We start from the raw sequence: 108,031 nt of genomic DNA, 5'->3' as shown, positions 1-108,031 counted from the left end.
GCTGGTGTACAATGGTTTAGAATATTCTTACTTGAAAAGTGATGCCTTTCCCTCTAGTCAGTATAGGAAAATACAATTTTTTTATCAGGGACATTTGGAGGATAGTTTTTGTGTTTCTTTTTGAGTTCTATTTTTTTCTTATTTCTTTCAAAATTTCTCCCTACTTGGTCCCTGTTCTCTTCAATGCACAATCTCCAGAACACTTCGCTCTTCCTTTTTACTCTTTTCTCTCCAGAAGTAATAACTTTTCAAACTGCACACTTTTAAGTCCTTACCTGTAACCAGAGCTCTGATATATAAGGTCCCTTTTTCAGCATTTTATTGCTTAGAATAGACTTTATTCTTTCTGGTGGTAATTTAGTACAATCTTATGCCTTCCGTTTCCAACTCCTAACTTTCAGACAATTTTTTAAGAGGTCTACCCTCTGCTTTCTGCAAAGGTTTGTTTTATTTTTTTAGATATTTATTTATTTATTTATTTATTTATTTATTTATTTATTTATGATAGACATAGAGAGAAAGGCAGAGACACAGGAGGAGGGAGAAACAGGCTACTTGCTGGTAGCCCGACGGACTCGATCGCGGGACTCCAGGAACACGCCAAGGCCAAAGGCAGGCGCTAAACCACTGAGCCACCCAGGGATCCCCACAAAGGTTTGTTTTAAATTCAAGAAATAGCTCCACAAAAATTATGATGTTTGCCTATTTAACAAGTAATTTGAAATGGTAGTGTTTTTTGTTTCTACTTACGGTGAAGGTTTGAGATTTGTGTGGTTTTCTTTGCTGTTCTTGTTGATTTATATAGTTTTGAAGGACATGTTGGGAGATTTAAATGTAGGTGGCCACCATTACTTTGATTATCCGGAATCAATGTATGTCATGTAGACAATGACTGTTGTGTTTTATATATAAACTCTCAATTATTTGTAGAAGAAAATACAAACTTTTCAAGATTTAATTCAAAAAAAAATTTAAAGATTTTAATTATTTGAGATAGAGAGAGGGAGGGAGAGGGCACAAGTGGAGAGGGACTGGCAGAGGGAGAGAGAGAGAGAGAGAGAGAGAGAGAGAGGCAGGCTCTCCACCAGGCAGGAAGCCCAATGCCAGGCTTCATCCCCAGACCCCGGGATCATGACCTGAGCTGAAGGCAGATGCTTAACCAGCTGAACCAGCCAGGTGCTCCTAATTCAAAATTTTTTTACAATATAGATCCAATTTACTTTTACAGATTCATCAATCCACTTAACTCCCTGCTTCCCTCATCTATACTCCATTTTAATAATTGGTGACACAATTTTTAGCATTTTATAATTTAGCAAATTCATTGATTTTGCCTTGTCATTTCCCATCTGTATGCCTTTGTGTGTGCTCTTCCTAATCTGAAAATTTCTCTCCATTAATTATTCTCTAGTTGAAAATATTTGTCCATTGAATTTCTACCTTTCTCTTCAGCTATAATTAAATACTCTATGATTATATAGAAAGAAGTCATACCAGGAGTCTTCCTACTTTTGAGACTGGAACCACTTAGTGGGAGGACAAGAAGCAACATACAAGCAAGGGAATACTTTTTTCTTTTTTCCAAAGATTACTATGGAAGGAATAAATCCAACTAAATCAATCATCTGAGTCATTAAAATTGAACTCCCATTTAGCATTTTAATAATATATGGTGACCTTTTCCTTGGTAAACATTATGATTTCAGTTTCTGCAATATTTCACATTCTTCCAAAAAGACATTTTAAAGATTTAGAAATTTTTAAATTAGTAAAGGCCTGATTTTCTTTTTTTCACAGCCTGAATATTTTCTACTCTTGATTAACTACTACATGTGACAAAAATCAGGATTCTTGGATTCCCATTTCAATTTTTTTAAAAGCTATGCATTTATTGATATTTTTCAATTCATAACTGTGAAGATTGACCTCCATCTTCATTTGGACTCATGAACTAAAGTGATCTCTGAGTTATATCCAAACATCTACAGTGTAATAAGAAATAAATATAATTCTGGGGCAGTTTAATCCACTAACAATCTATGATGACTATTGAAAACTACTGAGGCAACTGCAACATTTTAGTTCTGAACCATTCTTAGACTGTGGGGATTGTTCTCATCCACTTAAACTAAATTTACATGGCCCTTATAAATCCAACTTGATAATATAAGTTTGCTGCTGATTTGGCACATTTGTTCATTGAAGAGCTTCTTGAAATAATTCTGTTAAACTCCAAACCATGCTAAAATGAAGTACTAAAATATTGAAACATTATTCTCTTTATTCTACATAATGGCAGACATTGCACCATCCACCATACTACCCTTAGAAAATTGGCTTTTGGTGTCCCCTGCTTTTCAAAGTAGCACTTTCCCAAATGAATGATTTCACTGAAAGAGTGGAGAAAATATTTGTAATTGGTGGAATGTTCCTGCTACGACTCAAGTCAGACCACAGAAAGCTGGCCTCGACAGCAAGATACCAAACACATCAAGTCATTTAGGAAATCAAATTCATGGGATCCCTGGGTGGCACAGCGGTTTGGCGCCTGCCTTTGGCCCAGGGTGCGATCCTGGAGACCCAGGATCGAATCCCACGTCAGGCTCCTGGTGCATGGAGCCTGCTTCTCCCTCTGCCTATGTCTCTGCCTCTCTCTCCCTCTCTCTGTATGACTATCATAAATAAATTTTTAAAAAAATTTAAAAAAAAAAAAAAAAGGAAATCAAATTCAATGCTCTTTAGCTGATGAAAAAATAATTACTTGTTTCCTGGCTTCTTTTCCTTTTTATGTTTTTCTCTTTCTCTACCTTGCTCTCAAGCATACACAATACAAATTGTTCCATAGCCAAGTTGGACGATATGTTTGTTCAGAAACAAAGCATGATTTTTCTCTTGTTGGTGAAAATAATCATACATTATTAAAAATGTTCGCTAGGAATGATTAATATGAAAAATTGCAGGAAAATAGCAAAAACTGTAACGTTACTAGATCTTTCCTGCTGACTTTCAGGTAGGACCCTCCATAAAGATGACTATTAATTTTTTTTCTTTCTCTCCACTTTCTTTCATTCTTTTGACCATAGTTTGGCTTCTTATTGAAAGGAGATTTATACTAAATAGAAAATGTATTTCAAAATCTGGCCCATCTGGACTGGCAAGAAAATGATGGCAAAATGCTTTGTCCTGAGATTATGCTCTGTGGTGAATAACATTTATTTAAATTACTCCTCTAAATACATTTTCACCAAACATATATTACTTTGTTTTGTCATAATTTTTGCACAAGTTTTTATATTTAATATATAGATAGTATTTCCTGTCAGTGAGATTTGATGTACACCTCATGTAATAGGGTTACAGAAAAAGGCTTCTATGTTGTCAACTGACTTTCATATTTTTGAGACAAATATTAGGTGAATAATCAAGGAAAGATAAACTTGGGGAAGTAACACCAACAACTGGTATTTGGCTTGTCCCAAGTAAACCCTACCACTACAAATCTAATAAGCCATTACTAAGGTGTCCTTAATGAAGTTTAGATTACTACCAAGACTTTTAGCCTGGTCTCCCTGTTTCAATTCTTATATCCTCCATTTTCCATACATCAATTTTTTAATAATGTAAATCAGATTGTGTCATGCTTCTACTCAACACCATTCAATAGCTTCTGATATTAGAGCCAATTCATCTTCCATGAATACCTATTTACCAGTCTTCTTTGAGAATTTAACCCCCAATATATTCACATTTGTAGATTGAAAACTACATTTTCTACTGTCTCTCAGAGAGAAGCATGGCCAGAAGATACACTTTCCAGGATATAACCTTATAAATAAAAGCATTTGTTTGCTCCTACTTTCTGGTGATTGAAATATAGAGCTGATGGCTGGAGCTCATTCAGCCATCTCAATCCCTGAGGCTAAAGCCATATTCTGAAAATGAATGAACAATAAGGATGGAAGGAGCCAGTTCCTGATAATATTTTGAAGCTGAACAGAATGCCTATATCTTAATGTCTTCATGTGAAAGAGAAGTAATCATCTATCTTTCTTAAGCTATTCTAAATATAAATTTTTCATCACTTGCAGCTGTACCTAATTCTAACTTTTCACATGACTGAGAATAAAATTAAAATCCTTTCCATGGCCTACATGTTCCTTGGCTAATTTTATCCCTCATTTCCTACCCTTCATCCTCATTCAGCTATACTGGACTTCTTGCTGCTCCTTTGACACATCAAGCACATTATGTTCTTGGTACATTTTCTTTCCCTCAGCCTGTCATACTTTCCCCAGATATATATGTAACTTTAGTCTCTGCTTGGACCTCCTCCAGAAAAGCCTTCTAACTACTGTACTTAAATAAAAACACAAGTTAATCTTTCTTTGTCTGCTTTATTTTTCTTTACAGCATTTTTAATCCCAGTTAATATATTTTATTTGTCTTTTTGTTTATCTGTCTTCTCCACCAGAAGGTAAGTTCCATGAGGTAAGCACCTCACTTTGTTTGTCACTCCATCTCCCAGACCAAGAACTGTATAGGCACACTTGCACAATATACATTTCTTGAATGTATAAATGCATGAATAATACATCTATGTGTCCATCTGCTATTCTTACAGTATATATCCTATCTATAATACCAAGATTGTTACTCATAAACTGATAAGACACTGGTTTTTTGTTGTTGTTGTTGTTGTTGTTTTGTTTTTTTGATGAGGAGTTTGTCAAAGGTCTCCTAAAGAATCTGCAAATTTCCACATAAATCATTGTTTTTTTTTTTTTTTTTGGTTTGATTTGACACTCATGAAATAAGAAGTTGGGTGAGATTAGACTTTAAGATTAGTTTTATTTATTTATTTACTTTTATTTGATGGGAAGACACCAGAAAGGAAATGGTTTCAGCTCAGGTCATGATCTTAGGGTCAGGGGATCAAGCCCTACATTGGGCTCCACACTCAGCAGGGAATCTCCTTGAGATTTTCTCTCTCTCTCTGCTTGAGATTCTCTCTCTCTCTCTCTCCCCCCTACCTGCTTGAGCTCTCTCTCTTTATTTCTCTCTCTCAAATGAATTTTTTTGAAGGGTCATTTCCTCTGCTAAACTGTAACCTAATTCTGAGAAAATAAGCTAGCTTCAAATTACCATCTCTCTAAACACCTCAGCTTCCTTCCCCAAATGTAACTTCTTGGACTTCTGAAGCTAAAGCAAAGGAAAGTTCTGGCTAATATCCAGTTTTGTTCCTTACTAGATACTGGTTAGCAAATTTTGCCAGATAAAACTTAGTAAACTTCACCACATTCCATTATGTGTGGTGTAAAGAGAAAATGAACATGTAAATTCTTATTTATGATCTCAATAGTTCAAAGCTCATGAAAGTAAAACATTTTGCCACAGCTCCCAGGATTTTGCAAAAAAAAAAAAAAAAAAAAAAAACCAATGGTCCTAGTTCATTCCTTTGGCAACATTCTTTCTCAAGTCAGCCGAATGCAAAGCCTGAATTTCAGCTCCTGTCTTTTAATAGCTCTCTTTTGGGCTGAGAAGCTTCCAGTCTAAGCTCAATCCTATGGATACTGATTGCTTTTCTGAAACATATTATTAAAGTAATTGAAGCCCATTTAGTCTGCGTGCACAATGGTAGGGACACAGATACAAAGGAATTAGTACTTGACAAATTCCTATGATTAGAACAGAAAAGAAAGGACGACAGATAAATTTCACATGGTTTAAAGTCAGACCAAGAGCCCAAAATGAGATGATGTCAATTGCCATTTCACAAGAGAACATTACTATTTCTCTCTACAACTGACTTTAATGGACGAGTTTTTGGATCATGAACTCAAAGTATACTTTCACCATGAATTGTTAAGCTCTAAATAATACCATAGGAAATAGCAAGACACTACTTAATAGATGTGAGGTGAGAAGGCTAATTTTCATGGCCAAGGATTCATTTTCTTTCTTTTCTTTTTTTTTTAAGATTTTATTTATTTATTCATGAGAGACACAGAGAGAGAGAGGCAGAGACACCGGCAGAGGGAGAAACAGGCTCCATGCAGGAAGCCTGATGTGGGACCCGATCCCTGGACTCCAGGATCACACCCTGAGCCGGACGTAGGCTCTCAACCACTGAGCCACCCAGGCATCCCAAGGATTCATTTTCTTAATTATGTTTTCCCACCACATACATAGATGTATCATTTCTGTCATCTCTTCATGCAGTTTAAAAATGTTTTAAAAATGTGAAACTTTGGTGTCTGTTTATATGAAATATACTTATTTGTTATGTTTAACACTAATTTATTTTGTATTTAACAAAAGGTTTTGTTTGCTCCGACTCAGGAACCTACAGGGTTTCACTAGGAGCAAAATTAAAATAGAAGTTAATTATGAGTTTCAAAATTTCAGAAGATGTTTTGAAAGCATAGAATGTTTCTGAAAGCATAGAATTTTAATACTTCCTGAGTTACCTAACAGAGAAGTGCAAACAGGCTGGTTCATGGTGTCATGAAAGGCAGATGTCTGTCTCACTAGTAAACATGTGCTGCCAAATGCTGTCTCTAGACACAAACTGTCTCCTGCCACTTCAAATCATTGTGACCCTTGACTAGTCACCCCTTATCTCCTGTTCCACATGGTAGCAACCATAATGGCTCCACAACCCTATTTGAAGAAACAAATATGAGTAAATACAGTTATGACAGGGCAATGACATGAATATAATTTGTAAATGTGAAAGGTTTTGATTCAACCTTATTATGGATTTACTTTCAAAATAAAGCAACTTTTTTTTGGTCAACATAAAATTAAGTTGCCTGCATAGCTCTGGTTATGTACAATGAGAGATTTAATATAATTTCCATCTCTTACATAAATACAGTAGTTCAGAATAAAGAACCTTATGCTCAGGTGATCTTTCTCAAGTTTGTATCTAAAAATGGTCAACCAGTCAATGATGGGAAGAAACTTATAAACATGCATTGTCATTTACGAATAAAAAACAGACTTCTTTTCTCCAAGGCAGGGAGGACATTATAATCTGAGCTCATGGGCTTGTAACCATTCGTATTCTTTACCTTTTTCACTGGTTTTTAGCTGACCTTTTAGGTTGATTTTCCAAACTAAAGTTTAACCTATAATTAAAAAGTAAAAATTTCTACCATATTCCTTTCTGATTCTAATCCTTTAATGCCTAGACTACTCAATCAATTCAAACATTTTTAAACATTTTATTTTGAAAAAAATATAAATTCATAGGAAAATTATGAATTCATAGGATATGACAGAGAACTGTCATTTACCCTTAATCCCATTTCCCCCAATGGTTACATCTTAGGTAATTATAGTACACCATCAAAAGAAGGAAATAGGCATTGGTATGATGTGTATGTATAGTATGTATAGTTCAATGTCTTTTTAGATTCATGGAAACTCCAAGATACAAAACTAATCTATAAAGCTAACATATCATCACAAAGATCTCCCAAATGCTTTCTTTATAATCACATTGGCACACACTTTCAACATTCTAACCCTTAAGAAACACTAATTTGCTCTCTATAATCATGTTGTTTTGAGAATGTCAAATATAAATGGAATCACACCTTTTGAGATGGGCTTTTTTTCACTTAGTACAATGTCCTTGAAATTTGTTTAAGTGGTTGCATGTATCAGTACTTTGTTCCTTTTTATTGCTGAGTAATAGTCCATGGTTTGAATATAGTGTCATTTGTTTAAATGGTCACCCTTGTGAGATATTTTGGTTGTTTGCAGTTTGAGGCTATTAGGATTAGAGCTGCTATATACAGTAATGTAGTTTTCTTTGTAGACATAAGTTTTCATTTCTCAGAGATAAATGCCTAGGAATGTGATTGCTGGGTCAGATGGGAAGTATATATTATTTTAAGAAACCTCTGCACTGCTTTTCAGAATGTCTGCACATCTCCACAAGCAATGTATGTGAGATCTCATTGCTGTGCATCCTTGCCGGCATTTGGTATTATCAGTATTCTTTATTTTAGCTACTCTCATATATGTGTAGTAATAGCTTATTGTGATCCTAATTTGCATTTCCCTAATGACTGGTGATGGTGAACATCTTTGTATGTGCTCATTTGCCCTCTGTGTTTGCTCTTTGCTGAAATATCTTTGTACTGTTTGCACATTTTCTAATTGGATTGGTTTTGTTTCTATTTCGTTTTCAGAGTTCTTTATATATTCTAAATATGACACCTCTGTCAGATACGTGGTTTGCAAATATTTTCTCCTGGTGTGTAATTTGTCCTTTTATCTTCTTAAGAGGGTTTTTTTGCAGAGCAAAACTTTTACATTTTAATAAAGTAGAAATTTTTTCTTCTATAGATTTTTTTTATGTCATGTCTATATACACTCTTCTACCAAGCCCTAAGTCCCAAAGATTTTATTTTACTTTTATGCTAAAATATTTACAGGTTATTTTTCAATCCTATCACTCTTTTTTAGAAAATTGTAATAAAAATTACCATAAATAAAGAGTATTACTATCTTAACCATTTTTAAGTGTCCAGTTCAGTAGCATTGAATATATTCATATTGTTGTAAAACAGATCTCTAGAACTTTTCACTTTGTATGATTGAAACTCTATACCCACTAAACAACTCCCCTTCAGCCCTGTACTCCCACCTACCACCCCTAGCCAGAGATAACCAGCTGCAGGAACACATTTTTATTGGGCTCTCTTGAGAAAGATGAATTATTTTATAAAACTTGAATTTCCTATGAGTATAATCAAAGGAGATATCAGTTTTTTCTATTATTTAGTGCCTTTAAATTCACTTTAAGCCATTATTAAAAGTTTAAAATTCAAATATACTTTCTAATCGTCACTTAAATCTTTAATTCTAAGGACATTTTATTAAATTTAATTGCATATTAGATACATTCTTTGAGTTATATTCAACAAAAATGTTTCTTTGAAACAATCCAGTAGAGACATTTCCATGCTATTTACATAATACAGAGAAGCATTAATGAGAATTTAGACACATATGTTAAAAAAATAAAATATTAAATTAGGAAATATGTCATAATAAATCCATGGCCCTGGATTTTTTTTAAAAAAGTAAAGTGTATGGCCAAATTTTTATCTTAAGACATACAAAAGCAGTTAATGTAATCATGTTTTGTGATATTTTTGTAATATTAGATAACATTATAGTTCATTACATATGCAATAAGTCTAATTTTCATTTATCAAATAAAACTTAGAAAAACAAACATTTGTGCTACTCTTGAAGTAAATTACAAATAAGTAGCAAAATCAATTCTGTGAACAAAAGTTCTTAAACATAATAGATAACACAACAAAATAATATATAGATTTCAACCAATACCAATACTGTGAACAAATTGCCCTACCATTTTCTCCTTTGGAAAATGAAAGAGTAGGAAATATAGATGTTAAGTTAATCATGTGACTAAAAGTAATTTTGACAACGTTATTCATGAGTGATCTTTACTGGTTTTGTAAGTAAATTTTATTGTAAAAGCATAATCAGGCATTCTTGATTCATTGAGAATCACCTGGGTGTTATTATGACACATTAATCATGAAGATAAGCAAGTCCAAAGAATTGTCCAGTTCATTTCACAGGTTATCAAAAACCTGACTTTCTTTTCTATCTTCTCTTAGGACTGTGAATCATACTTTCGAATGATAATAAATTTTAATCATATAACTTTTGGAAAGTGATAAATCTTCAAGTTTACTGAATTGTCTCGTTCTAGACATTTCTCTATAGTGAGACTCACCTGGCATTTTCTAAAGATAGTTCTTTTCCTGACAGTGAATTTTTGTTTATCATTCAAACTTGCTACAGATGTTATTGCTATGCCTAGGCTAGAATCTCTATAAAGTAGTTAGCTCCTTCTTACAGACTAAAAAGGTGAACGTATGGTCTGTTTTCTGTCTGTTGTCCTGGTGAAATGATACATAGGACATTCTTTCATTTGAAGTATTTGGATGATAAAGTGAACGGTCACACTAGCTATTGAAAAGTAAAATGGTGGGGGGTGGGGAGATGCAGAAGAAAGACTCTCCAAATGAACAAAAGTGTCATGATTCCCCAGCATCACTGCAGGGACACAGGTATGCCATTGCATAGGTCATTACAAGCCTTAAAGATAAGATTGTGGATCTTATCTAACTGATCATCTAAAGAGTAAAAATTTTGTTAAAAGATGCTCAATAAAAAAAAAAAAAAAAAAAGATGCTCAATAAAGATAATAGCTTTATTTTCTAAGATACATGTAAGTAGAAACTAAAGCTGTTCAACATGGTTGTTAAACCTAGATTCCTGAGAAGGACTCCCTGGGTTTCAATCCCAGTTCCAAATACTTCATCTAAGTTTTGCTTTTCTCATCTCTAATACAGCAGATGCTAATAGTTCCTGTAGCATAAGATGATATGATGTGGAAATTCAATGAGATAACATATGTCAAAGCATTTAGCACAGTGCCTGTCACATGCTAAGCACTCGACAAATGTCAGTTATTATTATTTAATGATATTATATATTCTCAATGAAGAACTCAATTGGGCATGTAAGTGACCTTCTAAATTCAGTGCAAATACATTCTTAAATATCACAGAACTGAACACAGGCAGTTCCAGTTTTCTTTTTCTCTAGATAGGATATGTTCACAATTAATCAGATTCAAAATAGATATCATGTAAATATATATAATTTAAGTTCCAAAATAATTGAGTCATTCATCTATTTTTCATTCATCCAATAAATATTAATTCAGAGAGCAGCCCGGGTGGCTCAGTGGTTTAGCGCCGCCTTCAGCCCAGGGTGTGATCCTAGAGACCCCCGGGATGGAGTCCCACATCAGGCTCCCTGCATGGAGCCTGCTTCTCCCTCTGCCTGTGTCTCTGCCTCTCTCTCTGTGTGTGTCTCTCATGAATAAATAAATAAAAATTAAAAAAAAATTAATTCAGAGCATGCTGTAAGTAGGTCACCGTGCCTTTTAATTAATACTGGAACACATACTTGAACTTACTCCCCTATGAAGAGGAACAATGGTAATAGGGAGTAAGGCCCTAATTCATGGCATAGCCCTTTCCAATTAGGAAAATTCATTTTCTATAAGGTAGCATAGTAGATATTTAGTATGAATCTTTGTATTAATCTATTTAAATGCCTCAAAGATGAAGACCTAAGGAATAAGTGAGCAGAACTTATATTTTTTTTCTTTTCATGAATTTGATTAAAGACAAACTTTCAGTGGTCAAACTAAACAAAGAAAACTTTCTTTGAAAATTTTTGTCTCTTTTAGGGTGAAATTTTGATTGGATTCTGAGATACTCTAAGGTACTATATGGTATTAGTGGGAAAGAGAAATGAGAAATTAGTGGAGGGGGCACAAATACCAACCACTTTCTATAGTACCATGCAAAGGGCTACAATTGCTAAAGTCCTTTATATTTAAAGTCAATACATTATATTATTAAAATAAAAGATAAAAATAAGGTTAACATTCAAACTATCCATGAAAAATAGAGAACAACAGGAATTGAAAAGGGGCATACTCTGTATAACAGTTTAGGAATCGGAACTTTATTTACTTACTAGATATTAATACATTATTAAAATCTGATGGGACATTTTATCCTATTACTATGCAGTTTTCAAAGTAATTGAAACAAGTATTGATTCATAAAGCTTTATCTCTGTTAATATATTGCATTTTAATTTTTTTAAATTTTTTAAAATATTTATTATTTCAGAGAGAGAGAGAGAGAGAGAGAGAGAACAGGGCAGGGGGAGAGGGAGAAAGAGAGAATCCCAAGTAGACTCCAGGCTGAGTAAAGAGCCCAACGTGGGACATGATGTCATGACCCTGAGATCATGACCTGAGCCAAAACCATGAGTCAGTTGCTCAACCAACTTAGTCACCCAGGCATCTGTGTATTTTAATTCTGATGTCACAATTTAGATTGTTCTAAAAATAACAAAAAATTAATGAAATTTGATTTTTACTTATACAATGATCTGTTCAACACACATTTCGTGACCTAATTGTACCCTCTCTTTGGTAAGTCCAAGACCTAAGAAGGAGACAAATTTATATTTATAATACAGGGTAAAAAAACACAAAGAAATGTGGAGTTACTTGAACAAATGACATGGTATACACCTCACTGGGTATGAGAGATCCACCAGGAAGTAACGTCAGATTAAAGTTTTGAAAGCTAAACTTGAGTTAATCGGGGAGAAGTACAAGGGGATAGCATTCTACACTAAATCTCTATATGTTAAGATTAAGTCAAGACATTAGAGATAGATTAGCAATTTGGAAAACTGCAGTATTAAGAAATGGCAAAGGTGAGCCTGCAGAGGCTTGGCATGGAAGCTTCTATATTAAGTTAACATAGCAAGATTTGTGTTTAAAAAGATGACTTGGGCAGCTGTACAAAAAAATGGATTAATATAAGATGAGACAGAGGTAGGAAAATCAAGACCGCCACTGTTGGAGTTGTGAGAGTGGAGTGGGGAAGGCAATAAGTGGATTAATGAGCATTGAGAAGGTCAAAGAAACAGAGATTCATAACTAATGTTATGTTACTTAATAAAGGAGAAGAAAATATCACCATGAGTTCTGGGGTTTTGACATAAGTAACCAGATGCTAGGGAAAAAGAGAAATATACAATGGGAGAAGATTTACATTAGAGCATAAACTTAATATGAAAGTATCTGGGAATTTTAAGACATCATTAAATATACTTATTCTGCAAAACCCTGTTAGATAGAAAGAGTAATAGAATTTCCCAAGGTGCCTAATATGTAAACGTGGAGCAGTTTCCTACTTCAGCTTTTCTGCTTACTTAGTATTTTCAGCCAATTTACAATTGGTTATTATGAGTTAATCCATTTATCTTCCATGTGAGGTTAGTTAATGGAAGCATTCCATTTTTAACCTAAATGTCTGAAATAATTTTCCAGAAGTTTCTCCAGAGAGAATCTAAAAAGCCAAAACTCTAATTTTCTGCATACTTTTTCTGCTTAAAATTACTGAAATGAATTGCCTTTGCTAGGAAAAATAGCAAGCATTGACACTTTGAATTCAATTTACTATACAGATATTTAGGACTATTTTATCATGGGGCAGCAATTTCTCTTGCTTGGAAAATATCTTAGCCTAAGTAGTATGGCAAAATGGAAGGATACTGCATATGAGCTACAAATTGGTTTTGGTTTTATATATACCAATCATAAGTATACCATTTGAATTGGACTTAGTCAAATAACAAGTCTAATTTTTCACTGATTCAAGCTGTTTATATTAATTAAGTGACCTAATTGGTTGTCTGCCATCATATAAATACTATCCAAGACAATGTTATCAAATAATGAATTAAACCATGGTGTAAATCATGGTGTATGGCTCTGATACAAAGAATAAAAGGAAATCTGCCATTACTTAAAGGATATATTCTACTTTAAGAAAGCATATATGAAAAAAAAAAAGAAAGCATATATGTATGGTTAGCATGCTTCATACAAAATAGTGCTGCAATAAAATAATGGGCAGCTTCCAAGTCACCACTTTATGTGTATTATTCCTATTAGTAATATTTTTTAACATTAAGATGTTAAACACAGAGAAAGATGCCATATAAATTATAATTTTCACTACTACAATTTTATTGTTTTCTCAGTCAGTACCTAGTATACATTTCTATTTTTATTATTATTTTTTTATTTATTTATGATAGTCACACAGAGAGAGAGAGAGAGAGAGGCAGAGACATAGGCAGAGGGAGAAGCAGGGTCCATGCACCGGGAGCCCGATGTGGGACTCGATCCCGGGTCTCCAGGATCACGCCCCGGGCCAAAGGCAGGCGCCAAACCGCTGCGCCACCCAGGGATCCCCCCTAGTATACATTTCTATAAAGTATTTCTTCCCCAAATCATTGAACTCCTCCAAATGTTAATCTCCTTGTCACCAAGAACTGTGTGTTCCCTACCACCATCCCAAACAACTCTTCCCCCTTGGCTTCTGATTGTTCTGAACTCTGCTATACTGGACCCACCAGCACTAAGGACACCTAGCAGGCTTCACATTGTTGTCCTCAACCCAATCTAGTATACTGTAGTATGATTTTAATAGTCTACTCAAAGCCATTGACAATGTTTCATGTCTATTCATATTTCATTTAATTTGGTTATGATGATTTTGTCAAATATTTCAGTTATATATGCAATAGAAACTATTCTAATTTTGAAGGAAAGTCTAAGGCATTTGCAACATCATAGAAGTAATTTAGAACTTCTGGATATCAAAGAAAGGAATCATGACTATAAAGCACTAATAATGCATTTTTAGATATTTAACCACCCAGAGGTATCAGGACACCAGGTGTCAAGACAGAGATACCAAGAAACTATGAACCAACCACAGAAGCATCCCTGTAGCAGTGCTATATTATAACTATATGGACCTGTGCCCTATAGCATCGACACCAGGTACAACTTTAAAAATCCAAAACCATGACATTTAAAGAATGTTCTACATAAAGACTGAAAGTCACCTTTCCCTGGTGTGTGAAAGCAGTGGAGATGAGAAGAACAAAGGTTGGGAAACATGCTTTTGTGGTGATGGAAGATTCGGGGCAAGTATATAGTTATATTTCCTTGCCTTAAACCAATATTTGTGGAGGAAAAGTAGTATGTTTTTCTTGTAGAGATTGTATAGCAAAGGCAGAAAATATTCATTTCCTAGTAAGGATGTTTTCTTCCAATATGACAGGAGGATGACAATTACATGAAAATTATTAAAAATATTTCTACATAGAGTAAGCATAATTGAGAAAAGAACTTTTTAAGGCAAATGGCAAAAGTTTCTCTTTAAAGAATTCTTTGGTTATAAACAGGTCTTGAATGACATTAGTTCTGTGTAGTATTAACTGGTTTTGCTGGTATGTCTTCTGTGCATCTCTTGATGACCAAGATGAAATTAATTATCCTGGGTTATAGCTCATAGAACATATTTAATATAATCGACCTTGATTTAATGTAAAATACTTACAGAATGAAAATATAATCTGAGATAGCATATATCATTACAAAGCTACTGCTGAGTATTTTGCATAAACTTTTCATCTTTTTAAAAATAAAAACTCAGATATTCTTAACAGGAAACATAACAAAGCTGAAGTATAAACTGTACATCTTCCCATGACTCTTGACATGATGTTTTTCATTCACTGGCTCACAGATTCCTGAGTTAAATAAAGCAAAATGAAATATAATTAGTATGTCCTAATTATTCTATAACTTATTATCACTTTAGTAAAGCAAAAAGTGCTAGAAAGGAATGATTCAAACCACTGCCAAAACTAACAGTATTTTCTAAATACTCAGGAAAAAAATGTTGATGAACTATGAAAATTTTGGTTCTAATCAGTAAAGAAAATAAGCTTATGTGGATTTCTTTATAATGCCAAATACATGGGAGTATATGAGAATTAAAAAAGGAAAATCCAGAAAATCTAAGAGAGAAAAAAAATAAGACTACATGAAAAGTAGTACCAGGAATTAGCCTGTGGTGACATATATATGTGCATATATATAGGCAATGCAAAAGATTTACTTTTAGATTGGTTGCTACATGTTCTCTGACAGAAAAAAAGATGTCATTTATTTTTGCATAACTATAAAATTTCTCCTATAATATTGTAAACAAGCATATTCAAGCACATACTGAATGATTAGGTCTTATATGAAACTAGAAAATGTAGCTGGAATAATAGTCTATGTATATTGAATTTTACCTTTTATTTGGAATATCATTTAGAAGTGACTTACATTTTTTCTGTGCCTGGGGGCATTATTTTCTATACCATTGCTATCGTCTGATTTCCTGCACAGAAAAGAAAGAAAATCACTAGATATTTACACTGCATTAAATCAAGTCAATACATTATTTATATCATGGCCATCAGGTTAAAATGTAAAAGGTCAATTGAAACAATTCATTTTTCCTAAAAAAATGTTTTACTCATAAAGTTGATTTTGTTTTCATACTGTTGCTTAGAGAAGAGCTGTTGCCACAAATGGCACTGAACCAAGTTGTTTGTTTTATGCAGAGGGAGAACTGCTTCTCTGCCAACATGAGTAAGGACTTGCATATATGGCTATAATTTGTGTGTAGTTGTGAGGCTTGCAAGATAATAGCCAATCAGAAGTTCAGCCAACATGTGAGATACACATGCTGTAATCTGACATGTCTATTACAATGAATTAGAGGTTATTTTTTTAATTCTATTTATTTATTCATGAGAGACACATAGAGAGAGGCAGAAACACAAGCAGAGGGAGAAGCAGGCTCTCCGCAAGGAGCCCGATGTAGGACTTGATCCCAGTACCCAGGATAACAGGATCACGCCCTGAGCCAAAGGCAGACGCTCAACCACTGAGCCACCCAGGTGTCCCATGAAGTAGAGGTTAAATATGATTCTTTGTCTACCCAATGTGCATCAGTGGAATACTACAAAAGGGGGCTTGTCATAAGACAAGAAGGACTACGCTAGGTAATGATGCATAACGAATACCCTTCTAGGTGTTATGGGCAGGCCTGAGCTCATTAAGCTATTACCAGCAGGTAATAAATTCAATTTAATCAAAATTTGGGGGACACTGGGGTGGCTCAGTGGTTGAGCACCTGCCTTTGGCTCAGGTCATGATCCCGGGGTCCAGGATTGAGTCCCACATTAGGCTCCCTGCATAGAGCCTGCTTCTCCCTCTGCCTGTGTCTCTGCCTTTCTCTCTCTCTGTCTCTAATGAATACATAAATAAAATCTTAAAAAAAATAATAAGAATGGGCATCAGTAAAAGAGAACCAGAAAGATAAAACACTCATAGCACTACAAACAAGATGTCCAAGTTTCCTTGGACAGAAAGAGATGCAGTTTCCTTCCAACTATAATTAAGAGTTTATGCTAAGATAACACCGTTTTGTTTTTCCTATCTGAGGTTAGGGAACTCCTGATACAATTTTCATGCCCTTACTTTAGGAGCTCATATGATGTTGATTTATCTTACCTGCCATACATGAACAGAGTAAAAATAACTATTTGAATTATGTCTACGAATATCTAAATGACAGCTGTCCACCCTACTTCTACTCTTTAACCATGGCTATAGACCACACGTCAGAACTTGTGCTGGCTGAGGAAGATAGACTTCAAGTGCCATTCTGTGTTGGTTATATTTGTTCAGGCCTTCCATTTCCTACATTGCCTTCAGCAAATTTAATCTGATCTCATTTTCTTGCTCCATCCCTGGGCAGTGTTACTCAGACTTTAATTCCAGTCTTGGGAACCTCCATCACTGGACTCCATGCTCAGTCCTCTGGCTTAGAAGAACTAGTCACACACATCTTCACTGAACTAAATTACATCCTGATAATTTTCTTCTCAGCCCTCTTCATTTTCCACTCTAAACAAAGGGACTGTAAGAGAACGTGGGGCACAATATGTGTTCTTTCAGAAATAGTAACTAATAGAATTCTAGGCCAGTGATTTTCAATATGACAGGGACTTAGAATCAGTGATAGACATTTTAAAGAAATACAACCCAGGCACCAATCCCAGAGGTTCTGATCCAGGAGATTCAGTAAAGTCTGAGCAACTGCATTTTTAAGGAACATCCTAAGTGACCAAAAATATAGCCAGGGTTAAGAAATACTGCTTTACACAAATAATACTTCCTCATGGTTATTGAACACCCCTGTGCATCAAAGCCTATGCTAAGCATTTTTACAGACAGAATATCATTTAATCCAAAAGCCTAATATGGCAAATACTATCATTAAAGCCATATTGTTGTGGATAAAATTGAAGTACAGAGAAGAAAAAGGGGGATACTAATATAGGCAGGCAAACTCCACTTGCCTCTCCACAACATGGATGTGTACAGAAAATAACACACACATAATATACTCTTGTACTTTTTTCCTAACTGCAAACTTTTGTTTAATTTAAATTCAATTAGCTAACATAAGTACATCATTAGTTTCAGATGTAGACTTTAGTAATTCATCAGTTGTGTATAACACCCAGTGCTCATTACATCATGTGCTCTCCTTAATGCTCATCACTCAGTTACCCCATCCCCTACCCCTCTCCCTTCCAGTAACCCTCAGTTTATTTCCTAGTGTTAAGAGTCTTTCATAGTTTGTCTCCCATTCTGATTTCTTCCCCTATAATCCTCTGTTCTGTTTCACATATTCCACATGAGTGAAACCATGTAATTATCTTTCTCTGACTGAACTTATTTTGCTCAGCATAATACCCTCCAGTTCTGTCCATGTCAATTGAAATGGTAAAATTTCATCCTATCTGATGGCCGAGTAATATTCCATTGTGTGTGTGTATATATATATATATATATATATTCATCTGTCAGTGGACATCTGGGCTCTTTCCATAGTTTGGTTATTATGGACATTGCTGCTGTAAACACTGGAGTACAAGTTCCCCATTTGGATCATAACCTTTGTATCTTTGAGGTAAACATCTAGTTTAACCGCAAACTTTTTATTCCATTTCATATTTATCTGTATTTTACTCAAATGAAACTTTATCCGTAAAAAATAATACTTACAGCTGTTCAATTTGTTCAAATTCTTTCCCATCATCTGTGTAATAAAAGAGGACTTTATTAAGATTGGTTTATTATTCTTATGGAGTATGTATGTTGACTTAACTTTCCCCAAGTTAAGAATGCATCCCGTGGTTTTCCCTCTTTGGAACAAAAGAGAGACGGTACTACATAAGACGCCTGCATGTCCATCACTTCCTCCTCTTTCCCTGCTCTCTGGACCTTACTTGCAATGTTGATCAAGCATAGTCTAGTATCTAGGATTTTCAAGATCAGAATGATTGATTTGTAATTCTTTAAGTTATTAAAAATTTAGTACAAATCAGAAAAGAATATAGAACGTAAGATAAATTTTCTTAGAGGACCATTGTTTTCTCAACCCGGAATCTATCAAGTACATGCTACAAAAATAGAAAACTCACCAATGTCTCTTTGATGAGAACTCCAGAATGTTTGATAAATATATTCTAAGTGAGTTACCTAAGTGAAAGACTGTCTTTGAGATCTTTTATGTTAAGCTATCACAGAATCTTCTAATATTCTAGTACCAAAGCACCTATCACTTGTCTGGTGTTTAGGTACCAGTAACACCAAAGCAAAAGGAAAAAAAGCTCATTTTTTATAACAAATTTTTTAGGAAGTTGAAACAGAAAGACCGTCAATATAAGTTCATAGTGCTGTCACCATTAATACTACATAAATACCCCTCCAACTAACAAAGATTAGATATTTCCCCAAAAATCTAAAGCCACTACTATATTAAGTCATCATGCAAACATTATCTAAAGAAAGAAATCCTACCTGTGAGCTTCTTTTTCTTTTGGGTGTGTGTTTCATAAAGCAGAATAACAGCCACTACAATAACAACTTCAGCAGCTATTCCAAGAAATGGTTTCAGGGGAACCAAATAACTCAGCACAACAAGTTCAACGCGTTGTTCGCTCTCGCCTAAGGGGAAAGCTGCACGGCACCAGTAAGATCCCTTATTGTCTTCTGAAAGATGCGTTATCTTGAGCCTTGTCTCATTGGCATTTGTTCCCTTGATCTCATACTTATCATTCATTTGAACATCAATAGGAACCTAATATAAGGAGACATTAAAACCCATTCCTATAACAATCATAAAAGATACATGTTCTGAATGATTGAGTTTTGAGCAAAAGCTATAAAGCATATTAACGCTTATGAAAAGTTTACATATCAGAGTCCAAGAGCTTCATCTCCCAAAGATAGCAAAGAAAAGGGGTATTTTAAGTGCTAAGCACTCAGTGTTTGAAACTATAGTGTAGGTTGTTGTGGGTAAATATTAGAATTAAAGATCCAGAAAAACCCAGCCATCTGGGTTTCTCATTCTGATCCCCAACTAGCTTTCAAAGTACTTCCTCCTTTACAAGAGCAGGTGCACATCAAATCAACTACTGAATTTATGAATTAATGAAACTACTAAGTGTGATCATGCCTGTAAAGGAAGATCACTTGCTCCTGACCCTGGGAGTTCCTCAGACTGGAAATAAGGATGCAATCTTCAGGCTTTTGAAGCTGATGTAGAGGAAATGGTAAAAATCCCATGAGCCTGGTATATGTGGTTGTCTGCACACCTGTCTTCTCATATCTGAATTTCTTTCTCAGACAAGCTGGCTTCTGAGATTCACTGGATTTTCCCCAGCCTCTCAAGGGCCATACTAAGCTAGTTTGGAGTTGATTTATTTAATCCGTTCAAATTAAAACTTATTCTCATGCCATTTGATGTGCACTGTGCTATCACTCAACTGCACTGCTCAATAAATGCTAATCTGCATAAAAATATTCTTGGAGGTTATCTGATGAAGAACTGTCTGTGAGTTTATTTGCTCCCCAAAATTAAAGCAACCTGGCTCCCTATGCACAGCACTGCCTGTGCTGCTTTTTCAAAGTACCCTCTCTAACTCGGAGCTGATAAATCAAAGGAATGCATGTTTAATAGGCACCTCAGGTGATTCCAATGGGGATGGTTGGTCTACATTTTGATAAAACACTTGACTTAAAGTTTTGACCTATACCCTCTTCCCTACACTTCCCTCAGAGCCTAATATGACCCAAGTATAAGGCCAAATTAAGAGAAAATTACTACAGCAAATGGAGAGAAGCACAGGCTACATTCTAAAAGTTTAATATAATTAGATTTAGGGGTTTTTTTCTGTGTAGTGTCACATATAAATAATCTAGGCTATGTATTTCAAGTACTACAACTGATATTTATCTTTATAGATTTACATACATTTTTTCTAATATTTACCTACACAAAATGATTGCCTTTCCTAATCATCTGTAAGAAGATAAGCAGAAATATTAATGGTTTAAATCTAAGTGATTTGGAGCTTTCTTTAAAAACTTAAACCAATGTTATCACAAAATCAGTCACTCTCCCTTTTAAGTTCTTCTTCTGGTTCCCTTCAACAGTCTGTGGCGGTAGCAATTCTGTCTAAGAAGGAACCTAGTATTTCATTGTCAGATTTGCACTGTCTTGGGATGCCTGCGTGGCTCAGTGGTTAAGCATCTGCCTTCGGCTCAGGGCATGATCCTGGAGTCCTGGGATTGAGTCCCACATGGGGCTCCCTGCACGGAGCCTACTTCTGCCTCTGCCTATGTCTCTGTGTCTCTCTCTCATGAATAAATAAATAAAATCTTAAAAAAAAAAAAAAAAAAGGGATCCCTGGGTGGCGCAGTGGTTTGGCGCCTGCCTTTGGCTCAGGGTGCGATCCTGGAGACCCGGGATCGAATCCGATGTCGGGCTCCCGGTGCATGGAGCCTGCTTCTCCCTCTGCCTATGTCTCTGCCTCTCTCTCTCTCTCTGTGTGTGACTATCATAAATTAAAAAAAAAAAAAAAAAAAAAGATCTGCACTGTCTTGTACTGTCTGCCCCTTCTAGAATTACAACTTGCCTTTACAGGACTTTAATTTCAATGCTCATTAGTATCAGAGTAGTAGATAGATATCCCCTATTTAGGACAACGCCCTAAATTTCCCTGCTATTAGAGAACATTTGGGAGGAAGAAAGAAAGAAATTTTTTTCTGAATATCTATGTTTTTCTTATTATCAGCTCTTTGAATAGCCATTAATTTTTTATAGGAATGTAAGTATTTGACTTCCCTTAGAATTCAGGAAGGCCAAAAGAGGCCAATGACACTTACTGAAAGAACCCAGGCCCTCAGTTTTAAGTTACCAAATTTTCATTCTTTTCTCAAATGGCACCACTGTATTGCATTCTATCACAAATGTTTCCAGAGACAGAAGCTGGAAAAGAAAACTACCTTTTTTCCTAGATACTTTCATGGAATGATAAGAAAAAGAATCTTTTTGTTAGGGTTATTTCTAAACTCATCAATTAAAATTGAATTCTAACTTCCTTCTAAAAAATTTAAATGTTATTAAATCTTAAAAAATGAAATACCAGTTAATAAAACATTTAGAGTCTCTTCAGGTGTAAATTGTAATATGCTAAAAACATGAAATGACAATTCCACTGCTCTTTCTTTATGAAGACATAGTCCTAGGAATTCTGAGTCTGTTAATAATCTTATTATTTATGAAATTAAAGCTTTCACTTTATTTTCTTCAAATCAAAGACATATGATCTTACCTGTGCACTCCCATTATTACTGTACCAGGTCCAATTTAAAGAAGAACAGTGTTGACATTTACATATCAAGACAACTGAATCCCCCACATAAGTGATCAATGGTTTGTTTTTCCCTTGAACTTCAGGGACTAAGAAAAATTTAGAGAAATATATGTTACTGAAACAGTTTGAATAGGGAAATGTATTCAAGTTGAAGATAAATTCTCCTTTCATTTTCTCATCAATATTATCTTTTACATAATATTAGTTACATATAACATAAAACTATTTTTTTAATTAGAATATAGTTGATACATAGTATTACATTAGTTTCAGGTGTACAACATAGTGATCAGACCAAGTGTTCATGTTATGCTATGCTTACCACATATGTATGTACCATCTACCGCCATGAAATACTATTACAATATCATAGACTATATCCTCTATGCTGTACCTTTCTTCCCCCGGACTTATCCACTCCATAAACAGAATCCTATACCTCCCACCCCCTTTTACTCATTTTGTTCATTTCCACCACCACACCTCACCCCTCTGGCAACCACCAGTTTGTTGTGTCTATATATGATTTTTTCTTCTGCTTCTGATTGTTTTGTATGATAAATTTCCTAAGACAGTTCGAGGCAGATGCCATTAGTAACAGAATAAAAATGAACACTGAATTTAGAAAAATTAAATTTTAAGGATGTGAATAACTTGGTAAAAAAATTAAAACATAAGAACATAAGAAAAGCATTAACAAGACAGCCAACAGCTCCAAGATGGAATCACTATTATGGAATGTGCACTTATACTAGAGATATAGATTGACCAATAAAGATGACTTTTATTTTTTTTTCTTTTACTCATTTTAGCAGGTTTTTGGTTTTATGTTTTGTTTTTCCTCTTTTGTTTGTTTGGCAATAGAAAGTATAAAATCATGTCTAATTTTTTAATGCTATTTTGATAAATTTTATAGATATTATTTGATATTCACTTGTTAGGAATCTTGTTTTTATATTTTATTTTGGGGAAAGCTAGGGTAGAAATAGACCCAGTTTTAAGTACTAAAGTTAGATTTCTAGATTAAATACATTTTCTAAGTGCTCTTAGCTTTGTACTACCCGAAGATAATTAGGCATTTGCTGAATGTATGAATCAGAAAGATGAGGAAGGGGGAAATCATTGGTAATGACTCAAAAAGAAATTCTGACTTGTATAACTACCAAAGAAGTGGTAAACTAGGGTTGGAGAATAGGATTTCTTTATAGGTTCTGTCCTTAGGTGATTAAGGTTACAAAAAGGTATGGGGAGTCCTCTTTTTTCCTTATTGTTTAAATTATACCTAAAAACCCTCTCCTTCATCATAACTGCTGACCAGCAGAATGTTGAATGAGACAGTGTGAATAAAAAAGAGATGCCGGGGCAGCCCCGGTGGCGCAGCGGTTTAGCGCCGCGTGCAGCCCAGGGCATGATCCTGGAGTCCTGGGATGGAGTCCCACGTCGGGCTCTCTGCATGGAGCCTGCTTCTCCCTCTGCCTGTGCCTCTGCCTCTCTCTCTCTCTCTCTCTGCATCTCTATGAATAAATAAAGTCTTAAAAAATATATTAAAAAAAAAAGAGATGCCAACAGGAGGAAGGTATGTCACCCATGACAGCATAAATGCTTCAAGTAATTCATAAGAAAGATAATAGAGCAATCTTTAAGTCAATTGTTCTCACACTTTTCATAACCAGGGAAACATGTTTTGATGAAACTGAATGGTCTACAATTTTACATACCCAAAGATGTGAACCTCCAATCAGAAATTATAAAACATCCACTAACACTTTATGAAAACCTAGTCAGGTACCACTAGGGCACTCTTGAGAGAGGACAGAGGGAGTATATGTGACTACGTTCATTTAAGACATCCCAGTCAGAAGATAATCTGAGCATTCCTTTTGACTGAGACCACTAGTGTCCCACATTCTCTATTGGTCACCATCAGGCTCGGGAATATTTAGTTAATATGTGGTTAATATGTGTCCATTTCAAAGGTCAGGTCATTAAGTGTTTGAAGGAAGTCAGCACAATGTGATAATAATGTGACAAAGAATTTATTTGGGTCCAGGAAATACATACCTTCAAATTACAGTTTCAGTGTTAGTAATGTTGAGGACTTAGGTAGGTCATAACCCATCCTACTGTGTTGTTGAAAGGATTAGATAGGAAATCATAATACATAAAGTGTTTGCTGCAGAATAAACACCACAAAATTTTTATCGTGTACTGGTACTGCTTCTCTTAATTGACCTTTCTCACAATTTGTAATCCCATGGCCTTATTACATAGTGGTCATTAGCCAACTTACTAGGGTAGATCATCATCATGCGCAAGAATGATTTCTAGGTCAGCTAGGCATGTGGAACAGAGAAGAAATAAGACGTAGCTTAAAAAAAAAGAGAACTAGAAATTCATCTGAGTACATCTCAGAACTGTAGGAATGCATAAAAACCCCCAAAACATGGGAAAGGCTCCAAACTGAGTCCTTTATAGACCATCCAGTCCATATGAGAGATTAAACGAGTAAAATGATGAAAAATACAAGGGGATGAATTCACAGGGGACAAGGCCCAAAAGGGTGAAGAAACAGGAGCTTTGAGATGTGGGTGACAGCACCCATCCATCCTTTAATAACATCTATTAAACAACTTAGTGAAGCTGTAAAACAAATTCTACTGTTTGAAACACATTCAGGTGCTTGGTGAAAGCAGTTGAATAAGATTTTGTATAAGGATTACAATTTCAAAAAAAAAAATAAAAATAAAAAGGATTACAATTTCAGTATAAATTAAAATAATTTAAATCATGGTGCCTCATTACTTCTCCTTATCATAACAAGAAATTAAATTGGTTAAAAAGTTAAAAAGAAAATCTTGTTTCCAGACTATAGTATGTGGAGCAGAAAGAACACATGGAATACTAACTTTATATATTACATAAAATCTAAGAATAAAAACGGACCCATTCACTACATACCAGCTATAAAAGGAAAAAGCAGAATAAAGCAACACTTTGACATAACCTATGAGTGAATTTTTTAAATAGAAGAATAATTGCTATCCTATTTTTTTATTTAAAAAATAAAAGTAAAGATTGTGTCTCTCACAATCTCATGTAAGTGTTCTACCTATTAAGCCAAACTACTTTTGTCCAGTTTCCTCCGTCTATGGCTCCCTCCTCTGGGCTCATTGGGGACCCAGATAGCAGTCTAATGCAGGAAAACAACCAATACAAGAAAATTGGACACAACGTTAGGCTCCAAGAGAATAGGTTGACCATCTGTCCTGATATTAACATAAGTGTATTTTGTTTTGGAGAAACAAGACAGTAAATTTCAGCATCAAAATGTTACAGGTTTAAATTAGGCTGAACCATTGAATATTTCATTCTGTTTCGTTTTTCTTACAATAGATCCAGTTTTCTCACTAGACACACTGGAGGTGATGGCAACAAAGGCTGGGCAGTGGCCCATGGATTCAAGTCCCTGGTGACCTCTCTAGAAAATCCCTCCTCTCATTCAGCCCTCCAGTTTTCCAGTCCTTGAGAGGAGGATTATCCTGGATTAGTCATGGTCCAGGGCACTGATTTGGCCCTGTTTTCTAGGGATATAAATCTGGAGGTATAAATAACTCAGCCTCATGCTCAGCATATTTTTCCAGACTCAGAAGAATATTATTCTCCTGTCTAGAGGAGTAAAGACCAAATTGACCTTGGGCCGTGAAGGAATACATGGCTCTTCTTTGGCTTAAGGTTAGTTTCCTAATTGAAGAAAAAGAAGCCTTCTGTATGGCAAAGCCTTCCAAGAATTCCAACAAGGTTTGTGACCAATACTGGCCACTAATAAAATGTTACTTTGTTTTGGTGTCCCATTTTTTGTGTATTTTCCTTACTTGAGATTTTGTTGGGAAAAGGAATGACTAAACCAAGTCAGGACAAAGTTATTTGAGGGCCTCCTGACAGAACACTATGATCAACCAGTTCAAGACCACTTCTTAGTCATACTTCATTCCAATATGCCCAATACCTGGTGTGGCATTGTTGTTAAATGAAGTCTGAGAACACAGAAACTCTTGGAAAGATAAACCCTACTTTAGGGAAGGCCTCAACTGAAGATCAGCCAATTAAGCTGAGTCAAGCTGGGCTAAAATAAGAATTCTTTTTTGAAGCCACAAAGTTCCTTCCAAACCACAGGTGAAGCAGAAGCACAGTCTTGAGTTCCACGCGGAAAGGTACAACAGGTACATATCTGGCATTGTTTTTCAGTAGTGCAGCTCTGTTATAGTTACTTCTCGAGCCAGGCTAGGCTTGCCTCAAAACAAACACTGCTTTGAAGGCAGACGCTGAAACCAGCTTTATTGGCCACTAGTTAAGGGCAGTTTCTGCTTTCCCAGCTTGTTGATCTCCCATCCCAGATAACCATCCTTGTTCTCAATCTCAGTGTGATTCTTTCTGGGAATTAATTAGGTCATGCTTTATCAGGAAAATATGTATTGAAATATGATCAAAATACTGGAATCTACCCATAGGCCAAGAATCAAAAGTAGAAGAAGGGGCAATATTTGGGGGAAAACATGGCAAAAAATACACTTTTTTCAGTAAGCCTCTAAGAGGCACAGGACTAGAAATCATGATGGGCAGCTGAAAGGGGCTTTTCAAGAAAATGTTGGGTATTTTTTGAGGTTTAGGTGAGTAACATACAATTATGCTATTAAACTATCCCAATGAAATGTTAAGATCAGGGTACAGACTATGGACTGTGCCATGACTAGTGATGCCAGAGGGAAACAAAATCAAAATTCTATTTTCTTTTCATCTCTTCTGCTTTCTTGACTATCCCCTCAACTATTGGCCAAGAGGACATTAACCATGACTCTGCTATACTTTATATGGTTGACAACAGCAGTGTAGATCTAAATTATAAAACACACCATGGTCAGGAAACCCTAGTTTGTCTGAACCTCTCCAGAGGTCACAGTTGGTTCTGGGCTGCTACTTATGGTTGAAAATATTTATGCAAAGAAGGACAGCAATTAATGTGTACTGCTGACCTTTTAAAACTTTGGATAAGGCAGGGCAGGTGAGAGTCTTGGGATCAGATGAATCCACGTTTGAAGATGGTGAAATTGCTGATTCAAACTAGTGTCTAAGAAGATGGAGTCCAAGATTTATTTGGTGATGGTAAAAGCCCTATGGAGTCGTAAAGTTACAGATTTATATTTGCATATTTGTGAACTAGAAAAAAATCAGCCTGGGTCATTTTTGGCTCAAGGACATTTAGGCATTATCAAATTAGGGAAAAGATTCTTCCAACTAGTCAAAGACAACTAGACTTCAACACTGGGATTTGAAGCTGACATTCCAACTGATTCCACCATACTACTATTCCATACTTTGACCCTTTAGATACTTACTAGTGAAGACAGACTAGTCAGCTAGGCCAAGAGAGGTTTCATACCACTTGGTACCATCAAAATCTCACCATGACTTCTAAAAAGTTCTATGTGCTATTACTTATCCTTCACTAACTAAATTTTTGCATCTTTCTACTAAGAGATTTTAACATTGATGAATATTATAGAAGTTTTCAGCAACTATGTCAGAATAGTTGACCTGAGCCTGAGAAACTGTAGCCCACCACTCATCTTTCTTGAATGAAAAGTAATCATCAACATATTAGCACTTGCAAGCTTCCAGTGTGACTTTTCCTTCTCCTATATCATCAACAGCCAAACACACAAAGTCAGCAAGTTTTGTTTCGTTTTGTTTTTTTTGCATTGCACTAATTAGTGATGTTGAGGCCCTTTTACAATCTTGTAGTAATAAATCAACCAGCTCCCATAAAGGCAGAAACAGGGGCTTTGCTGATGAATTGTTCTAAGGACCCAGGCTCATGCACTATAGTTGACTCATGTAATCAATAGCAGAATGGGTCTTTTGGCTGAATTTAAAATAGAAGATAAAAAAGCTTTTTCAACCACAGTCTATTGTAGCATTGCTAAGAAAAATAATCCTTCTTAGGAAAACCCATAAGCAAGTCATGTGGAGACATAATATTATAGGATATTTATAAAAATATATGCCATCCTATAAACCTTATAGATCTAACTAAATAATACCTACAATATGAATTGTTCTTCAGATGCCTTTAAATTGTAATCAAATGAAATTATTTTTCCAAGCAATATTCAAATTAGATGAATTATAGAAAATTATTATTTTACCAAAGAAGATCTAAAAAGGCCCAATTTACTAATTTTATAAGTATCTTCAAGACATACTTCAAGACATACTTCAAGGCATACTTAAAAGTTATATTAATGGTAAGTGGGCATTAAAAACTAAGAAACTGAACTAAACTACTTTAAGAAAACTATAAAAAGATGGGCAGGCCGGGTGGCTCAGCGGTTTATCGCGCCACCTTCAGCCCAGGGCCTGATCCTGGAGACCCAGGATTGAGTCCCAGTGCTTCTCCCTCTGTCTCTGTCTCTGCCTCTTTTTCTCTCTCTGTGTCTCTCATGAATAAATAAATAAAATCTTAAAAAAAAAAAAAAGAAAACTTTTATAAAAAGCAAAAAAAAACAAACAAACCAGTAAATATTCAGTGGCTCTTTGCATTCCTCAAGTGCTTGATTTCAAACCTAGGCCTTGTGTTGTTGTTGTTGCTCCTGACATAGCCAGAATCAGCCTCCTGGTCTCAAAATAGATATGGAATCAAGAGGCTTTCTCCAAGACCACTTGGCATTAAATGTATTGCTATACTGAAAAGTGAAATGCTTCTGTTAATCTTCACATTAGAGGCAGGAACTATCACTGCCAAATAATAATTTAAGTAATTTATTATAAGAATGCTCATAGGAAAAGGCATAATATATTCAATATTTAAACTTTGAACAGGTATAACTAGTACATATTTCTAGAAAACAGTCCTGTTTAGATGGGGGAAAAAGCAATTTTTAAAGTTGAATCTCCTGGAATCACTTTAAGCCTCAAGATTTGATGAGTACTTCCTCAAAATCTATAGGCTTTCTTTGCATATTTAGAAGAGACTTGATAAAATGTTTATTAGAGGATTGTGTGTGTGTGTGTGTGTGTGTGTGTGCCTGTGTTTAATATCCTCTTAGCTCATTAGGAAGGAAAGAAAGTAGGGAGGAGGAAGGTGGGGAGGGAGGGAAGGAAAGAAAAAGGGGCAGGAAGGAAATAAAGGAAGGAAATGTAGGGTGTATACTTCACTAAATTAAATTAAGCAAACAGGAAAGGAGATTAAGAGAGAATGCACATGATTAAAATAATAAAAGGATGGGAATAGTTTCTGCCTTTGCAGAGACCCGGATTGCATAAACACGAGGATTTATTATATTTACCAAGTAGGAACATTTATAAAACCAAATGAAGGAAATGAGTCTGTGAGAACAGAGGGAATATAAGGAGGGATATAGGAGCAGACAATCTTAAATCACGATAATGTTTCTGAGGCCGACCATTCTGCTATTGATGGGGCCTTGGAGACAGTATCCATATTTTGTCAGGGCAGCTAGCCAGACTTCACAATTTTCAGGAAAAGTGAAGAACGATTTCTCACGTACCTTGGGAAATTAATGTGAAGCAAAGCCCAAAATAGTTAATATGGCAACAGACCACATTTCCCAGATACCAGCAGGGACACTGTGGTTCACTAATCTATCACAAAATAGGGGTTTTTCATGAAGATAATTACTCAACTCAGTGACTAGTCTTTATTATGAGATTCAGACCTTTAAAGTTTTGGTTTAATGATAGTAAAATACTTTGGTTTTGGGAAGAGCCATGGATTGTATTCTGGAGTTTGTTCTTCTTTGAGGAGACCAAAAACAGGCTTCTCCATATTATTTTTAAATTTTATGGATCCCTAAACCCCCAAGTTCTGGAGCTACTGGTACAGAACACCAAAGCATATTCTCACAGTTTAGGGGTGCAGTAACTCAGATGCCTAGAGAGATAGTATAAAAGCTCTGAGTTTAGTGGGCTAAACCAATAAATTCAAAAGACTGTTACAAGTAACTGGCAGCCCCATCTTTCAAACTAATATCTGTGCTTTAAGCTGGGGGAGAGACAGGCATGGGAATGGATAGAAAAAGGAAATTCTACCACTAGGAGGACTGGGAATCTCCACTTTTTAAGGTCACCACTTAGGATTCAGTGAAAAGCTGAAATTCTTTCACTCGTTATGTTTAGTATTGTAATGATAATTTAAAAATTGGGGGATTTAGAATTCTAAGAATATAATGCTGAAGTTATTACTCTATAAATTATTAGTACTAACCTTTGAAATTAAATGTGCCCCTTTGTTCCTTTTCCTCTTCAAGGAAACAAGAATAGCTTCCCATTTGTTTGCTATCAGTGATGATAAACCTAAAGAGAATTTATTAATATAGGCTTAGTTCTCAAAACACTTCTTGATAAAATTGAAAAAGACTCAGCATGTAATCAAAATTCTAAAACAGAAACAATTCTGTAAATATGCAAATTAGAATATTAGCATAACTTTCAAGAGACAGTAAAGAAAAGAATGCCCAGTCATCAAAAATGTTTCCAAGTTAATGAATTTCATCTAGCTGTGCAGGTTAAAATTTTATGTACTCACATGTACTGGGTATACAGGATGCTTCCTGTTGCATTGGTGTGAATATTCTCAAGTTGTTTATTACCTTTTTTCCAAGTCACATTTACTGAATTCACATTTCCAGATGTTATGAATTGGCATGTGAGTTCTATATTAGAAGGTCGTTCTAAAGTGATATTTTTTTCCACTGGCACACTGGAACGTACTATTAGCCACAGAAGAAAACAAAACAAAAGATGTTTTAAAAGTTACATTTAGGGGAGATTCAATATATAGAAAGGACTTTTAAGTCATCAATAATAATGTTCAATCAACAGTTTCTGAATGTAACATTCCTTTGAAGAATTATTCCTCTGTCAACATAGATCTTGTTCCCTTTATTATTCTCTTTCAGAGTCACAGCTGAAGAAAAGGTTTGTTACATTACCAGAATAGCAAAAGCCTAAGGCTATAATCTTAATCTCCTTAAAATTTCCAGCTGACAAGGATATAGGGGAAAGAGCAAAGTATAAAGGAGTGTCATACGCTCTGACAGTATAGAAACACTCCAACTATAAAAACAAACAAAACCTAAGAGAGAGAATGGAGTAACTGTTTTGAGTCCCTTAAGGAATCATGTTATTCGTAGTTATTACAAGAACATTTTGTGTAAAATGTGGATTTGTGTGATACGCTAATTCTATCATTCCTAGTCTCCTTAGTCCTTAAAAACATGTAGGGATTGGATACAGATACAGATGAATGGCAGAGTTCAAACACTTACCCTGTTGTTCTGAATTTTCGCTGAATTTGAAATGCCAGTACAAAGCCATGAGGCCATGTATCAACTATATATAGATACCTATATCCCACTTATGCAGATACATAAGACTCAACCTGTTTGTGTTTTTTGTTTTTTTGTTTTGTTTTGTTTTGTTTGTTTTTTGCTTTTTTTTTTTTTTTTTTTTTTTTTTAGCAGAGGTAAATAAAAGAAAAATATCAGGCAAGTGCACTCCTCTTCTTATACTAAATGTGCCACTGGTAACCAGATAATAGAGGAGGAAAACTTTCTTTTTATACAATTCCGGCCAATAAGTGAAGAAATTAGAAATCTGACACAAGGATGTTGCAACCCCTAGTGAATCATAGATCTAGGCATTTTACATGAACTGCTGCAAACCCTTTCAGACACAGAACTGTATGTCTCCTGAGTAGGAACACCCCACTACCTGGGAAATAGTTTTTTGTCAAAAAAAAAAAAAAAAAAGGTAAAGGGGGAAGGGGTCCTGAAACTAATAAGTCTCTAGATCCAAGTAACATTTTACTGGAAATACAGAGGATGGAAAAACATATTAAACTGCACCCCATGAAAGTGATCAACAAAATCTAGAGTGTGAGAGAACTCTGTAAGATGAATGATCTGGGTTTTTTCAACAGTTAAACTAGAAAAAGGAAAGAAACCTAAAAATGAAAGATACTTTAAAAGATACCTTTAAAAAACGAAATAAAACTAAGTTATAATATTTAGGGGTGTACACCTGTGTGATAAAACAATATTTTTTAAGATTTTATTTATTCATGAAAGACACAGAGAGAGAGGCAGGCTCCCCACAGGGAGCCTGATGCGGGACTCGATCCCAGGACCCCAGGATCACGATCTGAGCCGAAGGCAGACGCTCAACCACTGAGCCACCCAGATGCCCTGATAAAACAATTTTAAAAAGCAAGGATATGACTCTATAAAAAGCAGGACAGTGGTGGTTACTCTTAAGGGGAAATAAGGGGTTGTGTCTGGGAGAGGGCACTGTATTATATAAACACATTTCTCAATCTCATGCTCAATAGTATAGTATCAGTAAAAGCAGAATGCTGAACCAAAATATAGAAAGAAATAAACAGAAACTAAATAGCGTAACATCACTTTTAATTACATTTAAAACTTTACAAAAATGCTTCCTTAAGCAATGACCAGGTGCAAAGTTTGCAAACAGTGAAGTACAGCTAGTGTGAAGTGCTTTGTGAGCACATACCTAAAATAACTACTCCTGTAATTACAAAAGTGCTGAGTTGAATTATATGCGCAAAAAGAAAGGTAAAAAACAACAATAACAACAACAAAAAAATAAGAAACACACAAAAGACCTGGGTATAGACAGATCTCAACAAGATTCAATTATACAGAGAAAAAATTGAGTGGTTCAAAATGAAGGAATTTATGTATCTTGGTACATTTGCTGAGCATTTACTGCATACCAGAAATTATACTAGGTTCTAATAATAAGGGAAAATGCTTTAAAGTTCATTATATTTGGTCCTAAGCTTCCGTTCTCTGTAAATTTTCCTCCTTCACCTCTAGCTCTGGGGTATCCTTAAAACCTAGCCTTGTCTTTCTGTCAAACAAATTTATTTCATTAGTCAATTTCATGAAGGAGTTCTCCATACATCTCTGTCTTCACCCCAATATAGCAAATTCTGGTATCTTACCACATTACAGAAAGCGCTTTATCATAGGTTTAAAATGGCCTTAACTGTTTAACCTGATGATGACCTCTTTCCAGAGCTCATGTTTTATTTGATATCCCCAAAACATCAGACATTGCCAGAGACTACATACCCCTTAATATTCCCTCTACCTTGCTTCTATTTCAGGATCTTAACATTTTTGCCAGTCACATCAACTCTTCCAACTACCCATAAACATTTGTATCCCTTGAGACTTTGCTCTCTGGCCTCTACTTTTCAATTTAACACTCCCAAGTTGGATTCAACTATTATTTCTAATATCCTTTTTTTGGCAAAAACTCTTGGCCCCATTCCAGACTTCCTTCTTGACCCCCAGGTCCACAGCTCTGGGCACTTACTAAGCATCTAAGCCTAGATATCTCATGGGTACCTCAAACTCAACATATCCAAGGGAGACGGATTAGCCTTCTTGTCCCCTGACTCAAGACATTGAATCGCATGTGGTGGAACTCAGTTGATTCTACCTCTGAAATATCAATCAAATTTGCCCAGTTTTCTCCAGCCATTTTTACTATAGGCCTTTGAGGTGGTTCAGGACATACTACCCTCAAAATGTGGCACCTTGGGATACTGAATAGTTAAGCTGAAGGAGTATGAGAAAACAGCAAAGCAGGTCACTCTGACCTTCGGCCTGCCCTTCTCCACTGAAATAGGTCATAAAACCCTGAGATAGTCCCTTCCTATACCTGGAAGAAAGGAGTATCTTCATCTCTGAAGACAAGGGGATGCAGAGAAGAATCCTAACAAGCTTTGCTACACTTCTCCCAACCTATTATCTATCCCAACCTATCTCATACTCTGACCCATCATATTGTCCTATGACTGTCTATTCTTCCTCAAACCTAGCATAAAAATACTCAGGTTTAACTACTTCTTTGGATCTTCATTTCCTTATGAAGGATCCTGTGTCACATAAAATTTATATCAAATAAATTTATATGCTACTCTCCTGATATTCTGTCTTTATCAGTTAAATTTTCAGACTCAGTTCCCCTATAACTTTTTTTCCTCTCAATAACCTTATTTTTAATCAAGACCAGACAAATGACCTCCTATCTTCTCTTGGGTACATTTTCTCTTCCTCCACATACTTTCTATAACAACATCAAAATTGTCCTTCTAAAGCAAAACTCAAATTATATAATTGCCCTGATTTCATTTGCAAAAAAGTATCTTTTTTTTTAATTGTGGTATAAAAATACTTAACAGGAGATCTACCATCCTAACCAATTTTAATTGTACCATAAGTGTAGTCATCAATAACGACAATGTTATACAGTAAATCTCTAAAACATAACTGTCTTGCATAACTGAAACTTAGTACCTTTGACTAATACCTCCCCAGTTCTGTCTCAACCAGCACCTGGCAACCACCATTCTATTGTTTGCTTCTAGGAGTTTAAATATTTCAGATGATTTATATCACAATAGCCAAAATGTGGAAATAATCCTAATGATGAATGCCCCGAAAAAAGTGATATATACATACAATGGAACATCACCCACTTAAAAGGGATGGAAATTTGCAACATGTAACAACATGCATGAACCTGAAGGACACCAATTACAAGCGAAATATGCCAGCCAAGGGGGACAAATGCTGAATGACTGCACCCATATGGAGGGGTCTGCATTTCCAGTCTCTGTTCATAGCAGTTATGGTCTTTGTTGGTACTGCATCAATCCTTAGAAAAGCTAACTAATTTGGTTTATCCCTTTACTGGAGTAAGAAAGGATATCTTAACTTAAAGCGAAGGAAGGGGCCACAGGAGGTCAAAATAAGATGTGTGGGAGATAGACCATCTATCAAAGTCTACAGAAAATTCTTTCATGTCCTGCAAACTCTGCTCAGTTGTTGCTTCAAGGACAAAGTCTTTGGAGATTTCTTGAGTCTTCTCCCTAGGTCAGAATTGAGTGCCACTCATTACTGCTGGCTTCTGCCCAGCCTGAGTTTATGCTGGCAAAGCCACCCTGCTCAGATTGAGACCCAGGTCTTGCTGTAGGCCATGGAGTTGCCAGAGGTGGTGGAGGCCAGAACACCCAGAGAAGGCTATTTTGACCCCTGCATTATTTCTTTGGCACCCTGTGGGGCTGAAAACAGATCATCTTTCTTGCTGGAGAACTGGCAAGAAGGCACAGCAGCATTCTCACTCCTAGCAGGAAGTATTACAGAGATATTTACATTCCAGAAGGTGACTCTGGGGCACCACTCTCTTTTCAGTGATGCAGCTCACTGGAGCCTCCTAACATATGGGGAAGTTAGAATATGAATTATCATCCCCATTTCATAAGAGAGCAGTTCTGTATCAAGTTCCTTGCCTAAGGTTACTCGCAAGGCAACACAAAATATCTTTACGTTGGACACCTCAGTTTCCTCATTTGTAAAATGGCACAATATATATTCATGAGACTAAAGAAAGCATTAAATGAGCTATCATAAGGAGAATTTTAGTGATATATTAACTGCTGGATAATTTCCTACTTAATATTGACCTCATTGGGGAATTTAACAAAAGCTATCATGTACTGCCTGAAGTTCTGTATTGCTCATATCATTTAATCTTTGTAGCAGTTCTATGAGATAAGTACCATTTTTATCATTCCTACTTTATAGAGGAGGAAGCTGAGGCAAAGAAAGATTATCTTTCCTTAGATCATATATCAGGATGATTATGAATACAAATTTGGGTGTGGCTGAGTCCAGATTCCCATAACCAACTATGTGTACCAACTGTCAAAACTATGAAATTCTCATGACAATGGAATTAAATTCCTCATCACTTTCAAACTATTGAACTGAAATTTTTTTTTAATATTTATTTATTTATTTATTTACTTATTTGAGAGAGAGCAAGCATATGCACAAGCAGTAGCAGGGGCAGAGGGAGAGGGACAGGCAACTCCAGACTGAACTTGGATCCCGCTGTAGGGCTTGATTTCACAATCCTGAGATCATGACCTAAGCCAAAATCAAGAGTTGGATGCCTAACTGACTGAGCCACTCCAGTGCCCCTGAACTGAGATTTTGAATGAAAAAAAATACTAATAGAAAATGAAATAAATTTATAATGCAGCAATATGGCAATGTGATGATAGACAAATTGTATGATCGACATATTTTAAACATTCCCACTTTCAACTAAATGCTTCTATTAAAACTGCACTGTAGCCTCCCTGTAAGTCAGGCAAGGCTCCAAGCTGTGATTGTTACCTCCCTGTTTCTTGCAGTACTTCACAGATGCTTCTGCAGCTTGCTTTCTTATCTGAAAATCAAAAATATGTAAAAAGCTTCACTTCTAACTTTAAAATATTTTGTAATTAGCCAACAAACTAATATTATGTCCGCTGAACTCAATGGACAATGTTTCAACTTCCCCAAAACCATTGCATTTCTTCCCTAAAACAACAGCACTTCTGCTATTTTAGAGTATTGCAAAAACATCCATGACATCGACATTTCTAAGACTATACTTATTTGATCATTTTCTGAACTATATTTTTAAAAGACTGTACTTAAATTCATATAATAATTTGCATCTGTCTTTTATTTTCATAATGCTCTCTTATTTTTATAATTAAAAATTTTAAAGTATATGGACATTTAAGCAATTTGAAATCTTCAAAGAAATTATAACAGTTAGACCTTAATGGGCCCATTTAGGAATCATATCACTTGAAATAAAAGTCTACTTTGTTCCTTAAAAAAAAGGAAAAAAGTAGAAAAAGCAAACTAAAATTTCTTGCATAGAACAGTGTTTCCAAGCATGCTTTAAAAGTAGAAACTTTTATTAATAAGAGTTAAGTGCACATAAAAAACTAACAAAATGGAAAAAAAAAAAAACTAACAAAATGGGACAATTCTGAGGCAGAGAGAGGAAATATGGAGCTCTCCTTTACTTTACCATAGAAGTCAATGCGGTCCCATGTTACATCCTAAAATATAGATGGAACATCTAGAATCCTCATTGAAATAGTAGGATGGCCACTCTAACATGAGGCCAACACCACTTTATAAATATGAAGCAATCAATCCTATTTTTAACATGTTGTTATTCCATTTATGTGATGCTTATCATATGGAGTTTAATGAGTTTATAAAATAAGTCCTCTGAATAAGAATAAAATACAGTATCGTAAACTTCATATTCAAAATTTGTACAAGAACAAAAGAATATTGCTCCTTGATTCTTAACATCTTCACCTCCTCCCAAATTAAATTTCATTCATGATCATTATTTTTTTTTCACTGAATCTATCAAGTTATTTACATGACATCTGATCAGTGCGGTACTGATGTGATAGCGTCTAAAATCCTGTGGTTCCTGAATTCTGTAGTTGAGAACAGAAAATCACCAATGTGCACAAGAAACACAAAAAGATGTAAGCCTAACAAAAATGTGTATGGGTGTACGTATATCTGAATACATAAATACTCATACACACACAATCTCCCAAGTCCTCCCTTTGGAATTCCTCAAGACCAAAGAACTATGTGGCTGGTGTGGTATAAGCACAGCTTATTCTAAAACTTTTAGGAATTTTATGCAGATAGCATCAAAAGAAAGGGAAATACTAGAAAATGTGAATGATTTACACAAATGAAGTTGGGTATACCAACCATAATTCAAAGCTTCAGCAATATTATGGAAAATGTTCTAAAATTAGCCAAGATGCTGGCTGAGTTTTATTAAATAAAGTTCCTGCTGGTCACAGTTTTCCTCCATTTCCATCAGTACCAGGTACAGTGGTTATTTCTCTACTTTCTAAACTTATTTAAAATTATTTCAAAGAAAAATTTAAAAGGGACATGGTTCCATTTGAATTCTAGAAAGGCACATTTCTTCTTCATTCAACAATGCAGTATTTAATTTGAGGGTATAGCACTGAGTGAAATTCCATCAATTAAATATATTTTTCTACAACATAAGGAATAGGACAATATTACAACTGTTCATATCAGAGAGAAAATACAATTAATAGTTAAACTGTATTGGTAATCAAATAGGTTACTATTACTTCCAAATAATTAACATGAAGTTAATCCAACACTGTGGTAATGGACTATTATATTTTTGGATAACCAGAATCTGAACACCCTTCCCCTCTGTGTAAATTTTAATGAGGAGCAAAGCCTCCTCAGTCACTATGTAAGCCAAAAATACAGATATTGCTTCTAACTCTCTGAGGGTAAGGGCAATGCACCTGACTAATCATATCCTACCACCCAGGACTTTAAAGTTAGGGGGAATGACTTAAGGACCTATGCAGAATTGAGAAATTAATCACAACAGTAATGGCAAATGTCTAGCAATAATAAGCATCATTTCTTCATTTATCCATTCATTCAACACTTATTTACTGAACACCTGCTACATGACTTTCATTCACCTATCCATTCACAGTTGTACTAAAAATCTACTATGTGCTTTTATTCTGAACATTGACATCAAGAGTACAGTTCCAGCAACAATGTCTTAACCAGACTATGTGAGGGTTTCTTGCTGTCTTTCCCTCTTAGGTCTTTGACATATTCTAGAATTTGGTTTCCATCCTAATCATAAAACCAGGGAAATCGAAAACATAAAGGAAAAGCTTCTTGACATTGGTCTGGGCAATGATCTCATGGGTATGAGCCCAAAAGCATAGGGAACCCAGGCAAAAATAAACATGTAGAATTAATCAAACTAAAAAGTTTCTGCATAATAAACAATCAACACAGTTAAGAGACAACTTATAGAATGGAAGAAAATATCTACCAACCATAATCTGCTAAGGGGCTAATATCCAAAATATATTAGGAACACAACCAACTCAAAAGCAAGAAAACAAATAAGTCAATTTAAAAATGGGCAAAGGACCTGAATAAATATTTCGCATAAGGAGAGATACAAATGATCAACAGATATATGAGAAAAGGGAACTCCTATACACTGATGATGGGATTGGAAATTGTTATAGCCATTATGGAAAACGATAAGGAGATTCTTCAAGAAACTGAAAATAGAACTGCCATATGATCCAGCAATTCCATTTCTGGGTATATACGTAAAGAAAATGAAATTAGGATCCCATAGAGATATTTGCACTGCCATGCTCATTGTAGCATTGTTCACGAGAACTAAGATGTGGAAACAACCAAGTGCCCAGAGAGAGAAGGATGGGTAAAGAAGATTGACTATGAGAAAGAAGGCAACTCGGGGCACCTGCGTGGCTCAGTGGTTGAGCGTCTGCCTTCAGCTCAGGCTGTGATCCCTGGGTCCCCGGATCAAGTTCCACATCAGGCTCCCTGCAGGAAGCCTGTTTCTGCCTCTGCCTATGTCTCTCATGAATAAATAAATAAAATCTTAAAAAAAAAAAAAAGAAAGAAACTCAGCCTTTAACCTGGAGGACATTACGCTAAGTGAAATAAGCCAGATTTCAGGTACACTCATCCTACAAAAACACAATGACTTTGTGAGATGATATGTTAATTAGTTGACTGTAGCAACTTTTCACTATATATGTATATCAAACTATCATGTACATCTTAAATCCATATAATTTTTATTTTTAATATGTTTTAAAAAGGAAAAAAATAACTGTTTTAGACATACTAAGTCAAATGAGACCTAAATTACAGGTGATAATACAATATCATAAAATCTACTCCAAATTATTCTATCAATTTAGTGAAAAGTCAGTCAAAATCCAAGAAGTATTTGTTATGGAACTCAAGTCCAAAAAAAAAAAAAAACCCTATATGAAAGTGTGAAAATGTAGGACATTGGAAAACCTATTTTTTAAAAGATTAAAAATGTTTTTTAAGATTTTATTTATTTATTCATGAGAGACACGGAGAGAGAGAGGCACAGACACAGCTAGAGGGAGAAGGAGGCTCCATGCAGGGAGCCTGATGTGGGACTCGATCTGGGGTCTCCAGAATCACACCCTGAGCTGAAGGTGGCACTAAACTGCTGAGCCACCCGGGCTGCCCTAAAGATTTTTAAAATTAATTTATTCATGAGAGACACAGAGAGAGATAGAAGCAGAGGCAGAGGCAGAGACAGAAGCAGGCTCCATGCAGGAGCCCGATATGGGATTCAATCCCGGGACTCCAGGATCATGCCCTGGGCTGAAGGCAGGTGCTCAACTGCTGAACCACCCAGGCATCCCAAGGAAAACCTAATTTTAAAAAAAGAACAAAGATATAAAGATGTGTCATAAAGTTTCAAAAAAATTAATGTGTTAATGATACTAGAAAATACAAAGGAATTAATGAAATAGAATTTTCTGAATTGCAAGTTGGAAAATAATAGTAGTCAGGTTAATAGTTATCACAAATTTGTTTTTTTAATGGATTGGAAGAGAAGAGGAACTATAAGTGTAACACACCTATTAGGTAGGGGTGTTGCTTAATGGACATTCTGTTTAGAGAGAGTGTGTGTGTGTGTGTGTGTGTGTGCATGTGCCCCCAGGTATGTGCATGGATGGTATGTCAGGTTACAATGTAAATTTATTTCTTACTTTGCCCAACTCTATAAAATGTTTGAAAATCACTGAAACAGTAAAGGAACAGAATAGCACATACGAATTTGGAATATGATGAGAATTATTCAGTACAGGGTATTGAGACTTTGGCTATCTATATAAAAATAATAATTTAATAAAGTTAGTGCCCTATCACACACAGTACATAAAACTATTTCAAAAGGATTAAAAACTGAAGGGTAAAAATACTCCTATGAAAATACTTCTGGGGCACCTGAGTGGCTCAGTCAGTTAAGCATCTGCCTTTGGCTCAAGTCATGATCCCAGGGTCCTGGGATTGAGACCCACATTGGGCTCCCTGCTCAGTGGGGAGCCTGCTTCTCCCTCTCCTCTGCCTGCCTCTCCCCCATTTGTGCTCTCTCCCTCTGTCAAATAAATAAAATCTTAAAAAAAAAACTTCTATAAAAATGATAGGAGAAAACAAAAACAATGAAGCTTCTTTACAATAAAAACACCATGTAAATGTTTAAAGACAACTGGGAGATAATATTTGCAATTTCAATAAAAAGTACAAATTAGTATCTAAAATATATAGCTGTCTCACATCAAATAAAAAATATATAAACCCAATAGGAAAACGGGATACAGGATATTAACAGACAAACACACATACACATACACATATATATGTCCAACTCCAAAATGCAAACTAAAACAACAGTTATAGAGTTTTTAGTGCTCATGCTGACAAAGACAAAAGAGTTTAATAATATCAAGTGGTGCTGGTCAAGAACTATGGAGGATTATAGACAAATAAGGCAGTGAGAAAAAGGTAAACTGTTACTTTGGAGGGCAATTTGCAAGTATGTATTAAAATTAAAATATACATAATTCCTAATTCAGCAATTCTACTGTATGGTATTTATCCTAGAGGACTACACCATCACACCCAGAGAGAGGTATGTAGAAAGAGCTGTTCTTTATTGAATGGCTTACAATAGAAAAAAACAAACTAGGACCCATCAAGAGGAAAATGTCTAAGAATGCTGGTATGTCTATACTGTGCATACAAGTAAGAGAAACAAGGTATGTCCATGTAATATGGCTAGTTCTCAAGAATTAACACTGATTGGCACAAAAATATTCAGAACAATACATATGAATTTAAACCACTAATATTAAGGAATACAAAACAGTGTTACACAGCACTCTAGAGTTTCTATGAATACATACATGCATAAACACACACACACACACACACACACACACATTGAGTAGAGTTTCACAAGAGTTCAGTTGAGACAGAAATAGGAGTGGTCAAAAAGAGCTTTGGCTTCCTCTGACAAGTTGAGTTTTTTATCCCCAGAAATTCTGTCCGGCTATTTTTCAAACATGCTTTATCTCTTTTTTTAATAGCATAATATTTTTTCTCATGTTTTAGTATTATAACTCTATCTACTTTTTCTATAATCTTAAATTCTGGACAATCTAATCCTACTGTTCCTTAGTTGACTCTCAGTCTTGGGGGATACTTCATTGTATTTTATATTTCTGTCTTGTGAGCGAGTCCTCAGTACAGACTCCATAGCCAGAGTAGGCAATGTGTCCTCCATAAATGTTTTTTGTTTGCTTTCCTGCTAATTAACACTTGCCAGACTCATGTTTGTGTTATCTCTCAGCTTACAGGCTTCTGTATAATGCAGGTAGTAATGTAAATTTGCAATCTAAGTGTCATTGAGGACAGGCCTTTGACTTTGAGTACTCAGGGGAGTCCGTTTTTGATTCAGAACAAGGTTAAAACCCAGAAACCAATTTATCATTGCCTGGTGCTGATCCACTGTTGTTACCCACCCCTTCCCACCTCCCAGGTCAAACCTTTTTCGCTGTGTATATAGCCTTCTGGGGGTTATCAGTTCCAGCTTTCTGGAAAGATCACCTTTCTGGGGATTTTCAGTTCCATTTCCCCTCCTTGGTTAGATTCAAGGCCTTATTCTTACATCTGTGGCTTTCAGAACTCAAAGGCCCTATCGACAAACACAAGGAAAACTAATATAACTTTAATTCACAGGCTTGATGCCTGGTCACCAGTTTTGGTCAGCAGAAATTGTCTTTATTTGTTGTGTACTTAGCTAAGTATTTAAAAGAATGTTTGCAATATTTTAAATTTTCTAGGTGTGGTAGGGGAATTTTCAGATTCTCTAATTTACTATATTACTGAAAATAAATTGTTAATATTTTTAAACATCAACTCACTTTTACTTATGAATTAAAAATGCTAAATACATATCAGAGAAACAGAAATAATACTTCTCTGTATGTGCCTTATTGAGGATGTAGCTTTTGACTTATTCTCAAAGACTGGGAAGATTTTGAATGTACACAGCAGACAAGGGAAGGGATAGGATTATAACTGACCAGGTTCCCCTATCCCACTTATGCTAGGAAGTCCCATGCCTGCTACTTAGCACCCTCATCTAACTTTATGGTGAGATTCTTTGTTCAATGTTTACAACCAGTGATTTTTTTTTTTTTTTTGAGAGAGAGAGTACGCATGCATGAATGAGGGAGCAGAGGGAGAAGGAGAGAATCTTAAGCAGGCTTCACGCCCAGCATGGAGCCTGACTCAGGACCCCGAGATCATGACATGAGCCAAAATCAAAAGTCGGACACTCAACTGACTGAACCACTCAGGTGCCCCAACAACCACATGATTATTAAATCATTTGTTTTCTCATGTTGAGAGGATGAGGAACTGCTACACAGCTATTCTTTCTGTATAGAGCAGTGGTTCTCAACTGGGTATATTTTTGCCTCCCCAAATGACATGTGAGTGGCAATATGTGGAGAGGTGCTCCATTGTCACAAGTTGGGAAGAGCTACTCAAATCTAACCAAGGATGCTACTAACCATCCTCCAGTGTCCCCGAATAGTCCTACTGCACCCAGAACAAAGAATTATCCAGCTCAAAAGAACACTATTTCTGCTATCGAGAAACCAAGGTGAAAAAAGTTGTTTGCAGCTACTGCCATTTATATCACTATGGAGGATCTCGCTTTCATTTCTTTCTCTTACTCACTATGAATGTTAGCATTCACTTTTTTTCCCCACTCTGTGCTTCACCAGTTTTCTCATGAGGTATGATGATGATGCCAGTCTGCCTCTGAGAAACATCAACACATTTGAGCCTCCTTGGAGTCATTCTAGGGTCTTGTCTGCTACAAAGTGTCTGAGCAGCCAAATATAAGGAACTCACTATTCTTTTTCTTTTAAAACTAAAAAGTCCAGTTATTTTCTCCCTTCCCAAACCACTAACCCTTTTTCTCAATCTCATGGACCAGGTACCTGGCCCCGGAGTCTGAGAGGTCTTAACACTGACCTTTTGCCTGGCTGGCTCTAGGCAGCATGTCCACCTTTCCTGACCTTAACTAGTCCCCCTAAATTTCACTCCATACCTTTATCTGAATATCTTTTCTTTCGGTGACTGCTTTGTTTAACTCCATGTCTCACTAGAACCTTCCCATGCCAGCTGCTCACATTTCAACAAGGTAAATAAAATTTGTCACTGGGGAGAGCCTACCTCAACATTACGAGGATGGTCAAGAAAACTGCCTGCTGATGTTTTGATTTTAACCTCTTTGGTTAAACCATAACACACTGTATGAGACACCAGAAAACATAACATGCAGAAGGAAAGAATGAAAAATAAAAGTTACAATAAAGAAATGCTTTAATTGCTGTAACACAAACAATTTCAAATTCTGACAGTGGGAAACTTAGTTCAATGATTAAAAAAAAAAAAAAAAAAGACCATTATCAAAAGATAAGTTTTAAAAGCCAGTGATATCAGTAAGGGAAAAAAAAAAACCCTTTTATTCTTAGTGAACTATGCTTTCACTAATATATTTTTTATCTCCGCAAATGCGATTTTTAAAACAAACACATTTAACAATAAGGAAGACAATTAAAATAGTTTTGTTTTCACTGTTACTGAAACTTTTTACATGATTTCAAAATTAATGTAAAAGATACATTTTCAAGGAAAGATAAAGATCTTTCCTTTAAAAGAGATATAATTGTTTTAATAATGCTGTTGAAAGAAATGACTAAGCATTAAGAAAGACAGCATATATAATGATTAAGAGCATGCCCCCTGGTGCCAGACTGCCTGGATTCAAAACCAAACTCCTACCTATCACCTGGGACCTTGGTCAGTTCACTTACTTTCTTTGAACCTCCTTTTCCTCATCTGCAAATTGCAAATAGTAATAGTAACCACTGCACAGGGTTGTTATGAGCACTAAATTAAGTTATATTTAGAAATATATACACATCCTGTGTATATATTTCTAAAGTCAATCCCATTTGTTTGTAAGTAAATAATTAGCAACACTTTAAAAACATAAAATAACTAAACAACCAGGCTTCCGTGAATCAAAGGTCATGTTTCCAATTCTCCCTCTGTTTCCCCAGTCTCTAGCTTCTCTGGTAAGTAAGCTGCTAAGAGGTGGGCCAATGTCATCATGCTGGTCTAAAATGTGCAAGTAATTTATTATATTTGAATCTCTCTACAAGAAACATTTTATCTCCAATTTCTTAAAGGGCCTGAGGGAAAGAGAAAATGGTAAAGACAACGTAGAAATGTAGGTGCAATTCAAAGTAAACAATAATATGACAATATGAAAACATTCCATTCATAAAGTAGGTTAAAAATCCTAGTGATAGCAGTAAGAAGAAAGCCTATGGTTCCTCATAATGATAGATGTATCTAAAAAAATAAAAAAAATAAAAAAAAAAGGATAGATGTATCTTCAGATTGGACTTCCATATTTCAATAAAGGCAGTTCTTAAGACAAACTTTTTGATGAAAAGGCAACCAGAACAACAACCTACATGAAAATGCAACCATTCACAGCTCAGAAATCCAGTCTTTCAAAATTAATGTCAAATCTTTTCTTTTGTCAAATAAAAAGAAATCCAGATTTATATAACGAGATTTTATTCAAAAACTCTATTGGAATAAGGAAGATGCTCCAAAATTCAGATCTGTCTGATAGCATCTCAAAATCAAACAGAACATGCTTTCCTTTTATAGAGAGGGGTTGGCAGGCTAGCAGGAACTTTTGAGAGGAAATGGGACAAATGAGTGGTGGGGAGCAGGAAGCATGATCAGGCCATGATGAGGCATTAGTGGTTGCTCATACTTGGGATAAATGAGAGTGCAGGGGCCTGGGAGGATGAAAAGCCTGACTAATGTTTGATCAAGCTAAGGCAGACAACTGTGAATACTTGGTCTCTTCATAACAGCAAGAATACTGGTTTTAGTAGTAGTACTACAATAAAAGAGTAGTTAGGATTTAAACCCTCCAAACAGGTTAAGTAAGTAAATAACTAGCCTGATACCAAGCAAAAAAGTCACTTCTTTGTCTCTTCCTGGACACTTAACCCGTTTCCCCCCAGGGTCGTTACTAGGTAAGTAAGGGGTGTGCTGCTGCAAACATCTACCTGGATAGTCAAAGGATTTGCAAACTTATGTTCTCATATGGATGTCTCTTAAAGAAATTTAATCTGACAGAGGAAATTGATAACTAGAACATGCAAAAAGCAAATAAATAAATACCGTAAGGGTGTTACAATTGGGGTTTGGGTTTTTTTTAAGATTTATTTATTTATTTATTTATTTATTTGACAGAGAAAAGCAGGTGAGCAGCAGGGAGGAGCAGAGAGAAAAGGAGAAGAAGACTCCCTGCTAAGCAGGGAGCCCGAAGCAGGGCTCAAAGCAGGGCTCAATCGCAGGACTCCGGGATCACTACCTGAGTCAAAAGCAGATGCTTAACCGAATGAGCCACCCAGGTGCCCATTAATTACTTTTTACAATCAAGAATAAACTCCAAGTGTTGGAATAGAGACTGAGAACAAACAGTTGTACAAAGTCATAAAAAAATGTTAAGTCTTCCAGTGGGTACACGAATTCCTCCTTCAAAGTAGAGAGATTTGAATGGATGCACCAGCAAGAAATGATGAAAACTGAAGAGGAGCTGCCAATCGAAATGAACCCTCCCATCTTCTTAGGCTCCCCCTTCTAAAGAGTCCTTCTCAGGCTTCCCACATCTGACCAGCCGACCCCTCCCTGCATGCAGAGCACACTGTCCTCATTGCTATAGACTCCCACATACTATGTTCTAATTATATGAGGTACTGGTGTGTTTCTCCCAGTACCCAGACCATGAGCAAGGATTAATATTTCATGAGGCAAAACACAATGGCTTAATTAAAAATCAAAACTTTTGGGGGCATTGTATTATCTGAAAGGTGAAACACATTTACCAGTCAGTGATATGTTAAGAGTCTCCAAGGAAGGGTTAAAATGTTTTGTCGTCGTTTCTTCTCGGATGGGTAAATTTGTAAAAGGTGACACTGTAAGAAAAAGAAAATGTTATCAAGATGAAAGGACTACAAGCTAGTTTGTAACAGCTAAAATGCCATATAGTATACTATTAATGAAAAATAATGTTTTCAGGAAGCTCCGATGAACTAGATCTCATATTTCACAGATATTTAGAAATACACTGGGCTAATAAATGTGATCACATTTCCAACTTTTTCTATGTTCTTTTTTTTTTTACTGAGAAAACCCTACTGATTTACATCAAATGGCTTAAAAAAAAAAAACATTGTCTTATCCTACCATTTGTAGTTTCTTTATAAAACATAAATGAAAACAGTGAAGAATTAAATAAGAATGTCAGAAAGAAGACAGACATTAGGAGACAGAAGGACGATGAATGAACAGACACAAAGAGACCATAATGAAGGACATAAAAAGAGGACAAAGAAGACAAAATGGATGCACAGTGAGTTTCTGCTGTTTGTTCTCCAGCTTCGGTGACAGACCAGGCAAACCTCCATCAAACTGACTTTTGGTTCTCCTTTGTCACTTCTCTCATCTTTTGAAAACTCTTATTTTTTTTTTAATTTTATGTATTTATTCACGAGAGACACACACAGAGAGAGAGAGGCAGAGACAGCGGCAGAGGGAGAAGCAGACTCCATGCAGGGAGCCCACTGCAGGACTTGATTCCAGGACTTTGGGATCACTGCCTGAGACAAAAGCAGATGCTTAACTGAATGAGCCACCCAGGTGCCCATTAATTACTTTTTACAATCAAGAATGAACTCCCAAGTGTTGGAATAGAAACTGAGAGCAAGCAGTTGTACAAAGTCATAAAAAAATGTTCAACAAAAAAAAAGGCAATGCAAACATAACTTTGGTATCCGATGGGTGATGGGGGAAGCATATCTTTCATTTATATGAGAAAGAGAGAAACAGTTCTTAGACTCAAGGACAGTTAAAGACTGGAAAAATAACTGGATAAATCATGTTATTGACTCAGATGAGTTTACAATATTTTATATTCTAATTATACCTTTAACACTGCTACTAAAAGAGACAACTATTTTACTCATGCTTTACTTATGTTTCCATAGCACTGTCATTGACTCATTTGATAGCATCTTTAATTTCCCTGCGTAAGGGTCTTCCAGTGGGTACACAAATTCTCCCTTCAATGCAGAGAGATTTGAATGGATGCACCAGCAAGAAATGATGAAAATTGAAGAGGAGCTGCCAGTCGAAATGAACCCTGCCATCTTCTTAGGCTCCCCCTTCTGAAGAGTCCTTCTCAGGCTTCCCACATCTGACCAGCCGACCCCTCCCTGCATGCAGAACACACTGTCCTCATTGCAGTAGACACCCACATACTACGTCCTAATTATATGAGGTACTGGTGTGTTTCTCCCAGTACCCAGACCATGAGCAAGGATTAATATTTCATGAGGCAAACACAATGGCTAATGAAAAATCAAAACTTTTGGGGGCATTGTATTATTTGAAAGGTGAAACACATTTACCAGTCAATGATATGTTAGGAGTCTCCAAGGAAGAGTTAAAATGTTTTGTCGTCGTTTCTTCTCGGATGGGTAAACTTGTAAAAGGTGACACTGTAAGAAAAAGAAAATGTTATCAAGATGAAAGGACTACAAGCTAGTTTGTAACAGCTAAAATGCCATATAGTATACTATTAATGAAAAATAATGTTTTCAGGAAGCTCCGATGAACTAGATCTTATACATTCACAGATATTTAGAAATATACTGGGCTAATATATGTGACCACATTTCCAACTTTTTCTATGTTCTTTTTTTTTTAACTGAGAAAACCCTACTGATTTATATCAAATGGCTTAAAAAAACATTTATTGTCTTATCCTACCATTTGTAGTTTCTTTATAAAACATAAATGAAGACAGTGAAGAATTAAATAAGAATGTCAGAAAGAAGACAGACATGAGGAGACAGAAGGAAGATGAATGAACAAAGAGAGACCACAATGAAGGACGTAAAAAGAGGACAGAAAAGACAAAATGGATACACAGTAAGTTTCTGCTGTTTATTCTCCAGCTTCAGTTACAGACCAGGCAACCCACCATTAAATTGACTTTTGGTTCTCCTCTGTCACTTCTCTCATCTTTTGAAAATTCTTATTTTTTTTAAGATTTTATTTATTTATTCATGAGAGACACAGAGAGAGAGAGAGGCAGACACTGGAGAGGGAGAAGCAGGCTCCACGCAGGGAGCCCACTGTAGGACTTGATTCCAGGACTTTGGGATCACTGCCTGAGACAAAAGCAGATGCTTAACTGAATGAGCCACCCAGGTGCCCATTAATTACTTTTACAATCAAGAATGAACTCCAAGTGTTGGAATAGAAACTGAGAGCAAGCAGTTGTACAAAGTTATAAAAAAATGTTCAACAAAAAAAAAGGCAATGCAAACATAACTTTGGTATCCGATGGGTGATGGGGGAAGCATATCTTTCATTTATATGAGAAAGAGAGAAACAGTTCTTAGACTCAAGGACAGTTAAAGACTGGAAAAATAACTGGATAAATCATGTTATTGACTCAGATGAGTTTACAATATTTTATATTCTAATTATACCTTTAACACTGTTACTAAAAGAGACAACTATTTTACTCATGCTTTACTTATGTTTCCATAGCACTGTCATTGACTCATTTGATAGCATCTTTAATTTCCCTGCGTAAGGGTCTTCCAGTGGGTACACGAATTCCCCCTTCAATGCAGAGAGATTTGAATGGATGCACCAGCAAGAAATGATGAAAACTGAAGAGGAGCTGCCAGTCGAAATGAACCCTGCCATCTTCTTAGGCTCCCCCTTCTAAAGAGTCCTTCTCAGGCTTCCCACATCTGACCAGCCGACCCCTCCCTGCATGCAGAACACACTGTCCTCATTGCAGTAGACACCCACATACTACGTCCTAATTATATGAGGTACTGGTGTGTTTCTCCCAGTACCCAGACCATGAGCAAGGATTAATATTTCATGAGGCAAACACAATGGCTAATTAAAAATAAAAACTTTTGGAGGCATTGTATTATTTGAAAGGTGAAACACATTTACCAGTCAATGATATGTTAGGAGTCTCCAAGGAAGAGTTAAAATGTTTTGTCGTCGTTTCTTCTCGGATGGGTAAACTTGTAAAAGGTGACACTGTAAGAAAAAGAAAATGTTATCAAGATGAAAGGACTACAAGCTAGTTTGTAACAGCTAAAATGCCATATAGTATACTATTCATGAAAAATAATGTTTTCAGGAAGCTCCGATGAACTAGATCTTATACATTCACAGATATTTAGAAATATACTGGGCTAATAAATGTGACCACATTTCCAACTTTTTCTATGTTCTTTTTTTTTTTTTAACTGAGAAAACCCTACTGATTTATATCAAATGGCTTAAAAAAAAAAAACATTGTCTTATCCTACCATTTGTAGTTTCTTTATAAAACATAAATGAAGACAGTGAAGAATTAAATAAGAATGTCAGAAAGAAGACAGACATGAGGAGACAGAAGGAAGATGAATGAACAAAGAGAGACAGAGAGACCATAATGAAGGACATAAAAAGAGGACAAAGAAGACAAAATGGATGCACAGTGAGTTTCTGCTGTTTGTTCTCCAGCTTCAGTTACAGACCATGCAACCCTCCATCAAACTGACTTTTGGTTCTCCTCTGTCACTTCTCTCATCTTTTGAAAACACTTATTTTTTTTTAAGATTTTATTTATTTATTCATGAGAGACACACAGAGAGAGAGAGAGGCAGAGACAGCATCAGAGGGAGAAGCAGGCTCCATGCAGGGAGTCCAATGCAGGACTTGATCCCAGGACCCCAGGATCATGCCTGAGCAGAAGGCAGACAACCTCTGAGCCACCCAGACGTCTCGAAAACCCTTACTGAAGAAAAAGGTAAAAAGGTTTCCACTTCTCTCATCTTACTCTCCTCAAAACTTCCTTTTTTGTTGTTGTTGTTGTACACTGGCTACTATAGAGCACACAGAACTTACCTCCCATAAAAACTACCCCAACTCTATCAAATAAGTCAGAAAAGAGGAAAAGGCTTCTGACTGTAGTCTTGGCTGCATTCTTATGAACTTTTCATTCAATTTATATTAAACCTGAGCCTTTTTTATTTCACTTTCTTAATACTCTGCTCAGAAACTTATTCCTAGTGCAAGATTAGATTTCCAGTTCTTTCTTATGTGTTTGAAAAGTATCATCAGTTAGTGATCACCTAAGCACAGCTTTTACAATACTGCCTAATAAAAAAATATACCTAGCTGAACCTCACTCTGCAATAAGCTGTATTCCAAAGGCTTGACCACTTCGAAGGCAACTCTGGAAGGTGGAGTTCACTTTCTCATAAAATAATTCTTTAATGAATTGATTATGTAAATCATACCACCCTCTGACAATGATTACATAGGAAATAATGCCCTGAGCTTCTCACTGGGCAATCAAGAATACAAAACATTTCTTCCACTGACATCTAATATTCATTCTTTCATATGCTTTGTGTCTCTCTGTCTCTCCATCTCTCTGTCTCTCTCTCTCTCTCACACACACACACATACACACATACACGTACACACAGCCAAAAAGGCACCTATCAATACTCTTTTTCTGATGGAAAAAAAAAAAAAACCAAAACCTGTTTTTCCATTCTTGGCCACAGCTCACTCAGAGGTTGTATTTAAGAGGAAATATCTCGTGCTCGCTTCGGCAGCACATATACTAAAATTGGAACGATACAGAGAAGATTAGCATGGCCCCTGCGCAAGGATGACACGCAAATTCGTGAAGCGTTCCATATTTTTAGTGTGGTACTGGCACAAAAACAGACACATAGATCAGTGGAACAGAATAGAGAATCCAGAAGTGGACCCTGAACTTTATGGGCAACTAATATTCGATAAAGGAGGAAAGACTATCCACTGGAAGAAAGACAGTCTCTTCAATAAATGGTGCTGGGAAAATTGGACATCCACATGCAGAAGAATGAAACTAGACCACTCTCTTTCACCATACACAAAGATAAACTCAAAATGGATGAAAGATCTAAATGTGAGACAAGATTCCATCAAAATCCTAGAGAAGAACACAGGCAACACCCTTTTTGAACTCGGCCATAGTAACTTCTTGCAAGATACATCCACGAAGGCAAAAGAAACAAAAGCAAAAATGAACTATTGGGACTTCATCAAGATAAGAAGCTTTTGCACAGCAAAGGATACAGTCAACAAAACTCAAAGACAACCTACAGAATGGGAGAAGATATTTGCAAATGACATATCAGATAAAGGGCTAGTTTCCAAGATCTATAAAGAACTTATTAAACTCAACACCAAAGAAACAAACAATCCAATCATGAAATGGGCAAAAGACATGAACAGAAATCTCACAGAGGAAGACATAGACATGGCCAACATGCATATGAGAAAATGCTCTGCATCACTTGCCATCAGGGAAATACAAATCAAAACTACAATGAGATACCACCTCACACCAGTGAGAATGGGGAAAATTAACAAGGCAGGAAACCACAAATGTTGGAGAGGATGCGGAGAAAAGGGAACCCTCTTACACTGTTGGTGGGAATGTGAACTGGTGCAGCCACTCTGGAAAACTGTGTGGAGGTTCCTCAAACAGTTAAAAATAGACCTGCCCTACGACCCAGCAATTGCACTGTTGGGGATTTACCCCAAAGATACAAATGCAATGAAACGCCGGGACACCTGCACCCCGATGTTTCTAGCAGCAATGGCCACGATAGCCAAACTGTGGAAGGAGCCTCGGTGTCCAACGAAAGATGAATGGATAAAGAAGATGTGGTTTATGTATACAATGGAATATTACTCAGCTATTAGAAATGACAAATACCCACCATTTGCTTCAACGTGGATGGAACTGGAGGGTATTATGCTGAGTGAAGTAAGTCAGTCGGAGAAGGACAAACATTATATGTTCTCATTCATTTGGGGAATATAAATAATAGTGAAAGGGAAAATAAGGGAAGGGGGAAGAAATGTGTGGGAAATATCAGAAAGGGAGACAGAACGTAAAGACTGCTAACTCTGGGAAACGAACTAGGGGTGGTAGAAGGGGAGGAGGGCGGGGGGTGGGAGTGAATGGGTGACGGGCACTGGGTGTTATTCTGTATGTTAGTAAATTGAACACCAATAAAAAAATAAAAATAAAAAAAAAAAAAAAAAGAGGAAATATCTCAGGAAGATGAAAGCAGATGCTATTGGCTTTTGAATAGGAAGCCAGGAGGGTGTGGATGGGAAGGAATGAGCTGTTCTATATCTTCCGCTCTGTGACACTTGCAAAACATAAACTTTGATATCTTTGCTCCTTGCTAGGGACTTCCCTTTTCTTGGCCTCGCCTACTGCCGAGCTGAATATAATTGTGACACTCCATCCCTAAAACAAGCCCATAATCATCTGAGATGGTCCAATATCATTTATTAGTAGTATTATTAATAGTATTCAGACTATCAACAGCAATAAGAAAGTGACATAACCTGAAATAAGTATTTTATTCTTTCTTCTTATTTCATTTAAATAAGTGACTATGTAGAGCACTGGTACATGCTTGATGCTGGTAAGGAGTATGAAGCTGCATAAACTTGGTCCCAACAGGGCCACATGGATCATAATTATATCAATTGAGGCCCACAATTTGTAATTGAGAATCATTAAAATCGCAGAGTCCATTCATAGTATTGACTATATAACTAACCCATGTATTTTCCAAGCTGGCAGTGAGCTGCAGAGCCTGATTTACATCTGGTGCTGGAAGAGAGGTGGAGATAATGCCATCTAAATGAGCTCGGAGGCTGAGGTTATTTTGCCATTTCTCAATATCAGGATTGGATAGAAGAGCCTACTTGTGCTAGCACAAGAGAAGAGGTGTCTAGACTTGGCTTGAGCAAATCTAAGCTTACAGAGCTGAAGGGATAGGAGGGAAAAGAAAAGACAAGCTTCAAGAATTGGGAAGTTTGGGTAGTTCCAGAATATAGTAGCTGTTATGATCACTTCCCACTACCAGTCCAGATATTAAAAATACAGACATCCATAAACCAGCCACCTCTATACCCTAACTTCATATCCCCTCTAAAGCATTCATCTTGATCAGGCTCCAGATTCCATTGAACAAGTCCCATTGCAAAAGAACATGTGTAACTCTTGTGATTTTTTTATTTTTTTTTATTTTTTTGCCTTGAAAAAAGTTCCTGTAAGAGGCAATGTACACAGAAGTCTTGAGTGGAAAAAGGGCCATTTACAGAAGGTGTTAGAATAGTAAAAGTGAGAAGTTCTTTGTTTAGCCAAGGTATTTTTTTAATCAAAAAACTGAAAATGGGGATCCCTGGGTGGCGCAGCGGTTTAGCGCCTGCCTTTGGCCCAGGGCGCGATCCTGGAGACCCGGGATCGAATCCCACATCGGGCTCCCGGTGCATGGAGCCTGCTTCTCCCTCTGCCTATGCCTCTGCCTCTCTCTCTCTCTCTCTCTGTGACTATTATAAATAAATAAAAATTTAAAAAAAAACTGAAAATGTAGACCTTTTTGCCTTCAATAGGAGGACAACTGGCAGGAGGCTGATGCAGCTGAGATTTGTGTTTAAAGGAAACTGGCAGGAGAATCAGGCAGATGTGGTTTGAATACTTCCCCGAAAGGAATAGGCTAAGTCACAAAAAGAAACACAAAATGGAGAGGCAGGAATTTGGTAGCTTAATCCAGATTCTGCCTCTGACTTGTTACCCGGGGTTTCATTTCATGGAGAAAAAAAGGAGGATCAAAAAAGTCTAATATTGAGTAGTGGTGCCAAGATCATAGCAAACATTCCTCAAGTTATCACGCTCACCCCTTTCTTAATCATTGCGGGAAACTTTCCACTAGGCATTCTTTTACAGTTTGTGGCAAAAATGCCACATAAAAGAGTAACATCTAATAGTTTTTCTAAAGATGAAAGATTTCTCTCCTTCTGTGGGGGCAATGGGTCAGGAGGGTGTTGCATCAAAGAGATGAATAACAACCTAATTTTCACCTATTATTAGTTCATGTGAGATAGCAAAATGGTCTCTACTTAAATATCTTTCACATATTACATTTTAAAACAGACATTGTTAGATGGGTTTATAATTTATCCTATTAATATTTTTAAAAGAAATAAACATGCTATAATTTATACATAAAATTTATTTATGTAGCATTTTCACATCTTAAATTCTGATGCTCCATTACAACTGAAATAAACAGAATTTAAAAAAGAGGATAGGTAACACTAAAACACTGCATTGGGTCTTGTGCTTTTCTCTAAATCAGAAAATAAGTTCAACCATACCTCTGGTTAATAATAAGCATTTTCTCTAAATCCTCCCAAATCTCTTTATTATATTTTACAATCTTGGAAGAGTCTGGACTTCATTTAGAGAAAGCTATAAGTAAAAGCTATTATTAGGATAAATATTCTCTTTTTTCTCTCCTCCATTAATGTATTGATTGTTATCAATGTTTATAATTAACATTATCTTTAATAAATCTTAATTTTAGCATTCTGATACACAGCATTATAAATGTACAGCACAATTACAAAAACACTATAACCTAAAAATGGATAATATATACTATTTACAAAAGAAAGGTCTGGAATTCAGAATATATTTCCTCATGGGAGCAATGCTATATATAACCATGAGATCCTATGCCAAATTGTTAAAGCCATGATATGGCTAAACTATAGCATTAAAATATTTACTTACCAATATATTTAATAAACAGTGCTTTTAGAGTTCTACTTCTGGAATCTAGAAATACAGTATTCCTATCCCGTCTGTAATGGCAGTAGCAGAAAGAAGGGGAGAATAAGGTTATATTGATTCCCAGACACTATAATCCACAGAGAATTTGTCACGAAAAGGTTTGGCAAGAAAATAAATTCCTGATGGGGACATTTATAAGTTATATTTTCTAAGTCAGGGACAGATTAAAACAAACAAACAAACTGGAAGCTCATATTTTTTCTACATAGAATGAGAACCATTGGGCAAAAAGGCCATATTTAGGAGCACCCGGGTGGCTCAGTTGGTTACCAACTCTTGATCTCAGCTCAGGTCATGATCTCAGGGTTATAAGATGGAGCCCCATTCTGGGCTCCACGATGGGCATGGAGTCCACTTAAAATCTCCCTCTGCCCTCTCCCTCTGCTCCTCCTCACTCCACTTGCACACAGGCATACACTCTGTCTCTTAAACAAAAAAAGCCATTTTTAGACTAACATCAAAGAAAAGAAAGAAAGAAAGAAGAAAGACAATTGTGGAACAATTAAAAAGCTTAAAAACAAGAACAATGTGCACTTTTACAAAGCCTTGTAAAACTTGGTCCTATTGAAATATAAACAAATTGATCTTTTCTTTTGAATAGAATTACTGCAATAAAATATATTTCTAAGGGCAGTATAAAAACTCTTGTTTCAAACCACTTCAAAATAGTCACTAAGTCTTTTCTCTGTTCAGTGGTTCTCAGCTGGGGCTGACTTTTGCCCCCCACAGGACATTTTGCAAAGTCCGGAGACATTTGGATGCCACACCTTGGAGGAGGTTACTACTTGTATGGAATAGGTTACAACAGTTTCCTAGAACTGCAGTAACAAAGTACCACAAATGTGGCTGCTTCAAACAACAGTTTATCCTCTTGTGGTTCTGGAGGCTGGAAGCCTGAAATCAAAGTGCAGGGCTTTGCCCCCTCTGAAGGCTCCCAGTAAGTATCTCTCCTTGCCTCTTCCTAGCTCTTGGTGGTTGCCAGCACAGCAGTCCTTTGCATTCTTTGGCATATAGCTGCAGCACTCCAGTCTTTCAGATGATTTAGGGGAAGAATTCTTTATTCTGTACTTGAAAGTCTTTTGTTTGAGATTTTTTGAAAAGAAGCAAAAAGCAATGGCTCCATCTTTACATGATCATCTTCCCTCTAGATGTGTCTGTCTCTACATCCAAATCTCCCTCTCGTTTCTTTCATGGAGATCACAGTCATTGGATTAAGGGTCTATCCTAATCTTGCATGACCTCTTTTTAACTTGATTCCATCCTCAACGACTGTACTGTCAAATAAGGTCACATTCAAGGGTACCAACAGTCAGGACCCAAACATAACATTTTGGAGACAGAACTCACCCACTGCATAGGAGAGGCCAGAGATTCTGCTAAGCATTCTTCAATGACAGCCCCTCATGACAGAGTTCTCCAGCCCCACATGTCAATAATGCCAGGGTTGAAAAACCCTGATTTCAAAGCAGGTATATCCTCAACTCTGATTCTTCAGTGTGATGATTTTCAATAATCTTCAAATGGCCCTGTGGCTCTAAGGTCGTGTTCTATATACTTCAAGTGTAGATATTTTATTTTTTTTATTTTTATTTTTTTAAAGATTTTATTTATTTATTCACGAGAGACAGAGAGACAGAGAGAGAGGCAGAGATACAGGCAGAGGGAGAAGCAGGCTCTATGCAGGGAGCCTGATGTGGGACTCGATCTCGGAACTCCAGGATCACACCCTGGGCCAAAGGCAGATGCTCAACTGCTGAGCCACCCAGGTGCCCCTAAGTGTAGATATTTTAAAGCAAGGACATTTCTTGCCACCCTATTTTGCCAGCCACACCCTCCTGCCAGGGACCTATTCTGAGGACCTTTTACAGAGAGGCACTAAGTGCTGCATGGAGTTTTGAAATGCAAACCAGAAAACCCGTTACGGCTGTTAGCTAGCTCCAGACTTTTGGCTACATCATGAAAGCACTTTGGGTTTCAAGATCAATCAAATGGGAGTTCTAAATTCCCTTTCAGGATCTCAGAAGTATGTCATTATAAGGCTATAAAAAAAAGATTCTATCTTGGGAGTAGAGATACATTACTAATAATATAATCACAACTTTAAAAATTGCAGGAAAATGTTATTTTCAATAAAAGAATAACACCATTTTCAAAGATCACATTATTTCTACACAGACAATATATTATTTGAGATATTTTATTATGTGTGAACAGTTACTATGTTTTATTAGGATTAGTGGGGTTACTTTTAATAAAATGTTGTGAAGGGTTTTTTTTTCTCTTCTTTTTAAGATTTTATTTTCAGTAACCTCTACATCCAACGTGGGGCTGGAATTCACAACCCTGAGATCAAGAGTCGCATGCTCCATTGATTGAGCCAGCCAGGTTTTTCTCTTCTACGTCACTGTGTGTGTCCCAAGTTGTTTATTTCTATGGTTCACATTATATTGTGAAATATGGGAGGCCAGTAATACAAAAGCAATTTCAAAAGAGTACAATCCAGGACAAACAGCTTCCACGCTTAATCTGTTTGAGGACAAATACTCCTTTGGAAAATGGTACTTAAATAAAATTTTTTTTTTGTACTTAAATAAAATTGATGACAGTTTCTCAACTCTCATTATGGCTTAATGTCTATGTTAATTAAAGTTTTCTCAGAAAGAGTTGAAATTATTTTTGCTTCTTTTCAAAAGATCTTAAACAAAAGAGTTTCAAGTACAGAATAAAGAATTTGTCCCCTGAACCACCTGAGAATAAGCTGCTGACCTGATGACTCATTCCCCTTCTAAAACATGAGTGTACATTCCCAGAAAGGACCTACCCCCACCCCCAAACACACACTTCGTCCCAACATCACCATTAAAGTTGGGAAATTAACATTTACAGATTACCATCTCATCCCACACCTCATCGAAGTTTCAAGAGAAGTCATTAAGATGTACTTTTCAGCCAAAGACTGCAGTTCAGAATCACATGTTACCCTCAGCTGCCATGTCCCCTCTGTTCTCCCTCACTCTGTTTCAGCTTTAGTAATTCTTGACTTTTAAGACCAGTATAGTTCCAGTATGGTCATGTTGTAATATAGTTAGATATGGAGTAGACCTTTGGCAAATATATTACAGAGGTAATATTGTGTTCTTCTCATTGCATCTTATCAGATGGCCCCTAATTTTTATTCTTCTCTTCATTAATGGTTTTTACTTTGATCATCTGTTTAAACTGGTATTTCCCAGACTTATCCAGAATGAAGTTGTTCTTTTTCCCTTTTCCTTAATACTACTTTATGAATTTTGTAGGAAATTACTTTAAAACTATGTAATATTTTGTGCCTCATCAAACTTCCATTTGATTCATTTAATTGCTTTATATCAGTATGTACTCATGAATACCTGTAATATTCAATGGCCATTATTCAGTGGATACTAATGGAGACAAGTCCATTAGTAGTATTATTTATGCTGATGTTCTGTTTGTCCCAGATCTGTCCAGCGGGAGCTCTTTGGCTCTTGTATACTTTTGACATGGCACATCATTCTTTGAGCACTTCACTGCTCTCTGGCACAAGAGGTTCAGGGCTTGTCTTATATTTTCTCCTCCCTATCATAAAATCAGCCATTTCTCCAAGAAATCCTAGTTACCATTAATAAAGAATGGTATACAGAATCAAGATCTGACTCATCATCACTATTGGGAAATCGTTGCTCCACCCCAGTGGATGTGTATGTATATCCATACACACACATATACACACACACGTGAAGGGTATAATATACATACATATATAAATATGGGACATATATATGCATTATACATATATTTACACATATACACATTTATAGCTATGCATCTGTTTAAATAGAAAGAGACACGAAAGATAATGACAGATCTGAAGTCATGAATTCATGCTGTCAATTGCAATCCAAACACCACAAGGTTCACGCTAGTTTTACCCCTTTCTTTATTTTCTTCTTCTCTAGAGAAAAACCTGGATCCTGTTATTGTTGTTGGCTTTACTTGTTTGCTCAGTCTCCCATTGCCAGTGCCACTCTTGGCCCCAAAGAAATGTCTTACTCATCCACTCTGGCTCCAAAATCCTCCACTGCTTGGTCTTCTGCATGCTTTACTTACATCCCCTGATAAGGATCAGACACCACAATGTTGGGCTGCCCCTGTGTAAAAGTGCCTGTCACTCTGCTCAGTTCTGAGGCCCAGATGTAGGCCATCCCTCTGCAAGAGGGCCCACCTCACTGTGCTCAGGCTCTAATACTCCACATGAGGCCACTCCCCTACCTGGAAGCCATCCTGACCTGGGACCCTCTGGCTTCCTTCACAAAGGAGGTTGCCTCCCTACATTCCCCAACCTAATGACTATAGGACCCATTCCCAGAAGGAAGAGAAGGAGATGGGGATAAGCAGTGGGAACAAAAGAACTAGAACAGGAAGAGCCAGTTGAAACTAATGCTTCATAAATTTTTTCATAATTTTAAATGTGATGATAAATTAGGGTCACAATTTCAGTGCATCAAATACAACTCCATTAAAGATAAGGTTATAATTAATCTCTTCCTTTAAACAGTTTAAATGACTCGAAACTGCTAAAACACTGCTGAAGTTTTCTACTTAGACATAGACTAACACAATGTCAGGAGCATGTAGGTGCTTGAATAATATTTATTCTCATAAATATTTATTGCTAGGCAATTGCTGTGTGTGTATGTAGGATGGGAAGTGTCTCTAGAAAGTGGTTGATCAAGAGAGTGTATAAGCAATGTCCTCCAGAAGCTAAAAATAATCTTTCCAAGTGACTCCCCTGCAAACACATTTTTCAAAAGATAAACATCAGCCATTCCCTCAATTTGTTCTATATCAGAGTAATAATAACGATGTTTAAATATTCCCACTTATCTAATATCTGCTTTTATAAAGTTATTTTACCTTTCTTAATTGAAACAGCTTAAAAGAATTAAGGGGAGTCCTTGTGCCTAACTTTATTCTAGAATTCCAAATATGGTAGCACGCCCTTCACCCAAATCAAGCATTTATATCCACACACTGTACTCTGTCAGTGGTTCCAAACTTTCATAGACATATCCAGTTATCTCAGAGAGAGAACTGAGTATTGTGTTTAAGAAAACAGGCATTGGAGGGAGTACCTAGCTGGCTCAGTGGATAGAGCAAGCAACCTTTGATCTCATGGTCATGAGTTCAAACCCCATGTTGGGCTCAGAGTTTACCTAAAAAAATTTTTTCTTTTATTCATTTATGATAGTCACAGAGAGAGAGAGAGAGAGAGAGGCAGAGAGAGAAGCAGGATCCATGCACCGGGAGCCCGACGTGGGATTCGATCCCGGATCTCCAGGATCGCGCCCTGGGCCAAAGGCAGGCGCCAAACCGCTGCGCCACCCAGGGATCCCTAAAAATTTTTTAAAAATAAAGAAAGCAGGTGCTGAAGTCAGACTAAACAAATAAATTTATAAATTCCAAGATCCTCATCCAAAAGTCAGAGACAGGGATCCCTGGGTGGCGCAGCGGTTTAGTGCCTGCCTTTGGCCCAGGGCGTGATCCTGGAGACCCAGGATCAAATCCCACGTCGGGCTCCCGGTGCATGGAGCCTGCTTCTCCCTCTGCCTATGTCTCTGCCTCTCTCTCTCTCTCTATGACTATCATAAAAAAAAAAAAAATTATACTCTTTAAAAAACAAAAGTCAGAGACAGTAAATGCTAACCCATAGGGTTGTATTCTGCACAGTGCAATGCCTGGCACATAGTTGTTAAATAACAAATACGATAAATTATAACCATTTTTTATTATTAAAATTTGGCCCAAAGTCTTAGGCTTATAGAACCTATTTCCAAGTAGTTCAAAGCACCTAGAAACAAAACAGCCATAAACTTCATAACAGTCTTCAGCAAAGAGGAAACTGATCTCACAGAGATCTGTACAGAGTCTATAAAAATGAGATAAGATTACCCCACAATTTTTAATTCTGCCTTAAAATGAGATGCTAACTTCATGCCTTTCATACAGCACATCATTCTACAATTTTAACTTAAGGGGAGCTAAAAGGCCAAGAGTGACCCTACACATACACAGACACTTGCTATACCTACATACATCATCCCATTTATTTGCAACTTTGTTCACTTATTCCACTTTCATTTGTTTCCTGCTTTTTTTTTCTCTTTAGAAGTCTGCTTTGAATGTCAATTTAAACGTGACTCGCTGCTACCAACAGTATAAATATTTGCCCAATAGGGCACTCTCTAGGCCATTATAATTTTAAAGCAGTGGTTTTCAACCTGCTTGGGATCACATGATTAAAAATCGCATGGGAGCTTTTAAAATACCTAATGTCCAGACTAAATCTCAGGCCAGCTGAATCAAAAATTTTGAGGGCAGTAACCAGCTACCAATTTTTTTAAAACTCCAGATAATCCTAAGAGAGCCAAGTGGAGAACGACAGTTCTAGAACTCAACCAGAATGCAGTGGTCCTCAGAGCTGCAAGAGTCTTAAGTGAAAAAGGAGTGAATTTAGGAATAGCTCCAGGGGTAAAAAGTCCTTGACTAGTCTTTGTAAGTAGTATGAACGAAAAAGAGGGGACACGGCTAGGATGTGGAGCAGGGAAATTTAGTAACTGAAGCAACCCAAAATATTTTGTTCAAGTTGTTAATGGGGCCTTTTAAAGGACATTATGAAAATCAAGTAATCTTATCCTTTGATTATATTTCCATTTCATGTCACAAAAACTCTACATGCTACAAGCTCATAAAAGTGAATTCCTACGAAAGTTTGAAAATCTTGTCTAGAATAATGTCTTAATTTTAATTGCTGATAGGCACTATTTGTCGACTTGATTGGCAGGCAACTGCCCTAATTGGCTGCTAACACGTTGAACATTTTTACACAAAAACCTGTGCTAGGGCAGCCCGGGGTGGCTCAGCGGTTTAGCCCCAGCGCGTGAGCCTGGAGACCCGGGATCGAGTCCCACATCGGGCTCCCTGCGTGGCGCCTGCTTCTCCCTCTGCTTGTGTCTCTGCCTGTGTGTGTGTGTGTGTGTGTGTGTGTGTGTGTGTGTGTGTGTGTGTGTGTCTCATAAATAAATAAATAAAATCTTAAAAAAAAAAAACCTGCATTAGAAAGTAGGTTGGCTGAAATACTGTCTGCACAAAAAGTAATTCTAAACAAGCGAAGCTAAAGCGGCAAATTCGGTGTTGGTTTTGGCAACACTCCGCACGAAGATCCCTCTTTGAAAGTGCCTTAAACAATTAAAACAATAACCACAAACACGTCACTTTCAAAGCCCGTGGGGTAAGAGAGGCCGCACGGGGCCCGCTCTCCGGAGCTGCCGGCTCGGGCTGGCCGCCGGGCCGGGCTGTAGGCTGCGGTTGTGTCGTTATTTCCACTCAGGTCTCGAAAACATCCTCGAAGCCAACCCGCCTGCCGGACGGGGACCGGGGGTTGGGGGCGATCTTTAAGTCCACTGCGGGTTCAAGAGAGCGGAGCTGGTGCGGGGGAGCGTGGCTTTCAGATATCCTGCCCCTTGGGCGGAACGCGGCCCCACCTTGCTCCCGCCCGCATCCTCGCCGGGGCGCCCAGACGCTGCGCTCCCAGCCCCGCGCCCTGCTCGCGGGGCGCGCCGGGTTGCAGGGTCCAGCGCCGGAGCCCGGGAGCCCCGGAGCCCCGCCCGCGCCCCTGCCCGCGCCCCGCCCCGCCCCGCCCCGGGGCCTTCGCACCTGAGGTCTCGCCGTCCGCCCGGCCCGCGCGCCCCGCGGCGAGGAGCCCCAGCAGGAGCAGCGGCAGCGCCCGCAGGCCGGGCAGGGCGCGCATGGCGCTGTCGGGTCCCCGCGGTCCTCGCGCCCCGCCGTCGGTGGCCCGAGCCTCTGCGCACAGTCGCCGGTGGCCCCGCGGCGCCCGCTGCCAGCGCCGGGGGCGGGACGCGCGGCCGCGGGCGGGTGGGAGGGGCCCGGCCGCCTGCCCTCCCCGCCCCGAGAGACGCGGACCCGGGGCCGCGCCGGGCTCGCACCCACGGGCGCGCGCGTCTGTGCCGGGCCCCGCCGCGCCCCTCCTGCTCCGCGCCGCGCTCCGGGCCCGCGGCCGTGCGCTCCCGCCCGCCCAGCCGAGGCCGGGACAGCCCCTCCCCGCGCCGGCTCCGAACGCCCCCGGGCACGCGTGTCCCAGGCTCGCCCGCAGCTCGCCGCGCGCAGGGCTCCCTGCCGTGCTTTGAGGGGCCCGCGGGCAGGAGGGGACCCCCTCCCCCTCCCCCTCCCCCTGTCCCCCCCAGGCCCCGGCCCTTGCCTGGGGCTCTAAGGAGACGCGGGCGGCGCCGCGGGAAGGTGCCCTCGGGCCGCACACGCCTGCCCTCCAGCCTCTGAAGGGTCACCGGCTCTTTCTAGATTGAGGTCTCCGAATCCCAAGGGCCCACAGTATCTGTTTTTCTTTTCCTTTTGTTTGCTTAGCCCTACAGCGGTTAAGGAGCCACCTAGAGGTCAAGAAACACAAAGGACCCAAAGGAGACCCTGCGGGAGCGGCACGAGCCTGCCGACCTCCTTCCAACTCCGAGGCTGCCGAAGACAATGCTGGCTCCGGGCCGCAGGGCCCTGCCTTGGAGCTTGCGGGGCTCCCGACCGCAGAGAACACAGAAATCTTTATGTTCTAACGTAAAAGAGCAGTAAGATCTGATGTTTCTCCACGGTGTGATAACACATTGATTTTTTTTTAAAAGCATTTCTAAGTTTCGTTCCCTTTTCCTTTGTTTTTTTAAGGTGCCAGGTTTGATATTCACAAATTCATTATACATCACTGCCAGAAAGAAAAAAAAAAATTGAAAGAAAATGTCAGGCACAGATTTTGAAAGCTGACATGCTAAGCAAGAGCTATCTATGCTCACTTCCCTGAGGAAAGGTTAATTTTTAATTGGTCGTTATTACTAAAATATGCCTGTTTCTGGTTTAATGTTACACAGGCAAAATTTCAGAGGAGTGTGGATTATTTAAATCGGTGTGAAGAGAATATGAGTAATACAATTCAGTGAGCATATTAATATCTGATTAATATTAAATATCTGCCAACTGTCAGGCACTGGGTTCAAAACATACACACACTAATGGAGAGTTTATCTATGAACTACAAACCTCAGGAAAGCCTCTTCTTAGTATAAAATTATGGTTATGATGATTAACCCTTTCTGAACAAAACTTTGTAATATTAATTTTACATCATGACTCTTCGGACTTCGATCAGACTTGTAAACCCAAATTGCCTGATCCACGGTTGCTAAATCACACCCCTATCTTGCTGCACTGCATCCTATCTCAGGATTAACTATAATCATTTGTCCATACCTCTGGAGTTTTAACAGTGAGCACTTCTCACTGTTCAAACAAGCTGAAGACTGACCTTCCCCAGTTGGTCCTATAATCTCAAATTCACTATACTTCAAATGAGCTGACATCATTTAAAGAAAAATCGTCTTCTCCATTGACTCAATGTGTTCACGAGTAGCGAAAAGTGACTTGCCCAAGCTGAGGCTAATTCCCATGGTCAGTTGCATTGTTAGAGCAAAATAAATTGAGAAAGAAATTTAATTCTTGGTTTGCTAAGCATTTGGAATATCTTTTCCCCATTGCTGTTTTATTTTTAGATATTTAATATTTTTGGCCTTATCCCAACTTCATTTTTTCAAGTGTTCTATATTCTTTAAAACCAGCTTATATTTTACACCTTACTTGTATGGCTCTTCCTAACCTTTCTGGTTCAAACTGACCCTTAGTTGCACAATGAATTAAATATGGCCACAGATATTTTGACACTGTCCTCATCAGGAGATGTGTTGAGGGGGAAAGAAGGTCCTATGGTTTCTCTGTTCAAGCTGGGTGGTCTCTGTGACTTCTCTGATCTATTGAATTTTGCAAAAGTAACATTTTGTGAATTTCCGGATCCAAACCACAAGAGAATTCACTTCCTTCCTCCTTGTTCTTACAAGACAGCTGCCAGGAAAGAAGTATGACTACCTTGAGATCAACATGCTGTGAGAAGCTCAAACCACATATAAAGGGACAGGAACAGTGAGATGCTATGTGGGGTGGCCAAAAAGCAGGAAGGGGCTAGATTTGTGAGTCTCTTCTCAGAGCCTCAAACGAGGTCAGCCCCCAGCTCAGAAACACGCAATGGTCCCAGCTGATACTCACCAGAGGAGAATTGCCCAGCTGAATCCTGCCTGAACCCCTGGCCCACACATTTGGGTTTAAGCCACTAAATTTTCAGGTAACTCGTGTCACCCAAATAAATTATCCAAACATTCTCCTCTGAACTCATATTGTCCCTAGGATTAATTTGACAATTAATAATTGATAGCTTAGTGACTTGATCTTCATTGTTGGCTTCAAGTTACACTGAAATATTTTATTAGTATTCAGCTCATTATGTGATTGTATCTTCTTTCCCAACTCCATTATAACTCTTATCAGTACCTCAAAATAGTTCCATAAGTCTTTGGACCTCCTATAGTATCTTAAAAAAAAAAAAAAAAGTATTTCTAGCATGCTCTGTTTTTTTACCCTTTAGAGAATCAGTTAGGAATTACATTTTTTCTTTTTTTTCCCTAAAATTTGCATATGTAGAATAATGATACAAAGGATTTTTTTTTTCTTTTAGGATATATGCTGTTGCTGAGTGAAAAGTGTGTGACAGTGTCCTAGAAAGCTGTGAAGATGATAATGGGGATATAGGTTACCTCTTAGGGAAGGCAATATATAATTTTAAAAAATTATTATTGAAGAAAACATTATATCAAACAGCAAAATATGAGAGGGCCTGTTTCCCTATATCAACGTCAACAAATCAAAATTTCTGTCTTTGTCAATCTCATAGTTGACAAAAAGCACGCATTTACAGTTTAATTTATATTTGTTTTATTGTAAGTTGGGGTGAGCATTTTTTACATATGGAAAATGTCATGTACAGATGCTGCAAACAACAAAATCCAGTCTGGCTTGTTTAAGCAGAAAAATAAGCACTTCAAGGTTATTAGGTACTACTTGAGATGGTTGAAAAAACAGACCCAAGCATAAACTTTCAAGAGCACCAGAATTCATATAGTGAACTCACTAAATATAGATACCACTGAGGCCTCCCCTATCAAACATGAGACACCCAGGGGCTCAATGCCCTGCATCCACCACTGCTTCCATCCCTGAGGTCACCTATGTGTCAGCAACTGGCCCTTGCAATCCCTGCTGCCAACTTCACCACCCAAAAGAGAGTGCTACTCTGCTGCTCTGCTCCTCTGTCCTCTCCACATCAGTCTCCCTCACCTGGGGAATGTCCAAGGCTAGAGCACACAGCTGACTGCTAGCATCAAAAGAGGCTGAGTGTTTGAGTTCTGATCTCCATGGGAGAAGGCAGGATTCATAATGTGAAAATCTTCCCAAATATAGAAAGTTTTTCAAAATATGACAAGAAGCCTTGAATATCCACTCCCGTCCTCCCCACTCCGACAGACAACCTTTCTTTATACTTATTATTTGAAACAAAAGCAGATGCTCCCCAGTTTAATAATACTCTGTACTCCTTTCAAATGTAGATACCCCATTCAACCCAGAAAGAGGCCTGGCTCATTAGAAGGGGAAGTTGGATCCCTGGCTTGTACAGATGCACATTCTAAGGCTCTGGGACAGGAACTAGTAGTATGTTCATTTAACATATGTTTTTGCAAAATTTGCTAAAGTAAACATTTTAACTGGAATTATTTAATATGACCATTTATTTCTACTCCAACTGCTCTTGCATCTCACTTTCCCACATGTCAGATGGCATGCTGTGAATGTTTTTGAGATCCTGTTAAGAGGAAGTTGAGTTAAGGATACATTTCACAGGGATTTATTATAATATAGTTTTGTGTTTAGCAGTCCCTTTGGCATAGAGACAAGTTATTGCTAGCCACCCAGTTAGAAATGGCTTAAAAGTATACAGACTTTTTGCTGTGTGACTCAACTAGCACTGTGACTGAATCAACTCTCTGGGCATCCCAACATAAAGGTGAAGAATCAAAGACCAGATCCTGATACTCTATTGTCAGTTGGCACGAGAAGTAGATTGATGGGAAAAGAAAAGGATTCCATTGCCAGAACAAAGGTATAATGGACTGAATTGTATCCAGCCCCTGCCCCATACCAAATTCTTATGTTGAAGCTCTATCCTTCAGTAGCTTAGATTATGACTGTATTTGGAGATAAGCCTTTAAAGAGATGATTAAGGTTAAATGAGGTCATATGGGTAGGCCCAGAATCTAATATGACTAATCCTTATAATAAGAAGAAAAGGGGCACCTGGATGTCTCAGTTGGCTAAGAGTTCAACTCTTGATCTCAGCCTGGTCTTAATCTCAGGGTCATGAGTTCAAGCTCCGTGTTGGGCTCCACTCTGGGCATAGAGACTACATTAAAAAAAAAAAAAAAAAAAGAGGAAGAGACACCAAAGGAAGAGTGCACACACACATCTACACATGCATACACACACGCACACACAGAAAAGGTCATGTGAGGACACAAAGAGAGGGCAGCCATCTGAAGGCCAAGGAGAGAGGTCAGGAGAATCCAAACTTGCTTCCATCATTTGTCACTATTTAGTTTTTGGTAATAATTTTTCCCAGTATGCCTTTTGTCTTGGAACATTATCACTAAAAATTATCTGTTATATGGTCAAATGAACCAGTCCTTTCAAAAAATGACTTTTGTTTTTGTCTACCTAGAGAAGCCTTCATTGCTTCAAGAAAAAAATAAAGGCATCTTATATATTTTTTTGCTTTCTCTTTTTTACGTTTGAAATTTATGTTAATATAAATTAACATTAACATGTTATGTTACTCTCTAGAAATGTAAAATTATTATGTAAATTAGTGGTAATAATTATGAATTATCTTCCTGTCATTTTCAGCCGTCTTTTATTTTAGAATTTTATATCATTTCTGATTTTTGAAATAAGCTAACCAGTCATTTAAATTGTTTATTATTTGCTTAATATTCCTGTTTCTCATATTTCAAGCTACCTCAAAGAAGTGACAATGTTTAGTTAGGATTATAGGGAGGAGTGGCTAACCAAACACATGAATAAGAAGGAAAATTAAATAATCTGAATATGCCAAATAAGCTGAATATATGCCTAATGGGAGTAAAGAATTTATTTATTTTTAAATTTTTATTTATTTATGATAGTCACACAGAGAGAGAGAGAGGCAGAGACATAGGCAGAGGGAGAAGCAGGCTCCATGCACCAGGAGCCTGACATGGGATTCGATCCCGGGTCTCCAGGATTGCTCCCTGGGCCAAAGGCAGGCGCCAAACCGCTGCGCCACCCAGGGATCCCACTTTATTTATTTTTTAAAGATTTTATTTATTTATTCATGAGAGACACAAAGAGGGAGGCAGAGACATAGGCAAAGGGAGAAGTAGGCTCCCTGAGGGGAACCTGACACAGGACTCAATCCCAGGACCCTGGGATCATGACCTAAGCCAAAGGTAGATGCTCAATCACTGAGCCACCCAGGGATCCGTGGAAGTAAAGATTTCATACTAGACTGAATCTTAAGAGATCCAGCTCATGTTCACATTTTAGAGATGAAGCAATTTGAGGAAGGCCAAATCAAGATGTCAAAGCCCTGATCCCTAAAATTTTATCTCAACATTTACAATGTTGGGGGTGAGATGGTGAGGGAGAACATTTTTCACTATAAATGATTTAAAAGTTTCCATTTCTATCTGAATATTTGACTTTATGCACAGACTTTTATCTCAGAATAGAACCAATATATTATTTCCTGTGACATTGTAATTTTTTCTTTAAATTTTTAAAAAATAAGAATTAAAAGTTAGATAAAAGTAATTCATCTCTACGACCAGATATTTGACCATTTGTAGTGATGTCATTTTTTTTTTCCATTAAACTGTTGCAGAGAAAGCATATTCTATTTTAGAATTAACAACATGTTAGATGGTCTCTAAATGTCTTTCTGAAGATGAACAAAATCAATAAGCAGTAACTCTGGGTTTAGGTTCTGATACAAAGCAGCTTTATATTTATTCTGGAAAATTAATGGTTGTTAAGGAGAGTGTTTAGCTAATAAACATAGGTTTGTTTTGTTAAAGAACTTCTGACCAAAAGGGAAGGGCAGAAGGTGTATGTAGCTCTTTTCAATGTAGAAAAGTAGGAAAAATGGAGATAGTACATGAAAAAGAAAAACCTGAAAGAAAGAAAGAAAGAAAGAAAGAAAGAAAGAAAGAAAGAAAGAAAGAAAGAAAGAAAGAAAAACTTCTGTGTGTGGGTGGGACAGCCTTGCTGATTCACATGGATTAAAAGGGTATTTGAAGGCAGTGGTTTTGAGCCAAAGCACTACCACTTAATCTTTTTGTGAATTTAGAAATAATCACCACTCCAAAGTTCAGTTTCCTTTCTTACAAAACAGGGAAATAGTACATATCTGCCAATGTTGTAAAGATAAAAATAAATATTTTGGCAGTATTGCAAACCACAAAATATATGGATGTTTGTTGTAGTGATTTTTGTTGTTATTGCTACTATTATTATAAATTACACAATAGTGATATTTTTTTCTTGAGGTAGTTTTGTGCAAAATGCATCCAATTTGGAGCTGTGCCTTATTGTGCACTGGAGCTCGGAATGAATGCTACCAAGTCATTCAAATGGATTGAGGAACAAATTTTATTGGCAAAAGTCATAATGGATGTGATCACCGGAAAGAAAGGCACAATTTGGCCAATACTTCCCCTTATATACCGCAATACCATAGAGAGGCATGCTAGTGCCAGACTATTATCCTGGACACACAATGTAGGTTTAGCATTCAGGAGAAAGACCCTGCCCCACTCTTCATAAAGAGCCTTTTTGGTGGATTTTGTGGTCAACATATACAGGACTGGTAGAGGAAAATCAGCTGCCCACATGCTCTGAACTTGGTGCCCATGCAAAGCTAGATTTAGGCAAGCTACTTTTTGAGGGAGAGGAAGGAAGGGTAAAAAGCAGTGTTACAATAAAGGGAATTGTGTGAAGTTTAATTTAGAAAGAGATCCCCACCTGAATTATATGCTGTTGGAAAAGGCCCCTCTCTCACCCTCAAAAGAAACTAAAGAGAATACAACTAAGGGTCTTTAGTCTTGGATCTGCAGACTTGAGGGTGTGGGCACTCAGAACTGGACACTTAATTTGTGGGGCCCAGAGCAAAACTAAAATGCAGGCCCATTGTTCAAAAATTACTAATTTTTGGATGACTACTGGAGAGAATTAAACGATGTGTACAGCCCTCATTAAGACTCAGTGTGCCTTTACAAGTTGGTTCTGCCTCTATAGCTGGCTGCATAGGTCCTTTACTAAAAATAAGAAGATCAGTGCTCCCACACACTGAATGCTGGATGCTAAGAACCTTCTTTTTTCCTTTTCTTTCTATTTTTTTTAATTTGACTATAATTGACACACAATATTACATTAGTTTCAGGTGTACAACACAGTGATTTCACAACTCTCTACAGTAAGCCGTGCTCATAAGTGTAGCTCCCATCTGTCACCATATAAAGCTGTTATAATTCCATTGACTATATTCCTTATGCTATAACTTTTATTCCCATGACTTATTAAATCCATAATTGGAAGTCTTTATCTTTTTACTAATTGGCTGTTACCTTTACTTTCCAGATAGGAGATTGAAAGAATATTTTCAGGTGTATATGACCAACCCAAGGGCCCCCAAAAGCATTTAAGATGATCTTCAAGTGAGGTTCAAAGTCAGAAAAGTCCCACATATTTCCTCAGAATGATTAAAATAAGCTTTTAATCCCTACAATCTTGAACAAGAATAACAAAAGATTACCAAACACCCAAGAAAAAGATTTAATATGGAAAGAGAAACCAAAACAGAAGAAACATGACTTACCAGTGAAAAGTATACAGAGACAGGAAATCTCAACAGAAAATTATCATAAAAATTTTCCAGATTAAAAGATGATATTACATCTATGAAAAAAAGAACAAGCTATTATGAGAAAGAACATTTAAGGGGAAAAAGATCATATCTTAAAACATGATAAAATAAATGAAAAAAGTTTGGGAAAATAAAGTTGAGGAAAATCTCACAGAAAGTAAAGCAGAAGGACAAAGAGATGGCTATAAGAAGAGAAAAAAAAATAATATTACATAGTTAGTCCAGGAGGCCCAGCATCCAAATAATAGCTAGAACAGAGAAAATGGAGGAAATCAACAATTAAATAGTTGAAAAATTAACCAAAACTGAAGAAATGCAAGCTGAAAGTTTCCAGCAAATTCCCAGTTGAATGAAAATAGACTCATCAAAGCACATCACTGTGAAATTTCAGAATACTGGATAAGGAGAAAAATGTATAGAAGGGGATATGGAACTGCTCAAAAAATAGAATGGGTTTGATATTCTTAATAGAAGAGAAACATCTCCAAAATTACGAAGGGAAATGTTTCCAACCTAGTGTTGGAAGTGTTGTAGGCCCTGCTGAAATGTCAACTAAATATGAGGATGGAATAAAAACATGTTAAAGTATGAGCTATCTCAAAAAAAATTATCTCCCTTTCATACTTTTGCTCAGCAAGCTACTGAAAAAAGTCCTCAAAATAAAGAGAGTAAATTAAATTGAAAAGGGAAATATGGGAAAAGGAAGGAAGATCCTAGGATGAGAAAAAATTACAAAAAATATATGATACTCATCAAAAAAATCTGTAAAAAGCAATAGAAGTGTAATTTATTTTCTTACTTTATTTAGAAATCCTATAGTATTCTGCTGTTAAATATAATTTTTGTTGGTTTCTCTTTCCATAAGAAATCTTTTCCCTGGGTATTAGAGGTCTTTGTTGTTTATTCTTGTTCAAGCTGTGGGGATTAAAAGTTTATTTTACTTGCTCTGAGCACACATATGGGATTTTTCTAACTTTGAACTTCACTTGAGGAGTATTTTTTTTTAAGATCTTATTTTTAAGTAATTTTTATGCCCAACATGGGGCTCCTATTTACAACCCCAAGATTAAGAGTCACATTCTCCACCAACCAAGTCAGCCAGGCACCCCCACTTGAAGATTATCTTAAATGTTTTTGGGGACCTTGGGGCTGGTCATATACACTGGAAAATACAATTTTTGATAGATACTCATAATTATACAAAGGAAGTTTACTTTATTCCTAGCTTACTAAAAGCTTTTGTACTTTACAGATACTTTTTAATCAATCTCTCATGATCAGTTGCTTTTTTAAAAATTTTATTTATTTATTTGAGAGAGCACGAGTAGGGGGAGGGGCAGAGGGAGAGAGAGAAACAGACTCCCCATTGAGCAGGGAGCCCAACTTGAGGCTCAATCCCAGGGCCCTGGGATCATGACCTAAACTGAAGGCAGATGCTTAACTGACTGAGCCACCCAGGCAACCCTGATCAATTACTTTTAAAAGTGGAATTTAGGGACACTTGGGTGGCTCAGTGGTTGAGCATCTGCCTTTGGCTCAGGGCATGATCCTGGGTTCCTGGGATCAAGTCCCACGTTGGGATCCCCCTGCAAGAAGCCTGCTTCTCCCTCTGCCTATGTCTCTGCCTTTCTCTGTGTCTCTCATGAATGAATGAATGAATGAATGAATGAATGAATGAATAAATAAATAAATAAATAAATAAATAAAGTAAAAGAAAAGAAAACTTGTGGGCTTTTTTTTAAGTGGAATTTAAATAGAAATTGCTTCTATTTATATATTAAATTTATAGATTGATTTGGGGAGGATTGACATCTTTGCAATACTGAGTCCCCTCCATTTTGTTACCCTCATTTTATTGAGTCCTGAGAAGTTATATACTCATAAAGGGATGCCTGGATGTCTCAGTTGGTTAAACGTCAAGTCTTGATTTCAGCCAGGTCAAGATCTCAGGGTCATGGAATGGAGCCCCACATCCAGCAGCATGCTCAGTGGGGAGCCTGTTGGAGGATTCACTCACTCTCCCACTGCCCCTCGCCCCATTCACAGGCATGTGAACATGTGCACACTCTTCCTCTGTCTCTAAAATGAATAAAGAAATCTTTAAAATAAATAAATATATTCATGAGTATATAATTCAAGCATTGTTTTGTTTCTGTTTTTGTCTTTGTTAAAGGTATTTTAAAATCAATGTTTGTATTTTGTTATTTCTATAAATTAAAAAAAATGGGACACCCCCCCCCCAACTCTCCATAACTCAGAAAGAATCTTCCCCATCCTTGTGTTCTCATTCTGTCCTCTGGGCTTCCCAGTAAACACACAGCCCCAACACCACCCCTGACACCTTCAGCCACTCTCTGCATGCCAGAGCATCCCCCCCACACACACCCTCTACTGTCCCCAGCGCTACCTCTTGCCTCCTCCATCCTGACGCTGCTGCTGAGCAACCTGTGGCTGGTGGGGGTGGCCCTCGTCTTACCCTGGCCCCAGAGCTGCTGCTGGACCCTTGGCAGGCTCACTGGCTGCTGGCCCAGGCCCTGGGGTACACGGCCAGACCTGGCCTGCTCCTGAGCCTGCTGTTCCTGCCCCCACTAGGCTGGTGGCAGCAGTGCTACCTGGGCACACTGAGGCTCCTGCATGCCCCTGCCCTGCTCCCCCTGGCTGCTGGGCTAATAGGTGTGCTGCTGGCAGGCCTCAAGGTATCCAGTGCAGCTGGTGGCTATGGCTACATGCCTGTCCACCAGGCCATGCTGGCAGGGCAACGTTACCACCTACACATTCCAAGGGGGTACTGCCACTGTGGCTGCTGCCATAGCTGCTGCTTGACTTGACACCACCGCTCAGCTCCAAGCCATCCTTCCTGCAGCTACTCTGAAGCCTCTTGTTGGCCTGGCCTCTGCAGCCAGGGCCTTCCAGTGGTTGGAGCTCCCTGAGCTGAGGCTGCAAGCACTGCAGGAGGGCATCTTGTGCAGGGCCCTGGCAGGATGCTGGCCACACAGACTCTGTCCTACCTCTGGTGATCTGGCCCGAGCTACCTGTCACCCATCCTGTTGGGTGCAGCCTCTTGCCTCTGGACCTCCTTACATGGCCTCTGGTACCAGAGCGAAGGCTCAACCTGTTCCTGCCAGGCCTAGGGCCCATGTAACAGACCTGGGAGGGCTCCTCAGAGGGAGCCTGGCCTCTGCTGGGCCCAGCTTCTCTGAAGGGACTCTACTGTGGGCAGCCCTAGATGAGTAGATGCCGCAGGAAGGGATCCAGGCCTCACTCGTGAGGGGCCAGCACAGAGCACAGAGTCCTGAGAGCCACGAGGGCTGCCTAAGCCCACTGGCTCCTCCCAGTGGCTGCAGCAGCCGGAGCACATGGGTTTCCCTACAGAGCAGGCAATGGCATTGGCAGCCACAGGCCCCATGGAGGGTGCTGTGTCACTGCTGGCTGAAGCAGTGGGGCACGGGGACCCTGGTGCCTCAGGGGAGGGGCACCCCACCCCACCGGCCCCCAAGGCCTTCCTCCTCACCAAGCAGGCCCACAGGGGACAGGAGGCTTGGCCGGTGGCGGGTGGTCCATCTGAGCCCCAGCTCTGACTGCTAAAAGTCACAGTGTGGTACAGCAGAGCCCTCTCCTCCACACACCAGACCCTCATACTGTTTAGAATAAAAACCAGTTTGCTTTAAAAAAGAAAGAAGAAAAAGAAGAAAGAAGAAAGAAAGAAAAAAAGAAAGAAAGAAAGAAAGAAAGAAAGAAAGAAAGAAAGAAAGAAAGGAAGAAAGAGAAAGAAAGAAGAAAGAAAAAGAAAGAAAGAAAGAAAGAAAGAAAGAAAGAAAGAAAGAAAGAAAGAAAGAAAGAAAGAAAGAAAGAAAGAAAAAGAAAGAAAATAAATAAATCACATATATATTATCATAAAATTGGTCACTTTACTAAAATATTTTTTTCTTTTAATAGTTTTTTTTAATTGACTTTCCAGGATTTTCTATGTAGAAAATCACACAAATTGCAACTACTTATGATTTTTTTTCCCTTTCCAATATTATTTCTTTCATTTAAGTTCTTGTTTTATCACATTTGGCCCACATTTGTATGTAATAATCATGGTACTTAATTTCAAACAACAGGATAAACCAGACTCTGGTTAATTTTGGCAAAACAAAACTAAACAAAAAATAGTTCAAGGAAAACTAAAGAACCATTTTTGGAAAAAAAAAAGTGTGATATTAGTAGAGGAAAAAGCAAATAGTTTAATGAAGAAGAATAGAGAAACAAAAGGAGACACACTTGTACATGAGAATATATATGATATTTCAGATTAGTGAAGGAGAGAAAGATAATCTAACAAATTAGAGGCTAATGTGTTATCCATTTTGATAGGTATATTTAGGTCCTTATCACACACATCATATTAAATGACAAATTCCAAATTGATTAGAATTCTAAAGATAAAACTATAAATTGTGTAAAAGCTATAGAAGAATTTACAAATTGTTTTAGGGATAGAAAAGGACTTTAGAAATACAGAAAACAACTGACATTTTTTACTATATAAAATTTTAAAGAAATTTTATACATGATGAAAGACACCACAAAATAAAAACAAAATTCAGATTAGGAGAAAATATGTACAGTGTATCATCTATAAAGGGTTAATATCCTTAATATTAAAAGAGAACCAATAAATCAGTACCAAAGATAAAGAGCCCACTTAAAAAAAGAGTGGCATGGGATGTATTTTGGGGCAATTTATAAATGAGTTAGGATTAGTCTTAAAAATCTGGGTAAGAAAGTAGAGTTTATTGCACTTTCTTAGCTTTCTTTGCATAGCTCCAAACAACAAAGATCTCAGTTCACAGCTTCTGCAATGAATTTCTTCATGGACCAGAAATAAAAAGGACGGATAGAGCCATCAGCAAAGCAAATGGCACAGAGATAGCCTGAAAAGGCTGAAACTCACAACCCCGAGATCAAGAGTTACATGCTCCACCAACTGAGACAGCAAGACACTCTAGCCCCTAACTCACTTTAAAAGTGAGAGTAGGGTCCCCTGGCTGGCTCAGCAGTTGAGTACCTGCCTTCAGCCCAGGGCGTGATCCTTGAGTCCCGGAATCGAGTCCCACGTCGGGCTCCCTGCGTGGAGTCTGCTTCTCCCTCTGCCTGTGTCTCTGCCTCTCTCTCTCTCTCTCTCTCTCTCTCTCTGTGTCTCTCATGAATAAATAAAATCTAAATAAATAAATAAATAAATAAATAAATAAATAAATAAACAAATGTGATAGTATTTGGCAATTTCTGGAGTACTTTCAAATAACTGATTATGCCCACGTGTGACCCTGCACTACCTATGTTTCTTATTTCAACAAAGCCTTTATCTTTGAAGTGGAGTAATGTGAGATCAGATATCACTGCTCCTCAAGGAACTGAAATTGTAGACAACTGTCCTTCAGTTTCACTTCTCTGTAATCAACTCAAGTTTACAAACTGGGAGAAAGGGTAACATCTATACACAAAGGAGGAGAAAGGCAGAAGAGAAGATAAACTCTTGCCAATTACCAAAGAACATCATCAGTGGAATTCACTTTTTTCTATGATTTCAGCTATTCCCCTGACTTTGTATACATTTCTGTTAGAATGAGTACTGGACTGGGTTAGCATCTTTACACTCTGTTATTGTGTCTTGATACCTATAGCCAAATGTTTCTCTAGAATTTAAATTTCCTCAACATTATACCATATTATGGTGATTTCATCCCTTTGGAAGACAGCTTTTAGTATTATTTCTTGTTCTCTATTTAATATCTATTGGTCTGAATTATAATCTAATGATACAAAACAATTTTAAAACACTTTGCCTATTTTGTTTGCAGGAAAGAGTATTCAGAAATTTTTAATTAACAAAACAGTAGTGACCTCTTGAAATGGAAGCACATGATATTTCCTTAAAATACATAAATTCATTTTAAATCACACAAATGCACTCACATCTATATATCTAGATATGGGTATCTAGGTATACATGCACCTATATAGGTATGTACATAACACATATATTCATATATAGTATTTAAAACTCATACATATGACAAAATTTTCAGTTTGAGTCTGCAACCCCAAAAATGTAATTGGAAAAGTCAGAAAGGCTGAAAGTACAAATTCTTTATGAAAAAGTGTAATTTAAAAAAAGGTGAAATTTAAGGTGTATTATGCTTTAAAATATGAAGCTATATGTACAACTTATAAATTACCAGAACTTTTTTGGGTGTGAACTGACTAGTGTTGTTAAAATAGCAATATAATCCTGTTAAATAGCAGTAGCTGTTCTATTCAACTCTAATTTTCCCAGCCAAGGACCAAACCTGAGCTTATTTCAATTCCTCTCATTCTCAAATCAAACTATATACCAAAAACAAAACAAAACAAAACAAAAGGCAAAACAAAAAATGCACTGTAGTTTGAAAACTGCATGTTAGTGAAGCAGTAATTGATTTTTAAAAGTATTTTACTAGAAAATAATTGTAAACCACTTAAAATAAAGATGTCTCAAAATATAGCCAATGCAGGTAAGTATAGTTTTAACACTGTAATCAATTGTAGTTAATTTGACCTAAAAATCAGGACTCTGGGTATACAGTGCTCCCCTTTAACACTTCTATATTGTATTCACATCAGCATTGCCTTCAAAATTTTTTTATGACTTCAGATTTTGTGTAGTTGTTTTTCTTAGGCTTTTTCTATCTTTAAACATTTGTTATGGAATATTTTGGAATAATTTTCCAGGTGATTCTTGTGAAAATAAGCTTAAAGGACATGAGTTTCCAATTTTCAGGGTGTTTTCTTTTTCCCTTTGGAGAGATTCCTTCTGCCATTACCAGCTATAATTATCCAGCCTTCATAATTTGTTTTTTCTTACAAGCACCCCTTTTAACATAGTTCTTTCATGCATACCATTGAATTTATGAGCCTATAGTCTAATACAGAAGAGAAATTAATCAATGGAAATACAATTTTAAGACTCGTAATGCCTCAAAGTTGTTCTAATTTCAAATAAAACCGTTGAGGAACTATGAAATTAAGATGCCAACATCTTTTCAAGAAAATGACCAGTTTGTTGAACATGGGTTAACTCAGAAAATTGACAGCTGTTTGATTCACAGGTGACCCCAGGAGAGAGCAGTAAAATGTGATCCAGAGCCAGACCCAGAACAGACATTTGCTGATGCAGTTCCACTTACAGGGGTCACTGATACCCTAATAGTAGATCACTAGCTTACAGTAGACTCACAGATGATTTTTTTTTTTTTTTGCAATTGTGTGTCCATTAGTTTGTCAGCACATTACCTTATCCCTTAGATGATGGCTTTAAAACCTAATTGCACATCACCGTCAATTCTGGAAATGTCTCCAAAATGCAGTTTTACAGTACCATCCAATTCAGTCCATGAATCAGAATATTTGGGAGGAAAATCTATAAGCCTTTTCCTTCTGCCCATGTCTCTCCCCCTTTCTCTCTCCATTTCCCTCTTTCCCACCTTAATTTACTCCCTCCATCCCTCGTACTCCCTTCAGGCATATTATAAGAACAAAGACCATTGGTGCAAGATAGAAGAGAGAAATGAAGAAGAAGCCAGTGTCCAAAAATCTTTACTTAAGTGAACAAAAGCAAATACTCAAATAGCTCCAAGCTTCTTTTTCAAGTGAAAAATATGATGGCTTACCTAGCTCGTTTGAAAACTATTCAAAAACAAATCTAAGATCAGAAAAGGGAGCCCCCACTTTATGCCTTTTAAAATACATTTCTTTCAAGACTCAGTGGTCCCATTTTCATTTTCCTATAGTATGTTATTAGAAACTTCTGGAGATGCTCAGCTGAAGGCCGAGTCTGATCATTGGCTTGTCTATTTATGTTCCTATAATATGAATTCCTTAAAGGAAATTTAACAATACCAAGTAATCTTGTTCAATTTGCCCTGCCCCTTAATTGCTTCCACTGCCTAAACACCTCTTCCCACCTTATTCATCTCTTAAATTCCTATTTGTCCTTCTAAATGAAACTGGTACATTCCATAGATAATTTAATTACTGAGTGTCTATTTCCTACCAAGAATTGTGATTGCACAGAAAATACAAGTGGAATTAGGCTTTGTCCATTCACCAAGGATATTACTGTCTAGCTGTTGAGAGTGATAAGTAAATAAACAATTACAGCAGGTATGATAAGAATGATGCTGAGAACACCTTGCTAACATGGCAAAGCAACATATTAATTGAACTAGAGGGCCATACTAAGGTGAAGCTAATATAACATGTGTCTGTGCTCTGTTCTTGAACCTCTCCTCTTAATATTTTTATAATTTGAATGGAAACATAAGAAATATTCTAAGACTTGAGGGAAAGAAACACAGCAGGTGGGAAATTTAGTATGTTAAAGAGTTGAACCAAGATTGAAGCTAATGTCAACAGTCTATGTTGATCATCCAAAATCAATGTAATCAAATTGAACAAGGGAAAAATATAGTATGGGATGGCAGACACCTGTCTAGATAATGTTTTTTTAACAAAAGACACACAGATTTAAGAAAATAATTTATATAAGACATCATTGTCATATGGCTGTCTAATATTATGCCATTTATTTAAAGTTCAAAAATGTACAGAATTAAAGAATTTACATATAAGAAAAGCAAAGGAATGATAAGCATATTCAGAATAGTGGTTACCTAAGGGAGAGGAGGCATATGGAGCGATGCAAATGGGGTGTATCAGAGCATGCACACGTGTGTGTGTGTGTGTGTGTGTGTGTATTATTCCGAAGTTAAATTTGAAAATAATAAAATCTTTGATGTTCCTGGGTGGCTCAGTTGGTTGAGCATCCAACTCTTGGTTTTGGCTCAGGTCAAGATCTCAGGATTATGAGATGGAGCCCTGTGTCAGGCTCCCCACTCAGCAAGGAGACTGCTTAAAGATTCTATCTCTCCTTCGCTCTCCCCCATCTCCAAAAACAAATAAATAAATAATTTTTTTAAAGAAAGAAAAGAAAAATTTAAATAGACAATAATTGTATCCATTTGACTAAGAAAGTAGAATCACTAGGAGGCAAATGTATATAATTTGCTACAGAGAATTGTGCAATTGTGGGAGCTAGTTAAGCACCCTCGGTGTGATGATTGTCACTGCTTCTAATGCTGAAGCATGAAGTCCACTAGGTAGGCAGTTGGGAAAGGAAGGTTGACGTAAAGTGGAGGAGACCAAGAGAAAATTGGAACCCACAAGCACAAACCAGAACCCCAAGAGGACAGAGAAACCATGCTCCTTTTTTTTTGCCTTGGACCTTGTTAACAGGGATATACTGTAAAATTTCAGGAGTCCTTTGTCAGAACTAAAAAACACACTTGACTCAGGAGTAAAAGAAGCCGAAGTTGGATCCAGGGCAAACTAGAGCAGTTGCAGACTCAGATGCTTCTTCACCCTGAGGAAGTGATTCAGCAGATAGGAAACAATATGCGTGAGCTACAAAAGAGCTGTTGCTTCCTCTCTGCCTTTCCAATCTCTCAAGTATCTCCCCTGTGACCCACCCTAGCATACAAGAAAGGAAATGGAAAATGTAGTTTAGTATAGCTGAAATAGTAGTGACAAACTGTTGACATACCAGACTATTCTAAAAGAATGCATATCAACTGTTTACTGTATTTGGCAGACAGTATCTACATTCAGTTCTGAATATTGCGTTTTAAGAGGGTCTTGGAGAAAATGAAATGTGATCTGAGGATTTACTCATAATGTTTACATGAGGAAGGTTCTGATGATTCTTAAGATTTTTAAAGAGTTCTCATGGAAGAGGTAATAAGTTTTTTGGTTTGCTATAGATAATCAGCAATTAAAATGTCACAGGAAGGTAGACTTTTGGTTCAATTTATAAGCTAGAAATTGGGGTGACTTGGTGGCTCAGTCGGTTAAGCTTCCAACTCTTGATTTCAGCTCAGATCATGATCTCAGGGTTGTAAGATCCATCCCTGAGCTCTGTGCTGGGCATGGAGCCTGCTTGAGAATCTCTCTCTCTCTTTCTTTCTCTCTCTCTCTCCGTCTGCCCCTGCCCACCCTCCTCCAAAAAAAGTAATAAAATCTAAAAAAAAAAAAAAAAAAAAAAAAAAAAGCTAAAAATCCCTTTAGACTGCAAGCTCTACAAAGGCAGGAAATTATGTGTGTGCATGTGCACATGCTTTTAAATTTCAATGCTCAGTATCATTTGCATATGTGTAAAGCGATAAAAAATGTTTCTTGGATTAGTCAATTAATTAGTGGACAACTAGGACAATTTTATAACAAATAGAATTGAACTAGCTAACTGTGAAATAGACTATGTACATATTACATAATTCCATTTTATCACAGCAAAGTAAACACACCATCTCTTCATAAGCATATGTTCTTTCAAGGTTGTAAAAATTCAGATAACAGGAAAGTTTAAAAACATAAGAAATCTCCATAAAAGAGTCATAAAATCCCAGATCTTTGAGAAATTACAGTTTAGTAAAATCATAAAAATAGCACAATGACTGAAAATATTTTATACTTCCTTGGGCAGCTTAGATGTGTCTACTGAATTATAAAACTAGGTGGAGGGTAAATAAAGGTTTCCATTTTCTCCAGTAGTAATGTCTTTTAGTTCCACTTGCAATAATAGAAAAAATGTGATTTCATTTTTCATTTACTTTCGGTGGCTTAGAAGTCACCAATCATTTGAATGTGACTAGTTCTGCTTCACAGATTAAAAGACTGAAGAGACAAAATAGTGTTCACTTGGGGATGTTTATGGTTTTGCATATAGGTAACTGGCATCCTTTGAGCAATATATATATATATATATATATATATATATATATATATATATATTCACCAATATTTCTATCACAAGGAGCCTATCTCCTTCACAGTGACCTATGGATGCAATAAGAATACCAATCCATTCTTTTTAGAACTCAAGGATTTTGAAATGTTTTGCATTGTTTTATGAATTAGTCCCTTTTTTTCTACTTTTGATTTTGTAGGGAAGGGGAAAAATTCCTTTTCAGCTAGTTTAGCAATTAGATTGACCTGAGACTGATTAGCAGGAGAAAAAAAGTTTTACTCTGTGTGCGCAGAGGTCCAATGATGAAATTGACACCCAAAGAAGTGACCAAGGCAGGCAGCTTTTATATATTTTAGACAAAGAGACAATAAATTTGGGAGGGCTTGGCGTACCTGGGTGGCTCAGTGGTTGAGCATCAGCCTTTGGCTCAGGGTGTGATCCTGGGGTCCTGGGATCAAGTCCCGCATCAGGTACTGCACAGGGAGCCTGCTTCTCCCTCTGCCTATGTCTCTGTCTTTCTCTGTGTGTCTCTCGTGAGTAAATAAATAACATTTTTAAAAATAATTGAGTAGTACTTGACAGTATAAAGGAAACAATGTGGGAGTTTTCATTAGTAAGAAATTCTAAGTGGAATTTGGACTGAGGTAGTAGATTAGTAAAAAGTAACAGTTTGTTTCTACAGCTTTCTCTGCTTTAAACTCCCTATCTTTGGTGATAAGGATGCCAATTTCCTGCTTAGTACATGGAGACATTTATTTTTTCAGGAGTGGACAGAGGAGGGTCTGAATGTCCTTATGCTGGCTACTCCCCAGGTAGCTTTGATTCAAAATAATCTATATGCTATTGTGGATATTTTGGGGCAGACTAGCTTTGGCCTTTACAGTTTTATCTTGTTAAATTTTTTAATTCAAATGTCAGTATACTGACTTAGAAACTACTGTAGGGCAGCTCCTCTGGCTCAGCGTTTTAGCGCCGCCTTCAGCCAAGGGCCTGATCCTGGAGACCCGGGATCGAGTCCCACGTCGGGCTCCCTGCATGGAGCCTGCTTCTCCCTCTGCCTGTGTCTCTGCCTCTGTGTGTGTGTGTGTGTGTCTCTTGTAAATAAATAAATAAAATCTTTAATAAAAAAAAAAAAGAAACTGTACTGTAGATAAAGATGTCTCCACAGTATCTACCATGCTCGCTGGCCTTCTGCAGTCATACAAACCATCTTGCTCTTGGTTTATAATCCAAAGGCACTCTGCCCAGTACCTCAAACATAAATTTTTAAATTAAAATACATGGCAGAAATTCCTCTTCAAAGTACTTCCTCAACAGTAATGCCCAAAATAAATTAGTAATACTCTATTTTTTATAAACATAGCAATGTGAATTTAACTTACATTAAAAACAAAATTCTCCTTTTAAAACTTTCCATATCCTTTTTTTCAAACTATTGTGGTTTTCTTATTTTTAAAACTTAAGTGATTAGAAATTGACCAAATTTCACTCTGGAAAGTATTATCTGTACATACAAGACCTTCTCTTGGCTTCTATTTACTTTTCTCTTTTATCCCTGGGTCCTGCCTCCATCATATTTCCCACCTCACCACCTAAGCACTTTGCAGGATATTGTTCAGGATTATATATATATAATCCCTAGAAGGGTAGATGAATATGCCACTCTTAAATATGCCACTTTAACATAAGGATTATTTGAGCTGAAGGTAACTTGAGAAGAAGCAGATATAAGAAAAGTTCTCCACCTTCCCTCTCTTTGACTAAAAGCAGGACGTCAATTTATAAAGGTGTCCCCTCTCCTTCTGTACCAGGAAGAAAAGATGTTAACCCCAGGGAACAACTCGAAAGCCTCATTAGCCTGAAGACAGCACCAGAGGGATCAACATAACGAATCTTGCTATAACTAGGTTTTATCTACCATTAGTTTGCCCATATGTTTGCCTTCCCACAATTTGTGCCCCAGAAACTCAAAGTCTTTTTCTTTTGTCTTGTCACTTCTCCAAAATTTTATTGGCTATTTTGTTAAGATGCTATGTAAATTCAATTTCTAACCACCCCTTTCAAGTCACTCATCACTGGATGTTCCGTAAGTATGCACAATGCACAGGTTAATAAACTTCTGTTTCTTTCTCTCTTTTGTTAGTCTAATTGATGGGGCCCCAGTCGATGAAATTAAGACAGGAGAGGAAAAATAGTTTTCATCCCCTATGTAGGCACACCTGGGACGTATTGAAGGTTCCATTGTAGACCACCATGATAAAGCAAGTAAATGAATTCTTTTTGGCTTCTCAGTGCATATAAAATTACGTTTATACAATACAGTATCTATTAAGTGTACAATGGTATTATATTTTTTAAAAAGTATATACTTAATTCAAAAATACTCTATTGCTAAGAAAAATGCTAACCATTACCTGAGTTTTCAGGGAGTCATAATCAGTAATCACAGATCATTATAACAAATATTATAATAATGAAAAAATGAAATATGAGAATTACCAAAATGTGACACAGAGACCTGAAGTGAGCAAATGCTGTTGGATAGACTTGCTGGATGTTTCCACAAACCTTCAATTTATAAAAACTGCAATATCTGCAAAACACAATAAAGTGAAGTCCAATAAAACAAGATAAAACTGTACTCTGAGTATTTATTTTGGGAGCAAAAATAGTCTTGGATTTAACTAAATGATTGTATTCTATCAGTCTGGTTGGGTTATTTTTACTTTTTTTGGTCAACAGTATTTTAAAGATCTATCCATGTTCTTCAAATGTATCTAGCTCAATGCCTCTATCTGCTACACTGGTATTCCTTTACCATTTTTCTTATTCATCCTATTGCTAAGAACAGCAAGATTTAACTTATCTCTTTCTTTCAAAACAATGCAGTAATGGACACATGTCTTCAAATATGTCACCCTGTGGATCTGTATAGAAGGTTCTCTGGGAAACATCCAGGCATGGAATCACTAGGGCATAAGTTGTACATGGTTTTAGGGTTTATTGGTTTGTAAAATTTTTTTAATTGAAATATTGTTGATATACAAATTGTACACAGTGATTCTACTCTATAAAGTCACCTTGCTCTCTGTAGTGGTTACACATTTATACTCCCTTTCTTACTGCTTTACCAATACTTCGTAATGTTCAGCTCTCAATATTTTGCCAGATTAATGGGAGTAAAGTCTTAATTTCATGGTTGATTTCATTTGCCTGTCTTTGCTTATAAGAGAAACTGAGCAACTCAGAGCAACTCATGCAGTTTTCTCTGGATGGGAATTGTCTAATATTCTTCTTTGCCCATTTTAAATTTATTTTTTATTTTATTTTTTACGATTTTATTTATTTATTCATGAGACAGAGAGAGAAAGAGAGAGAGAGAGAGAGGCAGAGACACAGGCAGAGGAAGAAGCAGGCTCCATGCAAGAAGCCCAATGTGGGACTCAATCCCGGGACCCCAGGACCACGCCCTGGACTGAAGGCGGCGCTAAACCGCTGAGCGCCGGGGCTCACCTGTCCAATTGTTTAAAACTGGATTTCCTATCTTTTCTATATTTATTTTTAGGAATTTCTTGCATATTCCAGATGCCAATCCCCTGTTTATTTTGCACGTTGCAAATATCTTCTCCAAGCTCATCAACTATGTATTAGTTTTATCTGTTTCTTCTCCATTAAAGTAGCTTTTTAATTTAATGCAATTAAATCTGTATTCTCTATTTCTCTCTCTCTCCCTCTTTCTGTCTCTTTTTTTTTCTTTCCTTTGTGCCTTTATGATTTGTCCTCCCAGAGTTTTAATCAATATGATTTTCCACTACTCCAAGGTAACACATATAGTCTCCTGAATTTCCTGAATTTTTTTTTCTTTTTGTAATTTTACTTTTTATTATCATGTTTGATGTTTCTGGAGTGTCTTATTTATGGTACAAGGTATGGCTCCAAAGTAATTTTTTGGATTTTATCATTTTCCCAATGTCACCTACCAAACTATCGTTTCTGCACTCACTTATAGTTCAACTGTACCATACAACACATTTGTATATGTGCTTGTAATTGTGTATGTATATATATTCCTGAGCTCTCCATTATGCTCTATAACCTATTTGTGATGACTACTACAATTATTATTATTATTAACATGGCTTTGTACTATGCCATACCTAGCTGGATGTGTTTTCACTCTTTTCTTTCTTAAAAATAAAAATGCCTAAAGTATTCATTAGCCTTTATTCTTCCATACATATTTTTGAATACAATTACTAAATTCTCCCCAAAAGGCCTGATTGAGTTTTGATTGAAAATAAGATAGCATCTCCTCGACAATATTAACCATGCATATTTTAGACCCTTTTTCTGTCTGGTCCATTGATCCTGCTGACTTTGGGTTTCAGTTTACTGCCTTTCTTCAGTAGCACTGAGATGATGGTCTCCTGATTTTTTTCCTGTGCACTCGTATTAGAGTATCAGCTACCATAACAAGCTATATGTGCCAAGGCAGGAGTTAAAATTCAGGTCCTACCCTGTGAGCACTACCAGTGCTCAACTGGTGAGTTTGGAAATGAGATGGAGTGCAGAGAGCTTATGTCTTAACAATCAAGACTCAACCATGCTATTTTAACTTGTACCCCCTTCTCCTCATGGCACAAATGTGGCTGAAGGACAAGCTGTGGCCTCTAGTCTTTTGCTCCTTTAATGCAGCTATTCTTTCATTCTGGGATCCGCCTCCCCTTTATCCTGTTAGTAATGATACTATCACAGGTCCTGCTTATTAGTTTAGATTACTTAGAAAACTTCATAGTGTTGACATTTTGCAGCATTAATAAAACACAGTTTTAGACTTCCTTTTTCCAGCATGTGTATGAGACTACCCCCCAAATTCCTAGTTTGTCAGGTAATGCAGTAGGAGCAAGTTAGAAAATTTATCATGCTAGAAAAACATGCTTTCTCTCACAGTTCAGAAGATGATTGCACAACACTTTTCATTTTAATAAAGTACACCCAAATGAAAGAGATTGTCTTGTCAATCACAGGAGGAAGCTGGGATTTCATGTAAAGACTCTGAGGTCAGATTATCTGGATTTGAATCCAGTGCTATCTTTTACTTACTACATGACCTTGTTTAATCATTTAACCTATTTCCCCATTTACAAAATGGAAATTTTTAAATTGGGCAGCACATAGTAGGCACTTTATAAAGTCTTGTTATTATTACAAGTTTATCAAGTCTTGTTATTATTACAGTTGTCTCAGAGATTCCAAGAGTTTGAAAATTCTGATTCTAGAAACCCACTCTTATTATTTTCATTTTCCTATTTTCTGCCCTCTAGTGGTGATTTCAAATATGACTTTGATTTTAAACAAAATTCTTGTTCTTGAATATATAAACCCATTTTGTTTCCCTAGTCTTATTAAGCTGAAATTATTTTAAGTGCAATCTTATATATGTATGATTTCATGCTATTTGCAACCAATTTTTAAAATGAATTTAGTAAGACATAATTTGGGGATTGTTTTACAAAAGGAATTTTCTTTTCAATGCTTAGTAATACTTATTTCCTAAGAGATCTCAGTCCAAAAGCAATCCCCTTCTCTAGAAACAAGAGCTCTTCCTTTACCTGACCATACCTCTGAGATCCCACCCATTTGACGCCCTGTAAAAGTAACAAAGCATGTTTATATTAAAAGTATCACTTCCCTGTTTCCTGAAAAGCAAGCATTGACTTCCAAAAATAACAGTGCTCCAAAAATAGAATGATAGCATCCATAAGCTATTGAAATATTTAATCAAAGGATAAAAAATACTTATTTGAAGCTATTTGTTGCCCTAAAAAACCTGTCATCTTTTTCCCTTCCTTTTAATACAACCTCCTTTCCAATATCCTTCTGTCAATCTGCATTTAGAGATAAAATAGGTTATTCCTTTTTCCCCAGCTTTACTGAGATATAATTGACATATAACGAGGTATAAGTTTAAGATGTATACATGGTGATTTGATACACATATGTGTTGTGAAATGATTACCATAATAGAATTAATCAGCATCTCTATCATCTCACATAACTACCATCTTTGTATGTGTGGTGAGACCTTTTAAAATCTACTCTCTCAGTAACTTTCAAATATACAATTCAGTCTTGCTACCTGTAGTCACTGTGCTGTACATTAGGTCCCAAGAACTTATTCATCTTATAACCAGAAGTTCGTGCTCATTGGCCAACATCTTTCCATTTCCCCTTTCTCCCAGTATCAGAATATAAATAGCAGAAACCTAACTGGCATTCTTCTTTTTCTATTTTAAAAGACTTTTTAGGGCAACTTTGGGTTCACAGAATGTTTGAGAGGGAGGTACAGAGATCTCTCATATATTCTTTACCCCCAAATATGCACAGCCTCCCCTCTAACTGGTATTCTTAAGAACAAAGCTTTGGGGCTTTTACAGCATAGCTCTTTATACTGAATTTAAAAATATCACCTTGGACCATATGGTTTTAGCCAATAGGCATGTCATAAAGAGGGATATATTAAACTGTAAAAAATTAATTGAGCTATCTAAAAGACCTTGTATTTTTATTTATAAACCAAGAAATGAAGTTAGAAAGGAGAATTGAAGAACTGTGCTAAGTAATAAACCACATGATTTAGAGAGTGGATCAAATATTCAAAAAAATGATCTTGAACTGCTTAATTTGTCCATACATTATTTTGTCCTTGATCAGGAGAGGACCATAAATATAAGAGAGAAAAAGAAATTCCTGGCTTAACAAGTCTGTTCAGTTTGACCGGTAACATTTATTTCATGCTCCCTATAACTTCTTTCTCTGAGCTTGGAGTGGGAAAATGCTTACCATAAAGAAAGTCTAATTACCTTCCCTTTCTACATTAGTAAAATGATGAAGACATGTCCTTCTGATGTCCAAAATGTAAGATGTAAGATCATAATCATTACTGTAGGCTGAGAAGGACAAGAGCAGAATAAAGGGAGAGCCTGATGCTCACTTTAGAAAAGAGCTAGGAGAGTCACTGTAGAAGTGGGCAACAGTGACTTTTCAGGAATATTCATAAACCCAAATTCATAATTCACTTACTGTTGGTCAATAAATAGCATTAGTGTTAGAAATCAATGCCTTGGTGCCAATTCATATCAACATGCTCTCAGTTCCACTCTACATGCATGATCACTATAAGCTAATATAGCTGTGTTAAATTTAAATTCTACATCAAGGTTTATTTTTTCTAAGTTATCTCTCTATCCAAGGTAGGACTTGAACTTATGATCCCTGAGATCAAGAGAAGTACACTCTACCGACTGAGCCAGCCAGATGCCTCAATATTTTATACAAAGGCTTGGGGTACCTGGTTGGCTCAGTTGATTAAAGTGGTAGACTGGTGATTTCAGCTCAAGTCATGATCTCATGGGTGGTGAGGTCTAGCCCTGCATGCACCTGGCTCCACGTTCCAGGGGGAGTGTGCTTGAGAGTCTCCCCCTCAGCCCCTCCCCACACTTGCACATTCTCTGTCCAAAATAAATAAATAAATCTTTAAATATATATATATATATATATATATATATATATATATATATATATATATATACACACACACACACACACATATCTCAATGCTTATTTAATACATTTAATTTGCTTTTAACTCTATTGGATGGAAATGTTAGCAAAAGCAAAATAAAAGTTAAAAAGAGGAGATTTTAGAAACTTTCAAAGAAGTGACAAGGGTTCCCTCCTTGACCAAACTCAAGCCAGACGCCTTGAGCCCTCTTCTCCACAAGCCTCCGCCTTGGTTGGCCTCTAAAGACTTTTTTTTTTTTAACCTTAACTAAATGTGTCTTAATTCCAGTTAGTTAACATACAGTGTTATATTAGTTTCGAGTGCATCGTGCAGTAATTTAACCCTTCCACGCATCACCGGGTGCTCATCCCAAGTGCACACCTTCATCTCCATCACCTATTTGTACTTCTCCCCCCACGCCCCTGCTCTTTGATAATCATCCAGCCTAGAAAGGCTTACACAAAGGTTAGCATAAGTCTCTAACAGCTCAAGGCCACATCCCTAGGATGACGCTAGCACCCCCTTAAAGTCGGGCCTAAGAAAACTCAAAAGCTGCATCAAGAATTTGCTGTTTGTTCCAGCTGACACCTGAAGATGGAGCTCCTGAGTCCCAGCCTCTGCTAGAGGATGGGCGCTTCCCCTCGCTAAGCGAGCAGGTTAGCAAACCCAGGGGGGTTCCCGTGGACCCTCCACCGTGCTTTGTAATCTTCTCTTCCCTGACTCTACTGTACCCATGTTCACTCTCTTCCCGATGCACTCATTCTTCTTTAAAAATGCCCAGTCACTTCGGTACAAATCGAAGGAGAGTTCAGTTCACCCTGGATCTCTTCTCTACGCAGCAGCGTATTATTGATTAGAATTTTCCTTACCAAAAAAAAAAAAAAGAATTTTCCTTACCTAACTTTGGCTAGAGCCCGGTTTGGTTTCTCTCTGACAGAAATAAGTGGAAGAAACAGAAATATGAGAAGGGAGAAAGGCCCAACCTAGTCAAAATAATCAGACTAAAAGGAAAATATGTGATCTCACTGATTCGAGCATGTTTTATTTATTTTTTAAAAGATTTTATTTATTTATTTATTAATGAGGGACAGATTGAGAGAGAGAGATCGAGGCAGAGGGAGAAGCAGGCTCCATCCAGGGAGCCAGGGAGCCCAATGTGGGACTCGATCCTGGGTCTCCAGGGTCAGGCCCTGGGCTGAAGGCGGCGCTAAACTGCTGAGCCAACGGGGCTGCCCTCCAACATGTTTTATAAGTGCTTATTATAGTAAGGTATGATGTTGAGTATAAGGGACAGAATCGTGAACAAGAGGTTTCTCCTGGGAAGAAACAGCAGCATAGCGGGCCAGACACAAAATAATAACATGGTGTTTAAGGGCCATGAAGAGGTCAAGATAGAGAACTTGCCTTAGAGGCCACACCAAGGTTTCCAGGTGGAAATAGCATGGGAAGTGGATTCTGGAAGTTAAGTGAGAGTTGGGCAGAGGACGAGTTGAGAAGAGAGAGGGAGGGTTTTTTTTTTTTTTTTTAAGATTTTATTTATTTATTTATGAGACACACACGCACATACAGAGACAGAGACACAGGGAGAAGCAGGCTCCATGCAGGGAGCCGGACATGGGACTCAATCCCGAGTCTCCAGGATCAGGCCCTGGGCTGAAGGCGGCGCTAAACCGCTGAACCACCCGGGCTGCCCGAGAAGAGAAGGTTGTAGACTGAGGGGAAGCCTGTGCAAATGCTCGGAAGTAAGGAAATGGGCGCACAAGCACTGGAGGATGGGCAGGTTCAAGGGCTCACACATCTGCATCCCTGCTGGATGCATCCCTGCTGGAGGTCATTAGGTCAGGGAGGAGAAGGACGGAGGAATCCAGGACGAAGGAGGAAAGCTGGAGCCAGCATCTAAAAGGCCTTCTGGGTCTTGTTTGTATCCTCAGACACCTGCAGAGAGAGAGGTTCGGGGATTCTAATAAGGGTTAATGTAGCTTTTTTGAGGAAGTAGATTGGAATAAATAAGAAATGGGAAGAAATGGATTTATTCAGGAGTTTTTTAGGAGACCGAATATACAGGAACGGGGGTTTAGTTAGCTGTGGGGTAGAAGGGACAGAAGGGAAGAGGCTGAAGTTGAAATTCCCATTTGAGGTCGGGCAATTCAGTGAGTGGTGAAGCCATGCTTCTAAAATAAGAAACCAGGGGCGGGGCCACCTGACTGGCCCAGTTGTTAGAGCAAGAGACTCTTGACCTCAGAGTCATGATTCAAGCCCCATGTTGGGCATACAGATTACATAAAATAAATAAAATAAAATAAAATAAAATAAAATAAAATAAAATAAAATAAAATAAAATAAAATAAAAAAATAAAATGAAATAAAATAAAATAAAATAAAATGATCCCATCAAAATCCTAGAGGAGAACACAGGCAACACCCTTTTTGAACTTGGCCACAGTAACTTCTTGCAAGATACATCCACGAAGGCAAGAGAAACAAAAGCAAAAATAAACTATTGGGACTTCATCAAGATAAGAAGCTTTTGCACAGCAAAAGAAACACTCAACAAAACTAAAAGACAACCTACAGAATGGGAGAGGATATTTGCAAATGACGTATCAGATAAAGGGCTAGTATCCAAGATCTATAAAGAACTTATTAAACTCAACAGCAAAGAAACAAACAATCCAATCATGAAATGGGCAAAAGACATGAAGAGAAATCTCACAGAGGAAGGCATAGACATGGCCAACAAGCATATGAGAAAATGCTCCGCATCACTGGCCACCAGGGAAATACAAATCAAAACCACAATGAGATACCACCCCACGCCAGTGAGAATGGGGAAAAATAACAAGGCAGGAAACCACAAATGTTGGAGAGGATGTGAAGAAAGGGGAACCCTCCTGCACTGTTGGTGGGAATGTGAACTGGTGCAGCCACTCTGGAAAGCTGTGTGGAGGTTCCTCAAAGAGCTAAAAATAGATCTGCCCTAGACCCAGCAGTTGCACTGCTGGGGATTTACCCCAAAGATACAGATGCAGTGAAACGCCGGGACACCTGCACCCCGATGTTTATAGCAGCAATGGCCACGATAGCCAAACTGTGGAAGGAGCCTCGGTGTCCAACGAAAGATAAATGGATAAAGAAGATGTGGTCTATGTATACAATGGACTATTACTCAGCCGTTAGAAATGACAAATACCCACCATTTGCTTTGACATGGATGGAACTGGAGGGTGTTATGCTGAGTGAAATAAGTCAATCAGAGAAGGACAAACATTATATGGTCTCATTCATTTGGGGAATATAAAAAATAGTGAAAGGGAATAAAGGGGAAAGGAGAAAACATGAGTGGGAAATATCAGAAAGGGAGACAGAACATGAGAGACTCCTAACTCTGGGAAACGAACTAGGGATGGTGGAAGGGGAAGTGGGCAGGGGGATGGGGTGACTAGGTGACGGGCACTGAGGGGGGCACTCGATGGGATGAGCACTGGGTGTTATGCTATATGTTGGCAAATTGAACACCAATAAAATATAAATTTATTAAAAAAATAAAATAAAGTGAATCTGTTGAAGTGCAAAAAAAAAAAAAAAGAAAGAAAGAAAAGAGTTTTAACCTAAGCTCTACTCAACCCATGAAGGAGGGATTCTATGCCTAATCATTTTTGATGTTGTTTCATTTTTCTTTCTAAAGTGGTTGTAATAACTTACACAGGTACAACATAATATACCATAAATAGTATAACAGAGGTTTTATACTCCATATTGTTTAACAATTTGCCGAACATTAAAAGCTATTAAAAAACAAACAAAAATAAATAAAATAAAATAAAAAATAGAGTAAGAAACACTAGGAGAGGTGGTTTGCTGGAATAATGGGACAGGTGTATTCCATGACTAAAGATCCACTCCACCTTCACTTGCAAATGAAGAACTGAGATCTTTGTTTTAATTGAGTAAAAAAAACGCCTCACTAAGATCTTACTACATAAAAGACTTTAGTCAATTAATTTACCAGAGGATAGGAGATAAAGTATAAATCAAAATACACAAGTATGACAATTACCTTTCCTCTGCACAAGACACAGATGATGAAAAGGAGGGAGGGACTGTACAAAAGAGCAATAAAAACAAAGAGAAGAAACTCTTACTCTTAAGAAAGCAGATAAAGATATTTAAGAAGTTGGATAATCAAGGAACTAAAAGATAAATAGGTAAGACATGGACATTAGACTTTTTCTTATTATTCTTCGGGAACTATGTTTTTTAAAAAAAGATTTAGCAAGATAATCAGTAGGAAATACAGATCTCAAACATTTAACCATGACACATTCATGCAGTTTTTACTTTTAATTTTTTAAAAAATTTTGCACTTCTCTGTACTTTGAACGTTTCAGACATTTACACTTTTAACATATTTTACATGGTCGATGATTCTGAAGGAGGAAAAATCTTTACTTTTTCCACCCAGGTGAAAAATGTATGTGCTGAAACCTGCAAATTTATACAAAAGATGGGCAATGAGGAACTTCTAAAGTTTGTTGCTTTCTTCCTCTGTGCTCTGAAACCACACAATTTCAAAAACTTTTTTTGTCTTTACCACAAAAGCACATAAGTTCTATAAAAAACAATTGGCATTCTAATTGTTGAAAATCCTCTTAAATTATTGGTGTTAACTATGACATGTTTTATTTTTAAAAGTTAAGAGGAGTTCTTGTCTTAAGGAAATTCTATAATACCAAAAAAAAGTTTCACTTCCTTAAGATATCTGATCCCATTGATTGGTTCTGATTTAAAAAATGTATATAGTTTTAGGTATATTCAGAAATACTTGATCCTTATCTTATTCTTAATATTACCTGTAAAGTTTAGTGTAACAAAGTTTCACAAATTAAGCTTTCACTTGAGTCCTATTTTCTAATATAAATCTGCCTGAATAGATCCTGCTGAATTCTACTTGTGCACTATTTTGCCACTTATTCATCCATAAATTTTTTATCTTTTACCTTGGGCTGGACACTATTTTAAATGCTAAAGATATAAGGCAAGCACAACCAGAAAGTACCCTGACTTTATGAAGTTTCTGTTTAGTCCAGTGTCGTAAGGAGGAACTACAGAATGAAAGTGCAAAGGACATGGGACCAGCTACCCTCGATGCTGTAGAGAAATGAATGAAAATGATAATAATAATAATAACACAGCAATCTGTTGTTTCCCCCAAAAATGCACCTTTGCTTCAAGTTTTATTACTCTCCAAGTATTAAAATGCTGCTAGAAATACTTGAGATCAAGATGGGAATCTATCTTAAACTTGACAGAATTATGATATTTTAAGATTTCTGGTGACTGATGTTTTATTTTTTAATGCACATAATCCCAAGTGCCTTCCAATCCAAGTACCTTCCTGAATAATATACCGTATATACTCATACCTTAATATACTCACCATAACTAAATGTTTATTCACTGGGTTTTGTGAATGGCTGTCCTAAAATATTTCTTTCTCTCAAATTTAAATGAAATAGACTGTTGTGATTTGGGCTTATATCAAATTTCCTGCTATTTTTTTTTTAAGTTCTCCTATATGTCTCTTCCTAGATTATAGCTTAATTATAGGAGTTGTAACCATTAAATTTTTCTCTCCTTCTTTTTTTAAAAAAAGATTTTACTTATTTATTCATGAGAGAGAGAGAGAGGCAGAGACACAGGGAGAAGCAGGCTCCACACAGGGAGCCTGACATGGGACTTGATCGCTGGTCTCCAGGATCACGCCCTGGGCTGAAGGCAATGCTAAACCACTGAGCCACCTGGGCTGCCCTTATTCTTTTGTTTGGTTGGTTTGGGTTTGGCTTTTGTTTGTTTTTGCATGGAGATTTAAGAGTACATTGTATTTTAAAAAGATACTGACAAGAAACATCCTAAGGAGCTCATCTGTACCAACAGTGACTATATTAGTCAGGCTTCTTCAGAGAAAAAAGAGCCAATAGAAGAGATCTATATCTATCTGTATACCTACAAAACTACATCTATATTCATATTTATCTATTTAATATAAATATTACAGGTAAACAAATATCAAATAGATAAATATTGATACAGATTTGTACATACATAGATAGAGACTTATTATAAAGAATTGGCTCATGCAATTATGAAGGCTAGAAAGTCCCAAGGTCTGCAGGGTGAATAAGCAGGTTAGAGACCCAAGAGAACCAATGGCATAGTTCCAGTCCATAGGCTAGTAGGCTTGAGACTTAGGAAGATTCAATGTTTCAGTTTGAGTCTGAAGGCAGGAGAAAGCTATTATCTTGGTTCAAAGGCAGTCAGGCAGTAGGAGTTTCCTCTTACTCAGCCTTTTTGGTGTATTTGGCCTTCAGCTGACTGGATCAGACCCAGCCACACTAGCAAGGGCAATCCACTTCACTTAGTCTACTGATTCAAATGTTAATTTCATCCAGAACTCCCTTACGGGAACATCCAAAATAATGTTTCACCAAGTATCTGGGTACCTTGTGGCCCAATCGAGTTGATGAATAAAATTAAGGATCACGAATGACTTGAATTAGTTTCCTTTGGTTTCTCAAGTTAACCAATAAAGCACAGCATTTAGAGGAAAGAGAAAAAGTTGTTAAAATAATTTAGTTCAGCCGCAGAGTATGTCTTGTTTCCTAGTCACAGAAAAAATAAACAATACAACCATAAACAAATCTTTATGTAGATCTTATTTTCTTCCTCATTGCTTTGTGCAGAGTTTAGTCACCTATGGGTCATCTATTCATCTAGAGCTGCAGAAAAAAAAAATATTTGAATTTTTTTCAATATATTTCAAAATTGATATCCTATTTGGACTTCATACTTGATAGACTATCTTTAAGTTTATTTTTCTTTAAAAGGTACCTTTCAAAATGTGAAAGAGCTCCCCTCCTCCCACTGCAAGCTAACTGAAAATTGCCCGGGTGGTGCTTTCATCAGCATTTCACTTGTTTTTTTATGCATATATGATAATCATCATTTTGTGTTTCTTACAAGCTTTGTAATTTTTCTTAAAAGACTGATTTCCTGCTGAGATGCTTCAAGTGTGGATATACCTTTTTTATGTTTTTTAACCATCTGTTAATTATAAAAGTCAAACCATAACTCATATCTAAGTAATTAGAAGCACTGTACATAGTAGGAATTCGGTAACTGAAAAATGAATGAATGATGAATGGGGGAAGTATTGATCATATTTGTGGCTGAACCATATTTGTGGTTGAACCAAAAAAGCTCAGAAGATGACTATCTCTGGTAAGATAAAACTTGTATCTCAACCAGCATCAAACTAGCACTGCAAATAGAGAGTAGCAATGACTTTAAATTTCTATCATGTATAAGTAACACATAAATTTATTATCTTTGTAAAAATTTTTAAATACTGTAGATAAGATTAAGGTAACTTTGAACACCTTTGTGAACTCCACAGACAACATATACAATATTGTTTTGTGGATTTGTGGATTTTTTTTTTCCCCAATGAACTCTGAGTAGATATTTTATAACAGGAATGAGGAATGGAACAGGCACAGGCTACCTACATAGCAATAATAGAAATAGCTAATATCTACTAAATTTCAGTCATTTTTCTAAATACTTGTGCACACATTAACACACATAAGTCTTACAAGAACTCATGGTATCATTATTTTGTACTATCCATTATTCCTATTGTACAGAGTCATTTCCCCCCCCCCTGAAATTTTCCATAATGTCTCCAAAGTCATGGACTTGAAAGTGGTGGAGCTGGGATTTGAACCTCCTGGTCTTGTTCATAACCACCACATCATATACAAAATATATGGAGAAAAAGGGATCCTCTGATCGAGTACTGATCATACAACCATCTGCATATGCACTACTACAAAACAAGCAGCCTTGTCAACTCATGTTTCTCACTTGACTACTCTTGCCAGAGCATGTTACTTTAGCAAAATCTAGGATATATATAGGGATCCTGCTTCCCTTCTCAAATGTGGCTCTTCTTGATAAATAATTGAACTGAACTAACAAGTGAGGACTCAGATACTCCCAAGATCGTCTCACTCCAACTCTGTGAATCAATACTAATATACTCTTCTTCAGTATATATGATCCTACCTAAGCATCATTTCCATTAAGCTTTGCACATCAATGTGTTAGGTGCCTTCACTATGTCCGAAATGTTCTTTTGTTAGTTTACATGTCAAAACCTATTTATCTTTCAAACTCTTGCTAGGGTGCAATGTCCCCAGTGAAAGCTTACAAAGTATTGCTTCATGTATTACATCCAAGATGTATGAATTTTGGAGTCTGTCAATACTGCACTGTCACTGTGGATTTTAATTCTTCTTTTAACATGCTGTTCTCACACTGGACAGTAAGATGCTTGAGAATAATTATGGTGTTTGGGTAACCCAGGTGTGAGCACATATTAGATGCATCACAAATGTTTGTGAAATGAAATGGAAATATGACTAATACAACAGCATCATTGCAGACTGGTAATACTTTTTACAGCTATTGTTACAATTCAGTTTTTAGCTAGGGTTTGAATATAATTTCACATTTTCCCCCAAATAGTCCACAAAGTTATATTCTTCTGGGATATTTTATTTCCTTATAACCTTGAGATGAAAATATTAATACTTTTACACTTGGAGGAAGCTTTTTATTTATTTCTTATTGAATTTAAGAAGAACTCTACCAATTAAAAGACATCACAAATATTTACAGTGGCAAATTTTATGTAATGGCCATTTTAAAAAATATTGTACCTTAACAGTATAGAAAATGTGCCTAATTTTACCAAAATGAGCTTACTAGCAATTGTTATTCCCATTAAGGGGTAATTTCTCTTTTCAAATAGTTTTTCCTGGCTATAAAGCTAGATAAAATGCAACTCTCACTTCTTGAAGGATAGCTGACAAAGAGAACTAGAAACCTTACTACTATAAATACCAAAATATGGTGGATGGAACAAACCAAACTTATTTTTAAATGCATAGCTAAGTTTTCAACAAAGCTAGGAAAATTTGTAGGTACCAGAAATAAAATAGAAACTGAAACCCGAAGGGTAAGCATGTGACTAGAACCTGAGACTGTCCTGTGATGTACTTTTCTTCCCAATACTTTACAGACTCAAGTTGTATTTCCCATGCGACAAAGGGGGCATGCCTGGGCATGACAGAAAATTGGGACTGAAAGATCTAAACAGAGCTGGGACCCTTCAACGTCTATACACATTTGGTGGATCATTTAATTTTAAAAATTGTCCAGTGTTGCAAAGAAAAGTGTGTTTCTGCCTCAGCTATGTGGGAAAAAAAATATAACCCCAAATAAAGCAAAATTCTAGTCATAGGCTACTGTAGGCTTAAGGATAAAATTAGCACATGGCTAATAGTAACAATCTGCATTATATTGTTCTTGAGATAGTGATTACCACTAGGCCACCTGGCAAAGCTAACGCAAAGCTATTCCTTAAAGCCATGCTACAGTACTATTTGAGAAATAAAGAGGAAAAAAAGGCTCACAAACACAGATAACAATAACAAAGTGTATGGGAATCACAGAAATAAACCACCATGAATGAGACTAAGCATACAACATAGGAGGATTAGAGACTCAAGAACTTGAAACTTAAAAAGTAATCTAAAGGAGAATATAGGATGGGTGGCTCAGTAGGTTAAGAGGCTGGCTCTTGGTTTCAGCACAGGTCATGGTCTCAGGATCCTGGGATGGAGTACTGCATTGGTCTCTGCACTCAGCGGGGAGTCTGCTTGACATTCTTTTTCTCTCTTTCTCACTATTCCTCTCCAGCACACACTCTCTCTCTAAAATAAATGAGTAACCTTGAAAAAAAGACAGTATATGATAATGCAGATCAATTTGGTAGAAACATGGCTGCACTGAACAGGAATGCTAGTGATGCGTAGAGTCTAAAGGTCATAGTATCAGACAATCTAGACCAGGGAGAAAGAGGATCAAAGGTAATTAGGAAAAAAGAGCACACAACTCATGTGGGGGAAACAGTTTAAAGGATAAGAATTTAGTTAAAATAGCCTAATTTTGGTGCATGTTATGGAACTATGGAATAAGGTTGACTAGATAGAATGAGTCCATTTCAGGAGGCAGTAAGCAGTGTAGTTAATTTCCAACATCCATCCCATCATTTCCCTAATAAGTTAGCTGTGTGATCTGGGAAGGAACTCGGTTTTTGAGTGGGTCTGATTTTTCCACTACTTTCCACCCAACCCATACCTGACCTACCATGCAATCCTTTTAACCGTGGAGATTATACGATTATGCTCACCTACATTCCATCACTACCCTGTGCCTCTGTAAGTTCCCTTGTCCTACTTCTCCCTATTTTGTTTTCTGGAACTTACAGTGTCCAACTAAACAACAATAACAAGAAGACAAACACAAATAAAGGATTTAAAAATACCCTTGTTGCCTTAAAAGCGGTACATTTGCAGTAGAGTAACAGACTGTGTAGAATTCTGATTAGTGTAATGATGGGGAAGGGAGCAGGGGTAGGATGAGTGCTGTGCTGAGAAATGTTTAACAACCAACTGGGGAAATAAACTGATTTGTAGCCTTTGATGATTTCTGTGATATAAATACTCCCACCAAGGCCGATTTCAAGCTTCAGTGGAACAACTATCTTGCAAAATCCCTGATAAATTAGCACTTGTCTGTCTCAGACCACTGTGAGCTGGCTCCAGCAGACTACTGCTCCCAGTCTACCTTCAGAAGACAGTGTGGCACCATTGCAGGTGCTCTTTCCCAGGTAGGTTGGCCACTGAAATTTTCTAACAAGTCATAACAGCCTAGGGATAATAGATATTCTCAGATTCTAGCAAAAGGGTTATTGCCGTCTAGAAGTTGGTGGTGTGGGCTTTTTTTTTTTTTTTTTTTTCTGTTTTTTGCTTTATACATATTTTAATGGGGAGTTGGGAAAGTATAAACCAAAAACAATCTTAAATCGGCCTTCTAAGCTATAAAATATTAATAATATTTGTAAACTTAATACTAATGTATTCAATAAAAATGCTTTAAGCACTTTCTAGGCAGTTTGAACTAGTAAGGATAGAGCAGTGAGGAAAAAGTACAATAGTTAAAACCAAATAACTCTTTCTCTGTACTCCCCAAAAGTTCTTTGGTTTCAAGATAGTCCATTGTTTTTTTTTTATACAATTATATACATGGCAGTATCATTACACAACAATTCTATTTTAAAAGTATAAATGTTGGAAGGAAATAAATCTGTCCAAACATAAAAAAAAAAAAAAAGGCAAACTCTGGTAATGCATCTACAAGTAGAATTTTTATTTTAAACAAGTCACCTAAATTTTGGCAAGTCACGAGATCAATAGTCCACCTATGACAGTGGATAAAATAACTGATGGTAGCATTTTTTCAATTGAAAAAAATCTGATATGTCTATTGGAAAATAGATAACTAAATTGTGACAGATCCGTACAATGAAATGTTACATTGGAGAGAAGATGAATAAACCCAAGCTATATGTATCCAATAGGTGAACCTTACAAATTTAATGTTGAAAGAAAATTGCCAAAAATATATATAGTATGATGCTTTTTAAATAAAAATTTTAAAATGTTTATATGCACATTTATGTATGTGTACAGACATATTTATATTTTTTCATGTATATTTATATGTATATAAAATCTGCCAGGCACAGTAATAATAAACACCAAATTCATGAAAATAGTACCCTCTGAAACTGAAGGAAATGTGATGCGTTAAAAAAAGAGTCATAATCAGCTTTTGCTGTATCAGAATGTTTTATTTCTAAGCTGAGTAATTAATATAAAGATTTTTATTGACTTTTTTGTTCTTTTGGAATTATGAAATATTCCATAATACATTTTAACAGTTAAAAATGTAAACCCCATTGACTAAACATTTGTCACTTCACAAATATTGGTGTGATTTGAGCATTAGTCAAAAATATTATCTTGTGAATAAAAACTCTCATTAGTATTCCTGTTTTCTTTTTTTCTTTTTTTTTTTTTTATTCCTGTTTTCAAGTTTGGGAATTTCTTTCCTGGATATTTAATTACCAATATATCACTAATGTTATTAAGGATTTTCTACACAATTTCAAATCATAACTTACAGAATAATACATGTACAAAAAATTAGTATTAATAATTAGGAATGAGGGATAGATGTCATTTCACCTACAATAAATATAATAATGACACAAATCCAATCTTTCTTTTTTATTTATCATTGATGTTTTGTCTCAGGAAGATCTACCAGGATTTTTATAATCACAAATATTTGTGATGTTGTGTGTGTATGTGGGTACCTGTGTGTACACAAGCATGTGTGTGCATATCTATGTGTATCTGATGAAAAGTATGATATAATTTTTAATTATAAAAATTGATCCAAAGCACAGAACATAAATTGTAGTCAAACAAGAATATTTATTATCTCAGAAACTAACCTAAATATTGATTAAAGAGCCTCAAGGGGATTGAGTCTCTGACCTAGAAATCTGTTTTGCCAACCTCAAAACTGAAATTATGCATTGGATATGAATACTGTTGACATAGCTCTCAGTGAACCTAAGGAGAGTACTTCCTCTCCTTCCATTAAATTTTAGGGTCAAATCCAGGGGAAAAGTTGCCTTTTAATAGAATGGGCTTTTGGGGGAACAAAAATGTAATTAGCCATATAGTTTCAAAATTCTACATCTCTTTTGGTCACTGACCAGGTTTGTGACCTTAGTTCTCTGATCTTGCTTTTCCGCATCTCTTTTTTTTTTTCTCACTTGTATAAAATATATGGCATTCTCTGCATAATTATGTAATCCATACTGAATATATTCATTTGCTACAAATATTTCCACAATATTTAGTAGAATTTGTTTTTCCAGGGTAACCCATGACTTACATGTGCCCCCCAAATTCCCCCAGAGATGACAAAAGTTTCCTAGCACTACAAAAAATGAAACAAAATGTTTCCTCCAGTTTATTCTTGGTGGAGAAAGACAAATAAATTTATATGACTTGGGACCTGAAAGAACCACGAAAGTACATGCAGATGTACTTTCCTCAAAATGAAAACAAATTTTAAGGAAAACTATTATAAAGAAGAAGCAACAATCAGGTTTTACTAATGCTTGAACTTTTTACTTAATTAGGGCCATGCAGTTTTTCTTAGGACTGCATAAATTGGCTTTATCAATTTCTAGTGATATTACATTTTAAGAAAGGAAAATATTTACAAGACTCTACATGGAAAATTTTTGATATGCAAAATTATAAATTAAATAGAATTTGTTTACTTTAAAATGGACTTAGCCTAATATTTAAAATATCATTTAATTTATAAAATTAAATCACCATTTAAACTTTAAGGTGAACACTTATTGCTTAAGGCAATATTCAACTTTATTTGAAATAAAATTTATATATATATATTTTTTAATTTTTTACTTATTTATGATAGTCACAGAGAGAGAGAGAGGGAGGCAGAGACATAGGCAGAGGGAGAATCAGGCTCCATGTACCGGGAGCCTGATGTGGGATTCTATCCCGGGTCTCCAGGATTGCGCCCTGGGCCAAAGGCAGGCGCCAAACCACTGCGCCACCCAGGGATCCCTGAAATAAAATTTATATTAATTCACATCTTGCATATATAAAATTATATTATGGTGATTCTTTTTGTTTTGTTTTCATTTTTAACCAAGGGTTGAGTTGCAAATGTGACTGAAGACTCTCAATATTGATCCTTGTAGATGAATATTCTGAAGTGCACAACTTTGTAGTTTAATGAGGTAGTATTAGTTTGCTTATGATGGAAATAAACTATAGTAGTAACATCAAAAGAAATTTAGCATGTTCCTTCATAACAGATGTCAGTTCTTTTTTTTTTTTAAGATTTTTACTTTTAAGTAATCTCTACACCCAGAGTGCTGCTCAAATTCGCAACCCTGAGATCAAGAGGTGTATGCTCTACCAACTGAGCCATTCCGATGCCCCTGAATGTCAATTCTTTTAAGGAAAAAGCATAGTTATCAAATATCATCATTTATTTGAAGTAGTTAACTCCTTTCCCAGAATAGTCCAGGAGGAAATTTTTTTTCTGTTTCCTAACATCACCACCAAATTTTCCCCAAACTTGAAAGTAAGATTATCCTACCATTACAAGTCCTCAATTGGCTTCTAGAATTTTCTGATCCAGAGTATAGCACCCACTTCATGTGCCTTCCTAGATTCCCACATTCACATTTGCCCCCCTAGACTTTGATAGGTTGCCCACAGGAATGTTCCACTGTCACCACTGGTGCATCACTTCCCTAACACTTCCCTAACACTGTTTCAGCCCTTGCAGGTGTCAACTGGTCCAGCACAGCCTTCATGCTCTATCCACAATGTTTGCTGCCGCAACCCACACTGCCAGGCCAAATTGATAGGACCCCCAGTGCTTCTGGTTCTTCCCATCATGTCCAGATTCAGATAAAGTATTGTGCTGTGGGATGTGGAACTGGATTTCCCCAGCATCTAAAATACAACTCAGAAGTGTGAGGGTTTAATGCTCATGGACAAAGTTAGACTAATTAGTGTTCAGGAAAATGAAAAGAGCCTTCAGATAAATTCCTCTCCTTTCCTTCTCTCTTAGACTGTTCTAAGTAGCAGGGGTTCCTTAAGACTCTCTTCAAAGAGAGACACAGTCTTCTTGTGTTTTCTTCTGAGGCTGTGTCCTACTGGGCAATGTAACACCTACCTTCCCTCAACTCACTTCTTTTTCCCTTACTCCTGGTATCCTGGCATTAACTCTTCCAGTAAAGTCTGAAGACACAGGCTTTGGTTCAGGCTCTATTTTTTAAGGAACTTTAAGACATCCACTTTGGAGCATATCTGATCTTAAACATATAAGAAATCTAAAGTGCTATGATAATAATTTCAAATCTTTTTGTAAAATGTCTCTTGAATAACCACAGTTCTCACTCTGTAACAACAACATGACAAAGTAAAAAATAAGAAGAAGAAGAAGGCAAAGGTTTCCTGAACGCCCATAAATTAATACAGTTCAGGAGATGCTATTTTTCTCATAGTTTTGTGCCATGTGATGTAAAATACTAATAATTATTTTTTATTATTTTTTTAAAGATTTGTTTATTTATATGAGAGAGAGAGTGCAGGGATGGGAGGAGCAGAGGGAGAGATAATCTCAAGCTGACTCCCCACTGAGCACAGACCACAACATAGGGCTCAATCCCACAACCCCAAGATCACAACCTGAGTCGAAATCAAGAGTCAGTCACCCAGCCTACTGAGCCACCCAAGTGCACCACTAAAAATTATTTTTAAAAACTTTAGTTAGGACTGATTTTTTTTTAATTTTTATTTATTTATGATAGTCACAGAGAGAGAGAGAGAGAGAGGCAGAGACACAGGCAGAGGGAGAAGCAGGCTCCATGCACCAGGAGCCTGATGTGGGATTCGATCCTGGGTCTCCAGGATCGCGCCCTGGGCCAAAGGCAGGCGCCAAACCGCTGCGCCACCCAGGGATCCAGTTAGGACTGATTTTTAAAGAAATACCAGAAATATATGTTTAGTTTACTATGGGAAATAGGTATTATAAACAATAATAGTGAACATTAACAAAAACAAATAGGTTCAGTTTTTTTCTTTACAATGAACTCTATTGAGGTATAAGTTATATACAATAAGATGCATGCATTTTAAGTATACAGTTCAGTTAGTTCTGACAACTATCTGTACCCATCATCACAATCAAGAATTGGAATATTTGCATCACCCCAAATAGCTCCCTCATGACTCTACAGCAGAAATTTCCCACCCTTAGCCCTGGGCAACCACTAGTCTCGTTGGCTTTCAGTTTCTGTCACTACAGAGTAATTTTGTCCATTCTAGAATTTCATACACATAGAATCATGTGTGTATGTGCATTTCAGGCTTTTTTCTCTTGACATAATGTCTTTGAGGTTCATCTATGTAGTTGTGTGTAAAAGTAAGTTATTCCTTTCTCTTGCTGAAGAATATGCCTTCATATCAACGTACTACACATTTATGGACCTTTGCAGTGTTTCTAATTTTTGCTCATTACCTACACGGCTCCTGTGGACATTTGTGTGCAGCTTTCCTGTAAATATGTATTCTCATGTATTTTGGGTGAATAATTAGTAATGGGATTGCTATATCAGAGGGTAAGCTGTGGTAAGAAACCACCAGAATTATTTTCTAAAAAAGTTGTACCCATAAACAATGTGCAAGACTTCCAGTTGTTCCATATCCTTTCCTACACTTGACATTATCAGTCTTTATAATTGTAGCCATTTGAGTGGGCAGCATTCTCTCCTGGTACTTTTATTTTGCATTTCCTGGCTGTGCGGTAGTGTTGAGCATCTTTTGATATGTCTATTAACCATGTTCCACCTTTTTGAAAAGTATGCAAATCTTTCATTCATTTTTATTGGTGTTTGTCTTCTTATTCACTTTTAAACAGTGAAAAGCCTTCAGAATGCACTCGGGGGTCTTGTGATTTGCAAATATGCCGGAAGATTTTAATTACATTCATGAAAAATGAACAATTAATTATCTCATTTTCTGCTTTTATCTTCCTTCCTCAGGAAGCTTAGAACAGGCCCAGTTTTTATCCCCACTTCACATTGCTCTAGCAGTTAGCTCTGTTCGAAATTTTTCTTTGCTGTCCCATCATGAAACTGGATCTGTCTTTTGTTTTTGTTTTTGTTTTTTTAAAGAGACCTTATTTATTTATTTGAAAGAGAGAGAACACAAGCAGGGGGAAGGGACAGAGGGAGAGGGAGAAGCAGATTCCCCACCGAGCTTGAAGCCAATGTGAGTCTCGATGCCAGAGCCGAAGGCAGGCACATAACTGACCTGAGCCACCCAGGCACCCCAAAACTGTATCCTTCTATACTTCAGCTCTCAGCCTAAATAGCATATTCTTAGCGATAGCTTCCCAACCACTCAATCAAAAATAAAGCCTTTTATGCCATTTCTGATCACAGCACCCTGTTCCATCACTTTTTATCATCTGCAGTTTCATATTTTTATATATTTGCTTACTCATTTATTGTTTTCCTCCACACTGACCTGTGCCCCTTGAAAGCTGAGACCACACCCAACTGGGGTTGAGTTTCTAGGGGCCCAGCACATTGCACAGAACAAAACTCATATTGGAAGTTGAATAAATATAATTCATATTGGAAGTTGAATTAATACCTCAGTTCTCCATGGGTTGTTACATTGGAAGGTCAGTATATATATATATATATATATATATATAGAGAGAGAGAGAGAGAGAGAGAGAGAGAGAGAGAAATCACTCCTTATAGTTCCTGTTGAAGTTTTACACAGCTATCAATGATTCATAAATGGGAATATCCTTGGAATCTCCTTCTGCTTGACTCCTCATCAGGAGATTCCTAGGATAAAAGAGGCTTTGTAAACTTCCTTGGATGATTATTGTGCAAGTATGGGAATCCCAAGAAGCTGCAAACAGTACTTGGCTTTTTTGG

The 108,031-nt window shown here is 37.0% G+C and overlaps 1 protein-coding gene, 1 non-coding gene and 1 pseudogene across 3 annotated transcripts; 2 read left to right on the top strand and 1 right to left on the bottom strand.

Annotated features, from left to right (window-relative positions):
- Positions 1-14,176: 14,176 nt before the first annotated feature.
- On the bottom strand, positions 14,177-63,956 carry EMB (embigin). 2 transcript variants are annotated; one of them, XM_038535144.1, is made up of 11 exons: positions 63,835-63,956; positions 50,340-50,429; positions 48,767-48,856; positions 47,183-47,272; positions 30,911-31,094; positions 30,590-30,678; positions 22,267-22,394; positions 19,448-19,727; positions 18,650-18,683; positions 15,851-15,905; positions 14,177-15,264 (listed from the first exon to the last, which is right to left on the bottom strand). In XM_038535144.1, the coding sequence occupies exons 1-11, from the start codon at positions 63,926-63,928 to the stop codon at positions 15,247-15,249; spliced, it is 1,152 nt and encodes a 383-aa protein (XP_038391072.1). In that variant the 5' UTR covers positions 63,929-63,956; the 3' UTR covers positions 14,177-15,246. The 2 variants fall into 2 exon arrangements, with proteins under 2 accessions (XP_038391072.1, XP_038391073.1); XM_038535145.1 differs by lacking the exon at positions 48,767-48,856.
- Positions 51,988-52,094, top strand: LOC119874893. The gene has a single exon (XR_005358714.1). It is a non-coding gene; the product is annotated as a U6 spliceosomal RNA (small nuclear RNA).
- Positions 63,957-74,446: 10,490 nt separating the features above from the next.
- On the top strand, positions 74,447-75,673 carry LOC100686998 (annotated as a pseudogene).
- The last annotated feature ends 32,358 nt before the right edge of the window (positions 75,674-108,031 follow it).

This window comes from Canis lupus, chromosome 4, assembly GCF_011100685.1.
Source record: "Canis lupus familiaris isolate Mischka breed German Shepherd chromosome 4, alternate assembly UU_Cfam_GSD_1.0, whole genome shotgun sequence".
Taxonomy (NCBI): domain Eukaryota; kingdom Metazoa; phylum Chordata; class Mammalia; order Carnivora; family Canidae; genus Canis; species Canis lupus.
The sequence above is the reverse complement of the archived record's forward strand: the minus strand, read 5'-3'. Positions and strand labels throughout refer to the sequence as shown.

What these genes read in the sequence shown, in the direction of transcription:
- EMB (XM_038535144.1), bottom strand. Translation starts at nt 63,928, where the DNA reads ATGCGCGCCCTGCCCGGCCTGCGGGCGCTGCCGCTGCTCCTGCTGGGG. An exon ending in GGCGGACGGCGAGACCTCAG is followed by an intron (nt 50,430 to 63,834) that starts GTGCGAAGGCCC and finishes TTTTTCTTACAG; the next exon opens with TGTCACCTTTTACAAGTTTA. An exon ending in TTTGAACAAATTGAACAGCT is followed by an intron (nt 15,906 to 18,649) that starts GTAAGTATTATT and finishes TTTTCTGTGCAG; the next exon opens with GAAATCAGACGATAGCAATG.